This window comes from Biomphalaria glabrata, chromosome 10 (genome assembly GCF_947242115.1).
Source record: "Biomphalaria glabrata chromosome 10, xgBioGlab47.1, whole genome shotgun sequence".
In the NCBI taxonomy this organism is placed as follows: Eukaryota; Metazoa; Mollusca; class Gastropoda; family Planorbidae; genus Biomphalaria; species Biomphalaria glabrata.
The window spans coordinates 34,949,258-35,071,153 of NC_074720.1; the positions used below are offsets into that span (position 1 = coordinate 34,949,258).

The 121,896-nt window shown below is 36.2% G+C and overlaps 6 protein-coding genes across 6 annotated transcripts in view; all 6 read left to right on the forward strand.

The window, feature by feature from the left end:
- LOC106065095 (uncharacterized) overlaps window positions 1–14,047 on the forward strand; it is a 16,046-nt gene extending 1,999 nt beyond the window's left edge. The window contains exons 3-13 of the mRNA XM_056043214.1: window positions 1–185; window positions 1,304–1,389; window positions 2,379–2,494; window positions 4,237–4,384; window positions 5,379–5,527; window positions 8,174–8,303; window positions 8,678–8,926; window positions 9,484–9,604; window positions 10,529–10,671; window positions 12,285–12,410; window positions 13,816–14,047. The exon at window positions 1–185 is cut by the window's left edge and continues 8 nt beyond it. Of these exons, the coding sequence (XP_055899189.1) occupies window positions 1–185; window positions 1,304–1,389; window positions 2,379–2,494; window positions 4,237–4,384; window positions 5,379–5,527; window positions 8,174–8,303; window positions 8,678–8,926; window positions 9,484–9,604; window positions 10,529–10,671; window positions 12,285–12,410; window positions 13,816–13,886 (1,524 nt within the window). The 3' untranslated portion in view covers window positions 13,887–14,047. The remainder of the gene's footprint in view (window positions 186–1,303; window positions 1,390–2,378; window positions 2,495–4,236; window positions 4,385–5,378; window positions 5,528–8,173; window positions 8,304–8,677; window positions 8,927–9,483; window positions 9,605–10,528; window positions 10,672–12,284; window positions 12,411–13,815) is intronic.
- Window positions 14,048–21,933: 7,886 nt separating this feature from the next.
- On the forward strand, window positions 21,934–27,237 carry LOC106075143 (uncharacterized). Its single transcript, XM_056045303.1, has 3 exons — window positions 21,934–22,089; window positions 24,609–25,109; window positions 27,025–27,237. The coding sequence occupies exons 1-3, from the start codon at window positions 22,050–22,052 to the stop codon at window positions 27,096–27,098; spliced, it is 615 nt and encodes a 204-aa protein (XP_055901278.1). The 5' UTR covers window positions 21,934–22,049; the 3' UTR covers window positions 27,099–27,237.
- Window positions 27,238–33,633: 6,396 nt separating this feature from the next.
- Window positions 33,634–66,051, forward strand: LOC106065096 (uncharacterized). The gene is made up of 10 exons (XM_056043767.1): window positions 33,634–33,791; window positions 38,748–38,888; window positions 42,400–42,592; window positions 51,454–51,539; window positions 52,844–52,965; window positions 54,544–54,685; window positions 55,969–56,114; window positions 56,331–56,469; window positions 59,774–60,028; window positions 63,827–66,051. The coding sequence occupies exons 1-10, from the start codon at window positions 33,749–33,751 to the stop codon at window positions 63,898–63,900; spliced, it is 1,341 nt and encodes a 446-aa protein (XP_055899742.1). The 5' UTR covers window positions 33,634–33,748; the 3' UTR covers window positions 63,901–66,051.
- A 2,689-nt stretch (window positions 66,052–68,740) lies between these two features.
- LOC106076986 (ficolin-1-like) lies at window positions 68,741–77,978 on the forward strand. The gene is made up of 6 exons (XM_056043772.1): window positions 68,741–68,820; window positions 71,579–71,613; window positions 72,273–72,383; window positions 74,665–74,751; window positions 75,007–75,129; window positions 77,485–77,978. The coding sequence occupies exons 1-6, from the start codon at window positions 68,760–68,762 to the stop codon at window positions 77,857–77,859; spliced, it is 792 nt and encodes a 263-aa protein (XP_055899747.1). The 5' UTR covers window positions 68,741–68,759; the 3' UTR covers window positions 77,860–77,978.
- Window positions 77,979–94,079: 16,101 nt separating this feature from the next.
- Window positions 94,080–99,592, forward strand: LOC106053154 (uncharacterized). The gene is made up of 3 exons (XM_056043215.1): window positions 94,080–94,146; window positions 97,873–98,010; window positions 99,396–99,592. The coding sequence occupies exons 1-3, from the start codon at window positions 94,080–94,082 to the stop codon at window positions 99,590–99,592; spliced, it is 402 nt and encodes a 133-aa protein (XP_055899190.1).
- A 12,361-nt stretch (window positions 99,593–111,953) lies between these two features.
- On the forward strand, window positions 111,954–120,706 carry LOC106068576 (uncharacterized). Its single transcript, XM_056043773.1, has 5 exons — window positions 111,954–112,107; window positions 113,207–113,352; window positions 113,569–113,707; window positions 117,003–117,257; window positions 120,113–120,706. Exons 1-5 carry the CDS (start codon window positions 112,002–112,004, stop codon window positions 120,184–120,186), a joined length of 720 nt encoding a protein of 239 aa, XP_055899748.1. The 5' UTR covers window positions 111,954–112,001; the 3' UTR covers window positions 120,187–120,706.
- The last annotated feature ends 1,190 nt before the right edge of the window (window positions 120,707–121,896 follow it).

The following is a 121,896-nucleotide window of genomic DNA, read 5'->3' on the forward strand; positions in this document are numbered from 1 at the left end:
GACAAGCCGGTGATCATTACAGCCAGTCAAAAATCTGGTCAGGTAGTTGCTGGGTCTAGCTTCACCCTGTACTGTAGTGTGGCTGATGCATCTGACTACGAATGGTACTTGGGCACCACGAAGCTACCCTCTTCGTCCAGGGACTTTACAGCGGTGGCCACAAGTGTAACAGTCGGAGCATTCACGTAAGTGAAGTCGAGAATAACATTTCCACCTGTTCAACTATTTGGTTTTAGTTCAGTGACTTGTGTGACAGTGTAGGCCTACTCATGCTGTATGTATCTCACATCAAGCTGTAGCTCAATAGAGAAGAAAAAATAGAGAAGAAAAAATAGGTCTATATCACAGCATTTGAGGTGGCTGCCTGGTCGTGTCTTATGCGCTAACATCACTCATCACTATGGTCGCGAGTTTGATCTTTGCCCGATGCCTTCCACTGTTGTAAGATAACATCCCCCCTCCCCTACTGGATAGTGACAATGTCGTTAGTTTTTTCTTTAAATGCTTTTTACCACATCATTATGTCTAACTGACCTTTCGTCTCTGGTACATATGCCTAATAATGATTTATGCACTGTTGACCTTTTATTTAGTGTGAATCAGTAAGTTACTATGTATATGGGAGGTTTCAGTTATGCCTTTCGAGTTGAGATTCGAACCTTTGCCGTAGCTAATACAGTTTTCATATACATACATAATATATATACATGTATATATATATATAGAGAGAGATAAACTTTACCAAGTAGTAGGTGTATTAAATAAAGAAAGAAATATTAACTTTACCAAGTAGTAGGTGTATTGTAATGACTTAATAGTTAAACGCGTAGAAGTTGGGACTAATCGGGTACCTATTAGAGTTATGTGGACTCATAGGCGCCTTAAAGGTCCCCAAGTTAAAAAGCCCAGTCTTCCCCAGGATTCGAACCCGAGATTCCCAGTTCGGAAGCCAAGCTCTTTACCACTCGACCTCATCGCCTACACATCTTGTAATAGTGTTTAGAAGAGGACGTATTTTTCTTTGGCTGATGACGTGGTCTGTGCCCTTCTATTTGTAATTAAAGTATCGTGTTCTTAACAGGCTGGATTAACTTATTCTATTAATTCTGTCTGGAGTATTATCTATAATTAGAACCTGCAAGTACAAACAAATATAAAACCGAGTCAGCAGACTACCTCTCAGCAGTATTATCTTCCCGTTAGTCCATCAGCTGCTTGATTTTTAAAAAAAAGACAATATAGATAGGTAGATAGATAGATAGATAGATAGATAGGCACCCATTATATGTTCACATGTTTTCAGATGCAAAGGTATAGGACAAGACACAACTATAACATCAGATCTAAGTGACCCATTTACCATGGAAATGCTGGGGCCTGGAGGTCTATGTAAGTTTACGTTTATATACGTTAGTTTGTGTTCATCTTTAAACCAGAGTATCGCCAAGACTTCGCTCACCAACAATATTGATGCTTACAGATAATAATTAGATACAGGTCATTAGTAGATGACTTATTTTTTTATACCTCTATTTAACTCGTACATTCGTGGAAACTTCTGGGTGGCGGATGGAACCTCGGTCGACACGGGTCTTAAAGACGGCTTTAAAAAAATATTCTATATATCTAACAGTTGATGTATATTGCTAAGAAAAGAATTACTAGCTGGGTAAACTTTAGTTTGACCGTTATAATTTTTGAAAAATAAAAAAAAAAAAAAATAAATTAAATTTGGCTAGAGAACTAGACCATCGGTTTGCTAGGCTTCTATTCGCTGTGTTTTGTGCAGATGTCTAAACTGAGTTTAACACTGAAATAATGAAATAACAATAAACAGGCAAAAGGCCAGCAATATGAAGGTACTGATGAAGGATCAAAATCAATCTCTAAGTACATTAAACCGGCCTCATTTAAAGCTGCCGAAAATGTTCGGTGTTTATTTCGTTACACTTCAAATTCTAGTCTTGTTTTTACTAGTCGCGTCATTGTCTCTAAGTCAAAAACTTTATCCTTTCGATATCAGAAGATCTTTTAAAAGGACTATCGCGTTTGGGAATTTCCGAATGTAAGGCAGTAGAGATTCAAGAGAAATGAATTAAATGTTATTTTATTGTTACTGAAAACATTGCCCATTCTCTTCGAGATCTATATCTACGACTAAAGGCCTATCATTGGACTATTAGAATAGATCTATACCATTCGCTTAACCAGAATTCTTTGTCTGGGTGAAGGAAGGGAAGGCTTAAAATGTGTTACATTGTATTTAAATCTAGCATTCATTAGTTATTAAGATGAAAAACAATCGCTCTATATGATGTATAAAATAGGTACTGTCTTTTAAAAAAGTATTTCAAATGTTTTTCTTGTTTAATGCACAGCTTCTTCTGATGTTAAACCTATTATACAAATACCTACTACAGCCGTAGTCGCTGGATCTACCGTTCGTATCGGCTGTCTCAACACACCTTTTGGCTACACCGACATTCTTTACCAGGTATGTAATGATAAGACTAGTCTAAACCGGAATAAAATTATTGGAGGCTACATTTAAAGAACACAAAAAACATGCAAAGGAGGCTGGCTACAAATTAAGTATTTTTAAGATATCTCATCTCATCTCTGCCTGTAGTCCCTTCTAAGGCATAGGTCACCAACCAGCTTCATCCAGGCATCTCGGTTCTGTTCGAATCTCTCCAACTGTCACCACTTCTTGCCTATCTGCTTTGCATCAGTGTTAGGTCTATTAATCTCATTTTTTGACTTGCTACGGTTAATGTAAGTAAAGTTTCCCTTTCAGACCTTGCTATCTATGGGGCAGATGATGTTATCTGTTTCTATGGCCAACGGTTGCCAGCACAACGAACCAACCGCCTTTATTTCCCCAACTTAAGCCAGGTACCCATTAGAGTTGGGTGGACTCAGGGACGCCCTACAAACCCCGAAATTCAAATGTCTTCACCGAGATTCGAACCCAGAACCTAAGGTTTGGAAGCCGAGCGCTTAACCACTTAGCTACCACGCCCCCCTCGGTTATGGAATGACAAAGGATTATTTCCTAGAATGCCTGGGCATCAGTTATGGTTGGAACGATATAGTTCACACGGTAGTACCTCTCTCTCCACGTAGCTGATGTGTCCAAAGGAAAAGCTGGTACCCAATACACTTTGGGATCGGCAGGGTCGCAGGATCTGCCAGGGAGTTGTACTGTGTGCTGCAGGCTGCCTAAAGTTCTGATTTTTCCTCAGAGTTGTTTCCTGAAGCCTTTCTTGTGTTTGGGTATGGGTATAGATTTTATAGATAGCTCAGGTTTTGAGTCAGAGGTTGCTTTATCCCAGGCGGATAACTGAAGCTTTCTGGTTTAGATGCCAGTTGCTTTCCTGTGTCCTTTCTTCTGTTAGTGAAAACACTTCCGCCGTGCCGAATATCTGAACCACACTTGAAGGCCACGAGTTGCACTGGATGTCAGAGACTATTTAACAACACATACCATTGGGAGCATTATATATGTAGTGTTGGGCTTATATCCGTTACTATTTACGGCAGGGGTTCTCAACATGTGATTCGCGACCCCTTTGGGGATCGATTGACATTTTGTCAAGGGTCGCTTAAGACCATCGAAAATATCGATTTTTCTGTCAATTCTAGCTTGTAAAACACATACAGTTTTTTTTAAATATTGAAATGTACTATTTTTATTGTTAGATGTTGCAAACAACTGAATCAGAGTTGATTTCAAACATTTTAATTGTCGCAGCAGAAATATTTTTAACACTTTTAGTTAATACACATCAATGCTTAACGTATCGTTACGCCTGGTCATGTGTTTTTTAAAGCTCTGGACTGTCGTCTGTAAGGTCAAGAGTCACGTGTTAATATTAAGATTTTTTTTTAAGGATACCTCAGTTTTCGCTTTAGCATCAGTTGTCGAGCTTTCTGCATCTACATTAGCGAAAGCACAATTACTTATACTCATGAATGAAAATAATTTACTGTTGGAGCGGAGGGGTCGCGGCGTTATGAAGAATTGTAAAAAGGGGTCGCCGAACAAAAAAGGTTGAGAACCGCTGATTTACGGCAATAATAACCTTACGCAACACAATTTGTAAATAAATAACGCTTCTTTTGGAGTGCAAAGGTTAATGACGACTGCATCAAACTACAAAGTTTTATTGTTAATGTTTCTGGTGAAATATTTTCTTTGTAAATATTTGAACGTTGTTATTTGTTTGTATTTAGATTAACGGCATAGAGACTAATAGTCCTGCTGTAACGATTGACAGCACCAATGCAGGTAAAGATGTGGTCTGTTACATGAGAATACCCCCGACAGGGGTGGCCTTCACACGTCCATCGAGTGACTATGCGAAACTACCAACGTTGATAAGTAAGAAGAGAATTTAGTAAATGAAAGTTGATAAATGATAAGTTGTTAATTGACTAGTGGATAAACGAGAAGTTAATATGTGTTTAGGTAAAACAAAATTTGTATAGTATATTTTTTATGTTGGTTCTATAAATAGAAATAGGCTAATGCCTTCGGCTCTCGACTTTCGTCCAGCTGTATAGTCATCCTGAGTCGATCTAGCTTTAAGGACTTTGACATAATGAGTCAGTCTATTGTGAATAACTTTAAGCGTCTCCAGTCGATCTAGCTTTAAGGACTTTGACATCATGAGTCAGTCTATTGTGAATAACTTTAAGCGTCCCCAGTCGATCTAGCTTTAAGGACTTTGACATCATGAGTCAGTTTATTGTGAATAACTTTAAGCGTCTCCAGTCGATCTAGCTTTAAGGACTTTGACATCATGAGTCAGTCTATTGTGAATAACTTTAAGCGTCTCCAGTCGATCTAGCTTTAAGGACTTTGACATCATGAGTCAGTCTATTGTGAATAACTTTAAGCGTCGCCAGTCGATCTAGCTTTAAGGACTTTGACATCATGAGTCAGTCTATTGTGAATAACGTTAAGCGTCTCCAGTCGATCTAGCTTTAAGGACTTTGACATCATGAGTCAGTCTATTGTGAATAACTTTAAGCGTCTCCAGTCGATCTAGCTTTAAGGACTTTGACATCATGAGTCAGTCTATTGTGAATAACTTTAAGCGTCTCCAGTCGATCTAGCTTTTAGGACTTTGACACCCTGAGTCGATCTAGCTCGAATAATTTGCACTTCTTTTGCCGGTTTATTGCGAATGCCTTTGGCCGCTCGAATCAATCTATTTATCAAGACTTTCACTAATTCAATCTATTGTCAATGACTTTGACATCCTGTATCTCATTCAATCTATTGTCAATGACTTTGACATCCTGTATCTATCTTTAACGTATGTTTTTGTTGTTTTGTCTTTGTTTTACGATATTTGTTGTTCTATTGCTAGCCAACATACTGTCGGTCAGTGTAACGTTCAACAATCAGTATGTCACCCAAGTGACCGATTACTTTTTCACGTCCATCACATTGACTTGCACGACGTCACCCATGGACGCTTATCTTGGGACGTCTCCATCTATCACATACACTTGGAAGGTAACTTTTGTTTTCTATAAGTTTTTATTTGACTTGAAATACGAATAGAAAAGATAATGTCAAAGAGCATGCAGTTTGCGGAAAAATCTACTTTCAAGTCTTATTGTGAAGTGTACATTTTACAATTTTTGTCAGAAAGTTTCCAGATGACGCTTGAAGCAATAGATGATGACTGTTTGTGGTTCGAGGTCTGGACCATTGGTGAGACATTCCAAAGCGCATACCACATAGTAAACATTTGAAGAAATAATGCTTTAATGTTGGGTGTTGTTGTTTTTTTTTTGTTATTGTTTTTTATTTTGTTATTGTTGCGAAAGAATAATTTATATTGTCACATCCACTAGATTTATGATTGGGCGGTAGAGTCGTGAAGTTATTTAGATGCTTATACTTCACAGAGTCGTGTATTCAAGCAGAATTATTAATATGAAAAATAAATAAGTAATATTTTAAAAGCTACATCTAAAAAGAATATGGTTTGTTCGATTTCTTTTCGGCACACAACCAGGACTTTGACCTTTGACTTTTTTTTACCGTTGTCGTTTTACACTGAAATAATTCTTTCCAAAGCAATAATAACATTTGGTTAAAGACTTAAAGGCTCATTGGTGCTACAGTGGAGGGCTCGCCGTCATGGGGATCCAGAGTGGCTCAAGGAGTCTTGACCTCACAAAATGTATGTAATGGGAGACCTCCGAAGAGAGGCCAGTTAAGAGTAATCTCTAATTTCTGGCCTTTGGGTAAAATCCTTGCGTTTGTTTAAGGGTCGTATAAGCGAACAAGGCTCGATACTTAATAAAAATAGAAAAAGTAAAGTTTCCCCTTTCAGACCTTCCGATCTATGGGGCAGATGATGTTAAGATCATCTGTTTCTTTGACCAATGGTTAACGAGCAGGGCGTTATGAGGCCAGCACAACGACCAACCGCCTCAACTAATGTCAGGTACCCATTAGAGTTGAGTGGACTCAGGGGCATCCTAAAAATCACAAAATTCAAAATCCCAGTCTTCACCGGGATTCGAACCCAGGATTTCATGTTTGGAAGCCAAGCACTTAACCATTTGACCACCGCGCCCCCTCGACCCTTAACAGACACACTTAAAAAGTTGAAGCCCAAAAAGGAAATTTTGTAACGACAAAATCTATTCCGGAAATCAACTAACTAAATATAAACAGGATGTTTGCATTAAAATTTCTTTTAAAAAACCTAGACCTAGTCGTGTCATACAATTCTTAAGGATGTCAGCTCTAATATGAAATTGGACACATCCCAAACAAATGTAAGCATTTTCTCTGTGGAACTTCAAATGATGGTTTTGACCAATGAATTCCTTTTTTTCTGGGCTTGCTGGACACGTGTACATTATTCAACTGTATAACCTATAACATTGGGCTTTGCAGGTGCCATTGACTATTGAATGTAATCTCTCTCCGTGTACATGTTTCTTAACCTATGACGTCGAAGAAGTCAGGCGCATGAAGACAGTCTTTTGTTTTTCAAGGGACACTAAAAATTTCTCTTATGTACGGAGTATATTATACATGCCAATTTGAGTGTTGATTAAGTGAAAGCAACATTACAATTCATATTTAAATAAGAGAATGTTCATTTCATTTTCTGCGTGGGAATGTTTAATGAAATTGCGTTCCAGAAAGTTGTATTTTATATACGTGATTTAGTTATCCTATGCACCTTTAAGGCTGTACCAAATCTAATCTGTTATACACCGTAAGTGGCATAATTTTTCTGCCCATTCGTCAATCCTAAGAATATCATTAGAAGTGCATAAATTGTACACTCTTCCGGTGTATTGAAGCTATCCCCCCCAGCCTCCCTCCCTAAAAAAAAGGTGAACATGGTTTGGGTTTTAGTCCTTAAAATAACCGTCTTCGCGTCACTTCAGGCTTGACTCGTAACATTTTCTTGACTAAGATATTTAAGACGACTCCTGTATGCGATTCTGCGTGTCTTTTTTGGACGTGAGAATGATCGAATTCCCTTTACAGACATGTGCTACATGTGAATGTCTCTCACAGTTCAGTAACAACTTAAGCGCACTCTTCTTAATTTGAGATTATTGGCCTGCCTCCCTTTACAGCGATAAAGTGTGCATTCTAAATCTCTGTAGGATACATTTCTGCAGACCTTTTTTAAAGGGCTTAAGGAATGCGCGGATTTCCGATTTCATGTTGAGAAACACTGCATGAAATGGTTCTCTCATTATAAATTATAGATACATCAAGTGGCTTCCAAAACGTGACTGTAAACTCCGGCCCTGCTTTTGTGCTAAGAAATCCTTTCAAGCCCACGTACCTAGATTGTCAATCGGAAGAAAGTCAGCTATGTCTTTGATTGAAAAACAAAAAAGAAAACAAAAAACCAACAACAGGTAATCACCGTGTACCTAGCAAACATTAAATCAATTACACTTACCCAAATACATATAAAAGTTCAAATGTTAAATGTAAAAAAAAAAAAAAAAACATCATCTGGGATAACTTTCATTTGTCCCTACAAACGCAAAGGCGGATCCAGAACTTTTGAAGGGAGATGGAGCGTTTGCTTTTCTTTTTCTGCCCTCTTACCCTTGATCAGATAATCGTATTTAAAAAAAAAAGATTTTTAAAAATTTATTGCTTTTCCAGAACTTTGATGAGGTTCTCGGGTACACGAGCCAGACACTGCCCGTGAGTTCGGATGGCAAGTACTCATGTTCAGCAAGTCTCGGCTCTGAAACAGCAGTCATGTCCAACAATACTGTCACCGTCGTCTGGAGTAAGAAGCATACATCAAGTTATAGATAGAAGATTTTAGATAGAGTAGCTAAGTTGTTTTGTTTTTTTTTAAAGAAAAAGTAACATTTTATATAGATCTATGACATTAAGTATCTTTCCAATGAATAACGTTTAAAAAAATTAGGTTTTATCACCAAGTTGTGTTTTGAAGGGTTTAAAACTAAACAGATATCATCAGCTTCAGAACACTTTATTGAAAGCTGTTTATAGAGTATAATATTTGGGGTACAACATTTCAAGGCAAAAAAAAACCCTGCTCCATTTAATGTATCCCCTTCAACCCAGAGCCTGCCAGGACCCCGAGCATGTGTGACATAGACTTAACCTTAAATATTTTTTTGTTTTTACCTACAGCGTCTACAATTCGATTGACGAAGAGCTCAAACAGTCCGATCCAAGGAGGACGAGTTATCCTCACCTGTGACGACAAGTCCAATGAAGGCGCCAGTTATACTTGGTGGAAAGAAACAGATGTCATTTATCGCCAGATTGACCGGAAGCTTCAACTTGATGACATAAGCACTGCGGACAGCGGCACCTACTCTTGCATGGCTCGGACAAACAGCATCAACTTTTACGGACGTACCACAGTAACTGTTCAGGGTAGGACATCACGTGACTTAATCTAATCAGTCAACATTACAATACTCTAGTTTACAGAGGTTTTTAACCTGTTAACAGTGACGCCCCTGCAACTCAACCCAAAACCATCACCATCCCCCCAGTCTACTGGGAGGTGTGTTGGGATGTAAAATGTAGACTGTTAAAGAATTCTCGCGGAAGCCATTTTCATGATTTCAGAAGTGCATTCTCATATTGTAAACATCATTCTATTTCTAGTTTTAAATAATATAGCAGAGATTACATTGTATCACATTGAGAAGGATAAAAGCATGATTTGTTTTGGCCCCCCTTCACTACGCCTCTGCACAGAAGACCTCACCCTTATACCCCTTTACCCACAACACCTTTTGAACCATAGAGCACTTTAGCAAGACAGATTCGTTATGCAAAGTAATTTAATAATTTTATTATAATAATATAAACGAGCGAGAGAGAGAGAAAGAAAAGAAAAGCAATATAAGAGAACAAGGAATGATATTTGTAATAATTTACAGGCTTTTTCAACTGTTTTATATGTGTTTTTTTTTTAATTTTAGATAAGATAGTCCGACCATACATTTTACACAACTCCAATGGATATTTTAGGGAGAAAGGGGACTACAAACTTCAATGTATCACATTGTCAGAGACTGTTGGAATGACCTACGAATGGATTTAGTAAGTAGATGTCATGTTCTGATGGTAATCAATCGTAATGAAAAGAAAAAACAAGATTACAAAGAGAGTTTGTGTTATCACATAAATTCAAAGGCAGCCCCCATTGAATTTCCCAATGGACCAGAAAGATATTCAAGCCCTGGTCTTGTTTTGATCGTTTAAAGTTTAAAGTAATACAATTTTAACAAGGTTACAAAGACAGTTTGTGTGGAAACTCGACCCCCGAAGTGGTCCACCCGAGCAGGTAAAAAGGGAGGTTTCAATATTTTTAGAAAGAACAAACAGAATAAAATTCTTATCAAAGACACATGACAGAGAAGAATGGAGAAAGAAGGTTAACAGATCGTGTGTGGTGCCCCAGCGGTCCAGCAGACCATAGGATAGGTGAAAGTTAATGTGAAGTTAGGTGTGAATCTGGCCTAATTGACGTCTTATAATGAATATAGCCCGAGTTCGACCACCCTTAATGGGTACCTGACTTCAGTTGGGGAAAGTAAAGGCGGTTGGTCATTGTTCAGGCCACATGACTTCCTGCTCGTTTATCGATATCCAAAGGAACAGTTGATGTTAACATCATCTACCCTATAGTTCGCAAGGTCTGAAAGGGGAACTTTTTTCTTTTTCTCTAGAGTTTGAAATCCATCTGAATATTGTAAAAATGTTTACCAAAAAAGAAAGAATGTTAACATCGTGAACAGATTGCTTAAGGAAGGAAAATGTGAAAATTGCAGGCTCCAAATTAGGAAACAACTAATGAAATGAAAATTATTAGTATAAAGTTGTCATTGTGTGCTAAACAAAAACTTTTTTGTTGCTTCTTTTCCCACTGTAAAACGTTGCAAAATTTCTAAGTCTCCGGAAAGCCGTAGACTCACCTTGCCGCTGTTTGATTTAAATTTTATTTTTTAAACTGATTTTTTTCAGCAATGGTTTGGTGTCAGAAGTAAGAACCAAGTATTACAACCTTCCCTCTATCACAAGTATGATTGAAGGCGAATACGCCTGTAGGGCGATATTTAGGACTGTAATAAGTAACACTAGTTCAACACTAGCAATTACTGTTAAAAGTAAGTTAATTTGCATATAAAACAAGACCGGTGTTGGTAATAAAAATTTTAAGTTTCATACACTTAGTATACCAGGATCTTAAAGAGTTCAAAGGTAGCTTCAATTAGCTTACGTATTTATCATAAGGTCAACATTATCATACATACATTCAATACTAAAATCGAAACTGTGGCAAGAAATTTAGATCATTATTATTAATTACCCTAAATTCTTTGTTCAATTAAAACAGTTATTTACAAACGTTTGATCTATGCGTACCCTTTCTAGAATTTTCGTATTTTAGCCCACATCCCACATTTATTTTAATAGCAATCAAATTTTTTTTGTTGGTCTACATACAAACAAAATAATAATCACTCTATTTCAATTAATATTAAATTAGTGAGTTTATTTATTTGTATGCTTCAGAGACTCATCAAATACTTTCTTTAAAAAAATGAAAACATTTTTTTTCCATTTATAAAGTAGGCCTGGCGACGTAAGTTGCTACATCCCTATTCACTTCCTAATCTTTGTAGAAATTCGGCTTAAAATGTAAAATAGCGCCATATTTGAGTTTTTAAAAATTTAACATAAATAACAAACAGGATTAACTCTTTCTCTCCTAACTGACGATACCAGCGTTGATTCCACCAGAATGTAAATAATTACACGGGTATTTTTTTTTTTCTAAATCAGCAAAGTTAATAATGTGCAACGCGTATCCTCTTCAAACTCTTTCCGTAGCCCACTTTGGGGAACACTGGGATTAAAATATCAGTTCGTGAACCTTTTACGTAATGTATCCAATTGTTTCTTGTATTTATCGTGGGTCACACATACTGTGATGAGCAGATCGACGATTGTATTAATAAGTGGATGAATTCGTATGAAATGAAGAAAGAAACATCTCTCTGTATTTTCTTAAAACTTCTTTAATAATACTTCTTAAACTTTCACATCAAATTTCTTCTCAATTCAACAACAACTTGACTTGATACTTCATATATAAAACTTAAAGATACATAAAACTTCACCTAGTATAACTTCAACTTCAACTGATAAAACTTTAACTAATGGACCCGCTAATATCACAAAACTCATAACGATTACTAATCGAGGACTGAGCGAGGACCATAGCTCTACAAGAACTACTACTATGCGAGGACCCCGTCTAACTGACTTTCCCCTAATTTATACTTTCTTTAATCGTACATTCCAGAATCATGGAACCTTCTTAGATCATTATTTTAGTAACTTTGACCTTTTAGAAGCTGAGGTGTGCTATTTTTTTCCCTTAACCTCTTTCTTTGATTGGATCTCTAAAATTAACTTATTTACGCTGGACACTTGCACTGGTTTGAACTCGCTTCTAGAAACTGGTCGAAATAGGTCACAGACTCGACTCGTGACACATACGTATGCGTACCTACGTGACAAACACACTCTCCTTTAAGTCTTGCACTAGTAGACAATTCTTTAGTATCATCTACTGCCAGACCGTCAGTGTACGTTAGAGTAGACAGGAAAACAGGGCAAGACAAAAAAACAGATTGACAGATCTATGTTTATAGAATCCAGACTACAATTACCTGCTGCGTGTGATATAGACTAAGCATGTCATTGATTTCAGATCCTGGAAGATTTTGTTATCAAGACACTGAATGCAATGTGGATCCGGCGTACACAGGTCTATGTGACCTGAATGACAGGTGTCAGTGCTCTGATGGCTATTGGCAGAAAGGAGACGTTTGCACAAGTAAATTTAATGACGTCCACACTGTTTGTATTTGTGTTTGTGTTTGTTTGTTTGTTTTTGTCTCTTTAGATACGGCATTGCATAGTTTTAAGTTTACAGAAACAAAGTCAAAGAGTTAGAAAGGGGAGAACTATATAGAAAGACTTATTGGTGGAGTCCAGCCAGTTTTGTTGGTTACCTGACATTAGTTTGGAAAAGTAAAAGCGGTTAGTCATTGTGCTGGCCACATGACACCCTCCTTAAACCTCATAGAAAAAAATGACCCAACTTTGATGGGTACCTTACATTACTTTGGGAAAGTAAAGGCGGTTGGTCGTTGTGCTAGACACATGGCACCCTCATTAACCGTCGGCCCAACAACAACAAAAAATGACCTTTACTTCATCTGCCCTGTTGATCGCAAGGTCTGAAAGGGGAACTTTGTGTTGTTGTTTTTTTACTTTCACTCTGACGGACGAGAAATCCTGCTTCATACTGACAGACTTAAGGACAGACAGAAAAAGACGCAAGAGAGACAGTGACACAAGAGAGACAGAGACACAAGAGAGACAGAGACACAAGAGAGACAGAGACACAAGAGAGACAGAGACACAAGAAAGAGAGACACACAAGGTAGACAGGGACAAAAGAGAGACAGAGACACAAGGTAGACAGAGACACAAGAGAGACAGAGACACAAGAGAGACAGAGACACAAGAGAGACAGAGACACAAGAGAGACAGAGACACAAGAGGGAGACACACACAAGGTAGACAGAGACAAAAGAGAGACAGGACTAATGAGAGGCAGAGACACAAGAGAGACAGAGACGCAAGAGAGACAAAGAGAGACAGAGGCACAAGAGAAACAGAGACACAAGAGAGACAGAGACACAAGAGAGACAGAGACACAAGAGAGAGACACACACATGGTAGACAGAGACAAAAGAGAGACAGAGGCACAAGAGAGACAGAGACACAAGAGAGGCAGAGACAAAAGAGAGACAGAGGCACAAGAGAGACAGAGACAAAGAGAGACAGAGGAACAAGAGAGACAGAGACACAACTCTCGGAAAAAAAACAACTTATTTTCTTTCAAGACAAGTGAGACAGAGACGCAAGAGAGACAGAGACACAAGAGAGACAGAGACACAAGAGAGACAAAAAGAGACAGAGACAAAGAGAGACAGAGACACAAGAGAGACAGAGACACAACTCTCGGAAAAAAAACAACTCATTTTCTGTTTAGACAAGTGAGACCAAGACGCAAGAGACAGAGACAAAGAGAGACAGAGACACAAGAGAGACAAAGAGAGACAGAGACACAAGAGAGACAGAGACACAACTCTCGGGAAAAAAACAACTTATTTTCTGTTAAGACTGTCTCTAAATAAAACTAAACCATCTACTTCTTTTCTTACACATAGATGCTGTTGTCCAGACCTTAAGTTCAGTGGTCATTATCACGCTGACCAGTGTCATCGGCACTTTCTTATAAATCGACCATCCAGAAACAACAAAGAATGTATTTCTTTCTTTATCAACTCATATCTTTCTATGATGAATTGGATCGAAGTTAAAAAAAAATGTTATTATTTTTATTGATATTCTTTAATATTTTTCGTTGTAGAAGATAAGTAATGTTTAGACCGTAGTTCATGTGTTCTTTTATCTATTATTACTGAATTTTTTAAATGCTCTAATTTGTTTTTGTTTTTAATGTAACCTTTCAATGGTTAACCTGACATATACAATTACCATACGTCTCAGAGATATTTAAGTTCAAGGTAAGCGGATGACTTTCTTTAATGTTTCAAAGTTAGGTTGTGTTGAAAAAGAAAAATGATGTCTTATTTCCCCAGTGTGACAATTGACGTGTTGAGATTTGTGTCAATTATAGTTTTATTCATGCACAAGAAACAGGTTTTATTTATTTACATATTTTTTTATGAAGAAATGTTTGATCGTCTATTTTTTAGAAAATGTGTATAACATAATTGTATTTAACATTGTAAAAGGTAATTAAATATGTATTCATACAGAGACGTGTTTTTTTTAAGTGTATTATCACAAATTACCAAGATTATAAAGGGAGTTTGTATTTTCACACAAACTCAGATTAGGCCCCCCCCCCCAACAGATCTAATAACTAGTCATCTGTTTGGCAAACAATGCAGATTAAAAGGCAGGTATCGACATTTTCAACACGATTATCAGAAATTTTGAACTAGAAATAACCAAAAACCATAATACTACCTCCCTCCATACAGAATAAAGGTTTGAAAACGAGCGTATGTCTCATTACAAACCTACGGAAGAGTTCATTCTCTTGGATGAAATGTTATGGGTCTCAACTTCCAATTAGCACCTCTCATCATGTCAATGATATGGAGATATATGGAAAACAGATTTACGAGCACTGACCTATGAAAACTTGTTTTACAAAATATGTGTTTGTATGTGCATACAATGTCAAATTCTTACATTTAAAAAAAACATTTGGTTAATTTTTAATAATAACAATATAAATAATAAACATAGATTGTGTAAGATTACTTTGAAATGATGAAACTTTAGGAATGAATGTTCAACTAGCTTCATCTTCACCTATTCCTTAGTCTGTTGGGGCACCACACAAGATTTGTCTACCGTCTTTCCCCATTCCTCTCTTACCTTTGGCCTTATAGAGAACCTCTTTCAATGACAAGCCCGTCCATTATTTTATGTTCTCATTGCTTTCTCTGTCTGTCTATTCTTCTTTTTCCTGGTACTGTTCGCTGAAGGAAGGTCTTTGTGAGCATTGGGGATATCATTATTTATCAAATGGAATGGTACTTGACCTTTAACATTTCTGAATGGAGAATCTACCAGGAAAAGTGAACGGATCTTAACTTGTGGAACATGATAATAAGCCATCGTGTTAGTTTATAAGGAAAGTGTAGCTGTTTAAAAAACAACAACATATAACGGTAAAATAAAACAAATATGGCGCCATTCTCGATTTGAGCCGCCAATAAAAGATTGGTTAGACTACGGGTACTAGAATCAAAGGATTCTAATCAAATAGTTGCAGCTAAGTTTCGTTTCGTAAGTTTCAAGTCATTGGTGTATGTTTTCGTTGATGCGCCCGCGAGACGAGTGTTGGACATTAAAATGGCCCGCAGGTCGAGTAAGATTGGACAACACTGCAGTCTAAGCATGAACTTTGTATGACCCTCTTCAGTCTCAAACCGACTATGGATCACCTCTCAGAAACGAGATGAAAGCCTGGGAAATTAGTTATGCCCCCCCCCCTCTCTCTGTCCACGTAGCTAATGTTTCTAGACTAACGAGAAATATCATAGGGTGTGGAACTGTGGGCTGCAAGCTGCCTTAGGGTCTCGGTGCCTTTACTATGTTTTGGATTTAGCGCAATCCATGAGATGTTTGGTTTCAGAATTTTACATGTCTTTGCACCAAGAATAAGCTCTACTATTTAAACAATAAATTCTTTAACAACTAAGAAGAACTTTAAGCACTGGATTGCTTCAATAATGCTTCATTGTTTTCAAGCACGACTTTCAAATTATTTTGCTGGCCCAGTTTTTCAAAATAATTTGGCAGGAGTGTGTCTGTTTCTTTCTTTGTGTGCTTGTGTTTTACTGAGTAACGAGTTTATTGCTCTTGTAAGCTTATAAAAAGTTACTTGCCTTGCGGTCTATGTTTATTTGTAAAGGTGTGTCGTTTTACTGGACATTAATGTCATGGTGGGGGATGGGGGGGGGAGAGAAAAGGGGTTTGATTGAAGGTAAACACATTTTTTTTCGTTGGCGACGGGCGTGGGGAATTGCAAAGGGGAGTCATATTCGAGAAAAAGAAATAGACATAAAGAGCTTGACGCCCTCCTGGTACCAGAGATTTATGTTCCTTGTCTGCCACCTGAAGAATGGACGCAAGCCCGTTATGAGAAAAGTGACCTGGGCTACATTTAATGTTCCCTTACCTTTTTTCCCCCAGAGTTCCTCTAGCACTATCTTATCGATTCTTCTTTTTACTCTGTCTTCTGGGTACACGTGATGTATTGTAAGTACTTCAAACGCAGTAGTGACCTACATTTTTTTTTTTGCTCTGGTTGGCGTATACCAAACACGCGTGTCGCAGGAAGCATCACCAAACACGCGTGTCGCAGGAAGCATCACCAAACACGCGTGTCGCAGGAAGCATCACCAAACACGCGTGTCGCAGGAAGCATCACCAAACACGCGTGTCGCAGGAAGCATCACCAAACAAAACAACTGGTCGAATCAAGTGGAATTGAGCCTCTGGTGTTTCATTATGTTTTGAGGGCAGACGTGTCGAGGGGCCATGGGTTGGATATGGCCCACAGGCCTACGCTTGGTGAATCACAGCTTCAAAACATTCACAAAGTTTGTCATAGTATTGAATTAAAATGTAATAGACTGAATAAATAAATAAAAATGTATCAAGAAATTGTGAATGTAAAATGTAATGTACTTACAATACTGACAAGGAAAAGTCAATTAACCAGGTAGGTATATGTAACGTATTCAGACTACCCTTCTATCAACAATGCACAGAACATTTTTTTATTTCAGTTTGATTAGCATTTCGTGATCTAGCAGGCCTTTGTCTTATTTCTTTTGTTGAGAGCTAGAGCAATACATACCTGGTCTATATTTAGGCCTACATGTTTGAACGGGAAATAGAAATAGCTATTGTGTTAAAGTTAACTTAAAAAAAAAAAGAATTACAGAAGCATATAGATCAAGATCTAGCCTTCACTGGTCAAACATTTTTGAAGAAACTATAAATGTGGAATTAGGAATGAAAGTCCGTCAAATGAATCAATAGCAACGTTATTGCGTCTTGCTTCTTTTAGTAGAACATTCGTTGTAGGAAGTAAAAGATTGTTATCTCCCCATTAGCTATGTAACATTCTTTTATGCATTAACGTCTTCGTCTGTTCAATAGAAAGATGTTATGGTGCTTTAGCCAAATGCATTGAAACTTTTTTTATAAACTAAAGGAAAGCTATTAATGAGGCCAACGATACACATATATTTCAACGGCTATATACCTAGAAAAATAGTAAGAGCCTAATAGACAAAATGCATCCTACCACCTTGCTAATTATTCTTCCAGTTGCAACACGATGACCTTACACGAAATGTAACCTGGACACTATGACATTTCGAAAATGGCTCTAAATATTTTTTTAACAAATTGATAGTTTACGTACATATATAACTAATAAGCCACATTGTGAAAACTCTGGTTTATTTTTTAAAACATAGTCATCTTAAAATTTCATTTGGATATATTGAACCTCCTTTTAGCGAGTATCCTCCCACTCATCTCTAATGTTTCTTTGTATTCAGTAAAGCTTTGAATAGACCAATAGACGTCCATATTGCCCACCGTATAAAGTAAAAGGTAACTGTACAAGTAGAACTTGATTTTACAAGCTCAGTGGGACGGAGGATTCAGCTCCCGTTGCCTCAGTCATGGCGCCTCCGTGGTAACGTCTAGTAGTATAACTAGATAGGCTAAGAACGAGTAGCGAACTAACTGGAAACGTCTAGTAGTAGAACTAGATAGGCTAAGAACGAGTAGCGAACTAACTGGAAACGTCTAGTAGTAGAACTAGATAGGCTAAGAACGAGTAGCGAACTAACTGGAAACGTCTAGTAGTAGAACTAGATAGGCTAAGAACGAGTAGCGAACTAACTGGAAACGTCTAGTAGTAGAACTACATAGGCTAAGAACGAGTAGCGAACTAACTGGAAACGTCTAGTAGTAGAACTAGATAGGCTAAGAACGAGTAGCGAACTAACTGGTAACGTCTAGTAGTAGAACTAGATATGCTAAGAACGAGTAGCGAACTAACTGGTAACGTCTAGTAGTATAACTAGATAGGCTAAGAACGAGTAGCGAACTAACTGGAAACGTCTAGTAGTAGAACTAGATAGGCTAAGAACGAGTAGCGAACTAACTGGAAACGTCTAGTAGTAGAGCTACATAGGCTAAGAACGAGTAGCGAACTAACTGGAAACGTCTAGTAGTAGAACTAGATAGGCTAAGAACGAGTAGCGAACTAACTGGAAACGTCTAGTAGTAGAACTAGATATGCTAAGAACGAGTAGCGAACTAACTGGAAACGTCTAGGAGTAGAGCTACATAGGCTAAGAACGAGTAGCGAACTAACTGGAAACGTCTAGTAGTAGAACTAGATATACTAAGAACGAGTAGCGAACTAACTGGAAACGTCTAGTAGTAGAGCAACATAGGCTAAGAACGAGTAGCGAACTAACTGGAAACGTCTAGTAGTAGAACTAGATAGGCTAAGAACGAGTAGCGAACTAACTGGAAACGTCTAGTAGTAGAACTAGATATGCTAAGAACGAGTAGCGAACTAAAGGCCTCTTCCAGGTCACCTTGTGTGAACCTTTATTTTTAGCTCACACCTGATAGAGATGGAAGAAATAGTCAGATGACCGAATCCAAAAAGTCCACCACACGGTTTCAGGAAAGGGAACGGTATTGTAGAGCAGTAGGATTGGCGGTCCTCCCCACGGAATTGTGGCGGTTACACTTTAGGAATACGAGGCTAATTCCCCATTGTTAGCGCTGCCCTTGGCCGCTAATAGCGAGCGGGTTCCAGGATCGAAGCGCGCTATGGTGTGTACACGGTACAATCCCCCAGTCTCGGTCTATGGTCGTTGGGAACCCTCAGACAGGACCTGGGAAGAGGAGCGTCCGGTCCTTTCATGTTTGTTGATCAACAGGGATAATGGCGCTTACGGCACTGAGTTCCTACTGGACTTTTGACAAGTTCACTGGGAAGACTCCCTGCGATACTCAAGAGTTACAAGAAAAAAAAAATAGAACGAGAAATTAAAGACCATTGCTAGCTTCATAAAGAAAGAATTATTGTGAAAATGTACAATAAAAACATTTATCTAGTTTTCAAACAAGTGGAAATGACTTACATGACATTAATTTGTTCTTCACATTTGTAATGACCCTCGAAAGGGGAATAGACGCTATTAGTTTTGTGTGATATGTCCGTCCGTGCGTCCCGTTTAGATCTGAAAAACTAGAAAGATATTGAAATATAATATCATGATATTTTAGATCTTTCAACATTCTGATGCAACGGCTACTTTTTTCTAAAATCGAAATTTTTATTTTTTTTCAATGAAATATGCAAGCAGTTGTTTTTTTTTAATACACCATTTTACAACTATTTACTATTAATAGTAAAAAAACAAGGGAGACTCTTTAGTAAGTGAGATGGGAAATCTGCATTTTTAAAACACATTTATGCAAATGGTTTTACAGTCTTAAAAATGTTTTTAATAAATGTGTATTACTATTTTAAGTATTTTCAGTCATACAATGGTTACAGCCAGTTTCTGTGGCCCACGTTAACGTGGGTATCATGTGGCCAGCACAACGACCAAACCTCTTTACTTTTTTTCCAACTAATGTCAGGTACCCATTAGAGTTGGTGGACTCACAGGCGCCCTAAGGGTCCAGAAAGTAAAAAAAAAAAAAGTTTTCACTAGGAAGCGAACTGGGCCCCCCTGGTTCGAAAGCCAAGCGCTCCCACGCTTTATACTTAGACATTCGACCAAAGGGAAGTCTTCCTTAAGGCCTTAAATGAGAGATCAGTTTTAATAGTCACTAATTCATTAAGATATTAGTAAAGGTTAAAGTCCGCCACTATTACTGCACTTACTTCCGCCGAAGGCAATAGACAAATGTAATAAAACTGTAATATGTGAACTCTAATGTTTACGTTTTGAAAAAGGTGGAATAGCGAATCAATTAATGTGAATACATAAACTTTGTAAAGAAATACATCAAATATTGGACAGCATGAACCTTGGATGAACTCCTAGTTTTATCAGGGAATGAAAGCATGGGCCTCCTGACTCCCGTAGTGCTCTGGTAAGAAACTCTGTTGTTGCCTCAGTGTGATTTAAAGATGACTCTCTTGCAATTCATTTAAAACGACTACGAAAGTATTTACACGTATGTGAGAAAGTTGGTTCATTTTTTGGAAAAGTATTAAATATCTTTGAAAAATATTAGTGGTGTCTGCACTGATGATGCTCCAACTTTGGTAGTATGTTGGTCTGGATTTCAACATTTTGTACAGAATGAGGGACCAAAAGTCATCGAAACTCAGTTTGCGATTCATCGTCAAATATCAATGTCGAAGGCAATACTAATAAAATTACAAAAAGCAATGAAAAACGTTACTGCTAGGCTGAATTGCAGTTTACCTCGGGTCTGAAAAAAAAATCCAATCCTTCCAAAATGAAGCTTCAAATTGGCAAATAAAATTGGAGGAAAATAATATTTAATATTTAGGCCTACATGTTATAAATCTTAACTGCTCTCTATGAGTAAAAATGACATTGAACCTGACAAACGAATAAAATCATAATTTGTGACAGAACATTTTCTACAAAATTGTCATCCAACTTTCCACATCTTCTTAACATTCCATTTGCACTTCCTAGAACTCCAATGAAAGTCAAAGTTGAAGATTTTTAGGAGACAGAAATAGTTTATTGAACTCATTAATAGAGATGCGGCAAAAACTTTTTTCTTGAATTAAACAAATCTGAATCAAACGTTTGCAGTCGTGTCCCAATTTGTCTGTGTTGCACCTTCTTCTTCAATTTGCAATACTACATTATTTGCATGACAACCAATATCAGGTCTGAATACAGAAAATTGAAGCGTGTGTATGAAATGTAAATAAAGGCATGCCATTAAAATATTATTTCATTTGTTTGTAATGGACAATGAAAAGAAATATGTAATTCAAAAATAAGATAAGATAAGATAATTTTTATTGATCCAATCAAATGGAAATTTAGTTTGACTACAATTGACAACCTCAGCGTAACTACTGTAACAATAACATTATAGATGCAAATACGAACAACATTCACACACGAAACACCTACACACTCATAACCAGCGCTTTATAAATTAGACTTCTATGTACTTCTCGATGATGACAGATGATCTTGTAACACTCTGACTGACAGTGGGATAAAGGAGTTTTTATATCTTTCTGTTTTACTTCTAATGGAAAGGAGACGACCACTTCGTTCAGATCTTATGTAAAAGTGGTTTAATGGGTGAAGGTTATCTTTAATATGATACATTGTAACATATTATAACATGTTGCTTCGTGATTAAACATATGTACATTAATAGATATGGCCTTCTATAAAGTTTGGAAAGAAACTGTTATACAGTATAGTACCTCATAGTAATTGAAATGACTCGAATGAGTAGAAAGACAAGCTCTTGGTGACTGGTACTTTACTCATACAAATTCACGAGGGCAATTGCCACAAGAATTTTTCAATGTCAGTATCTTTTCCATGTCGGTCTTTGTATAAGTAGACTTTTTTTTTTTCAAAATAAGGAATTGGTTGGCTAATGTATTCTCCCCTCTCTAACTTAAAGACCTACCCAGTTCCTGATCAGGCTATTTTTATTTGTTTTTGCAGTGCGCTATTTGTGTTTTGGAATCATGGGACGTTCAAGTGAAGTATATAAGGAGGTCAGATTTTTTTTTAACCCAGGGTAAACTTATTTATTACACTTGAAGACAGAGAAGACAGTAACCACAATGAACTGTGTGCTTTTAATTTTCGTTGCTGTATTATTGGGTAAGTTAGTCAATTGTTTGAGACTTTACTCTTGAAGACTAGACTATGGCGAAATGTACGTTGCAATTTTATTTGGTGACTAAATGGTTCTGGGGAATAACTTTAAGACAATGGAAAATAGCCGGATATAGGGTAATTGGGATAGGACGTTTTGGGTCAGACGTTTAGGTGCAACCGATTTGGCGCCGACATGGTTGTTTTGAAGTTAAATGTTTTTGACATTTGTATTGGACATTTTCGAACTTATTGGTAAATCTAAATATTGCAAGCTTTCCATTATGAAAGGAAGATTTGATAAAGTAAATGTGTTTTTGAAAAGTTACATAACAATAGTAGTGAACATTTTAGCACTTTAGAATCAAAATGTTTCAGCTCTTCTGTTGATGACTTTTATTTTTTTGTTACTTAACATCATAACGTTGGGTAAGGCTTGTATATATTTGTCGAAAAGTTTACAGTGAAACAATGATAGAAAAAAAAATCAATGCAATTTTGTTTTATTTGATTTAAACTAAATGAAAAAAAAAACAATATAAAAAAAAAAACAACTAGAAAACTTACGAGTGTCATCCAGTGCGTTTGGCACACCCGGTCTACGATTTCATGTGGGGGGGGGGGCGATGAATAATGTCACTATGGTGGTATAGGGTAGAAATCTGGCCTATCGTCGTTAGTAATATGTACTCTTAGAATAATTTATTTTAACATTTCTTTATGTGTGTGTGGTTTAGGGGGGGGGGGGTGGAATGTATTTTTATAAACTATTTAGAGTGTTGAGAACAAAATGTTTAGTATATTATATTTACAAAGATTCTATTAATTCACTCCGTCATTCCATCGCCCTAAATACCCTACATTGTATCGATCATTCATTTTGCCTTGTCCTTTTTTTCTAGGAATCTATGGTTAAAAGGAAATAATTTGTTTTTAAATCTATCATTCTATTAAGCTATGTGACAACATTACGCGTTTGGCAGATATCAATCTTTAAATTAACAATAACCTTTAACAGTTTTGTAGATCAAACAAATTTTCATGATGCTATCTTGTAATACAGATGAATGAGGAATGTAATATAACGCAAGCATAACCATTGTGCTCCGGTGGTCGACTTAGATTTTCTTTTCTCCGTCTGCGTCTGTCCTCGGCAGCGGATTGTTTTCTTGGACTCAAATGTGTGTCCAGCGGCCTTTGAAATGGACCTCCAGCTGTCTCGTTCTGACGCCGCATGCTACCAGGTGCTCTTTTCTATGTCAGTTAAAGCAAGATGGTGCCTGAGTTGGTCTTTAAAGTGTTTCTGTGTGGCACCTCTGTTACGTCGACCACCTTTCAGCGAAAGGCATATTTGCAAACTACGTGATTATCCCATGTCACACATTAGCCTATATTATCTATGCGAGATACCGCTCACTGACTGATTAGCTGATTTCATCAAGAAAAATCTGGAACCACCAAACGGATAAACGCGAAATTATGTGTTTGGTTCATACAAGATTCGCAGTCTTAGAGCTGAAATTCGCAAAACATCGCAAGCTTACTAAAATAAACCTTTTCTATTTTCGGTTTCTCCCCCAATACGGCATTATAAAGCTTACATTGCAATGTTTAAAACACAGTATTTTACTTTCATTTTTTAAGCACTAAATGATTAGCGTGCGTAACTTTCCAGTATCGAAACCTTCACCCCCTATACCATAAGTCTGTTGATCCATTGGGGCACCACATATGATCTGTTGACCGTCTTTCTCAATTTTTTGTTTGTTCAATACAGTCCGAAGAGATTTGGCTATTTGTAAGTTTAAGTGAGTATACGTGTGTCTCTAGATAGAGGCCCGATGTAAGGCCTACATCTAGAACTAACATATAAAATAGTCTTGTGTAAAGAGTGAACTAAAAGGCGGATTTTGTGTTCCTTTCAAATTGTTCCACCAGAGAAGAAAAAAAAAAGGCTTAGACGAAAATTCAAGGGTCAAAAGTATAACTGGGAGCGCGTTACGATGCGCAGGAAGCTAAAAAAAAATGGATGGCTCCAGCCAGAAAGCCACACAATTATTTACATTTATTTAAGGGGACTAAACCCAACAGATGATTTGGCCATATCTGCAAATACTCAAGTATTAGTTTCCCTTGTTGCTATTTAGAGAGATAGATAATAGATTAGATAGATCCTACCTGAGACCATAATATTGACATGCTTTTCCCGCCCCCTCTTTCTTTCTTTCTTTCTTTATAGATAGATAGACAGACATACAGTCAGACAGACATACATACAGTCAGACAGACAGACAGACAGACATACAGTCAGACAGACAGACATACATACAGTCAGACAGACAGACATACATACAGTCAGACAGATAGACAGACATACAGTCAGACAGACAGACAGACAGAAAGAAAGATAGATAGATAGATAGATAGATAGATAGATAGATAGATAGATAGATAGATAGATAGATAGATAGATAGATAGATAGATAGATAGATAGATTAAAATGTATCAATATTACCAACTGCAGGCAATACATCTTGTGACAACACATCCAGCGAAACCATAATGCCGTCAAAAACAGAATCTAGTATCGAAACAACCGCAACAACGGATGAAAACACAAAACCAACCAGTACATCCGGAATAGACTCGTCTACTGAAACCCCATCTAGTGTCACCTTAATGCCATCGCAAACAGAATCTGGTACCATATCAACTGCAACAATAAATGAAGTCACAGCTTCAGCTACAGAGAGTGCTTCCAAAATCGAGTCCTCTACTGAAACCTCATCTAGTGTCACCTTAATGCCATCGCAAACAGAATCTGTTATCAAACCAACTGCAACAACGAACGAAGTCACAGCTTCAGCTACAGAGAGTGCTTCCAAAATCGAGTCGTCTACTGAAACCTCATCTAGTGTCAACATAATGCCATCGCAAACAGAATACATCAGCGAACCGACTGCAACAACTAATGAAAACCCAACACCAACCATGAGCAGTACATCCACATCAAATACACCAACTAGTAAGTCATACATTTTTGTTTTAGTTCAGGCTCTAATCAGCACTAAAAAGCATTAACCTGCTGTAGGTTTTCATAACTTCTAAGTCATTTTAGGCCAGACAAGAAGTGTACTACTATATTATATATATTACAATACTAAAAATTGGTCCCCGCTGCGGTTCGCTTAGGTTGGTAAAAAAGTAGGTTCTTGTTATATGCACACTATACAGACTTTTTTTTCTTTGAAATGTAGGTAGATAATATGCCAGAAATTAATTAGTTTAATAATATAAATTAAAAACAAATTTTGACAATAATTCTAAAACCGTTTGCATATATGTGTTAAAAATATAGAAAATTAATAAGCCCCTTACTATATAGTCTCCCGTGTTTTTACTAGTTATAGTGATTAGTTGTAGAAATGGTGTATTTTTAGGAAAAAACTGCATGCATAGTTAATTTCAAAAATTAAATTTTAGCTTTCAGGAAAGAATAAAGTAGCCGTTGCATCAGTACTTTAAAAGTTCTAAAATTAGATGATGTCGGATTTTCAATATCTTTTCTAGTTTACAAGATCTAAATGGGACGGACGGACGGACAGACAGACAACACATAACTAATAGTGGCTATTCCGCTCTTGGGAAAAAATAACATAGCAGCAGCTTGCAATGATAGGGAAGTCTAGTGGAGAGCAATAACTTCTTGTGACCTCATAGGTCTATAGGTACTGACCGGAGAGTTTCAACGAGATATTGGTCTCCACTGACCACAGGTCAGAGAGAGAGAGACAAGGGAGAAAGAGAGAGAGGAAGAGAGAGGTAGGAGAGAGAGAGAGAGAGAGAAAAAAGAGCACATAGGGTGTGCACATGGGATAAGCTATTAAGGTAAAATTGAACGCACTAGCCTAATTTTTTGCAAACGCTTTGAAATCTGTAAATGTCCGAGCAGTTAGCTGGGAAGGTGGCCACAATTGGTGTCCCAATTATCTTAAGGATTGGAAAAAGTTTAACCTCAAATAGTTAATGTCACCACCATGTCGTGCTATTGACACTTGCACGGCACGTTCTTAGGTTGACAACGCAAGAAACAATAATAATAATAAAGCATATCCTAAAACTCAATATAGTTGACAAATACCGAAAATGTGGAAATGTGGGTGAATCAATTGAACACATAGTGGCAGGATGTTCAGCCCTGTCTGAATCTGCCTTCCTAGGTCGTCATAACCAAGTTGAAAAAGCTAATACACCAGCACTTGGCTTTGACACATAATTTGATCGGTAAGGATACTCCTCCTTATTACAAATACTCACCACAAGAGGTTCTCGAGCCTACAGATCATCTAATGTACTGGGATATGTCTATTTCGACTGACAAAACGGTAGATTTTAATCTGCTGCTCATCGATAAAAAAGAAAAAACCGCTAATATTATTGACAACACCGTACCACAACCGACCTCACAGATACTTCAAGGCCCTTAACATCCCGGATTCTCGTTGCCTGTCAGATGGCGGTACAGCTGCAGATATGCCACATCACCAGAAAATTCCTCAGTTAAAACTTATGAAGGGACTACAATGAAATTTGTTTCTCTTTAACGAGACTCGACGCTGAGAGTGCTAGAGAATGAATACTCGTTTGTAACTAACATAATAATAAGAAGATGAAAGAAAGAAAGAAAGAACTGGCCCACAGATGAAGTATCGATGAGTTATTTAGTGCAACATTATTGGCATATCGTCTTCATATATGTAAATTAAACAATTAAATGAAGCGTTGAAACTTTGATGGCTTTAGTTCAACGAGAAGTTAAGCGTGGAGAGAAAGACAGACAGACAGGGTTGGGGGGGGGGGGAATACATATATAAATAGGCTTTAACTTTAATTATTGTCTCTTCAATATTTAGTTGTTCTTTTTCTTTGTAATTTTCCAGACGGTGTTGTCCAAGTGGTGAGTTCCATGACCATCATCATGTTCACTCTCTGTCACCAAATGTTTCTAAAATAAGAGTGACCACAGATAAATCTAAAGCATGTGTGTTTTGTTTTTTATACCAGATTTATTTTTCTAGCTTTTAATAGTCTGACAATTTGCTGTAAAGTTATTTTTATTTAATGCAGATTTATTCTTGAAGTTAGTTCAACTAAAAAAAAACTAAATATAAGAAATTAGAAAGTTGTAATGAACAGAAAGTATCCGAATAACTTCACCATGCTCTCCAATACCAAAAAGTGTAGGAAACATGTCTCATATTTTTGTGTGAGTTAATTTAGCTTTATTAAATCTCCAATGGTATATCCCAATACTCTTACTATAATAATTCCATTTACTGGTTAGTTCAACTTTACAGCATGCAGAAATATTTATAATTATGTTGTTATTTTTTTTTTATCTTTTCAATATTTTAACTAATTAACCTTCATGATCTTGTCAATTAATATTCCACATCTATTTTAACAATGATTGTGTGTATAAAATAAATAAACATTTTTACAAATTATAAGTTTATGTCTAATTTATGGATATTTGTAAGCAGTTGTTGTTGTTGTTTTTAATGCTGAAAACTCTGTGCCAGAACAAGATTGATAGATAACACCTCAGTACATTCTCTTATCTTATTAATTACAGACGTTCCTTCAAAAAGAAGATAATTACGTCATACCCGTAACCATATGATAATCTAGTCGTCCGTGTTAATTAGATTTATAAGCTTTGTTTCTCATAACTAATTCAGGCTACCCGCTCCCTCTTTAATAGCGATTGGGAAGAGGGTGCACTTGTAAAAATTTTTCTTAAGCATTTAGAATTTGAAAAAATGTGCATTCTTAAGAATAATCGCGTGCCGATGGTAATTAAATATGAATAAACAATATATGTGATCAAGACACATGGGTTTGGCTCTATATCACATTGGTTTAATTATGATGAACTAATTATGTGAACTTCAAACTTACATACTTATTATGGCCCTTTAAAACGTTTAGTTTTGATTTGTGTCAGCTTCCAAAAGATATTTTCTCACCACAGATTAGGACCGAAAGTGGACTCATTCTGAAAGCTAGGACTTTGGTCGGCATTTTTATAAATAAATAAAGGTTTACCCTCTTAGCACCAATTTTTTTTAAAGCAGAATAAAAACGACTCGTGGGTCAAAGGTTGAGAAATATTGTACTATGTATTAAAATATCTATTATATTTTTTTCACAGCTTATATCAACTCACTCTGTCTGTCTGGTAAAAAGTTTGTACACGTTATTTCTCTCACACCCAATCTCGTGTCAAGCTATAATACGAAATAAAAATCAAAAGATAACGACAGGGCCGGTCCTAACATTTGCGGGCCCTATGCGAAACTGATTACGCGGGGCCCAGTCTGGGTGCGAATGAGGATAATGAGAGAAAATTAATATTATGTATTTGAAAATAAAATCGACTTTGAATTTTATTCATTCTTTACTATGTACAAGTATGTAATTTACTCTACGAACTTTGCAGCCTATGGCTTATTAATATGACAGTGACTATAAAAGTAAATAAAGTATTGCAGCTTCTGGTTTAAGTTAAAATTCGCCCAATTATTACATTTGACAATGCCTTTTTTCTTTTATCGCTCGTAGGATTGGTGTTTTCCACAATGAATGACACCCACAAAAGACAATTTTGTTAATTTTTCAGGAGATTTTTATGAGTTTTTAGATTTTAATAAATTCAGGAGATTTCCAGGAATTTTTCGTATATATTTTGCAATTTAATAATTACTCCTACAATTAGCGCGGGGCCTGTGAAAGCATAGGACCGCATAGGTTGCAGTGGCCTAAGACCGGCCCTGGATAACGATGTGATTTAACAGCTGGACTTCCTAAAGACATGATACATGGAGGTGCCAAGATATATTCGATTTTGTATTTTTATCATTCGATTATTTTTATACTCATTCAATGAACTGAATGTGACGAAAATATGGTTACGTCACGTTCAGTGTGACCTTGGCCTAATTACGTGTTGGAAATAATTGCTCCATACGGACAAAAGCAGGGTCAAAGGGCATTGAGATTTCCTACTTTCGCCTAAAGAGAAGGACCGAAATTACATATGCTCCTCGCCAAAAGCATAATTTATCTGCCAGCTGGTTGATAAGTGGTTATTGGTTGTTTCTATCTAATAATGTCTGGTATTCTTGCTCAAAAAGGTGAGACCTGCCTTTTTATCTGCTTACCGAACAACGGAATACATGGCCTCTGAGTGTCAAGAGAGGGGAGTGTAAGATGTGAGATTGTGTGTGTGTTTATTTTATTAGTTGAGTGGTGAACTGTTTTAGAATGGGGTTTTCATGGGGGGACAATAAGGTTTCTTGTGGTCAGTCTAGTCAGTTGGAGAGCTGACCTGGTCTGAGTAGAGTGTTGGTGATTGTTTTTCGGTTATTATGCCTAGAGTAAAAAGATGTTATATTATTATTCTTGCTATGCTTGCGTTCTGGCTATTTGGGGTAATGTTCTGTTGTGTCATGATACCCTTAAATAATCTATTATTGAATCTAGTCTAGGTAACCTGGAATATTTATTTTGGGCACATTTATTACTTTTAGTATTGATGATTACGCATTCTATATTATATGTGTACCCCAATGTATGCTGTAAATAAATACCAACTCTCTACTCCGTTGTTGAGTGTAATTTATAATGCTGGTACGCCTTTATTGATCTACAGTTGGGGCACTAAATAAAACTCCTTAAAGAACTAACCTAAGTTCTTTTACACTGAGTTTGTGCTACTACACACACTTTCTTTGCGATCTTGCTTTACATTTTAAACCCTTTTAGTTTTCTTAAGAAGACAATTTTTTGTCGAAAGTGTCGAATTAAGAGTCCACGCGGAACTTCGTACTGAGAGCAGCAAATGGTTTCAAATTTTGTTTTTCGAGGTATTTATGATTAACTAGGAAATAAGGTGTCCAGCACATTGATCAACAAAAGTTGTAGGATCTGGTACTGTGTGTAGCCGCGTGACTCGAGTTCATGACCCTCTATATGGAGACCGTTGTGCAAACTTAAGCTTTTAAAAATATGCATAATGTTACTAATGGAATGGCGGTTGCTATAATGTTAAAATTGTTGTTTATAGTTTTTTTTATAATTAACAATATTAAAGTGGACTTCACAATGTGCGCTTTGTTTACTTTGACATTACGTATAAAGAAGAATTTTTTTTTACTTTTATATTTACTTTGTAAAATTATAACGGTCAAACAACAGTTTTTCTCCATGTGGCCCACGAGCTAGTAATTCTGTTAAATTTCTAGGAAATACCTGCATTATACTACTTAAAATAAAATATGATTTTTAGAAATGAATTAACTTTTAAATAAATTTAGCTCTAAACCCTGTATCGAACTCGTGATTTTGACAGCTTCAGCACTTTGTATGAACGATTCTACACATTCAACTAGCGGGCATCGAATACGTTTAGCCACTATAAATTTAATAAGCAACTCAGTTATCGGTACACTACGTTTGACTACGCCATTTTTTTATTCCAATTTATAGCCAAATTTTTTTGCTTGAAATATTATATCGGTCGAACTAAGAATTTTCCCCATGTGGCAAACTAATAAGTAATGCTTTTCTCAACGAAAGACATTAACTGTTAAATTTCTAGGAAAATCTTTTGAGCCGTTTTTGAGATCAGCGTCTAGGCTAGTTTTTGATTACAGGTTTCATGGAGTTCTGATTTGAACAGAGGTATTGTTAAACAATATATATATATATATATATATATATATATATATATATATATATATATATATATATATATATATATATATATATACTTAGATACTTATATACTAGATCTAGAATCTAGATTATTAGATTTACGTAAACATATAAGCATAGCTTAAATAATCATTCAATAAAATTAAAGCAATTTTAAATTTAATAAACAACCCAGTTATCGGTAGACATCTGATGACTACGCCATATATCTCTTCCAATTTAATAATCCAGTGATGCCCAAAGTACGGCCCGACGAAACGTCGGCACAAAAAGTATAGAAAATCCTCCCAAATCCCCCCCCCCTTTTCAAAAAGTTGAAAATGTATCTTTAGCTTCGTTAGGGCTCTCGCTTTTTCTCTGATGGATTGGTACCATGACGTTTAACGAGTGTGCGGTTATGAGTTTATGGAATGGAACTCTGAATGTAGAGTCTACCAGAAAAAGTGACTGGATCTTTTTTTTTGGAACAAACGTCAACATAATTGTTTTGTAAAGATAGTCTGACTGTTTCAGAAACAACAACATATAGAGCGGCATTATAAAACAAATATGAAGGCCTTCTTGGTTTGAGCCGCGTACAAAAGATTGATTAAACTACGCTAAGAGATTGGAGGGTCGATGGGAATATTTACCAAAAAGAGGTAAGAAAGTAAGTTGGTGATAAAGTTAACTAAAATGTTTAAATGTTTCAGTAGAGAAATCAAGCCATTTTTAGATGCGTAAAAAATGATATTAAATTAATGTAAGTACTAGATCCAATAGTTTTAAATCGTTTCAGGTCAATTTTGATTTCATTTTTTTTTTTTTACCTTTTGTTGATGTGGCCCATGACACGCGTGTCGAAAGTTAAAATGGCCCGCAGGTCGAATTGGGTTGTGCATCACTGTGAATAATCAAATGAAATACGTTTAGATCTAGACTCTAGACTAAGAAGACGATGCGCACAATTTTCATGAACATTAATTTATCAGACTCTTGACTCATAAATACCTTACATTCGGAAATTACCGAACCAATAGTCCTTTCAAAACCAATGTTGGCTCGAAGTCTAGTTCTTAAGCCTAATTTACATTTATTTATTTATAAAGTGGTCAAACTGGAATTTTTCCCCATGCGGCCCAGGAGCTAGAAATTCTTTTCTCAGCGACATACATCAATCAACTGTTATATTTATAGGAAAGACGTTAGAGCCATTTTCGAGATCAGCGTCCAGGTTCCACCCTCCCTGACTTGAACAGAGCTTTTTTAAAAAAATAATTTTAAATCTACAAAGTCACCATCTAATAATTTTAAACCTATTGATCATATTATAATAAATATATTTTTTAAACACGCAGAATAGACAAATGAGATACAAGGGAAGCAATAAAGTTAATTGTCAATCGAAATACATTAAAGTTTAGTTTACGGTTAACTCCCTTTACCACGAGAGCCAGTGACTTAAAAAAAATGCGCTTTGATTTTCCTAAATTATTCCTCAATTTTGTCTAAAATTCTATTCAAAACCATCTAGTTGAAGTTAAATTATATATCTATATACAATAACAAATTATTTTTTTTTACTTTTAAAATTAAAACATTTCTATGTATGTATGTGAAAGGGATTTGTAATCTTTACCATAATAGTAGAAAAAGTTCATTGAAACGTTCGTCTATGTGGAATGTGTAACAATTAAATGTGGATGCATCCCCAAATAACTATACTCCATACCCTCGAAGTGATGCTTCTCTCACACAAAATGTATTTGTAGCTAAATTCAATAATATTGACACAATTAGTTGCGTCATCCAAAACCACTCTAAGCCAAGAATACACTAAAAAGTATTTTTCACATAAGTGGCTCCTTGGCTAGATTGGACATACAACAGGAAGAACAACAGAAAACATTGTGGAACAGGCTCTAGACTAGAGTCCTCAAGGGAAGATAGAGGCTGGGAGACCAAGGCAAACATGGACATTAGTAGAGAAAGAAGCTAAGACGGCGGGAAGGACATTGCACAGTACAGAAGTGGTAAAGTGCTGTTATGGCTGTTTTCACTTTAAAAGGATTACGTCAAGTATGTCACTTTTCATTTAAGACTTAAAATAGGTGATAGAATAGATGTATATTTTTAATTTGAAGAACTGAATAATGGCGTTAGCTTTATAGAGTTGTAATATTTCATTTCTTTGATTTAATTATAATTGCGATGTACTTCTAATAATGCAATGAAGTAATACTATATTTATATAAAGTTACATGTTGTTGAAGTCTTTCAAGTTCAATCCGCAGAGAAGGAATACTAAATCCCAATGAAATGATAACTGTAAAATCAACTCACAAATGTGTATGAATTCAAAGAAAAGTCTTTAAAAAAGACACTGGAGATCAATATTGTCATTGTTGATCGGTTCAAACTCATACTCTAAATCAGCAACCCTATCATTAGTTCATTCAATTTATCAAGTTTTTATCTGTATTACTCTTCAGTATGAACCGTATTCGTTCAACGCCTGAAGTAGGCTAACTTATATTTATATTAGTCCACCAAACAATATTTTACTTCTTTGTTAAGAAAGAAGATTCAGTCTATCGGATGGGAAAAACCCTGTACACTTCATGATTAGGAAATACCTAGTTCTAGGGGGAAAAAAATGAAAGTTGTGTATAGTCGAATACATATTAAGTCATTGGAATCGTTCGCATGGAGACTCTCTTTGCTGGGCGGGGCCTTGCTGCGCAACAATCGAGTCACGCAGAATTGATTTTATTTTTATCGTTTGACGAACCCCGCCGTTTGGTTTAAAAGGGTTTTCGCTGGCGGGTGCGTACACAGTTAATACAGGAGGCTTTCCTGGAAATACCAGTTGTCTGGAGTAACAGCGTCAAGTATCAGAAGAGTACAATGAAAATGTTGTTCGCAGTGGTCTTGTTGGGATTTGTTGCATGTAAGTGAAGCATTTACAGATTTTCAAACAATGACTTGATGATCCGTTCATTAGCGAACAGTGGATTCTTGGATATTTTAGCTCATATTTCTTCAACCTTAATTTGTAGATTTTGAGTATAATATTATTATTATAGCTTTTATATAACGCTACTTTCATGCTTATAGCAAGCTCAGAGCGTTTTGATCCAATCTCATTTGTGGATCAGTGGGGGGAGGGGGTATCTAGGAGTTGGTTTTCCGTGCTGCCTTTAGGCGCTCAGTAAACACAACTCTGCCCGAGTCGGGTGTCGAACCTCGAGCCCCCTTTTAGGTAGCCAAGACAAGCCAAGTTCAAGCGTACTTAGCCTCTCGATTAAGTTCAGAAAATTCCGGAGAGGATTCTAGAAAATGTAAACTATTTCTTCCGTTGTTTAAAACTATATTTAGATCGCACACACATACGTAAATATACTAGACGGCTACACTATTTTTTTTCGAATGACACTTTAGCGACCTTAATTTTAAACATGAACACAATTTATGGTTAAATCTCAGATTAGGATCAGGGTACGAAAGGCTGCTACTCTTTGAGATGTCGCGACAGTTGCTACTATTTCCATGATCCCCCTGTAAAGAGAAGGGTGGATTCAATTAGGAAAAGGTATGCGCTAATCCCGCTTCTGTTTCCACCGGCTCTGTGTTTTTTTGCGACCCGAGAATGGTAGTGTCTAGGCGTTTACGGTTAATTATCTGTGCTTATGGGAAGAAAAGTTTTTTTTCTTTAAATGTATGGAGGGTTTCGATCCATTTTAAAAGGGGTAGTAAGGATATTTTAAGTACGAAAAAAGGTATAAAATAGATTTTTCAAAATTTAGGATTAATACTATAGTCACTGGGTGTGGTGGCTCAGTGGTAAAGCGTTTGGCTTCAAATTTGGGATCTTTAAGGCTCCTTTGAATACACCTGACTCTAATGGGTACCTGAAATTAGTTAAGTAAAAGTAAATGTGATTTTTCATTGTGCTGCCCAATGACTCCCTCGTTAACAGTCTGACACAGAAACACTTTATCTTTACATCAGCTTTCCCCTAAATATCGTAATGTCTGAAAGGAGTCATTTTTACTTTTACAGTGGTTATAAGACCACTTCCCACTTCGCTTACTTAAAATAATAGGGGTGTGTGCTGACCGAAATGTGTGCCACTAGGACCACGAGATCTCAAGACAGCAACTAATACAATGATAGTGTAGTTTAAACTTTGCGAATGTATAAACATCAGAGCCTGTCCTTCGGAAGAGAAACTCCATAAAAGCATATAGGCAATATTCGATCATATTCTGTTGTAGAATTTGAATAAGAAGGGGACTTTGAGGCATTCTAAAATTTCCATAAGTAAAATCCCAGTGTTCACCAGCATAAAACTTGAGACGCTTAACGCTTTCCTGTTCAATCGCCACGCCTCGTTTCCTCTAGAGAAATGAACAGCAAACTTCCGACCACACCTTAACCCTAAGCCTTGATCTTAAAATCGCGGGGTTTTTTTAAAGTTAAAAAAACAAAACACAGCCTTTTTTCATTGAAGCGTGACTATTTGAATTTCCCATCGAAACTAGGATCTTAGCCAAAGTCGCTGTGTTAGTAATAGGACGCTCAGAAGAGTCTAAATTGAATCTCGTCATGTTTTGACTAAAGTGACTTTTAAAGATTAAGGTTGCTAATGTGTTTCTATCTGAAGCTGCAATTGATATATATTACTTATTTTTTTCATTAACGTAGCTTATTAGTTTTTAGCATACACATCATTCAGATCACCCATGACGTATACATTGAACTATTATCTTTAATGAAACATACGCGAATTAGTTTTAAGATAAATACATAGATATACTTGATTCATGATACATTGGTAGTGGGCTTATGACAATACTTCTGACAGTTTTCTTTCGAATACAAATCCGTTAAGAAGTGCATTGTTGCGAAACATGTTATCCTTTGAGCGCATACGACTTCTCGTCTAACCTGATCTTAAATATAAGAGACTTCTCGTCTAACCTGATCTTAAATATAAGAGACTTCTCGTCTAACCTGATCTTAAATATAAGAGACGTCTCCGTTCATTCAATCAAAGACATCTTTGAGTTTATTTACCGTTTTAAAAAAAAATGAAGATGCGTCATCTTATTGAGTCAACTATGTATCAGGGGCGTAGTCAGCAAAATGAGCGCATTATTGGTGTCCTTCTCTCTCTCATTTCCCATGAACATCGCCTAGAAATATAGGCTTATAGAAATATAGGCTTATAGAAATATAGGCTTATAGAAATAAAGGCTTATAGAAATATAGGCTTATAGAAATATAGGCTTATAGAAATAAAAGCCTATAGAATTAAAGGCTTATAGAAATATAGGCTTATAGAAATAAAGGCTTATAGAAATATAGGCTTATAGAAATATAGGCTTATAAATAAAAAGTATTTAATAATAATATAATACTAATAAACTTTAAATGATTTAACTAACTAAAATATCTACAAATATTTTTTGCGCATTTGCGTGTGTGCAGCGACCGGGGGCATCGTACCCCCTTGCCCTCCCCTCACTACGCCTCTGCTATGTATGCCAATTTTTTTTAAAGATTTTATAGAATTTCCTATTAAATCAAGTATTTAAGGCTTTGTCTGTGTTTCTAACGAATTTTTGGAGTTTTACTATGCAGCCTGCCATATGATAAGTGCACACATTTAAAGGGTGGAAAGGCGCTTGTAAAACATGTGGCGCCTTGATGCATCACACACTTTGCATAATGTTTCTTCATACACTGAATCTAAAAAAAATTAAATTTCATTGGAGCAAATATTCTTTTATTGATATAGAGGAAGAAATGATCGATAAGAGATAATTTAAATGGTAGATAAAAATGCACAACAAAATTATCACTTTTACATTCGTAGAAGCTAATTGTAATCCAACAATCCATCAGTGCAGATTTACAGAACTATATCTAAGCTAGTATGACTCATTTGTACTTTCTCTTTTTATAGAATTAGCGAGTAAATATTGATTTAACCTGTTTCGTACAAGATGTTCCAGTAAATGATCAATCCAAGGGAGACAAGTATAATAATATTAAGACCATCTGATTAATTACCTTTTAATAGATATTTTATTTTTTTTACATAAAAAAAAACTCGTGGCGAATCACTGCTTAGATAGTCACACTAGCATACGGGTTCACTTTATTCACTACATAGATGTTCAATTTTAGAAATTATAATATATTAGCAAGGCCCCGAATAATTTTTGTATATTCAAAAATGTGTCCCTCTGGTCGTAGTAGGTATATATTTTAGAAACGGGCAAAAAATCTTCAACAAAACAATTAGTTGGGCCTTACTTTTCTTATGTGAAATAAATGTCAATGTGCTGTATTCAATTTTGGATATCAAAATGTAATGTATGAAGCTGTATAGATCGCAGCATCTGAAAGGGGAAATTGTATAGCTCGTTTTCAAATGTCACGTTGACATTTCCGAAGCTCTGTTAATTACATAATCCAAACGCAGCAATTCATGATTTTTAAGCCAGTGCATGAGTCTGCTTAAAACGATTTCACTTGTAGTCGCGAGTTTTTAACATAAGTACACCACCAACAGCTGTGATAAAGCACATTAATCCAGCCTTTTAGAAAAGCAACATTTATTCGAACAAGAAGGGCACAGTGCACGTCGTCAGCAGAAGAAAACATTTCCTTTCTAAGCGTTACTACAAGAGGCATCTGCTCGTCTGCTATTCCATCTCTAACCTACTTCGTTAAGTTTTTAATGTACCGTCGCGTCACTAAGGAAATCCCCGATGAAACCCATCTTCTATGCGTCATACTGTTGAGTCATTACAGTAGAATGCACGCTTTCACATTTCTATTTTGATTGTTTGGCATAATTTCCGCTTTTCGAGCGACCACTTTGTAGTTTGTGATAACGAGTCTCAAATTTGTACCTAGTTATTCACTGAGTGAACTAATGCATTCATTTGTTAAATCTATTTCTGACAGTTTTGCTTAGGATCACATTATGAAACTGCAAACAATGAACTAATTTTGTGATCATAAGATATTAAAATTGGAAAACTCAAATTGTGGAACATCTAGAAATGATTGTTTGAACTGATTGTTAGACTGAAGTTCATTAAATTCAATTCACAATTCTGGTTCCATTGCTCCATAATGCACATTGAAAGGCGTAATGAAAATATCTAAATCTTTTCAAAAGCACTATATTTATTTTAATTATTAAGCCTGCTTTCTTTCACGTCTGTCAGTAAATTCAACCTCGTGGAAATGAGATAAATTATTTGTACTTAATTTTAGCTCTCTGATTTGCCAATAAAAGAAATGTTTAAAACATTTAAGCTCCTCCCCCACCTACCTCATTTCACACGATATATTATTTATTTCTTCTTTCTTTACATTTAATTTGTTTATGTAATAAAGAAGATTTGTGAAAAATGCATAGCACTAATGTTGAACGTTTATTATTTCTCATCCCGAAGACCATTTGGTCTCATGGAAGAATTGACAATCTTTCTTCTTTTAGTTCCCAAACTCGTTCTAGAACTTTTTTTTTACTTTCGTAGAATGAAGCACATCCGATTTTTCATATTGCATAGAACTAAGGAACATTTGAAATGGTCTGAGAAACCACAGAAGCTAATACAATTTGCAACCTTTACAAACCCAGATTTTCTCCAAGACTCTAAAGATACATCGGAATCTAAAGATACAAGTAATCTATGCATTACCCTAACGAATGAATCAGTTTCACATCCCGTATTATCAAATTATACAGGATTTAACAGAACATTCTCATTCCATCTTTGCTAAATAAATAAATAAAATATCGCGCATGCTAATTTAGGTGGGGTGATGCTTCATCAAATGTAAAACAATCTTTTTTTTTTTTTTTTTTTTTTTTTTTCAGTGTTTGATCCTGTGTACGGGGCCACCTGTAAAAGTAACACCACCTCCTGTGTGGCAACAAAGTACACTCAAGCGGCATGTAATGCCTCAAAAATTTGCGCTTGTGAAGTTGGTTATTTCCCAATCCGTACCGGATGCGGAAGTAAGTACATGTTCTGTGTGTGTGCCGATTTTCCTCCATTTTGGCTTTACAAGGGGAGATAATCATATAGTTTCCTCTCTTCACAGACCTTACTCTTATCTCTATCTTCTAACGAGACACAATAGCGTGCTTGATGAGAAACCGTGCCAATCGTATTATTTCATTCAATATATAAAGTATTGTTTGAAAAAATGCAAGAAACTTAGTAGCCATGCAGAACATATTGTCAAACTACGACTACGACCCTCAATAAGCAATCCTATATAATGACACTACCATAGACACAGTAAAAAGGGGTCCTTTTTTTTTCATTTTCTTTACGTATTCGTTAGACTAGCCTATGTAAAGCTGATCCCTACAGATTGATCAACTAAATAAAGAGGGATAAGATGATGGGGGGAAAAATGCGATAAAGAGCGTCATTGAATCGTGTGAAAAGGAAGGAAACTTCAGCCTGGTACACTGTTTTTGTTTTGTTTTGATCTCATTGAAAGGAGAGTTAACTACCTCAACTTCCAGTGTGAAAAAGAGAAATAAAAGCTTTAAATGAAAACAGAGCCGTGTATACAAAGAAATGGCGTGTGTGATATATTAGGATGTTCGTGGTGCCGTTAAGGTTCTCTTCAGGCGTAACTCTCCCTAAAAACAATATTATAACCCTTCCCGACTATGTTATCGATGGGGCAGATGATGTAAAGAAAATCTGTTTCTGGGGTCAATGGTCAACTAAAATGTCATTTGGCCTGCTCAACTACCAACCGAATAAACTTTTCCCCAGCTAATGTCATGTACCTGTTATAGTTGGGTGAACTAAGAGGCGTCCTAAAATCCCGAAATTCGAAAATCCCAGTCTTCATCGGGATTCGAACCCTATATACGTCTTTTTGCAAGCCAAGCGCTTTAACACTCGGCCACTGCGCCTCCTTTCTTCTTCACCTTCCCATCCGAATACAATTACCTCCCCTCCCTAACCGGCATCTGGCATCCAACTGTAATCTTAGTGATCCATGCACAGGTTACTGTAATCTTAGTGATCCATTCAAAGGTTACTGTAATCTTAGTGATCCATTCACAGGTTACTGTAATCTTAGTGATCCATTGACAGGTTACTGTAATCTTAGAGATCCATTCACAGGTTACTGTAATCTTTGTGATCCATTCACAGGTTACTGTAATCTTAGTGATCCATTCACAGGTTACTGTAATCTTAGTGATCCATTCAAAGGTTACTGTAATCTTAGTGATCCATTGACAGGTTACTGTAATCTTAGTGATCCATTGACAGGTTACTGTAATCTTAGTGATCCATTCACAGGTTACTGTAATCTTAGTGATCCATTCACAGGTTACTGTAATCTTAGAGATCCATTCACAGGTTACTGTAATCTTAGTGATCTATTGACAGGTTACTGTAATCTTAGTGATCCATTCAAAAGTTACTGTTATCTTAGTGATCCATTGACAGGTTACTGTAATCTTAGTGATCCATTCAAAGGTTACTGTAATCTTAGTGATCCATTCACAGGTTACTGTAATCTTAGTGATCCATTGACAGGTTACTGTAATCTTAGTGATCCATTCACAGGTTACTGTAATCTTAGTGATCCATTCAAAGGTTACTGTAATCTTAGTGATCCATTCACAGGTTACTGTAATCTTAGTGATCCATTGACAGGTTACTATAATCTTAGTAATCCATTCAAAGGTTACTGTAATCTTAGTGATCCATTCACAGGTTACTTTAATCTTAGTGATCCATTCACAGGTTACTGTAATCTATCAAAAAGGCTAAATTTACAATCATAGTTAATGTTACAATGCGTTGTCATCTCATCTCAAACACCGTACTACCTCAACATGTAAATACACAATGTCACAATCATGACTACACATATGAAACAAAAAATGAAAGGTCGTAGGTATTATGTGTGTTCCCTTCAACCATAATACAAAGTTCAAACCTAACTTGTAAAAACATGCAAAATAAAAAAAAATATTTATAAAAAAAGCTGTTATTAAGTGTATCAATCAGTTTGGATCTGTCATGCAATTAAAATTGTAATAGATCTAGACTAACAATAATAGATCTGTGCGATTGGAAATATTTTAACAATTGTTTTTGTTAAGCGCAATTTAATACTTTTAACGTTGCCAATACACTATAATCCAGGACCAGTTGGAAAGGGGTAGGGGAAGAAAGAACGCGATATCTGAGTGATCGCTTTTTAAATGTACTAGTTGACCGGCGGCGTAGCATACGCCGCTATTTCGCAATGCCGACCTTAGGCCACTGCAACCTATTCGACCGCAATGGGCCTATCACAGGTCAAAAGCTTGCTGACAGATCACAGCATTAATTATTATTTATTTAGTTTATTTAAATTTTTTTCCCTTTCTATGACTGAGTCCACCACCTTGGCGACAACAAGGCCACGACTTTTCACTTATCTCCCCTTGACCGGGGCTTAAGATAAACAGTCACTTACATAGGCAATGTCTTTGTCTTTGCCCTACGTTGACGGTCGACACCACCTGGGCTGGAATATACTTCATCGTTTCTTCCTCCCCTACCCACGTCTCTCTTTGATCAAGGAGATTATTCGTGTCAACACGCCTATCGACATATCAAGGTGCGACTTCGCCTCGAGTCAGGCTGCACTCACGTGGGAGATTAACTTTAGTCTATCGTCTTCCCTGTTTCCGCCCATCTCTTCCGGACCTTTATAAAGCTGGACTAAGTCGAAATACACACTCTGTCATTTCTCTTTCTCGCTGTCAGTCGAGTCTGGACTAAACATTTATTCTTACTTCTAGAGGAATACCTGGTGCATCCCTCAGGTGTCTGCCTATTTGGCATTGTCTTGCCTATTAGGACTTGCCTACTTGACTCTACTATTTGGCTCTACCTGCCTGCCTAATTAAGACCTGCGGGCAGCAGGTAATATCTGTCTAGTTAGCTATAAGATGAACTAATGTATGGTCAGACTCTCCAAGTGGAATGAAGGGAGGGGTGGGAGATTTAAAAATTCACTCGGGCCCCCACTTGAGGGGGGCCCCCAATGAGTGTTCAAAATTGTTTTTATATTAAATATATAATATAACGAAAAAATGCTTGGGCTCCCAAAGAGGTAAAGCCCCCCCCCTCCCGCCTGGTCGCCAAATGATGGCCAATTACTAGCTAAGCCACTGCCTCGATAGCTCTGTTTCCCTTTTGGGGAATAGCAAATTAAGGCTAACGATTGTCCAAATGTTCCATTATTGGTTTTTATTTACAAATAATGAAAATACAAATTATGTGAACATTTCACGCGCATTTTGTAGAATGTAATTTTGGTTCACATTATTAAAGATCTAGGACTATGTCTGTTGTCATTTCGTTGCGATATTTCTTTTTCTACATGCCAAAAAAGAATATAACTAATAATGTTTGTTTTGTTGTGTTTTTTTTTTGGTTAACTTCCTTTTCCTTGGGTTCGTTTAAACATTAATATAAATTTCAAACTTTTCGCAGTGAAATATTCCAAACCATCTGTGATTCTACCGGATGGAAACAGCTTTGAAGTTCTGGAGGGTAAGAGTGCAGTGCTGACATGTTCCACAGTTGCTCCAGTCGTTGACTGGTATTACGACAATGGTACTTTCATCACTACAGGCACGACCTACACTCTTGCATCGGCCTCGGCTGCTAATGTAGGAAAAATTAAGTAAATGTCACTTTTATTTGTATTTGTATTTATCTGAAACACTGAAATATTTTAGTACTTTATTGTTTGGCAAATGGGTTATTGGTTACTTCATCGTTGTAGGTTACTCGGCGTATGTGGTTAAAAAAGATGATAGCAATAACTTAGATGTTAGTAGTGCTACAGCTTTCTAATTAATTATCAGTTAAATAATCTCTAACCAAATTTCTAGGTCAGCGTTTCCCAAACTGTGTTCCGCGGAATCCTAGTGTTCCGTAAGGTCTGAATAGATTTTTTGCCAAACTACACAAACTACAGGAATATTAAACTAGTAGGCCAACAGGTGACCTAATCTCTTAAAAAAATAAGCAAAGTGTTCCGCTAAATACTAGAATATACGAAGTGTTCGGTTCGAGAAAAGGTTTGGAAATTACTGGTCTAGATGTCAACAGGGTTCTTGTAACTATAACACACTCAAATAACTCGGTTGAATCGCTAAAAACGAACTTTATTCCTTTAACACAGTGATTCCCAAAGTGGTCTATATAGACCTCCATGGGTCTACGAAGACTTCCAAGAGGTCTGCGAGAGTGAAAAAATGAAATAGGGTTCTGTGAGATGCAAGTGTGGGTCTACTATAGTGGGTTTCAATTCAGCTTGCTGAAACAGTTTTTTTTCTCATTTAGGGAAATAACTTATGAACATATATGATTTGTATCTTAGTTAACCCTTTGAATTTTAACCATGTCATTTGAATTTTTTTAAAATGGCAATATCGTATTAAAATATTCTAATTGTGTTTACATGAACTAATATTAAATATGGCTGAATCCAAAGGAAATATAGACAGTATAGTGTTGGTTACTTTAAATTTGGCTTCATTCCTTCCTTAATTGATTATGTGCCATTTATTTAACAAATTTTTAGTAATGACGCCATCTTCATATCTAGTGGAAAAAGGTTTCAGCAAGGTAGCCATTCTTTTAATAAAAAAACAAACTGGACCTCACTAACCAAGGATTTTATATATCAAACTTTAAAAATGTATATGACTTAGAAATCAGTGGAAAAAAACATTTAAAGTTAAAGAATCTCAAAAATGCATAATTAGCTAAGCAGAGGGTCTACCAAAAACTGAAAAAAAAGTGGCAAGGGGTCTACTAGTAAAAAAAAGTTTGGGAACCACTGCTTTATCACATCACACACTGATAACTGTCCTCATGCAAACGTACACACTTCCGGTCAGTCGCTCGTACATTCCCAATGACACATACAAGTAATTATTGACCACACACATCCATTCATCATGACTGGTAGTAGCAGGCCCACTAGACCTTTCTTCAAATATTAGTTCTATTATTGCTATTATTATTATTTAATATTAGGACATCGTCTCCGATTCAGAAGATTAAGAGAGTGCAATGTTTCACATGACCAGGTAAACCCATTTGCGACCTGCAGATTTTGCTATACCTAATGCATACCAAGCCGTTTTCTTCGATGATCGTCCTTCAATAGTTCTTAAATATGTGTCCAACGGATTCGTGAGAGCTCTACTGCTCTCTTTTTCAGACGCCATCTGCTTTTTTCTATGATAGTGAAGGTAAAATGATTTTATCTTTATAGCAATTCCTTGCGGCACCATTTGTTTGCTGTGTTTCCTTATAGGTGTCCCCCAATAAAATATCACATTTGGAATGCTGTCATCCCACATACGGGATATATGTTGGACATATCTCGGCAAATGAATGGCAAGTAGTGCTTCTATACTGTCCACACAAGGCTCGAGACAAAAGAAAACATGATTGAGATTGGTAAACCAAGAAGCAGCTATGGCAGGATGGCAGGATGTTGCGTCCCTAGACTCCAGTGTGATAAAAAAAGGACTTAGTAAAGTTTATTCAAGTCTTGCCATCGTATGAGGTTGGCATTCACATTGATCTATGGAGCTGAGCTTCGTTTTGGGGACTTCTGGAACATGAACTCCGTTTTCAAGGTTGAAAAACAGATCAAACAAGCCATTAGTCTACGAAAATTCACCTACGGCAAGTTGAGGCTCCTGAATGGTGTGCTAAAGAAGAGCGTATCCATTCGCATATAGAAGCTCATTGGCAATCATTTCTGATATTTAATTATGTGCGAGTAAATAATTTATACTCTGTGTGAGAATACGAAACTTGCATACAAAAGTTCATTTGAGTTTTTCCAGCAAACCGTGAGAAACTTTTATTATTAACTTTACCAATTATTTTCTTATCCACCCAAAACTAAATTCTAATACCATTTATTTCCCCTCGTCAAGACAAAAAGTACTGGCTCTCACGGGACGAAACTCGATGGTAAAACATAAACTAGCTTCTCTAGGGCTAAGTTTTAATTATTGACCGCTGGACGGGTGACCAACGACACAATAGACATAGCACCAGCGGTACATACAGCGGCTTAATAACTATTCACGCCTTCCCCCCCCCCTCCCCGTAGTGTACAGGCCTCCTAGGAATAATATTGCACAGGCTGGACAGACATATTCGTTTAAGTCCCTACTCACACGGTAGGCAACGAATGTAGACCATAAATCTGATCTGACATCTCCGGTATATCGGTACATGTGAAAAAATCCCCCAGCTTTCTCCCCCACCCGTTAAACAAAAAGTCCCATCTATATATAAATAGAGACCAACAGATTCTAATATAGGCCCGCTAGAATTCATACAGTCTCCTCTGTTAGGAAGAAGTTTATTGTGTGAGGTTTCATTAGGGACAAACGGGTGAATGTAAATATTTTACTATACTTATTTTATCTTATAGGAATGTGTGAGTACACAACCACGTTCCCCGTCATTACATCGTCATTGGATTATTGAACATTGTGCTATTTTATATCGATGCTATATCTTCATATAGTAAGAGTAATGCCGCTATGCTGTCTACGTTTGATTTGTTATGTTTTACCCACATCTGAATCTTAAGGCTTAATGTAAGCGATAACCTTCCATAAATCTAAGTGCTGTCTAAGAACTTACATCACAGTGCTCTAAACGTACAGTGCGCTTGCGAAATTGATTGTTTTGCATATACATATTATTATGTCTCACACCTATGTGAACGTTCATTGGATGAATATGGTTTTGATTAATCATATGAAACCCTTACCGTTGTAGCTCTATCCCTAGCATTTTATTTTCACTCTATCTTTAGTATACTATGCTGAATCCCCTATTTTACTATAACTGATTACTTATAGACGTAATCACATTCAACGGATCAATTTTGGCTAGTATCATCCTACTTTGTATGATAACACATTTATTATGATTAACTCCCTTGTATTTTGTTTCGCTTTGAGTTATGTGTGCTTTAAGATTTCATGCCTATTTATTTTAAATGCTTTATTGGGATTGATACCAATGCCTGCATATGAATGATTGCGAGAATATGAGAATCCGTACTCAATGCCCTTAGGAGGTTCCTAATTGTCTATCATATCCCCAGCCTGGTTGCTGTACATGTAACTGTTTGCTGTTTGCACCCCCCTTTACATACCTGTCAGCAAAAAGGTATTGTCTACCGTCCTTGGCCATAGAATATTGACCTGTGTCCACAGTGCCTACTGCCTAGTATCTCCTGCCCAGTATCCGGCCAAACTTGTCCACTGCACAATAGCTGCTGCCCACTGCCGACTGCTTAAAGCAATCTTCGCTACAGAAATAATCTGGTGTGAGTTAGCACGGCCATCTACGAGCTAGAGACCACAGCTCTACTATACACTTAGTCTGCAGCACCAACCCTCTCTACTGCTAAACAGGCGGTGGCCTAACCCTAGCGCCAGCTTACCTACAGCATAGAAGACATCCCGAGCCGACGTCCTAAGACAGAGCCGGATGACACATCCTTCTGAGTGCCAGTCCTACGACCACCAGAAGAATACCCAACGGGTTAGCAGCTAAAAATATAAGTAGTCAAGACAGAGGAACACTCTTTCATTTGCTCGTAACTTAGCAATCTTAAGATGAGCAATAATTGTAGATATTAATACACCCATTTTATTTCTCAATTATATTATCTTTTGTTAACTTTTATTCATTAAATTGTTTTAATTTATAAATTTGATATACTGGTCTGTTCTTACTGTTAGTTGCGGTGTGCCTGTTACAAATCTTGTATATGTGAGGGGGATGAATAAATTCAATTACCCCTAGACTAATAAGCGAGCCAAAAATAAACTATTTAAACATCTCGTCACACTCTGCCTACAGCACCACCAGTATCATCGAACTCCATTTCTGTCTAGGGATTTTGCAAACACTACAACATGGTTCAAAGAAGTTAACAAAGTCAGAGCCAAAAAACTCAATGTAGGCTCTATACACTGGCGGATCCAGGGGTGGGAAGGTTGGGGAGATCGCCCCCCCTCCTCATCGGCCAGCCACCCCCCGCCACACAAACACAGATTTAGATTAAAGCGTTGAGGATCCCCGCGAAAAAAAATATTCGAAAAATATTATTTTTTTAAAAAGCTGGTTTGTATGTGGTACATTTTGTTCAATAGGCATGTTTGTAACTTTGTTTTGTTACAGAACTATAATTCAAAGCTCTAAACTAAAAAAAAATCGGAAGTAGGAGGAAAAATTAATTGGAAATTAGTAAATTAAGAAATTAATTTCTACTCTAATATTTTTTTGCATTTTTAGGATTCAAGCATAAATAGTGAGTTATAGTCCCAAATTTATTTGACTAGAATATCATCAAATTGAGAAAAGGAAAAGACTATTAGGGTTTAGAATTGTTACTCTTATACTGAAAAATTTGGTATGAATTCTAAATTTTCCAAAACAAAGCCTTTCTTAATAAATAATTATGATAAATACATGTGCAATTACATAAACTCTGTCGCCATATTTGACTTTTTGTTTTAAAACGTCATGTTTTCGTCTGGAAAGAGGAGGGGGCAGTAGCGTGAAAACGATTTATCTTCACTCCTTTTTAAAAAATACTGATATACTGATTGCATCAGGCATAAATGAATAGGATGGTTAGGCGCTTCGATATTAAGAATTTTTTTTAAATATCTATCTTTAAATATAATTCTCTTCTTCTCTAATCAGATCAGACGAGAAGTAAATGGGAAGATCACTCTGCGAATAGTCCACGAGAAAAAAAAAGAGGGAGGGGGGTGGAGAACACGCGTAGTCACAAAATAGCAACCAAGAAATATCACTCTTTTTTTTATTTATTTTTACTTCCGCTTAAAAAAAAAAAAGGGGGGGGGAGAGTAATCCACTCTGTTGTAACTAAGGGGGGGGGGCGAAAAGCACGGCTCAGGAAAAAAAAGAGGGGGGGGGGGCAGAACAAGAAATCTTTCTCTTTATACATTCTATACACTTGACTATATTTATGTGTCAAGTGTATAGAATGTATAGAGTGTATATGTGACTATTTATACGATTTATGTGTGTATTTTTTTTTTACACACGTCAATATCTGGTGTCATTAAAATAGTTGAATTTTTTTCTGTAGCTTTGTTTTGATTTTGCTCCTTTGTATTGCCTTCTTAAAGACGACAAGATATGGAATGATACTCTTACAGAGGCATCTCAGATACGAATGCCAGCGTTCTTGCGTCAACTTTTCGTTTTCGTCTATGTCTTCGGCGAACCACGTAACGTTCCACACCTTTGGGACACGTATAAACTCTCCTTTCTGAGGACTTTCTTAGAACATATTCCACGTGCACCGCTTGCATGTATGCTTTCGCAGAAATAAATGACATGCTCCAACTACATGGCCTCAACCTGCAAAAATTACACCTCCCGCTCACTGACATTCTTCCAATGTGTCATTCAGCTTCTGTCTTCGACGCTCAGGCTGTACACTCCCACGCTATGGAACATTACTTCTGTCTTCGACGCTCAGGCTGAACACTCCCACGCTATGGAACATTACTTCTGTCTTCGACGCTCAGGCTGAACACTCCCACGCTATGGAACATTACTTCTGTCTTCGACGCTCAGGCTGAACACTCCCACGCTATGGAACATTACTTCTGTCTTCGACGCTCAGGCTGAACACTCCCACGCTATGGAACATTACTTCTGTCTTCGACGCTCAGGCTGAACACTCCCACGCTATGGAACATTACTTCTGTCTTCGACGCTCAGGCTGAACACTCCCACGCTATGGAACATTACTTCTGTCTTCGACGCTCAGGCTGAACACTCCCACGCTATGGAACATTACTTCTGTCTTCGACGCTCAGGCTGAACACTCCCACGCTATGGAACATTACTTCTGTCTTCGACGCTCAGGCTGAACACTCCCACGCTATGGAACATTACGACAAACTCAACACAGAACAAAAGCACGCTGTTGACACCGACTCCCATCCGCGACAAACCTGCTTATTCTTAAATGGCCCAGCAGGAACAGGGAAAACCTTTGTCTACAAAAGCCTGATTCATACCATCAGAGCCAGGGAAGACATTCCTAAAACAGTTTCATCTACAGGAATAGCTGCAACATTGTGACCGGGTGGACGTACTGCACATTCGGTGTTTTAAATACCGTTGAAGCTCACGGCGACTTCCACATGCAATATCTAAACCTATCTCGCAAGACAGGCAACATATTCTGCAACCCAAATTAATCATATGGGACGAGGCGCCAATGACACATACATACGCATTCCAGGGACAGGTTGTTATGTGATCTAACAGTTGAGACGCGCCCATTTGGAGGGAAAACAATACTATTGGGTGGAGATTTCCGACAAATACTTCCCGTCATTCTGCGTGGCTTCCGAGCACTCACTGTCGCCAGTTGCATTAACAATCAACCTTTGTGGCGTCACATGCATGTACTTACACTGACGACAAATATGACAACTCTTCCTGACGAACAACATTTCGCAAAATGGCTTCTCGAAGTTGGAGACGGGACAAATGGAACACCTGTAACATTACCTTCTCATTGCTTTCCTGTTCATTCTGATCCCGTTCAACAACTATATGGCGATCTCGACTTCTCATCTGTCACTTCGGAACAACTCAGCACTTGAGCTATATTAAGTGTCTCAAACGAAGACTCCCTGCACCTGAATGAACAAGTATTGAAACTTATCCCAACCGACGAAGTAACTTACACCAGAGTTGACTCCATCGTCACAGACGATCCCGCTAATCAAATTTCATTCCCCGAAGAATTTCTTAACAGTCTTACCACTACTGGCATGCCTCCGCATAAACTTAAAATTAAAATTGGTTCAGTCGTTATGCTTCTTAGAAACCTTATGCCAACAAGAGGTCTCTGTAATGGCACTAGACTGACTGTTACCAGCATTCACCGCAACGTACTGGAGTGTAAAACTATAGCAGCTGCTACATCACAAACTGTCCTTATTCCCCGAATATCCCTGACTCCATCAGATTCGAATTGGCCTTTTACCTTTACACGCAGACAATTCCCTGTTAGATTTGCCTTTGCCATGACAATTAATAAAGCCCAAAGCTATGCCTGTATCTTCCAAAACCTGTTTTCAGTCATGGACAATTGTATGTTGCTCTCTCCAGAGTTTCTTTTTTCCATTCAGTCACAGTCGTTTGCCCAAACCTACCCCATTTGGTCAACTGTGTCTTTCAGGAAGTGTTGACCTTTCACTAAATAACGGCGTATGTTACGCCACGGGTCGACTAGTATATATATAATTCTCTTCTTCCCTCAAGAGTTTGGACGAGAAGCAAAAAGTAAAGGAAAGATTACTCTCTTATTTCTGCGGATAGTTATTCCACGAAAAAAATAAGAAAGGGGGGGGGGGGAGAGAACACGTTTTCACAGCTCGCTACGGATGGCTGCGCGCTGGACTGTCAAACTCCGCCCCTCCCATCCCCCTTCGTCCTGCGGGAGGTTTGGACTAGGAAGTAAACTATTGTCAACTCTGAAGGAACATCCAAAACATGTAAAACATTTTACAAACTTTTTACAAACACTAAATAGCATCGCCGGACTTAACCATTGTGGGGCCCTATGCGAAACGGATTTTGCGGGGCCAAGTTTGGGTATTGAGTAGGGAAGCAGATAATAAGTGAAATTTAAGAGTTTGTATTAGAAAATAAATTCGTCTATACATTTTATTCATTCTTTACAACGTACAGAATTACTTTACGAGTCTTGCGTGTAGCAAAGTCATACAATATATCATAATAATTCTGTTTCCTACATTGATCACGTTCAATAGCAAGAAGTAAAAAATGTTTCAATCTATCTTTGAGAAGTGTTGACCTCAAGTAATTCTTCATTAGTTTGAGGCGCGAGAAGCTTCTTTCACCAGATTACACAATTACGGCTAATGCATAATGCAGTTTTTATTTATCGCGCGTAGGATTGGCGTTTTCCATATTGAATGACACCCCAAAATGACAATTTGTGTCTATATATTTCCGTATTTTTTAAGGACTTTTTCGTATATTTTACAATTTCGGGAGATTTTCAGGAGCTCCTGGTAATTCGACAGGAGGGCGCGGGAAATCTGTTTTAAGTTATAAAATGGTTTAATTTAATAATACACCTTGAATTAGCGCGGGTCCTATGAAAGTGCGGGTCCCACTGCTGTCGCATAGGTTGCAGTGGCCTAAGGCCGTCCTGCATAATAGCGGCGTATGTCTGTCGACTAGTTTGTTTATAATAAGGCTTTTCTTCAAGTCCGAAGAGTAATAAGAAGTGTCCTATCTTCTACCTAAATAGTTTGCAACATATTTTAATACAACCAAATACAGCACATTAAATGTTTCTTTAGTATTTTTATTGCAAAATTTAAACTAAAAAAAAAAAAAAAAAAAATTTTAATGTGTATTTATATAACTAGAATTTTGTTGATTTTTTTTTTTCAGATGCAAGGGGAAGTTGGAGAAAACAGACAGTGCACTAGACTCGGACTTCAGTGACGCTCTGGACATTAAACTGATCAAAAAAACAGGTGATTGTCTGTCGGCGTCACGTTTCTGACGTTGGTTCAGCATTAAAGATTTTTACATCCCAGGTCAAACTTCCAGCCGGATGCGAGATCAATAGTCATAGAAGGCCTGAACACTGACCTGCAACGTCAAGTTGTTGAGGCTTTCAATAATAATAGATCTTGCCGGGTGGCAGGGAATGGCAGGGTTCAAACTAGGGACAATTGTAGCAACAGTCCGAAGTACATACTAAACGACTGTGTGGCGTCAAAAACTTACGGTTACCTTTATTGAGGATTTTGCGTAGACCATTAGAAGTTAAATTTGTTATATATAACTTAATAGGTGTGATGCCTACTTCGTTCTAGAGGAACACATCCAGTTATATCCGGCACCTATACTTTTGTCAGCAGTGTTTGGTGCAAAATAAACCGCATAGGCTATGTTCCAATGGACTCGAATGTCGACAATCATACTTCAATCATAGAATATTTTTCTGGCTTTAAGGACAAACAATATAAGCATGACTACTACGTCATATTCAACGCTCAAGTAATATTAATTTTTATATTTAATGTAATTGTAGTGGATTTCTTAATTTTTTTTTTTCATTTATAAAAAAAAAGAATTTTAAACGTTTTATCTTAGTATATACAAATAATTAAAAATGAACCGAATGGATGTTCAATTTTGCTTTTTCCTTAAGATAAATTTACTTTAACTCTTTTCTCTCGGTAATTATTTTTTTTACGTTTCGTCAGAATTCTTTACTTTGTTCATGACTATTTCACTCCCCTGTTATAATTTAAACTTTTATAACGTTTTCGTTAGTTATTATAAAATGTTGTATTTGGCATTGCGTTAAAAGGAAATGCATGCTCTTTTTATATATAACACAAATTAAAAATTATAAAATTAAACATTAATTTAATTTAATAAGGTCAAATCAACAATGGTATCGTCCATTAGAAGAGAAAGAGTTAAAATAAGCAAATGTAAATGTATACGTTTTACATTGGCTAAAAAAAAATGCACTGCAAACACGATAAAAATTAATTGACTGTATATGAAAAATAAAACTAACAGAGGAGCAATTTTATTAGATTAAAGATACGTTTTTCTAGCATCTCAAAAAAGCTTCTTTCAGATAACAAAAATTAAAAAATTAAAAAACTATAAAGAAAGGAAATATTGTAGGTTTTGTTTAGTGTTTGTTAGATATCATAATAATATCATTAGAGCTAGTGTTAACTAATGACAAAGTTCGATTGTAACGTAATTGTGTGTGTGTTTTCTTTTCTTTCCTAAAACATTTGTATTCCTCAAGGAGAAGTAACCGAAAAGCCAATATTTATAGCTACTCCATCGAGCTTGTTCTCTGGTAAAAATGCTACTTTGAGATGTACTAATATACCAATGGGCTATGATACGACCAAGATCAAGTTTAAGGTAACGCATCTAAATTCAGTTACATTTATTTTTCAAACGTTTACATTTAATGATTACATTTATGTACGTATGTATATACATACATCCGAAGCATCCAGGGATAACTCTACTCTACCTTTCAAATACAATTGTATAAAAGAGAACTAGGCCTACACATGTTTAAAAGCAGAACGTTATTGTTTGTTCACTACTTTATTAAATATTAACTCGCGATTGTAGCACACAATTCACAAAAACAAATTAAATTTCCTTTTTCATAAGCACTAAAAAAGCTGTATTAAAACGTGTGTTTGTAGATCTATGTATTGGACATCTTAAATGTAGAATGGAATGTTAGAAGAGCTCGATCTACACCTAGATATTTAAAATAAACGAAACAAAGAATAGTCAAAGTGTCTCTAGGACACAGGCGAAAAATATGTTAATTTTGGAGAGCTAAATTAAATTATAATTAAATCATTATTAAATGTTACTTTAATGTCTTTCATTATAGTTGTAATGGGTACATACCCTAAAATAAAATAATACTTGTTTAAAACAAAAGCTTGAAAAACACAGACATAAATTAACTAATTTCATTATTTCATGGACTATCTGCAAATAAAATAAAGTTCCCATTTCAGACCTCGCTATCTATGGGGCATCTTTTTCTTTGGCCAACGGTTAAGAGGAGGGTGTCATGTGACCAGCACAAAGCGAAACATTTGGAAAGAAGGAAACATCACTATTCATCCATAACCTCACCACACTCATAATACCAATGATTTAAGCCCAACGCCTATTTACTTCTTAGTATCATCAGTCCTATAAAATGATTCTAGTCTTGACATTTGTTTTAGATATTTCTACCACACCATTTCGATATTTTTCTTACAAATGTAATTTCAATAGAATAATTATAATAAAACTAAATGAAAAACAAAATAAAATACATTTTATAAAATCTACGTATCTACTTTCTACTACTTATACTCTTATACATTTCCTATCTAGCCTTAACAAAACTCCTATAATGCAGTAGCCTTAAGACTAAGACTAAGACTAAGACTGCTTTATTGATCCTTACGGAAATTTGTTGTGATTACAAGGACCCGTTTCTCATATAAAGACAACATCATATATGTATAATCAACAACGATATCTAATTCATTACAAATATATTTGTTCAGTGTAAATTAGAACAATAATTAGTATCAATCATTACCACCTTTCCTAATCATATCTATATAACATTATTGACATGCCATCCTTTCGGCTTCCCTCCTTTGCAATGATGTCCCATTGTGATCCCACTACCGAATGATCTAGCTGTACTGTTTTCTAGCCTGCTACTGTTCCTTTCTTTTGTCGTATACACCTCTCCACTATTGTACCTTAATTCCTTAACTCTGATTAACTGTTGACACTGTCTCCTAATGTGTCCCCTTCTCCCACAATTAAAGCATAAGATGTATGGACTTGTACGTCTGTATGTGGGTTTATATCGCTTTCTCCATACCACTGATTGCCTTAGAAACTGCAGCGTTTATAGAAAGATGTAACTTATAAAAATAATATTTGTCTTTTTTAAATACCTAGTTATCTAATGGAACTGAGATAACTTCTCCTTTGGTCATGACAAGTGACCTAAAAGATATAAAAGCTCTATGTAATTTATCTGATACGTCGGCACACGCTGTAACTAACGCCAGTGAACTTGGCTCTTTACCAACACAGACAAGTAAGTAATAGTAGAATTACTATTTACTAATTCGTCTAAGGTTATGACTCATTAGATAACTATTTATCTAGCTGTCATAAAAACAATATAAAAGCAGGTTACTTAATGTTTTAAACAGACACTTTATACTATGTGAATATTACAGATTATTTACTAGGAGTTTGAGAAGAATTACTATCTCATGCGAGACCGAAATATTTTGCCCATATTTTTTTTTTTGGTGATTGGGTGATAGACTATTTTTGTGATATTTATTCAGCAAAAACTCCAAAAATAGAATATTACCAGAAACTCCATCTCAATTTTATTCAAAATGTTTGTTATTTCGGTTTTCTCTGTAGTATTAATAAGCAGTTAAGTTAGTGCAGAAAAAACTTCTTCTTGTCTATCAAGAAATGCATTTAGAGCCATTCAACGAGTTTCCCATCTAATCTTTGACAAAGACTGAAAATTGGCGTGCAATTACTTAAAAGCCATGTTAATTATGTACAACCACCATGTTATTTATAGGTATTATTTCGATAGAAAATATTAAGGCATTAATTAAATAATGTAACTCAAGCATGGGTTGAAAAAACATCTTTTAAAAATAAAGCCCACAATAGAATTATAAAAGAGAACACTGTAAAATGTTTTGCATAATTCGGATGTTCCTTCAGAGTTGAAGATAGTTTACTTCCTAGTCCAAACCTCCCGCAGGACGACGGGGGATGGGAGCGGGCAGGGTTTGAACCCTCGAATCCGAACGACAGTCCAGCGAGCAAACCGCACCACCAGGAAGCCACCCTGTGACTGTAAAGGCTAAATAAAAGTTCACAAATATTGTTTCGTCTACAGGTTAACGTGAACTTTGAACTTTAACACACACTCGAGTGTAGCTTAGCAACACAAACAAACTTCTTTATGTTTCCCTGTTTAGAGCAAAATTAATGAAGATTTTTAAACTTTCCAATTCTATTATAAAATAGCTATGAAATTTTTTTTATTAGCGAAATTTGCTTTCAAAATTAATCAATAAAAAGTATATATCTGACTATTGGTCATGTAGAGACAAACAATAAGGGCACTCAATCTTTCGGGGGCTATAATTTAATCAAGCATTGTATATGATGCGTGCAATATATGCATGTTCTTGTTGGACTGAAAAATAGATCTAAGTGTGGGTAGTTCAGCAAGGGAAGCTATTAGGGAAAGGGAGATAAATGAATCGATTTAAGAAATGCTGAAAAAACTTAGTCAATAAATATATTTACCTAATAGTGAGTTTAATTTATAAACTTCAGCTACCATTTCATCCGTGTTGGTGACGTCTACTGCTGTTGACAAATCTATCTACTCAGTTGATGAAGCAATTATATTGACTTGTGTGACTACCCCTGGTCCAAATTTTGTGGACATCTCAACTAAATCAATCACTTACCAATGGCTGGTAAGATATTTAACTCTAGTTCTAATTTTTTATTTTTCAGTTGTTTTTCATAGCCATGGCTTTTGTATGTTAAAGACATAATATTTTCAGAGGTTGTAGGTTACATCTCTTTTGTGTCAAGCCATTTACCTTTTTAATGGAATTCTGGAAAACAAGATATTTTGATTTGTAAGTATTATGGTTCCACGTTTTTATTCTTTTTGACTCTAATCCCAGAGTAACGCCACTGTTGTGCAAAACTCATCGTCAGCTACGTACAATTTACCGAAGGCTGCAGGAAACTACATAATCAGTTGTAATGCCACTTACGGTGAGGCACATACAGCATCGAGTAATTCAATAAATATAACACGCAGTGAGTTTTAATTATTTATTTTAAAATGTTCTATAAGTTTAATACCTTTATTAGTCTGTCAATGAGTCATCCCTGAAATGTAGCGAATAAATACAGGCATGGACCTTTTTCAATTACTACTGAGACATATAGATCTTTATTTTAAATTATGATAAAGGAAACAAAATTGTTACAATTGATTTGTATGGTTAATAAGTTGTTTTTTTCACAGGTTATATCTGATAATCAAATGTCCAAAATATGCTAGGTATGCTTAAAAAAAAAGTTCCCCTTTCAGACCTTGTGTTCTATAGTGTGACCCGTCAAAATAGCGCTGACAAAATAGTGCCGACAAAATAATGCGGTCAAAATAGCGCCGACAAAATAGCGCCGACAAAATAGCGCGAAATTTCCCGACAAAATAGCGCCGACAAAATAGCGCAAAACAAAATAGCGCAGACTTATAGATGATGTGTATAAAAGTACCGGATTATTCGTAATTTAATGTCATGGGCAGCATTTTGTTAATGTCTCTATCTTTTTCAATATTAATAGATCTGAAAGTATTCCAATTTGCAGAGAATGAGAGTACTTTAAATTTTATATCGTTCCCTTTTTTCACCTTTGATTAAAAAGTATAACTTGCTAAAAATAGGATCTTCAAATGTGGTGACCAGACAAAATAGGAGAGGAAATACGAAAGTGTGTTCTACTAGAATCAGAAATCCGCGTCATCTTTCTTTAATCAAAACAGGGCGTAAGGAATTCGTAGGACTATTGGGAGGAGAACTCTATTGGTCGCCAGAGACGAAACCGCAGAGTGATTCCAAGATTTCTGATAGCATTATGGAATGTTAGAGATTGTGTACAAGACAATCTACCACGAACAAACAATTCAGTGGAGGGATGGCACCATGCATTTCAGCTGTCTATTGACGGTCATCACCCTAATGTGTACAAGTTAATCTCTCACTTCCTCAGAGAACAGGAGAACACTGAGAACAAGATTCTGAGGTACAATGCTGGAGAACGAAGTAAAGCTGCCAGCAAGACAAAGTACCTCCAACTTAACAGACGACTTGAAGATATATTACCAATGTACGGAAACAAGCCAGTTATGGAATTTCTACCTGACATTTCCTACAATTTAACTTTGGGAAAGTTTGTGTGTGTGTGTGTGTGTAAATTTGACAAGTATCTTTGCGTGTTTTCAAAGTACACTTTTATAATGTAAATAAATGCTATATTTTGAAATATTTCATTTTACCTTTTTTTTATTTTCGCTTATTTATGTTTTAAGATATCTAAAGTGTTTCCTGCAAAATGACTGAAAAATAATGATAACTTTAAAACAAACAAAAAATATTGGCTCTATTCATATTTTACGATATCTAAAGTATTTCTTTCAAAATGACTAAAATATTTTTTTTTCTGCGCTATTTTGTCTGCGCTATTTTGTCCACGCTATTCTGTTTGCGCTATTTTGACGCTATTTTGACGGGGTACCGTTCTAAAGGGCAGATGATGATCTGTTTCTGTGGTTTTGCGGCCATCACAACGAACTACCGCCTTGTTTTTCCCCATTAGAGCTGGGTGGACTCAGAGGCGCCCAAAAATCCCGAAATAAAAAATTCCAGTCTTGACCACGAATTAAAGCCAAAAAAATCACAGAATTCCTCTTTACGAAATAAACACGTTGAATTCCTCAAGTAGAAATGATGAAAATATTTATACACATTTCAAACACATATAACTGAATCTCAATAAAAAGTAGACCTTAACATGAAGCTTGTTTTTTTGAATCAATAGTAATCCAGGAAATTTAGGTATAAAATCAATAAGACTGGCTTGAAAAATGTAGATAGATTGATTGAATGTAGTAACCTCAATTTAAAAAAATACCTTAGCGAATGATATGAGATTGAAATGTTTTTTTATCTGCGGATGTTTTGAACTCTAACTTAAATTATCTTCAAACGGTAAAACAGTGAACAATTATGCCTAATCTGGAAAAGTTTTCAGTTGTAAATTATATGTCTAAATAATATGTTATTTACATAGTCTTTATATTGCATGTTTGAATTTTTGCAAACGATTTTTCAACAGTAATCAAATTTTACATGCAAACCAATGCTCAATGATAACACATGAATCAATAAAAAATTTCAACTATATAATACCCTGAGCTTGTTGAGGGAATCAGACCCAAGGGCCACCCAAAGCTAACCTATAGAGATGTCTGCAAGCGAGACATAAGAACCTCAGATATAATTGAAAGTATGTGGGAGGAAATAGCTCAAGACCGGAGTGCATAGAGACAGACTGTGCGTGCTGGGACGATCATCACCGAAAGCAAAAGAAATGAAGCGGCTAGCCCCAAAATTGATGATTTACACATGCATGAACTGTGACAAAATCTGTCGCTCCAGAATTGGCTTTATTAGCTACTCCAGAGTCTGCCCCGTCACAAGATGAAACCAAAACCAGTGACTCATCTGGCCGTATCCATGGTTTCTTGTATTAATTAATTTTGTTTCTATGCAGAAAATTTACTACGCTTTGTGTAGAGATTGCTTTAGTAGAATAGAGTAAAATAAAATTGTGTAATGTTAAGATTAAAAGGGATATCTATATAAGATTAAAGACAGTATCTATATTAATCAATTATAAAGTAAACTTTTTATGAATTTGGTAATTAACATAGTCTTAATGACCATTTTCACATTTTCTTCTTCTACAGAAAGACAATTTTCACAAATGTTGTTCTCCCTGTACAAAAAGACTATAAAACGGTTCATTGGGAAAAGCACAAAATTTAAACAATAAACACACTTTTGACCCTTTTACTTTCAAAGGTATTTTTTAAAACGACTGTGTAACAACTGGTCGAAAAGGATTCTAAAAGTTAAAGACATATATGTGAAAATAATAGATAACAACTTAACAACACTTATAATAAAAAAAAAAAGTGTTGGGTGTAAATTTCACTGTAGCATATACTAAACACATCCAACGCAATTTTATAATTAATTTTCTACTTATTTTTGTGCGTTCCAGTATGAAAATGATTTCATTTGTCTATTTGTACAATTACATGTGTCTTATTCTTGCTTTTTGCTTGAATTTCTGTTGATCAGACATTGTGTATTAAATCTTTAATTTTTAAAATCATTCTTTTTTTTACATTTTATAGATCTATCAAATCTTTTTTTTTTTTTTGAAGCAGAAGACACTTATATGTATCTGCTGCTCCGTTCAATTTAACTCAGTTTTTTAGATATTGTTCTACTATTGTTGTTAAAGTCTAATATATCTTCACCCACAGGTAGTACTTACCTAACTAAGCCTACTATCCTAGCGAACCCTACAAATCCGGTTTTGGGAAGTCTGTTGACATTGGCCTGCGTTAGCAATTATACAGATGTTACTTATAGCTGGAAGATGGGTACAGAGTACATTGCCCAACAGTTTGACCACACCATACAGCTGGACAGCTTAACAGCCAGTGATGCTGGAGCCTACGTGTGCATCGTCAAGAGAAGCGCGGTCACCATGACCTCTGAAGTTTTCACCATCTCGAGTAAATATTTCACATTTATCTATTGAATATGATTATCTAGAACTTTAATGTTTAAAGCTAAATACTAATCTATGTGTGTATGTTTGAATATGGTGACGAGAAAAAATTAGTGCCGACAAAATAGCGAGAAACTCCATCAGTTTCCATACATTAGCAATATAGCGGCAAGACGTCGGTTAGGTTGGAGGTACTTAGTCTTGCCCTCGTTCTTTTGTCTAAGAATCCTGTTCTCAGAGTACTTTTGTTCTCAGTGTACTCCTGTTCTCAGTATACTTCTGTTCTCAGTGTACTCCTGTTCTCAGTGTACTCCATTTCTCAGTGTACTCCATTTCTCAGTGTACTCCAGATATCAGAGTACTCCAGATATCAGTGTACTCCTGTTCTCAGTGTACTCCTGTTCTCAGTGTACTCCTGTTCTCAGTGTACTCCTTTTCTCAGTGTACTCCTGTTCTCAGTGTACTCCAGATATCAGTGTACTCCTGTTCTCAGTGTACTCCTGTTCTCAGTGTACTCCAAATATCGGTGTACTCATGTTCTCAGTGTACTCCAAATATCAGTGTACTCCAAATATCGGTGTACTCATGTTCTCAGTGTACTCCAAATATCAGTGTACTCATGTTCTCAGTGTACTCCTGTTCTCAGTGTACTCCTGTTGTCAGTGTACTCCTGTTCTCAGTGTACTCCTGTTCTCAGTGTACTCCTATTCTCAGTGTACTCCTGTTCTCAGTGTACTCCATTTCTCAGTGTACTCCATTTCTCAGTGTACTCCAGATATCAGTGTACTTCTGTTCTCAGTTTACTCCTGTTCTCAGTGTACTCCTGTTCTCAGTGTACTCCTGTTCTCAGTGTACTCCTATTCTCAGTGTACTCCTGTTCTCAGTGTACTCCAGATATCAGTGTACTCCTGTTCTCAGTGTACTCCTGTTCTCAGTGTACTCCTGTTCTCAGTGTACTCCAGATATCAGTGTACTCCTGTTCTCAGTGAACTCCTGTTCTCAGTGTACTTCTGTTCTCAGTGTACTCCTGTTGTCAGTGTACTCCTGTTCTCAGTGTACTCCTGTTCTCAGTGTACTCCTATTCTCAGTGTACTCCTGTTCTCAGTGTACTCCATTTCTCAGTGTACTCCATTTCTCAGTGTACTCCAGATATCAGTGTACTTCTGTTCTCAGTTTACTCCTGTTCTCAGTGTACTCCTGTTCTCAGTGTACTCCTGTTCTCAGTGTACTCCTATTCTCAGTGTACTCCTGTTCTCAGTGTACTCCAGATATCAGTGTACTCCTGTTCTCAGTGTACTCCTGTTCTCAGTGTACTCCTGTTCTCAGTGTACTCCAGATATCAGTGTACTCCTGTTCTCAGTGTACTCCTGTTCTCAGTGTACTCCAGATATCAGTGTACTCCTGTTCTCATTGTACTCCTGTTCTCAGTGTACTCCTGTTCTCAGTGTACTCCTGTTCTCAGTGTACTCCAGATATCAGTGTACTCCCGTTCTCAGTGTACTCCTGTTCTCAGTGTACTCCTATTCTCAGTGTACTCCTTTTCTCAGTGTACTCCTGTTCTCAGTGTACTCCAGATATCAGTGTACTCATGTTCTCAGTGTACTCCTGTTCCCAGTGTACTCCTGTTGTCAGTGTACTCCTGTTCTCAGTGTACTCCTGTTCTCAGTGTACTCCAGATATCAGTGTACTCCTGTTCTCAGTGAACTCCAGATATCAGTGTACTCCAGATATCAGTGTACTCCAGATATCAGTGTACTCCTGTTCTCAGTGTATTCCTGTTCTCAGTGTACTCCTGTTCTCAGTGTACTCCTGTTCTCAGTGTACTCATGTTCTCAGTGTACTCCAGATATCAGTGTACTTCTGTTCTCAGTTTACTCCTGTTCTCAGTGTACTCCTGTTCTCAGTGTACTCCTGTTCTTAGTGTACTCCTATTCTCAGTGTACTCCTGTTCTCAGTGTACTCCAGATATCAGTGTACTCCTGTTCTCAGTGTACTGTTGTTCTCAGTGTACTCCTGTTCTCAGTGTACTCCTGTTCTCAGTGTACTCCAGATATCAGTGTACTCCTGTTCTCAGTGTACTCCTGTTCTCAGTGTACTCAAGATATCAGTGTACTCCTGTTCTCAGTGTACTCCTATTCTCAGTGTACTCCAGATATCAGTGTACTCATGTTCTCAGTGTACTCATGTTGTCAGTGTACTCCTGTTCTCAGTGTACTCCAGAAATCAGTGTACTCCTGTTCTCAGTGTACTCCTGTTCCCAGTGTACTCCTGTTGTCAGTGTACTCCTGTTCTCAGTGTACTCATGTTCTCAGTGTACTCCTGTGCTCAGTGTACTTCTGTTCTCAATGTACTCCTGTTCTCAGTATACTCCAGATATCAGTGTACTCCTGTTCTCAGTGTACTTCTTTTCTCATTGTACTCCTGTTCTCAGTGTACCCCAGATATCAGTGTACTCCTTTTCTCAGTGTACTCCTGTTCTCAGTGTACTTCTGTTCTCATTGTACTCCAGATATCAGTGTACTCCTGTTCTCAGTGTACTCCAGATATCAGTGTACTCCAGTTCTCAGTGTACTCCTGTTCTCAGTGTACTCTAGATATCAGTGTTTTCCTGTTCTCAGTGTACTCCAGATATCAGTGTACTCCTGTTCTCAGTGTACTCCTATTCTCAGTGTACTCCTGTTTTCAGTGTACTCCAGATATCAGTGTACTCCTGTTTTCAGTGTACTTTAGATATCAGTGTACTCCTGTTCTCAATGTACTCCTGTTCTCAGTGTACTCCAGATATCAGTGTACTCCTGTTCTCAATGTACTCCTGTTCTCAGTGTACTCCAGATATCAGTGAACTCCTGTTCTCAGTGTACTCCTGTTCTCAGTGTACTCCTGTTCTCAGTGTACTTTAGATATCAGTGTACTCCTATTCTCAGTGTACTCCAGATATCAGTGAACTCCTGTTCTCAGTGTACTCCTGTTCTCAGTGTACTCCTGTTCTCAGTGTACTCCAGATATCAGTGTACTCCTGTTCTCAGTGAACTCCTGTTCTCAGTGTACTCCTGTTCTCAGTGTACTCCTGTTCTCAGTGTACTTTAGATATCAGTGTACTCCTATTCTCAGTGTACTCCAGATATCAGTGAACTCATGTTCTCATTGTTCTCCTGTTCTCAGTGTACTCCTGTTCTCAGTGTACTCCAGATATCAGTGTACTCCTGTTCTCAGTGTACTCCTGTTCTCTCAGTACTTATAAACATTGAGATGATGACCGTCACGCGATGTAGCTGCATGATTTTCATCTTATACTTTATGCGTGAGACTTTGTCCAAGTTGGAATATACAGCCGACACGTCTGGTCTCCGGGAATACTTTTCTAACTACATTTTAGATTCCAATCTCAAAATCTAACACCACACTATGTGGAGCCAGTCTTAGCTCCAACATTTTTCTGAAGTGTCAAACAAACTCAAGTTTCCTGTTTAGATGACAGCAGTGCATATAACAGAGGTACATCACAGCGATCAATGAGTGCATGTACTGTGAAGACCTGTAGGAATAACTCAGGCGTAACCATAACCAGTGTGGTCAAAGAAGGTAGAGGCCTCAGCACAAAAAAAAAAAAACCTGCCAAGGAACTCACTAAATTCCGATACTTATTTTATATATTGCAAATAAATCTGCTTTGCGCTATTTTGTCTTGCGCTATGCTATTTTGTCGGGAAATTTCGAGTTATTTAGTCGGCGCTAGTTTGTCCTAGCTTTTTGTCGGGTAACTGATGAAATTTATTCTAAACATACTTTGATCTCCTTCCAGATGGTCACGTGCTTACAATATGCTCAGCACTCGTCTATGGACTGTTGTTTATGATCTCACGACATTTGGTTTAAATTTACCATGACAACCTCGGCCATCACAAGCAAAAAAGTTTTTGATGTTTAATTAGTATTTTAGCGTAATCAAATATTAGAAATTACACTGCAATAAGATTTAAACTATCTTATGAACCGAAACAATTACATAAGAATACCTAAAGATATTTGTCGCAGAATTTTTCAAATGAAAATATATTTTCAAATACATTTCAATTACTTTTAATGGGTAATTTATATTGGGGATTTTCACCATAGATTTTAAACAATGTAAACTGGTCTATGTTTGTTTTTAGATTTTGAAAATCCAGTTGACATTCTTGTAAGTGTTAGAATGCAGTAGAGAAGATCTGAGGATGGAGGCGGTATAAGAATAAACAAAGCCAGAATATAACACAAGCAAAATACAAAAAAAATACTTTGAAAAAAACAACAAAGCGTATATTAAGTGTATCAATTGGTTTGGATCAGTCTTGTAAATAAATTTGTAATTAGCCTCAGACGAAAAACAACACTTCTGTCAAGTACTATTTCTTTCCTTTGTTGGATATACTAAAAAAAAAAAAATAAGTTTACTGTCAATAGTTAATTAATTAATTGGTTATTTTTTTAAATGATTCTTGTGTTGTCATGTAAAAGAAATATTTGTGCGAAATTTCAGTGTGATCAGAGATTGGGTGTTGGACAAATAACATGTACAAACATTTGGCCAGACAGACAGACAGAGTTGATAGAAGCTTTGTAAAAAAAAAAAGGTGTTAGATTGGCAGAAATTTTAAAATAAATAGACTAGTTCAAAAAGACGCTACATTGAAAGAGCAATGGTGTTAGGTAAATAGTTTTTAAAATAGCTTATGATAAAGAGCTCCAAAATTTGATTTTACGGTGTTACAAAGTGCGTTAAACATATATCGTAAACCTTTTTAACTGAACAGATGTCAACATTTATTTATTCTACACACCAAATACATTGGAAAATTATCAGTGTATAGTTATCCACCAGAGTTCGAACTATCGATTCTGTAGGATTGGATTGTTTATTAGCACTCAGATTAACATTATTTTCAGGAATATTTTTTTACCTTTTCATTGTAAAACTTTGATTATTCACTATGAACAGTACAGAAGAGAAAACAAAGTCTTTAAATCATGTTTTTTTATGTTGTATCAAGAATTTCCCGTCCATCCTGGAAAATTATTATCATTATTATTCTGTTTGTCTTTAATGTTGAAACAATGTCTAATTTTACTATAAAATATTTGACAAGTCAATTTTGACTTTATGATTGTTTTCTGATGCTTGGAATAACAGATTATTTGCATATTATGTATATACGTGATTGTAAAATATTTGTGAAGTAGAATGGTTGAGCTGATAAACATCGCCATTGTGCGCATGTCAAGGAGGGGATAAGAAATAAAGAAATCCACGAACAATTCAGTTCTGCTGAAAAAAAGATGTCACTATGAAAATTTGACAATGTCATTTTGGATGTGATTTATGACATGGTTTTCTTTGAAGCATTAGGGTGGCTGAGGGAGGAGGCTTTTATTGAAAATTATTTCGTTAGTTGTGACCTCCCCTCCTAAGCACGTGTTCATGCCAAGGCCATTTCTGAATGCATTCCACGCTTCGTAACGCAGTTAGGCTTAAATATGTCTAGTTTTGGAACACAGTACATTCGAGTAGAAAAAAAGTTGTGGAAAAGAAGTGGGTCATAAAAAAATACTTAAAAAAAAAAGAATATTCCTCTATTATGAAGATAATGACATTTTCGTAAGAGCGATTTAATTTACTCTAACTAAAGAATGATAAATCTAACCGAAACCTCATTGATATTTGCCCCGTACTGTGGTAAAGCTATCACCACTTTGGCCTACAGATTATCATAAAGATGTTATGTAATCTGGTGTGTTTATAGTCAGTGCGCATATTGACAATATGTTTCTAGCTCCCACGTAGTCAGATGTCTTTCTTTAAGCCTTATAATGATAGCAATCCTAAAACATTCCATAATCTAAATACATTCCTCATCCCTTTATGTTTATTTGGAAGGGAAATAATCATTCTTTCCCAACAACCTCAGTTTTAAACAAAAAGGTTATTCCTCTTTAAGAAAGCTTATTTATACATTTCTCTCTGCTGTAAGATCATTGTAAATGTATTATTATTATGTTAGAAATGAACGAGTAGTCATTCTCTGGCGCTGCCAGGGTCGAGTTTCGCTAAAGAGAAACAAAATTCATCGTAGTCCCTTTAACAGTTTCCACTGAGGAATTTCCTGGTGATGTGGCAGGTAGAGGTTTATCATCACAAATGTTTACACGGAAGAACGATTTGATGATGTCTATATTCATTTCTCTCGTCCATTTGATCCTTTTGGCTCCTCTTGTTCTACCACCAACAGCACCTCTCAATTGTGTGGGGTGCGAGTCAGGGAGTAGACCGACCTCTTGTGTTTGGTCATGAGGTTGTGAATTACCCTCAGTAGACACTCGACTCATTGGTGAATAATAGTTATTATCATTATTATTACTATCACTAAATTTATCCATATAGAGTAAATTAGGCAGCGATATATCAACCTTCGTCACGGAGGTCATTTACAGCTAATTACAATCGTGTCCATTGAAGATTCTACAAACAGTGTATAATAAAGTAATGAGTAATTAGTTTCATTGTACTCAAGAATTGTGTTTGTTTGTTTCTTTGTGAGTGAGTGAGTGTGGGTGTGTGTGTGTCTTGACGTTGCACGTGACCCATACGTCGGAAAAGTCTGTAGCCCAAAAGGTTGAGTATCAATGCCTTAACGGATTGTCCACGTTCGAATCCTATTAGACAACGCTATACAATGTCATTGTTTTTGTTCAGCTTGAAATAAATTTGAAGTTTCTTGATCTTATTTGGTTCAAATCTTGTATGAGTGTATTCTTTAGTTAGTGTTAATCTTATGAAATAGATTAAAATGATATAATTTCACTTTTTATTTATAAGACCTTTTTAATTTATCATATCTGGATTGTCTCTCTGAAGAATGTAATCGCAGAGTGATTCAATGGAAGCTTATGTGAGAAATATTATAATTACTACCGCATTAAAATTCATGGGTTTTCTTTTTCACTTTTCTGCGTTTTTCAAAAATCATTTCAATACAAAGGGATCGTTCATGTAGCTGTAGATATGTCAAATAGTGTATTAGTTTCACACATCTAAAGACTAGTTTCACAAGTTAACTCATCTTCAAAGTGTCTCAAAGTTAGAAAGGTTTTCGCTCAATGTCTAGAGGTATCCCTAGAAGATGGTGAAAAAATATATTCCAATTGATTCTTATGTTGCCATCGACAATGAGTAATTTTACAAAAGTAAACTTTTTTACCAAGAATGAGAAGTGAGAGAAAGGATGTGTACAAACTTTGTAGCAGACAGAGTGAATTGATATAAGCTTTGTACAAAATAGAGTACACTAGAGAGCACATGATGTTAAGGTATTCTGTTGTTGTTTTTTTATGTTGTTGTTTTTTTTTTTTTGGGGGGGGGGGACTAAGTTTAATGAGCTAGGATGTCACGTGGCCAGCACAACGACCCTAGCCAACATTGTTTCCTCCAGCTAATGTCTAGAACCAATTCGAGCTGGGTGGACTCAGCGGTGCCCTAAACATTCGAAATTCAAAATCTTAGTGCTCAACATGATTCGAACTCGAGCCATTCAGGCGCCGGATTAATCCGACTTCAGTAAAGCCTGACAGGGACGGTGATAATTCTTTCTTAAGCTTCTTTACCTCTAACTACCAAACATGTTGGTGGTACGACCGAAATCAAACCTTTAATCTGATTTGTCACTTGAGCGATCGTACGTTTGGATATGGCGTCATCTGGAATGGATTAACTTAAGACTTTGGAGCGCTGTCATCTTCATACAAAGAATTTTTTGAGATTTGTAGACATACGTGCTAAAGACTTGTCCTCAGTTAAAAGTTTTTCTTTCAGACCTTGTGGTCTACAGGCCACATTATGTAGAGGTCATCTGTTTCTGTGGCCCACGATTAACGAGGGTGTGATGTGGCCAGCACAACGACCAACCGATTTTACTTTTTCCCAACTAATGTCATGTACCCATTGGAGCTGGGTGGGCTCAGAGGAGCCTAAAAATCTCAAAATTAATATTCCCAGTCGTCACCAGGATTCGAACCCAAGACACTGCTGTTCGGAAGCCAAGAGCTTTACCACACAGCCAACGCGCCCCTTCTCCTCGATTTTAGAAAATACAATTTACAATTATATTTCATTCATAAACTATGGATAATAATATTTGATAATGTTGTTATTTTCCATTGTCGCCCACAGTGCCCCATGCCATACCATTCTTAAAATCTGTAAAGCTATGAAAAAGATTCTATTAGAGCTGGAGATATTTCTCAAAAAGTATTTTGAGACTTTGGATGCACTTCTGTTATGCAAAATCCGCTTGTCTTTTAAACATATTTGTGTCTGCTATCAATTCAACCGGTTAAATATAAACTAGCAGACTGGTAATTTAAAGGCAAATTTAAAAAAAAAAAAAGAAATATGTATATAATAATGTGAAAATATAGATCTATATATTATTTTTCCATAGTGTATTTGTTTTTAAATCGGAAAATTGTTGTCTTGGAGACCATTTTGGAGCCTTTTTGATTTAGTTGCCCCTCTGTGATGCTGAGGTCAAGATTCACCCAGTTGCCTCCCTCACTACTACTCTGCTTATGTTATGCCCCTTGAAAGCTCTTAGTACCTTCTGGTGAGCCGCCTCTTGTTTTGTGAGCTGCTATAAATAAGCTCTACATAGTTGACTATAAAGAGGATTTGTCACCAGTTGTTTTTTAACAGAATCAAGAAGATGAAGTTTCAAGTCAATGCAGCGATGTATGTGCTGCTATTCTTTCCGTTTCTCGTACAAGGTTTGGAGTTCTGTGGTTTGTGCATGTTAGTTTTTGTGTATATATGTTTCTAGATATCAGATGTAGACCTGACCTAAACAATTGTAAATGCGCTTCCGATGCAGGTTGAGGTAGGTGAAGCGTGACAGTCAGACACAGCTGTCGCAAACCAGCTTACTGCGAGTGGTCAAGTGTTGCTCTGAACATTGAACGTGATAGGTCATGTTACCCTAACAAAGACCTCATGACCTCATTAAATCGTTTCTTTGACTTTAGAGAAAATAAACAGTCCCGTATATACAAGAACAGTTTGCAGATTCAAGACAGGCCGGCTGAGATGAGCAAGTTTAGCGTAAGACAGAACATTCAATACCATTCAAGTACAATCAATGCAGTAAGATATTTCCTGCTGCTAATTTACATTCTTAAGCCTATTTGGTTGTTCATATGTTACCCGTAGTAGAGCCTAAGTTCAGTGGCGTCACTTTGGGGAGGCGGGGGATGTGGTCTGCACCGGGTTACACCCAAGTGTGAATATATATATATATCTTTACAAAAGCAGACACATCAAAAAAAAATAAAATATCTAGATATAAAGCCAAACATGGCTAGGCATATATACTGTAGTTATCTAGATCTATATATTTTTAGTACTTACAAGGGGGATGCAAAGATGATGTTTCTTCCAAAAATAAATTATCGATTGTATTCCCCTTATATTTATTTCATATTTTTGTATTATTAAGTTTAAAACGACACTATTACCAAATTTAAACAAATTAAATTGTTTATTTAAGGGACATCATATCACATTCCAAGTAGAACCTTTCTACCTTCGAGATAAGATTGCTTTAAAAGATTCTTTGAAAGAAAACATTTTAACGCTTCTTCACCAACCAACCAATATTATAATTTAAAGACTTTTTAAAATGTTTACCGTTTTCGTGAGAGGTGTTTGCGACAATAAATTCAAAACTTTTAGAAGAAAACATTTCTAAACGTCTCCACGTACGCCGCGAATGGACAGAATGGTCTCAAATGTTTAACATCCTTAAGTTGACGACTGAATGGTCTCAAATGTTTAACATCCTTAAGTTGACGACAGAATGGTCTCAAATGTTTAACATCCTTAAGTTGACGACAGAATGGTCTCAAATGTTTAACATCCTTAAGTTGACGACTGAATGGTCTCAAATGTTTAACATCCTAAAGTTGACGACTGAATGGTCTCAAATGTTAAACATCCTTAAGTTGACGACAGAATGGTCTCAAATGTTTAACATCCTTAAGTTGACGACTGAATGGTCTCAAATGTTTAACATCCTTAAGTTGACGACAGAATGGTCTCAAATGTTTAACATCCTTAAGTTGACGACAGAATGGTCTCAAATGTTTAACATCCTTAAGTTGACGACCCTTGTGAGACAGAAACATAAACGTTCGTGGTAAGGCTTCTTACAATCTGACGCGAAGATTATCTTGACTTGCCCCACTCTGTTATACTTTAACATTGATCTGGCCTCTTCTTACTACGGGAAGAAAAATGCGTTGTAGACGAATGAAGACGCTTGGCAGAGCAAACGGTGCTTCCCTGGACTACCTTGCTTGATGCCTCTTTAATGCTATTTCCAGGAAGAACTTTTTCGGTTCAACAAAACACTTTAAAAGTATCTACAAAACACTAATTCTTCAAAGGAAAAGACTTGTGGGTAAACGTTTTAGAGACACTTCTTATTTCATACTCATTGGCCTGGGATGAAGTCCGATGATTCTCACACTTTAGATACGGCCAGTCCCTCCCTTTCTTAATTTAATTTTGTGACCTGCAATCTTTTTACTTATATACTGTACCAATAGGAATTTAGACGTCAAGTCCACCCCCTGGGCCCCCAAATATCTAGCTTTAATATATCTAATATCTTACTTTAATTTGGCAAAGTCGTTGGTTTTCCTGGCTGATTTAGGCAATTTAGGGAAAAGGAGCTTACGAAAAGATGTATGGCCTTCACAAAATTTCTGGCAGGAGCCTTCACATACCTAAATCCGGACCTAAGAATAGTAGTTTCTTGTCTTATCTTAAATGTTACAGACGTTACTGAAAAAAAAAAGATGATTTCTTTCTACACATTTTATAAGTCGATCTAGTTATGAATGTTAATCAATAAATAAAACTCTGCTAAGTCGTTGGTTTTTCTGGCTGATTCAGGCAGCTCATTTAATTCTCTAATGGCACTAGGGTAGAAGGAGCACTTAAACAAATTCGTTCTAGCGTGTGGAATTCTTCTTCTTCTTCTAGCCAGCTTTATTGCTGCTGAGCTGTGAGCTCTTTTGCAGACTGTGCCAAGGAAAAAAAGTGTGCTGTTTCAGCGTGTGGAATAAGAAATGTGTCTCTCTCCTTTTGTCTGAGTATTTCATTAGGATATTATGTTTATTTCTAATTATGTTTTTTTTTTATGTATTAGGACACTTTACTTTTTATTCTTCTATCCGGAAGCGTTTTTAATCATTTTTTCTAATATTTATGCGCTAATCGATTTTGAATGTTCATTTGTTATAAAAGTCACTGCTATATTGTATTTGTTCTAGTTTTCTTTCATGTTTCTTGAGTTGAGGGATCCCAGAGGATGCTTGTTCTAAAATTGGCCTAACTAAAATAAAATAGCATTTTAGTTTTATGTTTTTGTTTGTTTTTCAAAACTTTTGCTTGTAGTTTATACAGTTGTATAACAATATTTTTTTTATTAAATGAAAATACTTTTCAATCAAAATACTCTTTCAGAAACACTCGCTCAAGTCTCATGCCCGTCTCTTGAGGTAAAAGAAAAATCCTGTAAAGTATTAAATAAATGAATGAACGTCTTTTTGTGTCTTCCGAAAGTCGCTTTAAGTTTTATGTGATCTGTTTGTTCGTCAAGTCCAGTGTAGATCGTAAAAACTAGAAAAGATATTGAGAATCCGATATCATGATATCTTACAAAGCTAATATGAGCTCACTCTCTCTGCATGTCTGTCTGTCTCTTTGTCCGTCTGGTAAAAAGTGTGTACTCGTTATTTCTCCCACATCCAATCTCGGATCAAGTTGAAACTTTTCCCATTTATGAATTGGCATAGAAAGACATAAATTAAAAAAAAAAAGGATTATCAATTAATTTTTTACCGGTCTTTAAATATTTCTTTGATACCAATGAGGGAAATTAATGATACAGTGTTCATTTATACAGCTAAATATTTAGGGTCTCGTCTCTTAGCTAAATGGACATCTTATTTGATATCGAATAAGAGAAAAAAAACTTCTACTTTATTGAAAAAATGTTTTCTTGCGGAGCTCTTCAACTTAGGCTATGTTTTTCTGATTTTGTTTTTAAAAGATTTGTATTTTTGTGTATGTACATCTTCAGCGAGTTTGCTCATTACAGATTTCCCTCCATTTATGACAATGCTACAACAAAATGTAGAAATTGTTTTCTTTTCAGACGTTATGTTCGACAAATATAGACGGTCGTAAAATTTCCTCCTTTGTACGTAACCACAAGAAATTTTTTTGTGAGCATGGAACTGACAATTATAAATGGATTGCAATTCAGGTAACAAAAAATGTATAGCTTAAGGTAAAAGTAAAAATGTTTAATTTTAACAAGACGTTGATCTTTATCAAAATTTAGTTATAGTTATTAAATAAAGAAATGTTAAGTGTTTCAGTAAAATAGTGCTCAATATAAAACTTATGAGTTTAATAAATATTCATTAACTACTAAACCATATTTGAAATAGAATTATTGGCGATACCTAAGGAAAAAAAAACTTACAATGTACACCGCAGTGTACCTACACAACAATTAATATGAGCAAAAAAAGTTCTATTTGAATATAAAATAACATTGAATCGAAACCATGGTGTTGACCAAGTCTAGTTAAATAAATGTATGGTATAGTACAAGCCTATTAGTGTTACTATCAACATACCTGTAATTTAAATTATTGTTGTTTTTTTTTGTTTGTTGGAAGGAGCTGCAAAGGCCAATAAGTGTTGACCCATAACATAAAAATGTTTGTGAAATTAAATTGGGAAAAAATATCGTTGGTTCAAAACACAAAATCTCGTGACCTTGGGTAAGGAACAAGTCCACTCAGCGGCTCTCAACCTGTTTAGCTCCTCGACCTTGGGTAAGGAACAAGTCCACTTTACTCAGCGGCTCTCAACCTGTTTAACTCCTCGACCTTGGGTAAGGAACAAGTCCACTCAGCGGCTCTCAACCTGTTTATCTCCTCGACCACCTAATACAATTTTTCACTTGGCAGCGACCCACAAATATAAATTTTCGTTCATTTCATTTTACATAGAAACAAATCATTACAATCGCTAGTATGTTTAGATCTCAAGAAAAACAGTAATTTGTACAATTTGCAACGTCTGTGGGTTCATCAATATGGATGGTAATTATTGGAAATGGGTAAGATCGGGACCTATCCTATTCCCTGAATTGCCTGATTGATAATATCAGCAAACTAGACATGCCAATATTGTAACAATATGAGCAGTGTTATTAGATAATGAAATTGCACTAAATTTAGTCAAGAATTCGGCTTCATTCATAACTCGAGCAATGTCTTTGGCCCTTGGCAATATTAGCTCTTGGAAATGGTGTGCTGTTTCTTAGCGCTGGTAATTCATAGTGCCACCAAATAAAAAGATGCTATGTTTAAATTAGGCTACTTGCCACCTTAGCCAAGTCCAAAAACAAAACAAAAAAAAACAAAAAAATTTCCGATGGTATTTGGCGACCCCTAGCTAATGGCCATTCGACCCCCAAAGGGATCGCGACCACTGGTTGAGAACCCCTTACTTATCACTATGGACTTGAAAAGTTCTTTTTTTTTTGGGGGGGGGGGGGTGAGAAGGGCGGGATAAGTTCTATATTGGCCTTATAAATTTTTATAAATACTTGCAGTTTTCATATATTTATATTTAAATATAAATAATGAAAGGAACGAGAAGAATGAAGGCACATTAATTGCTAGGAACCTTCTTTTGAGTTAAAGCTAAGGAAGAAATAGAGAAAGGATAAGGCCGCAAGTCAATAGATAATTAATCAAACCCAGCTCAGTGTAAAATTAAAGATGACGGAAGGATGGTGGTAAATGCAGGATGGTAGAGTGGGGTTGTGTGAAAATATCCCCTTTGATCAGAAAAACAGCAATTGGGTTTTGGACTATAGAAAAACATGACATGTAAGTGTCTTACTAGAGACTAGCGGTCGGGCAGGCTTCATTTATCTGACCATGGAAAAGATGACCAAAGGACGGCAATGAAAATAAAGATAAGTTAAGGTAAAGTTAGTACTTTGTACCTCCCCTTAAAAGTCCTGATTGGGAGGGAAAACATTCTCCTCACCTCTGGCTGCTACTAAGATGCATTTCGCAGGTGACGCCATTGAGTGACCTTTTATGCGAGATTTACATCTTTCACGGTAACTAAGACTAAGACTAAGACTAAGACTAAGACTACTTTATTGATCCTTAAGGCTCAGATAACTCTGCTGACATGAAAAAGTCTTTTTTTTTTAAAAAAAAAAGGGGGGGGGGGGGGAAACATCTATAGTCAAGCCAGTTCTAGCATAGTACCGAGCAGCTTACTATGCTATTTGTTCGGTTAGGAAATAGCGTTCGCGTTCTTGTTGAAACTTATATATGTCCAGCCTTAGTATCTTCACCTTCTTCACTTAATAATAGCTCTACCCAGCTGCTGCTTTCATATTTTAGTTACTGTACATGCATTCATTATTTGTTTCAGCTAACAATTTTAAAAATATTCTTCTTAATATGAAAATGCACCACATCAATTCATTTATTTCTCTTTTCTTCAAGCCGCCTTGCACTTCTCCAGTTATAAGTGCTCCAAGGCAACTACTTTGTGAGGTTAAAACTGACGGTAGCCGCTGGTTTGTTATACAGGTAAAAACAACTTTTTAAAGTGTAGAAGATACAGAAATTTCAGAGTTTTAAAAAGATGTTTAAATTTTAAAATGTTGAATAATGAACTAAAGTAAATGATTAGTGTTTGAGTAAAATTGTGTACAATATAATTATAAACTCGTCAGCTTAATTCATATTTAGAAAGGTTCAAACCTTTTTTAAAATATATTATATTGGTGATATTTCATTTGCAAATTAAGCTCTAAAAACAATGAAATACGCGAATATTGACAGAGTCGTTTTCGTAAAGACATCAGCTTCAATAGAAACTGGACGGACTTTAAAAACGGCTTCGGGACACCTTGCAAAACAGACTATTGGATGGGCAATGAGATAGTTCACCAACTCACATCTCGGGTAAAATGACTCCTTTAAACTGGATACCTTTTTTTTTCTTTTCTCTATAGCTGTCGTTTTTTGTCCTGTTGTAGTTGCTGTTGCTTTTGTTGTTACCGTTGTTGTTAATTTCGTTGTTTATGTCTCGGCTATCTTTGTTGCTGTCGTTTCTGAAGCTGCGTGTCATGGTGAAAGTGCTGATGTGAGGAACTCTAGTTGTCACAGAAATAACTAAACTGGTAGGACTATGTTAAAATATTTTGAGTTTTTTAAAATGGGAATAGTGAGTCTTTTGCTTTGAACAGAAAACTTGAACTATCAGATATTTATTTGCTTACCAAGTCACAATAAATTTTAGGAAGAGGTCAAACTAAATACCACTGTATTGGGAGGTTCGTACACAGTGGTTCACATATTATCAGGGCCTCCTCGTAGCGAACCAAGGTAACGCTGCGAAAAGTCTCTAGCAGCGGCTAACTGAGATCTACTCAGTCTACGGTTTTCAGGGCCAAGTGTTAAATCAAGGGGGTCCAACCCAGTGTGTGGGTGCCTGGTTAAAAGTTGGATTGGGGTGCGCCGGTATGCCAGGCGCGCCCCATAAACGCCGTAGGCTCTAGAAGATACGTTTCCAAATGCACGACATTGCGTCAGTCGCCTCTCTGATGGCGCATTTTCTGGCGGTGCGAAAAATGAGTCTAGACAACCGCTCATTATACCCACAAGGTATTCGCGGCAGCGCGATGAAGGAAGCTAGCCAGCGAACACGAATTTCTGGGTAGGTAGCACAGGTCTCACCTGTGGAGATCTTTCCTAAGTATAACATGCAACCACGCCCTCTCTGGGTATTTCACTCACATGGCTCTTACAAAATTATCTGATAAACCCGAAGATGGGCATAACTCAATTAGACCCCGTCCATCCGATCCTGGCGACGGGTCGGTGGGCGAAAAATTTGCTACCGTCGTCGATCTCCAAGATGTCCGCCCGCTAAGCTTACCGATACTGACTGCAAGGGTTGTTGCCAGGTGGCCAACGCCCCTCAACGCCAAGTCACTCTGAAGAAAGCACAGACGGGGAAGTCGTGACCCCTCATACCAAATGTGACCAATAATAGCTCGGAAAAGGAACTCAAGAGGGACGGTCCCTCTAGGCCCAAACATGGTACTGGTACTGGGCAACTCAGAATAATATCTTTTAACACCAACAGGCAATTGCGGTTAAAGAAGCCTGAAATTGAGAGACTGTTGTCTACGTACGAGATTTATGCGTTCTTGGCGCAGGAAGCGGGCAACGCTGGGAGGAAACGCAGTTGTGTGCCCTCGCTCTCGGGCTTCACGGCCTTTACCTGTTCCTGTGTAAAATGCCAGAAGTTTGTCACTTTTGTCAGGAATTCTTTACTTGCTCGTGTGAAGGATTCGACCTCACTGGGATGCGAAGAGACCGACACACTCATGGTTGAAATCTTTAAGGACGGACAGAGATTTGAAGGCCTAAATGTCTATAATCCACTGCGAATTGTACTTACATTCGATGATAAAAGCCTCTCCAGCACCAACCGCATCATTACAGCTCGGCTACAAGCAAACCAAATCAAATCACTGCCATCCAAGTATATGCCTCTACAGAGGATGCAGAAGATACCATCAAAGATAATTTCTATAGTCAACTTCAAACCACACTTGATGAAACACCCAGCCATGACTTAATTCTACTGACGGGAGACTTTAACTAATTGGCTTTGAATACGTAATGGGATCATATTGTTCTGCAGAATACATCAGTGATAATGGCGAGCGCTTGATTTCTCTCTTCGCATCCAACAGCCTTTCAATTGGAAACAAATATTTAAAAATAATAATAATAATAATAATTATGCACAATTTCAGCTTGATCCGAGATGGGGTGTCGCAGAACAAAACGTGTACAATGTTTTCGACCAGACAGACAAGAGTGAGTTAACAAGCAGTAATGGGATGAGATCATTGTTCCAATTTTAAGGGTTAAAATATCGGGTATAAAAAATCATAGAATTACAGTTTTAAAAATTAACTGTATGACATTTTTAAAATGCTAATGTTTTTAAGTAGTTGCGAGAATGTTTTCTTGATGAAATATACTTGTTGATGCAGCTTGGCGTTAGAACTCGCTGAAAGAGCTTACAGTACTTTCCTCATAGAGGGTTCTTTCTATACATTTTCAGTGAGGGCGAACCTATTTTTTTTCTTTTTGGAGAGGGTTATAACAGGTTAAAAGCTTTTAAAACGCCATCTTTATTCATAAAGGAAACAGACTTTAAAATAAAATTAACATATACCTTATGTTTTTATGTTTATCTCAAAATACATTTTCCAACATCTTTTTTATATTTTTGTCTAGGGTAATTTTGAATTGAGAATTGATATGATCTTCAATGGAAGTAACTATTACGCCAGATACAATAACTTTAATGTTGACAGCGAAGAGAACCAATATGAGCTGACTTTGAATACATTTAGTGGAAATGTCTATGATGAATTTGGTATCCACAACCATATGAAGTTTAGCACTCCAGACAGGGACAATGATATTGATGACAGGCTCTTCTGTTCCCAGATGTTTCAAGCAGGCTGGTGGTACATGAATTGTCACTATGCAAATCTGAATGGCCACTTTGACTCACCGACGCGGCTTAAAGGCGTCACTTGGACCGAACTTACAACAGGCAATTATTCACTGTCTTCTGTTGAAATGAAAATCAGGAAGAAGAATTAAATTTGGCAAAGTCGATCGAGGCATCTCAGAAGTGTATTATTTTAGATAAAAGAAAAAAATATTTTTAAATTTGTTTGAAGCAATCAATGTAATTATTGATAATAAATTTTTTTTTTTTATCCTTTTATTGGTATATTTGTTGTTAAGCGCTTCCGCGGTGTTGGATGAAAACAAACCCAAATGGAGGTAACACTGAACGAAACCGATAACACCAGCAAAACGCCAAACAATCAATAGAGATAGTCGACTCTTGGTGTTGAGCATTAAACACGTTTAATAATCATGAAGGGAACCGCCGAATGTCATCTACTTCTGGTCATTTCATTATGGTATCTCTTCTAATCATGCCATAACTCCTCCTTAGGAGTTAGTTATTTGTTTCGGGAATAGGGGGGAAGTTTTTACTTAGTAACGACGAGTGATAGTTTAAAAAAAGTAACTACGAAATATAAGTCGACATAAGGAAGACGCTTTCTGAACAACGTAGCAAGAAGAAACATTTTTTTAAATAAACGGCTAGAAGTAGATGACATTCAAAAATCTAAAATCGTTTGCATAAATGTGTTAAAAATATGTTAAACAGTCATCTCCCTTACTAAATAGCCTCCTGTGTTTGTAGTGATGGGCAAAAGTTAACTAAAAAGTTGCTAACTTTTAGTTTAACTAAAAAAAATAGTTATGGCCAAAGTATAAATTAAAAAAAAAAGTTTAGTTAAAATCCTAGTTTAATTATTTTTTTTAGTTACAAACTAAAAAGTTTAATTACAAATTTTACAAACTTTTTTAACACACATACCAATAAATATTTAGATCTATGTAATTTGGAGAATAAATATAATGGATAATAGAGAAGAGAATAAACTAGATGGTGCACTGGTCACTAGAAAGCCTTTTAACCTTTAGGCCTACCCTATAATGGTCCCTATTCCCGCCAATTCAAGGTATTTGAAAGGCGAGAAAAAAAAAACGTGTTCATTATATTTCTAGCAAGTTTTGCTGCTTGATAAATCCTGATAATTCCTTGCTTCTATAGATCTACATTTTGCTGCTTTTTATTAATTAAACACCAGTGTGTTCCCGTATAGCTGCAGGCAAAGAATTTTGCTTTACTATAGAGTATAGATCTAAATGAAATGTCGACTCTTTTTATTTTAAAACTTTTTACTAGATAGATCTAGAGTTAGAGTGTAGTGACTAGTCTATCAGTATTAGTCTATTACTACTATTAGATCTATAGTATAGTCTATATTTAATTATTTTAGTCTTAAGTAGAGTCTAACTCTTAGTAGTCTTAGTCTTAGATCTAGATGTAAATTTAAAATTATAAGTCAATAATATAGTTCTATTAATTGAAATCTATATTACTTTACTTTATTAGACTAGATCTATTTAGACTATTAGTTTAGAGATTCTACTATTCTAGAATTAGAGTCTAGATATATCTAGATTACTTATCATACTAAGACCTAACACTAAGATGCATAGTCATAGATGATAGATCTATAATGACTATAATAGTCGTCACTATACTAGATCTAATACTAAATTAACTAGATCTACTTCTATTATAATTATACTTATATCTACTATCTAGATATTATATTAGATCTAGTATTATCTACTAGAGTATATAGATCTAAATACTCATATCTAGTTATAATCATAATTATAAAAATCTAAAATCTCTAGATCTAGAGTTAGACTATCTAGATTTTAGATCTAAATCTAGTAGTAGTAGTAACTAGTATTTCTTAAGATTATTTTTAGATTAAAATATTAATTATTTGATCTAGGTCTAGTAGCTAGATCTAATTCTAGATCCAGAATATATTTCTGATCATTTCGTTTGTAGAAGATATTAGATTATTCTAGAATCTAGAGTTAGTTAGAGAGTCAACATGCAGTTTTATCATTACTTCTAAAGGTAACTTAGAATATTAGAACTTGGACAATTAGGCCTACTTCTAATTTCTTTGTATAAGTATCATTCTAGTGATTCTATTCAGATCTACATCTATCCCATTAAAGACGTTTAAATCTTTTTTCATGTGCACAAATAAATGTTTATTACATTTTGCTAAAGAGATTGGTTGTGCTTTATAGTTTTCATGTTTGGCTGTTGCATCCTTAAAAAAGGTCAAAATAGTTAGTAAAAGTTTAACTAATGTTTCTTAGTTTAGTTTAACTAATTTTTTCAATTTGTGATTAACTAAAAGTTTAATTACTTTTTTTTAGTTCAAACTTAGTTTTAGTTTAACTAAATGGAATTAGTTTAGTTCCCATCACTATGTGTTTGTTACTACTAATAGTGAATAGTTGTAAAAATGGTGTATTTTAAAGAAAAAGCTGCTTGCATATTTCATTTAAAAAATTATTTTTTTACTTTCAGAAAAGAAAAAATGTAGCCGTTGCATCAGAACTTTGAAAGGTCTAAAATATCATGATTTCGAATTTTCAATATCTTTTCTAGTTTACGAAATCTAAACGGGACGGACGGACAGACAGACCACACAAAACTAATAGACTATCTATGTCTTCCGCAAAGGGCAAGTTTGTTTTTTTTTTTTCATAATATTTCTTCCTCCAATGCGTAGACCTCGAGAGCATCTTACATTGCTCATTAAAGGAAAATATTGAAAAGAGTTGGTGAGTAGGCAGTCACGTCTCACCACAACTGGGGTTTTAACCCAGTCTCCAATGTTATTGTCGAAGTACACTGCACTAGTGGCCTGCTCATAGACGTTTGGGATAACTTTTATTATTTTTTTTTATTTTCATTGTACATTTTCTATTGTCGCCCTTAGTGCCCCATGCCATACTCTGTCGGAATCAATAAAAACATATAAGGACTTTTTTTTTAAAGCAGCTCCCGAGATTTCAAAGTTGTATAACTCTGACGGTATTCAATTCATCTTCTTTTTACATCTTTTTCTTCAGTCAGACATCTTGTGTTTCTCGAGATAGTTCTCCCATGTTTGAAGATTTTGATTTACCAGTTGGTACGCTTTTTGTTTTTACTGTCATTTCTGTTCAGCCCCTCCACAAATTCTTGACATTTTTTGTCTCTATCCACTTCTTCTTCACTTTTATTTTATTTCCTTCTTAATTCGTATGTTAACTCTTTTGTATTCATGGGCGATTTAGGAACGGACAACATTTTCCCTTTGCCATCACAAAGTTTACCTAATACCTCAAGGGAAGTATCTGTGATTGCTGTGTCCAACTTATTGACTTGTGTGTCAATATCCTGGTCATTGGATATTTAGAGCTGCAGAGCGTCCACCTACTTGTGCATCGAATATGGCCGCCATACGAGGGGAAAAAGTCTCTCACCTTGTCCAGTCAAATTTTGTGCTATTAGGTCCTTGTTTTTGTTACCTTTTTTAGGTGTGATTTGAAGATCATCGTAACAATAATAATGTCATAATCGTTTTGTTAATAAAGTTTCCAGTAGCGTTTCTCAGCATGGTTTAATTTGTGTGTGTATTCATCGTTGGCGGCCTCAAGGAGCGACCCAAAAAAAAGACCAAAATCGACCAAAATATTTTAGTAAAAACATAAAAATATTTTTTGAAAATGAATTATTTTTCTTAATAATATAAATTAACTAGCACTACCCACCGGCATGGGCGTCCGCCGGAATTTTAGCAGGGGGATGCAAGTCGCCACTCATGGCTCAAAGTCGTAACTGCAACTTTTTTATTACAAAGAATATTAATGAAAAGAAATGGTGCATACCTATGCGATATAAAGTTCACAGTAAATACTTGTTTCATGAAATAAAACAAAACGAAACAACTAACATGTGAGCAAACTATTTACTTTGTTAAGTTTATCCGTGAGGCTCATGCATCCCAACGGTTGATCAAACAAAAAATGCAAACGCTGCCAAAACTGTCAATAACTTTACTACTGAATTTCTTCTCGTCGCGATGGACAAGCCTGCGATGAAAGCTTATCTGCAGTGCTGATATTCTTCATAATGTTACAGCTCTTGTACTATTTTAAGATGTAGACCAAACAAGTTGAACTGAGCATCTTATAATGCTTGAAAAGCGAAACGTTAATGAAGAAACTAACGAATAAAATTACGTAATGTAAAGCCATGATCTGTAATAACTCCCGAAATCCAAACATATGTTTTTTCCTCGGTGTGTCTGTCGACTACAAATTCTCAGTAGCACCAACTCAATACCCCGTGTGTCTGCCAGCAGTCTCGCTTTCCTCAAAATGCCATTCTTCAAGTGTTCCTCAACACTGCCAAGTTGGTATTTATGTCTTTAGTGTGACTGCTGATGTGCTGTTAAGCGGCCACTCATGCTAAGATGGACAGACTGCAACATCACGGAAACTGGTTCATGAAAAGATGAATAATTGACAAATCAGAAACACATGAGAAGCAGACACAGATTAACATATATACAATTTGTCAGGTTTCACTTACAGCCGTTATTTTAAAATACGCCAGTCAAAGAATTTCTCAAAGTTGTGACTTAAAGCGCGAATGAATTTGTATTTCTCAGTCTATTGTGTCTCACACAAAAGAGGTAAATTTAGCATCAACGCTCTCTCTTTGAAACTCTTATGGAAGAAATAGATCATCTTCTGGATGTCACCAACAGCATTATCCTACGTATATCTGACATAGCATTCCTTGCTTGAACACAGTTTTAAATGCTACCCATCACGGGGCAGAAATCGTAGCCTTGGCCAAGTAGTTTGCTCATGTGAAAAATGTACATAATGTATTCGCTGACAAATGAAGTTGGACACTGGCAGTGCCTCCCTCTAAACAACAATGGCAAAACCAATGAATTCTTATCAAACACATCTATTCAGTGCCTGAGATACCTGCATTTTATTAATGAAATACAAAGAAAATGCAGTCAATTCATGCTGCATTTTGCTAGTATATTTTGATTTCTTGCTGCTGCCTGTGCTCCGTCGATACAAATCCACGTTTTGACTCGGGTGGTATGGGAAGAACTTTATTTATATCTCTTCTCTCACAAACTGGTGGACGTGTTTAACCTGCTATTTTATTTTATCACTGACCGCAACTCCGCAAGACGTAAATACATTTACCAAGTTGACTGCACTCTTCAATCTTATCAAAGAAATTTTCACATCTATCAAATCAAAAGACAGCTGGCAAGATCTTTTACTCCAAGAAAAAAAAAAACATTTTTATCATATTCAAGTCTTTACTAAATTTAATGATACGTATTAATTATATGCAAATGAAAACAAATCGTTACGACTAACGTGCTATAGAATATTGAACTGCAAGCGAACATGGTCGGACATTAACTAAAGACAAGCTTGTTACAGTTTATTACTACAATAGTTTATCCTAATTAACTTTATTTTAGTGGAAGCACTACATGTTAAGTGCTTCCTAGCAGAAGTTAATTGTTTTGAAGGTGTAAAAAACTGGCTAAAATTTGGCTAACAAGAATTCAGAGAGGTGCACCATCAATGCCTGATAAGCCTAGGCTAGTCTACTACAACTGTACTTCAGTCACTAGGGGAAGAACTACTTGTTCAGTTGCTACTTAGATTTTAATTGATATGATGGTGCTAAAAAGTGGGCTAGAATTTGGCTACTCAGAATCCAGGGAGGTGCAACTGCATCCCCTTGCGGGCGCCCATGCCCACCGGCTACGCCCTTTGATTTGGGCCAAGGATTTATATTGTTTATTTTGCAATGGGCCCCTTTCCGTTTTATAACTTGGACCGGCCCGTTTAATGCACGTATCACTTTTCTCCGGCTTCGTAATTCAATATTTGAGAACTTCATAGCTTTTGGTCGGACCCCTTTTGTTTAAGATCCCTCAAGCATTGTAACGCTCTCTCACTCAAAAATTCTATTATCTTTTTTTTTTACTTCCACTCAACACACAATAACTATGTCAGATCGGTGAGGTAGAGGCAGTGCATATATGGAAATGAAATGCAACTGCTACGTTAGAATAGAATTGATTGACACATATATGTTTATAGAATCTAGAGACGAATTACCTGCTGCAGTTGATATATTTTAAGTGTGTCGCTGATCTCAGACCATAGAAAATTTTTATTATCAAGACAACGAACGCTATTTGGATTAGGTCTGTGTGACCTCATTGACAGGTGACAGTGCTCTTATGGCTATTAACAGAAAGGTGGTATTTGCGCAAAAAGGTTTAATGTTTTTTTTTGTCTACTATGTCTGTTTGTTTACTCTAGAAACAGCATTGCCTAGTTTTAAGTTCATTGAACTGAAAAGAGTTAGAGAGAAAGTGGAAATAGACTGAAACATTGACAGAAAACACGTTTAATAGTAATAGATTTATGCCGGAATAATTAAGAGACAATACACAAGAAAATAGAGACAAAAGAGAGAAAGAAAGAGACAAAGAGATAAAAGCACAAAAATAGATAAACAAAAAAAAAACTAAGGCGATAAAGAAAAGAAAAGAGAAAAACGACTGAAGGGAGAAAGACACTAAGGAGCGAAAGAAACGAACTTAATACAGAGAGGAAGCCACACATGAAATAGAGAGAAAAGGATAGGAGAGAAATTTACAAGGAGAAAAAAAAAAGATTAGAAAAAAAGAAAGCTGATGAAAGAGACATAGAAGATTGACAATATAATAGCGAAGGACAGGGTAAAATATTAAAAATAAAAAAGAGACAGAGTATTTAAAGAGAAGAAAATGAAAAAACAAGAAAAAAAGATAAAGAAAAAAAAAGATAAAGACAGAAAAAGATAAAGAGAGACAAAAATAAAGAGATAAAAAGATATACTGCCTTCAAAGAAACACTAGAAATAAAATTAGTACCTAAGATTCAAACTATTTCGTTCCTGTCAACTCCCCTTCTTACTATAAAAAAAAATAAACAAAGTATCCTTACCTAAACATGCAGACCTTAAGTTCAGTGATGATTATAACGCTGACCAGTGTCTTTGCCACTTTGTTGTTGTTTTTTATAAATGCATTCACCACAACTCTGTCACAAAACCTCCCGAAAGCCTTCCTTTTTTTTTTTTTTTCTATTTGCCATGTCTGAACTGTAATATCTAAAATCTAAACCCTTATCTAAACCCTTATCTATAAGCCCCAATCTCTAACTGTACTCTAACCATATACTAAATTTCTGAATTCTAAACTGTAATCTCTAAACAATAAACTCTACTCTCTAAATAATAAACTCTACTCTCTAAACAATAAACTCTACTCTCTAAATAATAAACTCTACTCTCTAAACAATAAACTCTACTCTCTAAATAATAAACTCTACTCTCTAAATAAACTCCGCCATCTGCCGGTCCCAAGCCCGGGTGAAAAAGGAGGAGGGTTTGGCGTGGGGCTAGCGACCCCACCCTGTAAAACCACTATTGCTACAGAAACGGCAAACTCGACACATAATGAAAACTATACATGCGGCGAGGGCGGCCAAACCCTGATGACGGTGTTGGATCAAAGCCAACTGGAAGTCCAATACCCGATACATGGCAAGCCTTTCAACGCAAGGAAACCGACTCTTATAGGCACGTGGAATGTAAGAACCCTGAATCAATGCGGTAAACTGGCCCAACTTTTAAGAGAGTTTGACTCTTACCGGCTGGACATCCTTGAGATCTGCGAGATGAGGTGGACATCAAGTGGGAAAATAATCAATGATGGCAAGACAATAATGTATTCAGGACATGATAAGGAGCACATTGGTGGTGTAGGAATCATCATGTCTAAAATAGCAGCTTCAGCGCTAATTGCTTGGAAGCCGGTCAGTGACCGCATCATTACAGCTCGACTCCAAACAAAGCAAATTAAAGTCACTACCATCCAAGCTTATGCCCCTACAGAGGATGCAGAAGATACCATCAAAAATAATTTCTATAATCAACTACAAACCACTCTTGATGAAACACCTACTCACGACCTAATTCTACTGATGGGAGACTTTAACGCCAAAATCATTCCCAACCGAACTAGCTTTGAATATGTAATGGGACCATATGGCTCTGCAGAAAACATCAGTGATAATGGCTTTTTTATTTCTCTCTGCGCATCCAACAGCCTTTCAATTGGAAACACATATTTTAAGCACAAACAAATACACAAAAAAACATGGCGATCACCAAATGGAGAAACCTTCAACGAGATAGATTACATTTGCCTCTCCCGCAGAGGAGCGGATATCGGCTCAGACCACTTCCTTGTCAGTGGCAAATGTAAGCTCCGATTTAAACGCCAACCAAAACAAGCCACACGACCCCTCCCATTTAATGTAGAGAAGCTTAAAGACGGCAATACTGCAGCACAGTTACAATTGAAACTAACAAACCGCTTTGAGACTCTTGCAGATATATTGACCCTTGAAGAAGAGTGGGCCAACTTCGAAGATACCACTATTGGGTGCGCGGAAGAAGTTATCGGAAGGAGGCGAGGTTCATACAAGGAACGGTGGATACAAGACAGAACATGGAAATTGATAGATGAGAGGAAAGAGGCCAAACGTAGACGAGATCAGTAAAATGAAACACAGGATCGCAGCCTAGCGGAAGAAGCCTATAGGGAAGCAGATCTGAAAGTAAATAGAAGCTGTCGGCGAGATAAACGGGACTGGATTGAGCAGAAGGGACAAGAAGCACAAGCAGCTGCAAGCAGAAATGACACAAAAACCCTCTATCGTATTGTTCGAGATCTCACTGGAGCAAAGAGTGGACATGGGGCACCGATAAAAGACAAGCAAGGCAAAACTTTGTTAACGAAAGAAGAACAGGATGCAAGATGGGTAGAGCACTTTAAAGAGACCCTTAACCAACTGTCGCCAGACCTAACTTACATATTCAAGTACCCCTCTTCAGATAATGATCTCAAGGTCAAGACAGACCCAATAACTGCTGAGGAGGTTACCACGGCCATTGCAGTGTTAAAGAATAACAAAGCACCAGGGCTAGACATGATATCAACAGAGATGCTAAAATATGGGGGACAGTGCATTGTTAACAGAATGACTGATCTCTTAAATCTCTGTTGGCGAACTTCAAAAGTCCCAGAGGACTGGCAAAAGGGAGTGATTGTAAAGCTTCCAAAAAAGGGCAACTTGGCAGACTGCAACAACTGGAGGGGCATTACTCTCCTCTCTGTCCCGGGCAAAGTTTTCAGCACTGTTTTGTTGAGAAGGCTTCAACAGTCTGTAGATGAAAGGCTCAGAGAAGAACAAGCAGGTTTCCGAAGAGGCAGATCATGTACAGAACAGATTTTCGTTCTACGAAATATCATAGAACAAAGTCTTGAGTACCGACAACGGCTAACGGTCAGTTTCGTAGACTTCAAAAAAGCGTTTGATAGTTTCCACCGAGAATCACTATGGAAAATAGTTAGAGAATATGGTATCCCAGAAAAATTCTTCCAGATCCTACGACACCATTACAGTTGCTGCTTTAAAACAGAAGAGGGAACAACAGAGTTTTTTACAATCGAGACAGGTGTGAGACAGGGGTGCATTTTATCTCCCTTCCTTTTCCTCCTAGCCATCGACTACATAATGAGGAGAGCAATGAACCAGACTGCCTTTGGTATTCCATGGCATGAACAACTCCGATTGACGGACTTGGACTTTGCTGATGATGTTGCACTACTCGGGGCTACAAATAAATGCATTCAAGAAATGACGGAGAGCCTAGACAGAGAGGCACCCAAAATTGGCCTCCGCATTAACTTGGATAAGACTAAAATTATGCGAGTGGGATATAAGGCAAAGGGTGTCCCCGTCAGACTTGGCGAGTCAAAGCTTGAAGAGCTGGACAAGTTCACGTACCTTGGCAGCATCATAACAAATGATGGAGATGCTTACCATGATGTAGCGTGCCGAATAGGAAATTTTCCAAATTCTGCAGCCTATTTGGACTAGCCAAGCCATTGGACTCGAGACAAAAATACACCTTCTCAACACAATCGTCATTCCAACTGCTACATATGCATATGAGACGTGGAAGTCATCTGTCAAAATTGAGAAAAGACTAAATGTGGCTCAACAGAGATGGCTGAGACGGATTTTGGGATTCAGTTACACAGATCGGGTCTCAAACAAGGAAATCCTATGCCGAACTGGGAGTCGAACACTTAGTGAGGATGTGACTGAGCGTCGCATGAGGTTTGCGGGATGTGTTCTACGTCAAAATGAATTACGCACACCAAGAGTTGCGATAACATGGAAGCCAAAACGAGGAAAGCGCAAACAGGGACGTCCTCGTATTACTTGGCGACATACCTTCATGGAGGACCTCAGAACAGTGCACACCAGGTGGGAGGAGACATTGCCAGTGACAGATGTTTATGGAGACAGCTTGCCGCCCAATGCGCCGAACGGCGCGGGAGGACCTAAGTCTAAGTAAGACTCTCTAAACAATAAACTCTGCTCTCTAAACAATAAACTCTAACATCTTATCATACAACAAAGAAGAAGAAATTAAACATTGCATTCTTTAAATCATGCAATTTTTTGTGCATGCACTACATTTAACATATCTCATTGTAAAATTTGTTCTTAGTTATCGATAAAGTGTTATTGTTTGTTTGTGTTTTTTTTTTACTACGGTGACGGGTGGGTTGAAAGAGTAAGGGAGACAACTAAAAGAATAGAAATAGACATAAAGTCTCCCATGTATAAAGATGTATGTTCATCGTCTGTCACTTGAAGATTTGCAGACTATCCCTAATGAGAAAATTACTTGACCTACCTGAAACTTTCTGATCTATTCTTCTTTTCAATTCCGAACACGTATTGTAACATGAGAACATTTAACACAGAGTGGTGCCCAACATGTTTCAATCTGAGGGCCTAATAAATTTCCAACCCTCTTGTCAAGGGCTTCATCAGAGAAAATAAAAATGGAGGAGTTCAAAGAGACCGAGACTAGGGCTTCATTATATTTTGTGGACAGAGGTTTTGAGTGACCGAATAGTAAGGCATCAGAGGTCGGATATGGCCAACGGGCAGTGGTTTTGGACATCACTGCTCCTGTAGATATCCAAAGTTACCCATCAGGTCGGATCAAAGTCGAACAGACTTAAAGGAGAAAAAAAATAATCAAGAAAAGATCAGTACAAAATTTAATGGCTTCCAATTTAGGCAATCTTCAAGATATGTACTCTACAGCAGTACTTTTCAAACTGTGGCTCGCGTATCACTGACGGTAGTTTAATATATTAAATTGGTGCCTCTGTTTTTAAATTATATTATCATTTCAAGTAATTACGTAGTGAAGTCGATTGCTAGTCTGGGCCTGTAGACTTCGTTTCCGAACAATCATTTATTCACTCTAATTTATGGTTTGTCTCATAAAATGTGCATTTAAAATTTAGTTTTTTGTACAATCCGGTCATGGCCAAATTCTTGAAATGCTTTGCGAACCTTGGGCGGTAATTGCAGATCTAGTTAAGACGATCCTAGCAATGGAACTAAGATGGTTCAGAAAGATCCTATGTGTCACTTACAAAGACATCATCACGATTGAAAAGATAAGAGACGGGTTTAGGACACCACGGTGACTTGCTAATTAGTGTGAAAAAACGTAAACCCTAACTCTATAGCCACATCACAATATCCTCAGGGTTCGCAAATACAGTACTACGAAGATGAAAAAGAGGAAGACAACATCAAAGAATGAATCAATGGATACTCTTACCTGGTTGGGGGTTTTAGTCGTGAAGATCTCATGATATGGCCTTTCTGTTAAAGTTTTCTTCATTAAAAGATTGTAAAGATTATATGATTATATGAGAAAGGAAAAGAAAGCTGCCCTGTCAGCTAGCCCTAAAACAGATGCAAACACGTGCACGAACAGAGGTAAAATCTGCCGCTCTGGAATTGGCTTGATTAGCCAAACAAAAGTCTTCTCGGTCTCATGACGAAACCAAAACCAGTGACTCATTTGGGCGCATCCACTATCTTCCGAGAAAGAAGGAGCCATATAATATGACTTTTTCCCCTTAAAATAACATGGGCTAAAAGTAAACGTTAGCTGATAGTGGTACTTCCATTTACTGGTACTCACCGTGTGGTATTTATTCATACAAATTTGATAAGCACTGTCCTAGACCTCTATCAACAGACATTTTAATTTCATTTTTATTAGTGTATCGTGACTGGGCATGTCTTTGTTCTTTTGTATGTTCACAGTCAGTACAATGCTGAGGAAAACATTCATGTCTACAATGAAGTCTACATTCAGGCTTACATTTTTTTAAATAAATAAATAAAAATAGATATTGTATTTAAAAAAAACAACTATAACAGAGCATATAGATTTCGATCAAGTCGTGTTAGACAAAACACTAGTCAAGTTGGTTTAAAACTATAAATAGAAAGAAAAAAGAAGGAATTTATCATCTAAATTACTTTCATCTGTTTTAAATTTTTTTAAATGTGTTTATTTGATATCAATTTTAGCTGCAATTTTTTTTTCGGATGTGAACATGGGTGTAAAATAAAGACATCTCAATAAATAATGAAGTTAGTTATGTGAGAACTACAGACAGATGTCTGTATAACATAAACATACAAAGCAAGCACGCACGCACGCACACACACACACACACACATAAACATACACAAACACATACATACATACACACACACATACATACATACATACATACATACATATATACAAGCCTTGCATTACCCGCGGCCTGCGGGTCTAAGTTTGTGTTTACTAATGTAGTGGATTGGATTTAGATGTATGTTAAACTTAGCTAATGATCCTTTCACGTTTTTTTTTTCTCTTTCGCTACGAAAATGGGTTTACCCGAAGCCGATACATTCATATGTATTAAAAACGAAAAGAGCGATAGCTTTGTTAAATGAATGGGATTTTAAAGTGAACAATTAAACGAAATAATTTTTAGTACGCGATTCATGAATGAATCTAGGCCTATCTCAACTCGGCTTCGCAGCTTTCGTAAATGAATGTAGTCTATTAAAAATGCTTTAGAAAACCAAATTTGAAGGTTAATTTGATCAAAATATGAAATGAATGGACTATATTTAGTATGTTCATGTGTTAAAGTATAAAACTATCTGTGCGAAGAGAAGTTTTATCATCTTAGAGATGAATTAGAGTTTTAGATCTAGGGATGGAAAGAAACATTACGGTATTGTCTAATGAAATAATGTTCGTCAGGAAATCTGTAGTCACAGATATAAGGAACTAATTTATGTAAAAAATGCTTTTGAAACACAAATTTGAAGGTTAATTTTATTATTTAATGAAATCAATGGATCTTCTTTTGTATTTTCATGTGTCAAAGTAAAAAACTATCTGCGCAAAGTGTATTTCTTAAAATTAGATCTAGGTCTAAATCCTTTCGATTTTTTCTCATGTCAACATTGTAGACATGGCCTAGATCCATAAAATACTATAGCTGTAATAGAGTCGGACAACTTTATTTTTTTTTTAGGGTCTTATGTTTGTTTTAGGGCTACAATACATACACTACGGTCTAAGTTAGTACACAAGGAACATTTCTGCCAAGTTTTATCAAGACTAGTCAAACGTTTTGATTTCTATTTGTAACATACATACATGTATACGTCTTACTTTCTACTTTATAGTATGTATATATATATATATATATATATTGTTGTAAACCTGGTGGTGACACAGATGGAGGTAGTGCTTTGTTTTTTTAGCCTACCCAAATCGCCACAGTGTAACGCAGGTCGAGCGATCAACCGTGACCAGTGACAGTACACGCCAGTTCGGCAAGGACCAGTGTCGTAAATATTACGCACGCAAGTCACGGCGAAAGTGATCAACAGGAGTGGTCAAGAAGGTTCGAGGACAGTAGAGACACTATATAAGAGCGAGTATGTCAGAATCACTTGACTTCGTTACCTCGTTACGTGACCAAGACGAGGCGAGAACCAGCACGGTGTGTGAAGTCAGTGCGGAGCAGAGACTATGTTTTTGTAAAGACAGTGTTAATGTTGTTGCCGATTGCGATGTATTTGAAATTAAACTGACTGATACTTTGGAGCCCTGAGTTGTGAGGTTCTTTAAGTTCGTTGTGTCGTGTGGTGCAGTTTGAAGAGAGCCTGGATAGTATAAGAGTCGTAAAACTATATATATATATATATATATATATATATATATATATATATATATATATATATATATATATATATATCATGGGCGTAGCCAGGATATATATGTGTGTGTGTTTGTGTGTGTGTACATAATCTTTATTACATTCTGACCCTTTCGGAAGACGTTTATTGTGCCCTAGAAAAGGTTCTTCCTGGAATTAGTGGAAAACTTGTAGACTCCCCGCCCTTGCTAGCAAGGGGGTCTGGGGGAGCTCGCAGCGCTCCCCCAGCGCGGGGCGAAGCCCGCCGCCGAGCACTATTTCTGGTATTGAAAGCCAACAAAATGCATATTCTGAGTTATCTACACTGCATTATCTTGCTGTTAAAAATTTTTATTTAAAAAAACCTAATGTGCTATTCTTACTGACTTAGACCCCTCTCGCGCCGTTCGGTGCATTTTCCGACAAGCTGTTTCCGCAACTCTTACTTTGTCGGAGAACATGTCCCGCAAAACCTCATGCGACGCTCTGTCACAACCGTACTAAGAGATCGACGTCCAGTTCGGCATAGGATTTCTTTGATTTAGACCCGATCTCTATAACTGACTCCTAAAATCTGTCTTAGCCATCTTTGTTGAGCTACATTTAATGTTTTTCAATATTGGCAGATGACTATTCACTGCATTTTATTAATGGAGCCCCGCCACTGGTAGAAATGTGTAACCTCTCTCGACTACGCTCTTGGAATTACATGCCTGTAGTTTGCTTTAGATTTTATATTGAAAAGGAAAGTTTTATCATCAAAATCATCTGTTGACGGGTTTTAAACTAAAAAATCTCTGGAGTTTTTTTGTTTTTTTTTAATTCAAAACCCCATTTAGCTACGGTCATAGAATTTGGTCTCTGTAGTTTGCTTTAAAATAATATTGAAGAGAGAGGTTTTCAACTCAAAACGCTCTGTAGGGTAATTTTAAACTCAAAACCATCTGGAGGGGTTTTAAATTTAAAAAAAAAACCATCTGGAGGAGGGGGATTTGAACTCAAAACCCCTCATTAGCTTAGCTACGCTCAAAGAATTTTAGTGTGTAATTTGCTTTTTCATATTGAAGAAGTATTTAAACTCAAAACCCCTTTGGCTACGCTCATAGCATTTTGAGTGCGTATTTTGCTTTTTTTTAAATATTGAAGAGGTAGCTGGTAGGGGGTTTTAAACTCAAAACACCTTTGGCTACGCTCATAGATTATATAGTGTGTAATTTGCTTTTTTTTTATTATTGAATAGGTACTTTTTAGCTCCAAACCCCAACTGAAGGAGAGGGGTTAAACTCAAAACCCCTTTAGCTACGCTCATAGAATTTTGAGTGTGTAATTTGCTTTTTTTTATATTGAGAGGGGGTTTATCGTAATTTTTGGAGGCGGTTTTAAAGTCAAAATCTTCCTTAACTGTTTTCTAGGAATTTGGGATTGTCGTTTGCATTTTTTTTTTAGTTTTGTTTATAGAAGAGGGGGATTTAACTGCAAAACCCCTGGTAGGGGTTTTTAAACTCAAAACCCCTGGTAGGTCAAAACCCCCTGGTAGAGGGATTTTTTCTCAAAACCCTCTGATAGGGTTTTTTGAAACTCAAAACCCCCTGGTAGAGGGTTTTAACTCAAAACCCCCTTGACTGTGCTGTGGTAAGTGATGATTTAGTATTAATATCTCACCTAAAATAATGAAATAGAAAGCAAAAAATATCAGTCACTGAATTCCGTCATTTCGGGGGGGGGGAGGTTTGAACCCGAACCCCCCCCCCTGGCTACGCCTATGATGTTAGTTGAATATCTCAATGTTTATTTTCTAATAACATAGTCTAGTTAAAATCGAAATTGTTTTCTTTAAGAAGACCAGATGTGACAATTGAATGACAATTGAACCCATATTGAGAACGACGCAGGTAAAGGAAATTTAACAACAAAAAAATATCATTACACTTAGACAACCAATCAACGTCTGCTATAAGGCACGAGACCTGTCGCTTGGCGACTGTCATGGCGACCTTAATGTCACATGACTATAAACTCTTCTAAAAACAATTGCGCGCCGACTAGTTTCAGCATTAAGAGTCCTTCAAGTTCAGTTGAAGCAGTGAGATGTACAAGATGATCACTACTGGCAGGACTGGAGCTATGACAACTATAGCCCTCTTTCTTTTTGGGATGGCCCCATGTGAGTATTGTCATGATCGACGTTTTGTGTTTTATACATTCATAGTGTACAATTATGTCATTGATTTTACTCACAATATTGTATTTTTCTTCAAAGGATTCCAACTTAATTGAAAGTTGTCATGATAAACTTTACAGTGTTAAGAATGTTTAATTGAACTTCACTGTTGCCAATTATATATATATAAAAGAATTGAGTTATAATCTAAACAATATCTCATTCACTGGCGGATCCAGGGGGGGGGGGACAGTAGGGGCGATCGCCCCCACCCCTCGGCCGACTCCCCCTCCCCTCCAAAACCTAATAGCGACTTTTCTCCTTACGGGTGCCGCTAAAAATTGTAGTGATTTTTAAAATCTTTATGATTGTTTAAAAAGGTGTTTTAAAGGTTGTTACTCTAATCAATAGTTAATAATCGTTTGTTATGAAACTCACTGTCTGTTTTGTGTCTGGTCTAGTTTCTTAATGTTTTCTTGACTTAAGGGGCCGTGTTTCCTCTTGATGTTTATACCTGATTTCTCCTAGCAGCCTTTGTGAGACATTGGTCCAAAATATTGCTATAATAAATAAATAAATAAATAAATAAATAATATATATATATATATATATATATATATATATATATATATATATATATATAGATAGATAGATAGATAGATAGATAGATAGATAGATAGATAGATAGATAGATAGATAGATAGATAGATAGATAGATAGATAAACGCATGTGAATGTATGAATTAACTTGAAGTTGTTTTAGATTAAGTCCATTAATTATAGATGCTTTGAAAAATTGATCTCACACATACCATGGGCATTGTCATAGATGTAGAATTTAGTTAGAATATGTAATCTTTATAATCATATATATTCAAGTCGATTTGGAATCAAATACTTACTATTGTAACTATAGAATCAGTATAGATCTACTACTAGAATATAGATCTAGCTTAGAAATATAGAAGAAATAGAATCAAATACTTACTATTGTAACTATAGAATCAGTATAGATCTACTACTAGAATATAGATCTAGCTTAGAAATATAGAAGAAATAGAGTCTAAGATAACTAGAATTTACTGTAACTCTAGGCAGTCTAGATGTAGAGTCGTAAAGTTAACCTTGATTTTAGACTAGATTTTAGTGTAGTATTCTATATTAGTATATTAGATCTTGTTGTTAAAAAGTAGATCTAGATATTCTCTAAGTAGAAGTATATTCAATATTGAATCCGATCTAGCCTAGCTATAGAATTTTTCTAGATCTAAATATTGACTCTATAGGCCTATAGAATAATCAAACTAGTAGATTTATTAGTACTAATAATTTATAGCCTAAACTTTAGTCAGATAGATCTAGGTCTAGATTAGTGTCAATCTAGCCTCAAGATAGAATTTAGATTTCTAATTTAGATTCGATCTGAAATGTAGATCGAGATATCTTATCTTATATAATACATACGTTACTTCAAAAAAAGATGATTACGTCCTACGCGTCATGCATCAGTCATGCATATTAACCAATGACTTAAATTCTGGCAAGTCACTGGTTTTCCTGGCTAGCTCAGGCAACCCATTCCATGCTCTAATAGCACTAAGGTAGAAGGAGTATTTGTACAATTTTGTGCTAGCATATGGAGTCAACTGTATGACAATGTCATTGATTCCGAAGATAATTTACTATTTAATTAAATGTTTCACGAATGACATGCTCCACGAGATGCCATGACTACGACTACGGTATAAGCAGAACCTTAAATGGCGTGAACGTTATACACAGAGCCTGTTCTTTTTGCGACTTCGAGGCTTGTGTACGTTTCATTGCTTTGCTGTGAGAAAAGAATATGTAGATTCTAAAGTTATAGAACAAGTGATTTATTCCACTTAATTTATTAACATAAATCTACTAATTTCATCTATAATATGTAGCTCTAGATCTATAATACAACGCATTCATACAGGATATATCTATTGTATTAGATTTTTATATATAGATATAAATATACCAATACAGAGATTTATTTAGATCTATACGTGTTAGCGAATAGCGTTACACAAGAAACGAACCTGGGTTTTTCTAAATTCTGATACTTGGTGTGTAATAGTAAAACAACACCTACCTAAATGTTTACTAGAACCTCGTCGATTTCTCGTATTTAAAAAAGGACATTTTTCGCGGCTCCCATAAAAAGAAAAGCCGCTTTTTGCTTTGTGTCTGTCTGTCTGTCTGTCATCTTTAATTTTCCTTCCCAAATATTGAAGTAGGGGAATTGAAATTCTAAAATTTGAACTATTCTATATAGTTCTAAACTAGACCCAGAAATTCTAGATTAAGAATCTATAATGTCTTTAATTAGAATATAGATCTAGATCTAGTCTAAAAAATCTAGATCAGATCTAGTCTAAAAAATCTAGATTAGATTTAAATTTAGCTAGTAGATCTAATCTGCCTGGTCGTTTGGTATGTGCACTGGACTTTGGACATCTCGATGGTCCCAGGTTCGTAACCCATCCCCCGTTGTCCAGCGGGATGTTTGGACTATAAAGTCGATTATCTACTTAACTTTGAAAGAACATCGAAACATGTCAAACATTTAACAAAAAATAAAAATAAACATTTTTACAACGCCTAATGAATCTTATAAATATAATTTCTTTGGACAATCAAAACAAAATCAAGTCTTGAATATTCCTTGCAAATAGGGTTCCGACGGGGGCCGCCTCTGAATTTGTGTGATAACCTAACTCGCTTTGTAGCCTTTTTAATTATTATAATTAAACATGTGGCTGGCCGGATTCAACCTTTCCGACAGCTGGAGTTGGCCTGCCTGCCGTAGTTCGCCCATCTCTGCTTGATATAATCTATGTACATCCGCTCCTATCACCCCTTTGAATTCTTTCTATCAAAACTACCGCCGCCGCGTTCATGGATTACGACTTGCGATACTGGTGTTTGTCTATAATCACTTTTCAAACAATGTATCTCTCTCTCCCTCCCTCCCTCTCTATCTCCCTCTCTCTATCTCTCTCTCCATTTCTCTCACTCCCTCCCTCTCTATCTCCCTCTCTCTACCTCTCTCTCCATTTCTCTCACTCCCTCCCTCTCTATCTCCCTCTTCCCCTCACCTTCTCTCTCTATCTCTTCCCTTTTTCCTTCCTCTCTCCCCTCCTCTCTTTCCTCTCTCAGTCCCTCTCTCTCAGTCCCTCTCTCTCTCTGTGTCACTCTTTCCCCCCCTCTCTCTCCCTCCACTCTCTTTCCCTCCGTCCTTCTCTCTCTTTCTCCCTCTCTCTACCTCTCTCTCCATTTCTCTCACTCCCTCCCTCTCTATCTCCCTCTCTCTCCCTCTCTCTCCATTTCTCTCACTCCCTCCCTCTCTATCTCCCTCTTACCCTCACCTTCTCTCTCTATCTCTTCCCTTTTTCCTTCCTCTCTCCCCTCCTCTCTTTCCTCTCTCAGTCCCTCTCTCTCAGTCCCTCTCTCTCTCTGTGTCACTCTTTCCCCCCCTCTCTCTCCCTCCACTCTCTTTCCCTCCCTCCTTCTCTCTCTTTCTCCCTCTCTCTACCTCTCTCCATTTCTCTCACTCCCTCCCCCTCTCACATCTCTCCCACTCTCTCTCATTGTCTTTCTCTTTCTCTCTCCCCCCCCCTCTCACTTTTCCCTTCTCCTTCTCTCGTTTCATCAATGTTTCATCAAATATAAATCAATCATTCTTTTTTTCTGTTTCAGTGTTTAATTCAGTGTCTGGGGCTACCTGTACAAGCAACACATGTGTTGCCTCCATGTTCACTCTAGCAACATGTAGTGCAACCACGCACCTTTGTTCTTGTGAAGCTGGTCATGTCCCGGTCCGTACCGGATGCGGAAGTAAGTAACTCTTCTGTATTTTATAACGTGACCCTATATTATATTATATTATATTATATTATATTATATTATATTATATTATATTATATTATATTATATTATATTATATTATATTATATTATATTATATTATATTATATTATATTATATTATATTTAGACTGGACATGGAGATCTTTTAACACTACAAAAAATGCCGTGAATTTTTTTTTTAAGTTGAAACAAGGCTCTTTTTTTTAATAAAGCAATTATAAGAAGTAAAGTTGTTGTTTTTTCCACCCTAACCTATGTAAAATATAATTTAATGTTTAGATCTAGATCTAGTAAATGAACATCAACAATAAGAGTAGGCCTACTCTCGTCTCGTAATTATTATTTTGCAATTTTCAGATACATAATCTAGAAAGATCTAGGTAATCAATCTATTTAAATGTGCATAAGATGATTAAAATCAACAGACATGAATTATTTCTATCTAGGATTTTTGAAACATTATCTCATTGAAAATAACAAGAAATTGCTTTGCGTGAATATATAGTTCTGTGATTTATATCCCATTTTAAAGAAAATCCGAGAAATGATTTTGCATTATTTCTAAAACTAAAGATCATTACTTTTTTAAGACAGAAAAGATTATTTTCCAAGAATTGGGGCGACTTCTCTTACATCTTGAAAAAGACTTACGTACATAAAATTCTACATATATAGGTCTGTGAATCGATTAATTGCGGATAAGAATTTGTTTCCGATTTCCATATAAATGACCTTGACTCTCGCATTCTTTGGTAAGTGTCACATTTGTGACATATAGATCCAGGGCCAGCATTAGGCAAACGTAAACTATTAAGGCCTCTGATTGTTGGAGGCCTTGAACAGGACTCAAAAATATTTTTAAAGAGAAATAATTACCAAACATGGATCAAATCTCAGACAGAAGAACTATATGACTCTATATCTGCTAGCCTGGCTTTAAGTCTCTACTATGATTCAAGGTTTATTCACAAATGTTTCATTTTTTTTTTGTTTATTATTATAATATATTCTAGTATTACTGTACGTGAAGAGGGAGATTTATGGTTGTAGATAGTTTGTCATTCGTTGTCTCATTTATTAATACTAAAAATATTGTAACGTGCCTTTTTACCAACATTGCTAGTTAACTCCTTCTCTCCTAACTGACGATACCAGCGTTGATTCCACCAGAATGTGGTAAATAATTACGGAGAGAAAGAGTTAAACAGATTGCCATTTTTGGGTCCACACAAATTCTTTTTTGTAATCTTGTTTTTGTTTTTATTTTTATTTTTTGGTCTTGTTTTTTACTTATCAACTTTCTTGTCATAACGATCTGGGGCTGGGTTGAAAATAAATAACAAACTTTTCGCAGAGAAATATTCCAAACCAAAAGTGATTCTCCCGGATGGATACAGCTTTGAAGTATTGGAGGGAAAGAATGCAGAATTGAAGTGTTCCACAGATGCTCCATTTGTTGACTGGTATTACGACAATGGTACTTTCGTCACTACAGGCACGACCTACACTCTTGCATCGTCCTCGGCTGCTAATGTAGGAAAAATTAAGTAAATGATCTTTTTTTTTTATTTGTTTCAAACTCGGAAATATTTCTTTCACTAATTTATTATTTGATGCATACGCTATCTGTTACTTCGTCGCTTTAGTTTACTCAGCGTAGTACTTAGAAGTGGGAGCAATTAATGAAATTTCAGTACTAGTGGAGGTGTGCTGGCTGAATGGTAAAGAGACTGGCTTCCGGGCTCAAATATCGGGAAGGCATGGACTTTGAACTTCGCGATTTTTAAGATGCCTTTTAGTCTACCCAACTCTATTGAGTATCTGACATTTCTTGGGGAAAGTAATGGCAATTGGTCGTTGTTCTGGCCACATGACACCTTTGTTAACCGTCGGTCGTAGAAATAGATGATCATCTGCCTTATACTTTCCTTTTCTGTAGCAGCAGACACACTAACTTTTTAGTACAATATTGCTTCTATTTTTAGTACTATTGTTATTATTATTACTTAATAAAAGGGCATTGTCTTACATTTCGAAGATTTTCAAGGTGGGTTTAAAGGTCAATCTAGGGCAGCGGTTCTCAACCTTTTTAACTCCTCGACCCCCTATTACAATTTTCTACTAGGCGGCGACCCCCAACCATAAAATTCTTTTTCGTTCATTGGCTTAGGTAAATGTGATTAAGCTAATGTTAAATTTTCATCACGTCATTAGCTGTTCTCCATAGAAATGTTTCATCTCGCAATGGCGTTGCGACGCATTTGATGTACAGTAATTTCGGTTTTTGAAAAAGTATTCTGCAACAACGAAGATGTTGTCCGCAACAAATATTTTCGATTAACAATTTTTAAAAAAAGTAACTACCAATATAAATCACGTCTACGTTCAATGATGATACATTCACTTAAGTGTCATTTGTATCTTCTGGCTATATGTCAGTGTTCTTAGATCTAGCTTTGTTATTCCCGCTTTTTATTTTATTGACACTTAACGATCGTTTCATATATATATAAACTTCAGATGAAAAATAGGCCCTCCCAAAAAAAAAAAGTTTTCCGATGGTCTTAGGCGACCCCTCGAAAATGGTCATTCGATCCCCAAAGGTGTCGCGACTCACAGGTTGAGAACCCTGTTCTAGGGTATGATATGGGTATGATATGATCCACTGGATTCCCCACCCTACGCTGATTATGAACTTCCTGTCGGAGTTGTAATTTGGCCGTGGCTCGTCTGCCCGGACACCCCTGATAGTTTATTAGTTAATATGTAGATAATTAAACAAAACAAGTAATAATGATAAGCTAACCTATATCAGTTAACAACAAGAATTAAAGTACAACAGTTTAATGAATAAATGACGTAATATAACATGAATGTTGAATAGGCACCAGTAGTATTTACAAGGCCAAGTAAAAGTTATGCAAATTATTCAAAATAAATATAGCACACCTTAAGCTCCGTGCCGCAGTTCAATCAGAGCTCGCGAAGCCCACAACCCGATGCCATGGATGATAGCCACGTAGGGTCCATACCATAACAGAGCCCACAGATCAGGCTTGATTGCAGCAGAGTCCCAAGCCTGCGTCCCTAAACATGAAAAATACGCATTCCTTGTGACCGCCATTCACAAGATTATATTACCAACGATTTAACAGCTACAACATGAAGAAGAAAGTCAAATAAACTAAGTAACCCAACACTGCGGAAGAAAACAACAACAGAGCTCCATCTAAAGGACTGCTATCCAGCGAAAATACACAGAGCCAATGACGCCAACATAGCACGTCCTTAGGGACTAGCGCACAAATCATTATGGTGCACAGAGAACAACATCAAGCAAAGGAGCAACTCCAGATGCGCATGATATGCTTGACCTCCTAATTTTGCCATATCTAATGCAGAGAAATCCGTTGGTCGCCGGGGATCTATTTCAGTTTTTTTTCACCAAGGGCTCCTCTTTGGATCGACAATGTGTCTAGCGAATTCGTAAGAGCTATTTGTCTCTTTCAGTGGCCATCTGATACCTGCTTTTTTCTTTGCCAGTAAGGGCTAAATGATTTGATCTTCAGAGCGCTTCATTTGGACACACTCTTTTAAGCCATCTTTCTTTACGTATTCCAAAAAAAAAAAAGAATCGCCTTTAGAGATGCGGTCATCCATCAAGCACAACGATTTCTTCCTTGAGATCAAACATTCTTCTCAATACCTTGCCCATGCTAAGCCAGGGGATACTGTGTGATGCCAAACATCTTCAAGTACTTCTCGGCACTGCCTGTGGTTAAGACACCTAGCTCTTATCAGTTTGATCACTGAGATAATTGGCTCAATAAAATGTTTGATATTCAATGCAACTTTTTACAAACCTTACCGTGTAGAGTTTACGGCTGGGATCATCTTTAATTTTACTAATAATCCTTTGTGTTTCACTGTCCAAGCACGGGCACCATCAATTGTCTCTCTAACTATATTATTTTATTGATTAATTTCAGCGGTGTCCTCTCACGCGTACGCTACGCCATGGCAAACTAAAGGAGCAAACCAGTAAATTCATTTTTCAAGACCAAGACGGGGGTATATTTAACTTTCAATGTAATTATCATTCCATATTTGAATATTATTACCATGTTAAAATGACACTAACATGAAATATAATTTGGAATATTTTCAATCGGAGACGTACTTTAAAATGTAGACAATTTTCGACTTATACGTCTGTTACAATAGCGACTGAAAACACTTTGAAGAAGGCATTTCAAAACTTAATAAACATTTCCGAGTCAAAATGTATGAAAATGCTAGGCGCCGGGGCTCCACCCCTACCCCCTCTAAGGGAGATTACAGAGCTCCCTCGGGGTCTTGATGGATGGACGGAAAACCTGATGGATATATATCACATAAGAACTTTTCTAGTATGCTATATACTTAAAAGATCAACTTTTTGTTTCTAAAACAGGAAATTGGGTTATAATGATATATATTTAGGTTTCTTTTTATTCCTTACATTCTTAAAACCTAAACTGACCCTACTATGGGAGTCTATAAAGCTCATTCCGGTCGCCAGCTGGCTAAGGAGGGGGGGGGGTGGCGGCGCAAACATAATTTGTTTTGTTGGGGGGTGGGGTGGCCATCTGTAAATGTTTGAGAAACACTGAATTAATTTATTTTTGAATAATATATGTACATGGATTATCTGATTTACATGAATAATGATATTGAAAACAATATACTCCTACCTAAGAAAGTTAAAACGGAATTTTTTGGTATATTGTATTAGACATACAATTAGCTTTTTTACCTTAAAAATATATTTAAATAGTTTTAAATATTATTTTTGTAAAATGTTTCAATACAAAGTCCAATAGTCCAATAATAGACAAACCATTTATATAGTAGTTTTAATGGTGAAATTATAACTCCAGCATAAAAAAATTTCAATGTCTATAGAAATAACTATACATTTTTTTTCAGATGCAAGGGAAAGTTAGAGAAAAAAGACAGTGCACTAGACCCGGGGTCGGCAACCTGCGGCTCGCGAGCCACATGCGGCTCTTTGGCTGTGAAGCTGCGGCTCTTTAGTTCCATACGCAAATATTAATTATTTTAACGAAACATTTTAAAAAATTGTTCTGAAATGTTTAACTAGTATTAGGCACCGATTCTATTTCTCAGCCTCTTGTACTCGCTTTTCACCACACCCCTTCCCCGTGACACGAGTCGTCACTGTCGTCAGTCCGTTGGAAGCTCTCGAATGACTCAGTCGTTGGATGTTTTTATGCAGGTTTTAATTCTCTTTCGACGCAAGACAAATTGGCATTTTCACCACACGCTTTGGCTGTGACGTATAGTGTGGTGTTTCAAGTAAATGAGTTAGAAGCGATTATCTTCTCAAAGTTAGAAGCAATCTATGAGTAACGCTAATCTGGTAGACTTTGCGGTACCACCAGAAATTGCACAATAAGGCAACCCATTTACAGATGGTATGTCAAGACTGCTTCCTGCATGCATCTGAAGAACTGCTTCGTGATTTTAAAAACAAACCATAAATCTTAAAAAAAAAAGATTTGCCACTATTCGCTAAAACAGTGAGAGATAGAAAAGCTAAAATGTTTTCAAATGTAACATATTTGCAGGTGGAAGATATTCAGCTTTCTTCTGTCTTATCACTTGTTGTGGATGAGTCTTGCGGAATATACACAAGGTGCAAGGTGCCCTTTTTGTCAGGATTATATCTTCCCAAGCTCCAAAAGAATTACTTCTAGGATTACTACCATTCTCATTACAAACTAAAGGGAAAGATAGAGCGAACGCCGTGCAAGAATACCTTGAAGACAATAAGATCGATTTAAATAAAATCATTTCAAAAGCAACTTATGGAGCCAGAAATAGGACAAGAAAAAAAAAAAGGACAACATTGATTCTTCGAAGCAAACTAAACCATGGAATTCTTACATTTCACTACATAATACACCAAGTAGCGCTTTGTGCCTAAAACAATTCCAACCGAAATAGTTAAGGTCATAAATTTGGTAATCAAGATTGTTAACAGCATCTTGTCAAAAGCATCCTACCATCGTCAGTATAAAGACTTTTTAAATGAAATGGAGACCTTCTTTTTCAAAATAAAGTGCGATGGCTTTCCAAAGGTTGAAACGTTTCGCTTTGTGCTTGAATGAAATAAATACCTTACTAAATGGTAAAGGCATAAATCCCCCTGAATTAGAGAACGGGAAATAGTGGCAAAAAGTTTACTTTATGGTGGATATAACAGAGAAGTTCAATAAGCTGAATCTAAAACATAGCCTATGTTTTGGTAGTAGAATTGGTTTGTTTTGAAGAAAAATTTATTCTTTTTACAGAAGATATTCAGAGCGGTAAGTTACTTCATGTTCAATGTCTAAAGCAGTATCGCTATGAAAATCAGTGCAACTTTTGACACGAAATACTTTAGCACAGTTATAAAATAATCAAAGATGAATTTCTTGACAGACTTGAGCAGTTCAAAACCAACAAAACCATTCTAGCATTCCTGGTACAGCATCTCAACACAAATAGTCACGAAATCTACACAAAGGTGTATGGAATTGAATGATCCATGGATCAAATGCAATTGCTCGATTTAAAAAGTAAAGCTTTGTGGGGTAGAAAATTTACAGAGTTAAAAAGCAGAGTTAAAAAGCAGAGTTAAAAAGCAAGTTGGAAGTGTTGGAGGTCCAGAAATGTATGTACGTAACGAAACAAAAGTGGACAGCTTTAAAAGGAATGCCGCGTGTTGATTCTGTGCATGGAATAATCTTCCAGATTTCTATAAAGTGTGGTGAAGAAGTTGGCGTTTGGAATGCTGACTATCTTTGGATCGACATATTCGTGCGAGCAAGCGTTCTCTTGCAGGAATATAATTAAAAGAAAAGTATGAAGCCAAATAATAAATGAAAATTTAGAGTCGTGTTTCAAACTAAAAGCAAGTTATTAGCTAAATTGATCCAAACTTTCTAAAACCTTTGCAAAGCCATCGCTCCCATTACATTTATTTGCTCAATTGTTTGTTATTGAAGAATAAATAGATTGTGTGAGTACTATTTATAGTTGGCAGGCGAGAAAAAACTTTTGTGGCTCTTTAAAAACTTTTAAATTTTGTAAATTGTATTTTTGGCTCTTCCGACTCATAAGGTTGCCGACCCCTGCACTAGACTCGGACTTCAGTGACGCTCAGGACATTAAACTGATCAAAAAAACAGGTGATTGTCTGTCGGCGTCACGTTTCTGACGTTGGCTCAGCATGAAAGATTATTACATCCTAGTTCAAACTTCCTGCCGGGCGCGAGACCAGTAGTCATAGAAGGCCTGAACACTGACCTGCAACGTCAAGCTGTTGAGGCTTTCAATAACAATAGATCTTGCCGGGTGGCAGGGAATGGCAGAGTTCAAACTAGGGACAATTGTAACAACAGTCCTAAGTACATACTAAACGACTGTGTGGCGTCAAAAACTTACGGTTACCTTTATTGAGGATTTTGCGTAGACCATTAGAAGTTAAATTTGTTATATATAACTTAATAGGTGTGATGCCTACTTCGTTCTAGAGGAACACATCCAGTTATATCCGGCATCCAATACTTTTGTCAGCAGTGTTTGGTGCAAAATAAACCGCATAGGCTCGGTTCCAATGGACTCGAATGTTGACAATCATACTTCCTATAACTCTAGTGAAATAAATATTTTTTTCTGGCTTTAAGGACAAACAATGCAAATATGACCGTTGCGTCATATTCAACACCCAAGTAATATTAATTTTTATATTTAATGTAATTGTAGTGGATTTCTTAATTATTATTTTTTTTTCATTTATAAAAAAAAAGAATTTTAAACATTTTATCTTGGTATATACAAATAATTAAAAATGAACCGAATTAATGTTCAATTTTGCTTTTTCTTTAAGATAAATTTACTTTAACTCTTTTCTCTCGGTAATTATTTTTTACGTTTCGACAGAATTCTTTACTTTGTTCATGACTATTTCACTCCCCTGTTATAATTTAAACTTTTATAACGTTTTCGTTTGTTATTATAAAATGTTGTATTTGGCATTGCGTTAAAAGGAAATGCATGCTCTTTTTATATATAACACAAATTAAAAATTATAAAATTAAACATTAATTTAATTTAATAAGGTCAAATCAACAATGGTATCGTCCATTAGAAGAGAAAGAGTTAAAATAAGCAAATGTAAATGTATACGTTTTACATTGGCTAAAAAAAATGCACTGCAAACACGATAAAAATTGACTGTATATGAAAAATAAAACTAACAGAGAAGCAATTTTATTAGATTAAAGATACGTTTTTCTAGCATCTCAAAAAAGCTTCTTTCTGATAACAAAAATTAAAAAATTAAAAAACTATAAAGAAAGGAAATATTGTAGGTTTTGTTTAGTGTTTGTTAGATATCATAATAATATCATTAGAGCTAGGGTTAACTAATGACAAATTTCGATTGTAACGTAATTGTGTGTGTGTTTTCTTTTCTTTCCTAAAACATTTGTATTCCTCAAGGAGAATTAACCGAAAAGCCAATATTTATAGCTACTCCATCGAGCTTGTTCGCTGGTAAAAATGCTACTTTGAGGTGTACTAATATACCAATGGGCTATGATACGACCAAGATCCAGTTTAAGGTAATGCATCTAAATTCAGTTACATTTATTTTTCAAACGTTTACATTTAATGATTACATTTATGTACGTATGTATATACATACATCCGAAGCATCCAGGGATAACTCTACTCTACCTTTCAAATACAATTGTATAAAAGAGAACTAGGCCTACACATGTTTAAAAGCAGAACGTTATTGTTTGTTCACTACTTTATTAAATATTAACTCGCGATTGTAGCACACAATTCACAAAAACTAATTAAATTTCCTTTTTCATAAGCACTAAAAAAGCTGTATTAAAACGTGTGTTTGTAGATCTATGTATTGGACATCTTAAATGTAGAATGGAATGTTAGAAGAGCTCGATCTACACCTAGATATTTAAAATAAACGAAACAAAGAATAGTCAAAGTGTCTCTAGGACACAGGCGAAAAATATGTTAATTTTGGAGAGCTAAATTAAATTATAATTAAATCATTATTAAATGTTACTTTAATGTCTTTCATTATAGCTGTAATGGGTACATACCCTAAAATAAAATAATACTTGTTTAAAACAAAATCTTGAAAAACACAGACATAAATTAACTAATTGCATTATTTCATGGACTATCTGCAAATAAAATAAAGTTCCCATTTCAGACCTCGCTATCCATGGGGCATCTTTTTCTTTGGCCAACGGTTAAGAGGAGGGTGTCATGTGACCAGCACAAAGCGAAACATTTGGAAAGAAGGAAACATCACTATTCATCCACGACCCTGCATATAACTACCTCACCACACTCATAATACCAATGATTTAAGCCCAACGCCTATTTACTTCTTAGTATCATCAGTCCTATAAAATGATTCTGGTCTTGACATTTGTTTTAGATATTTCTACCACACCATTTCGATATTTTTCTTACAAATGTAATTGTAATTACATTTGTAATAATTATAATAAAACAAAATGAAAAACAAAATAAAATACATTGTATAAAATCTACGTATCTACTTTCTACTACTTATACTCTTATACATTTCCTATCTAGCCTTAACAAAACTCCTATAATGCAGTAGCCTTAAGACTAAGACTAAGACTGCTTTATTGATCCTTACGGAAATTTGTTGTGATTACAAGGATCCGTTTCTCATATAAAGACAACATCATATATGTATAATCAACAACGATATCTAATTCATTACAAATATATTTGTTCAGTGTAAATTAGAACAATAATTAGTATCAATCATTACCACCTTTCCTAATCATATCTATATAACATTATTGACATGCCTTCCTTTCCGCTTCCCTCCTTTGCAATGGTGTCCCATTGTGATCCCACTACCGAATGATCTAGCTGTACTGTTTTCTAGCCTGCTACTATTCCTTTCTTTTGTCGTATACGCCTATCCACTATTGTACCTTAATTCCTTAACTCTGATTACTTGTTGACACTGTCTCCTAATGTGTCCCCTTCTCCCACCCTTAAAGCATAAGATGTATGGACTTGTACGTCTGCATGTGAGTTTATATCGCTTTCTCCATACCACTGATTGCCTTACTTTACTTTGATTTATTTTTGACCCCTCCAATTACATTTCTTCCTACCTTATCTGTTAATTCTTTCTTCTCGTGCTCTCTGCTACCCATGTCATCTGATGTATGGGATCTTATGTCTTCTTCCACATCCCTATTTCTACATCGAGTAGACTTTATCCCATAATATTTCTTCCAATTCTCAATCTCCATCTCTGAACACATTTTCTCCCCATGAATGTTCCCGATAATTAAATCTTCTTCCAATTCTCTATCTCCATCTCTGAACACATTTTCTCCCCATGAATGTTCCCGATAATTAAATCTATCTCACCCTGATCTACAACACAAGCTTCCAATGTCCCCGTAAAATACGGTAGGCCAATACTAACTGTAGCAATCGGTAATTGAAAAATCTTCCCATTAAACATAACACACTTTCTAGATTCGCCTGTATATTCATGGTCTTCCACTAAATTCTTATTCACTCCAATAATAGTGCTCCCAGTATCCCTGATGGTCTTGGCTGCCTTGTTCCCTACGAATGTCTGAAAAATCTCCAATGTTCCAGTATCAGATGACAATGAAAAACCTTGTTCTATTCCACTTTTCTCCCAGTCCTTTCTTTCCTGTCTGTTTCCTTGATATTGTTATAAACTTGGTGGTGGCACAGAGAGGGGTAGTGGTGTGTGTGTAGTCAGCCGACGCAAATCGCCCCAGGCCAGCGCTAGACGAGCGGTCAACCGTGACGAGTTACGACGATCGGCCGAGACGAGTGTCAACAAGAGAGTTCGGGAAGGATCGCCGACGTGAACAGAGCTCAGGGGCGTCACGAGAGTTGTAGTCATCTGACCACCTAGAAACGTCGAGCGGCGTTCTGTCCGGTTCGAGAAGGCCAGTAGGGACCCTATATAAGAGCGGAGGTGACGCAGTCAAGACGGTTCAGAAAGCGGGTTCACGACAGGAGTTCAGAACACGGTCGACTACAGTTCAACGGTGTGGTTCTGTACGGAGCATTACGACGGTTCAGTGCGGAGTACTGTCAAGTACAGTTGAGACGAACGGCGTCTTGATCTTGGTCTGTGATCGAGTCCGACACAACGAGCCCAAGTGTGTGAAGTCAGTCCCGAACTGTTGAACCCAGTGCAAGCCCGGAACGAGACGGAGAGGCCAGTGCAAGACTTGATACGGCGGAACGGTGTTATCGCAGAGCTATTTGTACTGTTCTACGTGCTGCCAATTGTACAGTATTGGCTGTTATTTATGGACATTAAACCTTTACGTTATTTTGGAGCCCTGACTTGTCAAGTTCTTTAAGTTGGTGGTGTATGGTGCTGTTTGCAGAGAGCCTGGATAGTGAGATTCGTAACAATATCTTCCGTTGCGGCTATCATATTGTCATTCATATGTACCACGTCTATAATGTCTATCCTGTGTCTCCCTTGTTCTGTGAAATGTTTTCTGTGTCCCAAATGTTCTGTTAAAGGCAACTATTTCTTCTATATCACTGCCTCTAGATAATTTCTTCTCGGGATGTGCCACTTTATAAGCCCTTATCAGTCTTACTATGTCTTCTATGGATTTCGGTTTCCTCTCCAACAGAAATATTTTTAATTCCTCCTGACACTCGTACATCACTTTGTCCAGCATGAGAAATGTCTTAAGACTGTCAATGTTTTTTTTCTACCTCAGCGGTTTCTATCCAGTTGTCGAAATGGCTGCTCATTCTTTCCAGAAATGTCTGAGGGTCTTCCTCAGGCTCTATCTCACTATTAACAAACTGTTGGCGGTAGAAAGCCTCTGTTTTCCCGAATGTTCGAAGCAGTTCACAACATATTTTTTAAAAGAGACCTCCGCTGTAAATGATCTAGAGAATAAGAATGGCCATCAGTCTTCAGGGTATTCCAGTTCTCTCATTTCTATTATAAACTACTTCAGAAAAATGTCAATGACCATTTTGTTTTCGTTGAATATCACACCTTTATATTTTGCCAGTTTATTCCCTGTAGTGTCACTCTTTTTTTTATCACTCTCTTTTTCTTGGTCTGTTTTAAGCTTTTACTCCGCTGTCTCTTTTTCCAAAGCCAATCTCTCTCTTTCAATGGCAACTAATTCGTTTTTCTTTTCCCTTTCAATTGCAATCTTTTCATTTTCTCTTTTTTCCTCCCTGGCTAATCTCTCCCTCTTCATCAACCTTTCTTGAACGTATTTTCTTAATTCCGGTCCTTCAAGATCCAACAATCTCCCCTCTTCCTTCAACGTCTGTTGACAGGAGATCAACTATGTATAGAGGAATACGTGGGTTTTACTTTTACGTTGGGCGCCATTTGTTACGAGAAGATGAGACTCTTAATCATATACCAAACAGACTCGTATATATAGTATATAAGGTGGATTTTAATCTTCATACAACAAAACATAATATGTCAATTAGATCTTCGTCTAAATTGCTCCATTTCTAAATCCTCTCTCTATCTTTTTCAACACGCATTCGCACCATTCCACATTCACAGTATGATGCGCACGTAACAGTATGAAAACATATATTTAAATTAGTTTTACAATGTTGAAAAAAAAAATTCACAAAAAATCTGAAACCGCTTGCATAAACATGCTTAAAGTATGGTAAATGGTCATCTCCCTTACTAAATAGTCTCCCGTGTTTGTTACAATTAATACTGAAATGTTATAAAAATGGAGTATTTTTACTAAAAATTGTTTGCATAGTTGATTTTTTTTTTTTTAAATTTTCGCTTTCAGAACAGAAAACAAGTAGCCATTGCATAAAAACTTTGTAAAGTCTAAAATAATATTATGTCGAATTTGCGATATATTTTCTAGTTTACGAGATCTAAACGGTACGGACGGACAGGCAGACCGCTCAAAACTAATAGCAGCTATTCTCCTCTCTGGGGCCGCTATAAACAATACCTATTAAAATACTCTGAAAGATACACAGAGAAAGTTATCTTATTCCATACACTAGAACTAATTCATGTAAATGCTTTTTTTATTTTAGTACCGAGTTGCTTGGACAGCTAGCAAAACCAATGACTGAAAAAAAGACTACATTAACACATGAATACATGTAGGGTGTAAAAATGTAACGATATTTTTTTAACGAATGTCTCTGATTTATAAGATAAGACAAAAACAAAAAAGGAAAATATTTGACGACGCGAAAGTTTTAGCGCTTTAGAGACAATGTCTCCAACTTTTGCTTTATTCTAAAGAGGCATCTCTTATATTCGTGAAAGGTCCTCGGGTGTTCACTTCAAATATATCTCAACATTCTTCCTCACCTCTTCAACAGATCTCTGGAAAACTTACCTTGATATATGTAGCAAACCTTTGCAGGTTCGAGTCTTAGTTATGTCATACGATCAAAAAGCAAAGAACTCAATGCTGCTCTTGGGCTTTTTTTCATTAGAAAAACTTGTTTTCCAACATTTTATTCTTCAGCCTAACCCAAATTATCAGATCTTATTCTACAAATTGAAAATAACGAAGTCTCTCAAATTACTTTTTGTCACATCTCAATCATTAACATCAGAAACTAGAATACTCTAGAAATGTATACCCATTTTGTCACATCTCAATCATTAACATCAGAAACTAGAATACTATAGAAATGTATACCCATTTTGTCAGCCGATCAAAAGCCCGTAATCACTTTTTGGATAGAAACTGCAGCGTTTATAGAAAGATGTCACTTATAAAAATAATATTTGTCTTTTTTAAATACCTAGTTATTTAATGGAACTGAGATAACTTCTCCTTTGGTCATGACAAGTGACCTAAAAGATATAAAAGCTCTATGTAATTTATCTGATACGTCAGCACACGCTGTAACTAACGCAAGTGAACTTGTCTCTTTACCAACACAGACAAGTAAGTAATAGTAGAATTACTATTTACTAATTCGTCTAAGGTTATGACTCATTAGATAACTATTTATCTAGCTGTCATAAAAACAATATAAAAGCAGGTCAATTAATGTTTTAATCAGACACTTTATACTATGTGAATATTACAGATTATTTACTAGGTGTTTGAGAAGAATTGCTATCTCATGCGAGACCGAAATATTTTGCCCATATTTTTTTTTTTTGGTGATTGGGTGATAGACTATTTTTGTGATATTTATTCAGCAAGAACTCCAAAACTAGAATATTACCAGAAACTCCATCTCAATTTTATTCAAAATGTTTGTAATTTCGGTTTTCTCTGTAGTATTAATAAGCAGTTCAGTTAGTGCAGAAAATACTTCTTCTTTTCTATCAAGAAATGCATTTAGAGCCATTTAACGACTGAAAATTGGCGTGCAATTACTTAATAGCCATGTTTATTATGTACAACCATCAGATTATTTAGCCCTAGTATTATTTCGGTAGAAAATATTAAGGCATTAGTTAAATAATGTAACTCATGCATGGGTTGAAAAACATCTTTTAAAAATAAAGCCCACAATAGAATTATAAAAGAGAACACTGTGACTGTAAAGGCTAAATAAAAGTTCACAAATATTGTCTCGTCTGCAGGTTAACGTGAACTTTGAACTTTAACACACACTCGAGTGTATCTTAGCAACACAAACAAACTTCTTTCGTCTCTCTCTGTTTAGAGCAAACTTAATGAAGATTTTTAAACTTTCCAATTCTATTATAAAATAGCTATGAAATTTTTTTTTTATTAGCGAAATTTGCTTTCAAAATTAATCAATAAAAAGTATATATCTGACTAATGGTCATGTAGAGACAAACAATAAGGGCACTCAATCTTTCGGGGGCTATAATTTAATCAAGCATTGTATATGATGTGTGCAATATATGCATGTTCTTGTTGGACTGAAAAATAGATCTAAGTGTGGGTAGTTCAGCAAGGGAAGCTATTAGGGAAAGGGAGCTAAATGAATCGATTTAAGAAATGCTGAAAAAACTTAGTCAATAAATATATTTACCTAATAGTGAGTTTAATTTATAAACTTCAGCTACCATTTCATCCGTGTTGGTGACGTCTACTGCTGTTGACAAATCTATCTACTCAGTTGATGAAGCAATTATATTGACTTGTGTGACTACCCCTGGTCCAAATTTTGTGGACATCTCAACTAAATCAATCACTTACCAATGGCTGGTAAGATATTTAACTCTAGTTCTAATTTTTTATTTTTCAGTTGTTTTTCATAGCCATGGCTTTTGTATGTTAAAGACATAATATTTTCAGAGGTTGTAGGTTACATCTCTTTTGTGTCAAGCCATTTACCTTTTTAATGGAATTCTGGAAAACAAGATATTTTGATTTGTAAGTATTATGGTTCCACGTTTTTATTCTTTTTGACTCTAATCCCAGAGTAACGCCATTGTTGTGCAAAACTCATCGTCAGCTACGTACAATTTTCCGAAGGCTGCAGGAAACTACATAATCAGTTGTAATGCCACTTACGGTGATGCAACTACAGCATCAAGTAATTCAATAAATATAACACGCAGTGAGTTTAAATTATTTATTTTAAAATGTTCTATAAGTTTAATACCTTTATTAGTCTGTCAATGAGTCATCCCTGAAATGTAGAGAATAAAAACAGGCATGGACCTTTTTCAATTCCTACAGAGACATAGAGATCTTTATTTTAAATTATGATAAAGGAAACAAAATTGTTACAATTGATTTGTATGGTTAATAAGTTGTTTTTTTCACAGGTTATATCTGATAATCAAATGTCCAAAATATGCTAGGTATGCTTAAAAAAAAAGTTCCCCTTTCAGACCTTGTGTTCTATAGTGTGACCCGTCAAAATAGCGCTGACAAAATAGTGCCGACAAAATAATGCGGTCAAAATAGCGCCGACAAAATAGCGCCGACAAAATAGCGCGATATTTCCCTACAAAATAGCGCGAAACAGAATAGCGCAGACTTATATATGATGTGTATAAAAGTACCGGATTATTAGTAATTTAATGTCATGGGCAGCATTTTGTTAATGTCTCTATCTTTTTCAATATTAAAACATATGGAATTATGCCATATTTGCAGAGAACGTGAGTACTTTAAATTTTATATCGTTCCCTTTTTTCACCTTTGATTAAAAAGTATAACTTGCTAAAAATAGGATCTTGAAATGTGGTGACCCGACAAAATAGGCTATGAAATACGAAAGTGTGTTATACCATAATCAGAAATCTGCGGCATCTTTCTTTAATCAAAACAGGGCGTAAGGAATTTGTAGGACTATTGGGAGGACAACTATATTGGTCGCCAGAGACGAAACCGCAGAGTGATTCCAAGATTTCTGATAGCATTATGGAATGTTAGAGATCGTGTACAAGACAATCTACCACGAACAAACAATTCAGTGGAGGGATGGCACCATGCATTTCATCTGTCTATTGACGGTCATCACTCCAATGTCTACAAGTTAATCTCTCACTTCCTCAGAGAACAGGAGAACACTGAGAACAAGATTCTGAGGTACAATGCTGGAGCACGAAGTAAAGCTGCCAGCAAGACAAAGTACCTCCAACTTAACAGACGACTTGAAGATATATTACCAATGTACGGAAACAAGCCAGTGATGGAATTTCTACCTGACATTTCCTACAATTTAACTTTGGGAAAGTTTGTGTGTGTGTGTGTAAATTTGACAAGTATCTTTGCGTGTTTTTAAAGTACACTTTTATAATGTAAATAAATGCTATATTTTGAAATATTTCATTTTACCTTTTTTTTTATTTTCGCTTATTTATGTTTTAAGATATCTAAAGTGTTTCCTGCAAAAATGACTGAAAAATAATGATAACTTTAAAACAAACAAAAAATATTGGCTCTATTAATATTTTACGATATCTAAAGTATTTCTTTCAAAATGACTAAAATATTTTTTTTTTGCGCTATTTTGTCGGCGCTATTTTGTCCACGCTATTCTGTTTGCGCTATTTTGACGCTATTTTGACGGGGTATCGTTCTAAAAGGCAGATGATGATCTGTTTCTGTGGTTTTGCGGCCATCACAACGAACTACCGCCTTGTTTTTCCCCATTAGAGCTGGGTGGACTCAGAGGCGCCCAAAAATCCCGAAATAAAAAATTCCAGTCTTAACCACGAATTAAAACCAAAAAAATCACAGAATTCCTCTTTACGAAATAAACACGTTGAATTCCTCAAGTAGAAATGATGAAAATATTTATACACATTTCAAACACATATAACTGAATCTCAATAAAAAGTAGACCTTAACATGAAGCTTGTTTTTTTTAATCAATAGTAATCCAGGAAATTTAGGTATAAAATCAATAAGACTGGCTTGAAAAATGTAGATAGATTGATTGAATGCAGTAACCTCGATTTAAAAATTACCTTAGCGAATGATATGAGATTGAAATGTTTTTTTATCTGCGGATGTTTTGAACTCTAACTTAAATTATCTTCAAACGGTAAAACAGTGAACAATTATGCCTAATCTGGAAAAGTTTTCAGTTGTAAATTATATGTCTAAATAATATGTTATTTACATAGTCTTTATATTGCATGTTTGAATTTTTGCAAACGATTTTTCAACAGTAATCAAATTTTACATGCAAACCAATGCTCAATGATAACACATGAATCAATAAAAAATTTCAACTATATAATACCCTGAGCTTGTTGAGGGAATCAGACCCAAGGGCCACCCAAAGCTAACCTATATTGATGTCTGCAAGCGAGACATAAGAACCTCAGATATAATTGAAAGTATGTGGGAGGAAATAGCTCAAGACCGGAGTGCATAGAGACAGACTGTGCGTGCTGGGACGATCATCACCGAAAGCAAAAGAAATGAAGCGGCTAGCCCCAAAATTGATGATTTACACATGCATGAACTGTGACAAAATCTGCCGCTCCAGAATTGGCTTTATTAGCTACTCAAGAGTCTGCCCCGTCACAAGATGAAACCAAAACCAGTGACTCATCTGGCCGTATCCATGGTTTCTTGTATTAATTAATTTTGTTTCTATGCAGAAAATTTACTACGCTTTGTGTAGAGATTGCTTTAGTAGAATAGAGTAAAATAAAATTGTGTAATATTAATGTTAAGATTAAAAGGGATATCTATATAAGATTAAAGACAGTATCTATATTAATCAATTATAAAGTAAACTTTTTATGAATTTGGTAATTAACATAGTCTTAATGACCATTTTCACATTTTCTTCTTCTACAGAAAGACAATTTTCACAAATGTTGTTCTCCCTGTACAAAAAGACTATAAAACGGTTCATTGGGAAAAGCACAAAATTTAAACAATAAACACACTTTTGACCCTTTTACTTTCAAAGGTATTTTTTAAAAAGACTGTGTAACAACTGGTCGAAAAGGATTCTAAAAGTTAAAGACATATATGTGAAAATAATAGATAACAACTTAACAACACTTATAATAAAAAAAAAAGTGTTGGGTGTAAATTTCACTGTAGCATATACTAAACACATCCAACGCAATTTTATAATTAATTTTCTACTTTTTTTTGTGCGTTCCAGTATGAAAATGATTTCATTTGCCAATTTGTACAATTACATATGTCTTATTCTTGCTTTTTGCTTGAATTTCTGTTGATCAGACATTGTGTATTAAATCTTTAATTATTAAAATCATTCTTTTTTTACATTTTATAGATCTATCAAATCTTTTTTTTTTTTTTTTTTGAAGCAGAAGACACTTATATGTATCTGCTGCTCCGTTCAATTTAACTCAGTTTTTTAGATATTGTTCTACTTTTGTTGTTAAAGTCTAATATATCTTCACCCACAGGTAGTACTTACCTAACTAAGCCTACTATCCTAGCGAACCCTACAAATCCGGTTTTGGGAAGTCTGTTGACATTGGCCTGCGTTAGCAATTATACAGATGTTACTTATAGCTGGAAGATGGGTACAGAGTACATTGCCCAACAATTTGACCACACCATACAGCTGGACAGCTTAACAGCCAGTGATGCTGGAGCCTACGTGTGCATCGTCAAGAGAAGCGCGGTCACCATGACCTCTGAAGTTTTCACCATCTCGAGTAAATATTTCACATTTATCTATTGAATATGATTATCTAGAACTTTAATGTTTAAAGCTAAATACTAATCTATGTGTGTATGTTTGAATATGGTGACGAAAAAAAATTAGTGCAGACAAAATAGCGAGAAACTCCATTAGTTTCCATACATTAGCAATATAGCGGCAAGACGTCGGTTAGTTTGGAGGTACTTAGTCTTGCCCTCGTTCTTTTGTCTAAGAATCCTGTTCTCAGAGTACTTTTGTTCTCAGTGTACTCCTGTTCTCAGTATACTCCTGTTCTCAGTGTACTCCTGTTCTCAGAGTACTTTTGTTCTCAGTGTACTCCATTTCTCAGTGTACTCCATTTCTCAGTGTACTCCAGATATCAGTGTACTCCAGATATCAGTGTACTCATGTTCTCAGTGTACTCCTGTTCTTAGTGTACTCCTGTTCTCAGTGTACTACTGTTCTCAGTGTACTCCAGATATCAGTGTACTCATGTTCTCAGTGTACTCATGTTCTCAATGTACTCCAGATATCAGTGTACTCCTGTTCTCAGTGTACTCCTGTTCTCAGTGTACTCCTGTTCTCAGTGTACTCCTGTTTTCAGTGTACTCCTGTTCTCAGTGTACTCCTTTTCTCAGTGTACTCCTGTTCTCAGTGTACTCCTGTTCTCAGAGTACTCATGTTCTCAGTGTACTCCTGTTTTCAGTGTACTCCTGTTCTCAGTGTACTCCTGTTCTCAGTGTACTCCTGTTCTCAGTGTACTCCAGATATCTGTGTACTCCTGTTATCAGTGTACTCCTGTTCTCAGTGTACTCCTGTTCTCAGTGTACTCCTGTTCTCAGTGTACTACTGTTCTCAGTGTACTCTAGATATCAGTGTACTCATGTTCTCAGTGTACTCCTGTTCTCATTGTACTCCTGTTCTCAGTGTACTCCAGATATCAGTGTACTCCTGTTCTCAGTGTACTCTAGATATCAGTGTTCTCCTGTTCTCAGTGTACTCTAGATATCAGTGTTCTCCTGTTCTCAGTGTACTCCAGATATCAGTGAACTCCTGTTCTCAGTGTACTCCTGTTCTCAGTGTACTCCTTTTTTAGTGTACTCCAGATATCAGTGTACTCCTGTTCTCAGTGTACTCCTGTTCTCAGTGTACTCCTGTTATCAGTGTACTCCAGATATAAGTGTACCCCTGTTCTCAGTGTACTTCTGTTCTCATTGTACTCCAGATATCAGTGTACTCCTGTTCTCAGTTTACTCCTGTTCTCAGTGTACTCCTGTTCTCAGTTTACTCCTGTTCTCAGTGTACTCCTGTTCTCAGTGTACTCCAAATATCAGTGTATTCCTGTTCTCAGTGTACTTCTGTTCTCATTGTACTCCAGATATCAGTGTACTCCTGTTCTCAGTGTACTCCTGTTCTCAGTGTACTTCAGATATTAGTGAACTCCTGTTCTTAGTGTACTCTAGATATAAGTGTACTCCAGTTCTCAGTGTACTCCTGTTCTCAGTGTACTCCTGTTCTCAGTGTACTTCTGTTCTCTGTGTACTCCAGATATCAGTGTACTCCTGTTCTCAGTGTACTCTAAATATCAGTGTAGTCATGTTCTCAGTGTACTCCTGTTCTCAGTGTACTTCAGATATCAGTGTACTCCTGTTTTCAGTGTACTTCTGTTCTCAGTGTACTCCAGATATCAGTGTACTCCTGTTCTCAGTGTACTCCTGTTCTCAGTGTACTCCTGTTCTCATTGTACTCCTGTTCTCAGTGTACTTCTGTTCTCTGTGTACTCCTGTTTTCAGTGTACTCCAGATATCAGTGTACTCCTGTTCTCAGTGTACTTCTGTTCTCAGTGTACTCCAAATATCAGTGTACTCCTGTTCTCAGTGTACTCCTGTTCTCAGTGTACTCCTGTTCTCAGTGTACTCCTGTTCTCATTGTACTCCTGTTCTAAGTGTACTCCAGATATCAGTGTACTCTTGTTCTCAGTGTACTCCAGATATCAGTGAACTCCTGTTCTCAGTGTACTCCTGTTCTCAGTGTACTCCTGTTCTTAGTGTACTCCAGATATCAGTGTACTCCTGTTTTCAGTGTACTCCTGTTTTCGGTGTACTCCAGATATCAGTGTACTCCAGTTCTCAGTTTACTCCTGTTCTCAGTGTACTCCAGATATCAGTGTACTCCTGTTTTCAGTGTACTCTAAATATCGGTGTACTCATGTTCTCAGTGTACTCCTGTTCTCATTGTACTCCTGTTCTCAGTGTACTCCTGTTCTCAGTGTACTCCTGTTCTCTCAGGAAGTGAGTGATATACTTATAGACATTGAGATGATGACCGTCACTCGATGTAGCTGCATGATTTTCATCTTATACTTTATGCGTGAGACTTTGTCCAAGTTGGAATATACAGCCGACACGTATGGTCTCCGGGAATACTTTTCTAACTACATTTTAGATTCCAATCTCAAAATCTAACACCACACTATGTGGAGCCAGTCTTAGCTCCAACATTTTTCTGAAGTGTCAAACAAACTCAAGTTTCCTGTTTAGATGACAGCAGTGCATATAACAGAGGTACATCACAGCGTTCAATGAGTGCATGTACTGTGAAGACCTGTAGGAATAACTCAGGCGTAACCATAACCAGTGTGGTCAAAGAAGGTAGAGGCCTCGGCACAAAAAAAAAACCTGCCAAGGAACTCACAAAATTCCGATGCTTATTTTATATATTGCAAATAAATCTGCTTTGCGCTATTTTGTCTTGCGTTATGCTATTTTGTCGGGAAATTTCGAGTTATTTAGTCGGCGCTAGTTTGTCCTAGCTTTTTGTCGGGTAACTGTTGAAATTTATTCTAAACATACTTTGATCTCCTTCCAGATGGTCACGTGCTTACAATATGCTCAGCACTCGTCTATGGACTGTTGTTTATGATCTCACGACATTTGGTTTAAATTTACCATGACAACCTCGGCCATCACAAGCAAAATAGTTTTTGATGTTTAATTAGTATTTTAGCGTAATCAAATATTAGAAATTACACTGCAATAAGATTTAAACTATCTTATGAACCGAAACAATTACATAAGAATACCTAAAGATATTTGTCGCAGAATTTTTCAAATGAAAATATATTTTCAAATACATTTCAATTACTTTTAATGGGTAATTTATATTGGGGATTTTCACCATAGATTTTAAACAATGTAAACTGGTCTATGTTTGTTTTTAGATTTTGAAAATCCAGTTGACATTCTTGTAAGTGTTAGAATGCAGTAGAGAAGATCTGAGGATGGAGGCGGTATAAGAATAAACAAAGCCAGAATATAACACAAGCAAAATACAAAAAAAATACTTTGAAAAAAACAACAAAGCGTATATTAAGTGTATCAATTGGTTTGGATCAGTCTTGTAAATAAATTTGTAATTAGCCTCAGACGAAAAACAACACTTCTGTCAAGTACTATTTCTTTCCTTTGTTGGAGATACTTAAAAAAAAAATAATAAGTTTTCTGTCAATAGTTAATTAATTAATTGGTTATTTTTTAAAATGATTCTTGTGTTGTCATGTAAAAGAAATATTTGTGCGAAATTTCAGTGTGATCAGAGATTGGGTGTTGGACAAATAACATGTACAAACATTTGGCCAGACAGACAGACAGAGTTGATAGAAGCTTTGTAAAAAAAAAAGGTGTTAGATTGGCAGAAATTTTAAAATAAATAGACTAGTTCAAAAAGACGCTACATTGAAAGAGCATGGTGTTAGGTAAATAGTTTTTAAAATAGCTTATGATAAAGAGCTCCAAAATTTGATTTTACGGTGTTACAAAGTGCGTTAAACATATATCGTAAACCTTTTTAACTGAACAGATGTCAACATTTATTTATTCTACACACCAAATACATTGGAAAATTATCAGTGTATAGTTATCCACCAGAGTTCGAACTATCGATTCTGTAGGATTGGATTGTTTATTAGCACTCAGATTAACATTATTTTCAGGAATATTTTTTTACCTTTTCATTGTAAAACTTTGATTATTCACTATGAACAGTACAGAAGAGAAAACAAAGTCTTTAAATCATGTTTTTTTATGTTGTATCAAGAATTTCCCGTCCATCCTGGAAAATTATTATCATTATTATTCTGTTTGTCTTTAATGTTGAAACAATGTCTAATTTTACTATAAAATATTTGACAAGTCAATTTTGACTTTATGATTGTTTTCTGATGCTTGGAATAACAGATTATTTGCATATTATGTATATACGTGATTGTAAAATATTTGTGAAGTAGAATGGTTGAGCTGATAAACATCGCCATTGTGCGCATGTCAAGGAGGGGATAAGAAATAAAGAAATCCACGAACAATTCAGTTCTGCTGAAAAAAAGATGTCACTATGAAAATTTGACAATGTCATTTTGGATGTGATTTATGACATGGTTTTCTTTGAAGCATTAGGGTGGCTGAGGGAGGAGGCTTTTATTTAAAATTATTTCTTTAATTGTGACCTCCCCTCCTAAGCACGTGTTCATGCCAAGGCCATTTCTGAATGCATTCCACGCTTCGTAACGCAGTTAGGCTTCAATATGTCTCGTTTTGGAACACAGTACATTCGAGTAGAAAAAAACGTTGTGGGAAAGAAGTGGGTCATAAAAAAAT

What these genes read in the sequence shown, in the direction of transcription:
- LOC106068576 (XM_056043773.1), top strand. Translation starts at nt 112,002, where the DNA reads ATGACAAGTGACCTAAAAGATATAAAAGCTCTATGTAATTTATCTGAT. An exon ending in CAATCACTTACCAATGGCTG is followed by an intron (nt 113,353 to 113,568) that starts GTAAGATATTTA and finishes CTCTAATCCCAG; the next exon opens with AGTAACGCCATTGTTGTGCA. An exon ending in TGAAGTTTTCACCATCTCGA is followed by an intron (nt 117,258 to 120,112) that starts GTAAATATTTCA and finishes ATCTCCTTCCAG; the next exon opens with ATGGTCACGTGCTTACAATA.
- LOC106075143 (XM_056045303.1), top strand. Translation starts at nt 22,050, where the DNA reads ATGAACTGTGTGCTTTTAATTTTCGTTGCTGTATTATTGG. An exon ending in TTTCGTTGCTGTATTATTGG is followed by an intron (nt 22,090 to 24,608) that starts GTAAGTTAGTCA and finishes TACCAACTGCAG; the next exon opens with GCAATACATCTTGTGACAAC. An exon ending in CACATCAAATACACCAACTA is followed by an intron (nt 25,110 to 27,024) that starts GTAAGTCATACA and finishes GTAATTTTCCAG; the next exon opens with ACGGTGTTGTCCAAGTGGTG.
- LOC106076986 (XM_056043772.1), top strand. Translation starts at nt 68,760, where the DNA reads ATGAAGTTTCAAGTCAATGCAGCGATGTATGTGCTGCTATTCTTTCCG. An exon ending in GCCGCTGGTTTGTTATACAG is followed by an intron (nt 74,752 to 75,006) that starts GTAAAAACAACT and finishes GAATATTGACAG; the next exon opens with AGTCGTTTTCGTAAAGACAT. An exon ending in TTCACCAACTCACATCTCGG is followed by an intron (nt 75,130 to 77,484) that starts GTAAAATGACTC and finishes ATTTTTGTCTAG; the next exon opens with GGTAATTTTGAATTGAGAAT.
- LOC106065096 (XM_056043767.1), top strand. Translation starts at nt 33,749, where the DNA reads ATGAAAATGTTGTTCGCAGTGGTCTTGTTGGGATTTGTTGCAT. An exon ending in CTTGTTGGGATTTGTTGCAT is followed by an intron (nt 33,792 to 38,747) that starts GTAAGTGAAGCA and finishes TTTTTTTTTCAG; the next exon opens with TGTTTGATCCTGTGTACGGG. An exon ending in CGACCAAGATCAAGTTTAAG is followed by an intron (nt 52,966 to 54,543) that starts GTAACGCATCTA and finishes TTAAATACCTAG; the next exon opens with TTATCTAATGGAACTGAGAT.
- LOC106053154 (XM_056043215.1), top strand. Translation starts at nt 94,080, where the DNA reads ATGATCACTACTGGCAGGACTGGAGCTATGACAACTATAGCCCTCTTT. An exon ending in TCTTTTTGGGATGGCCCCAT is followed by an intron (nt 94,147 to 97,872) that starts GTGAGTATTGTC and finishes TTTCTGTTTCAG; the next exon opens with TGTTTAATTCAGTGTCTGGG. An exon ending in GGTCCGTACCGGATGCGGAA is followed by an intron (nt 98,011 to 99,395) that starts GTAAGTAACTCT and finishes AACTTTTCGCAG; the next exon opens with AGAAATATTCCAAACCAAAA.